The sequence below is a fragment of the Oryctolagus cuniculus genome, unplaced genomic scaffold (genome assembly GCF_964237555.1).
Source record: "Oryctolagus cuniculus unplaced genomic scaffold, mOryCun1.1 SCAFFOLD_57, whole genome shotgun sequence".
Taxonomy (NCBI): Eukaryota; Metazoa; Chordata; class Mammalia; order Lagomorpha; family Leporidae; genus Oryctolagus; species Oryctolagus cuniculus.
The window spans coordinates 798,031-920,001 of record NW_027208388.1 but is presented as its reverse complement, the minus strand read 5'-3'; the positions used below and the strand labels follow the sequence as shown (position 1 = coordinate 920,001).

At 41.3% G+C, this 121,971-nt stretch overlaps 2 long non-coding RNA genes across 2 annotated transcripts; one reads left to right on the top strand and one right to left on the bottom strand.

The window, feature by feature from the left end:
- The first annotated feature begins 26,127 nt into the window (after window positions 1–26,127).
- LOC103346819 (copine-A) lies at window positions 26,128–110,798 on the top strand. Its single transcript, XR_011386140.1, has 10 exons — window positions 26,128–26,133; window positions 29,018–29,214; window positions 30,462–30,537; window positions 32,829–32,882; window positions 34,243–34,304; window positions 63,607–63,713; window positions 77,942–78,016; window positions 80,409–80,448; window positions 81,196–81,519; window positions 99,541–110,798. It is a non-coding gene; the product is annotated as a copine-A (long non-coding RNA).
- Window positions 48,020–50,694, bottom strand: LOC138848398 (uncharacterized). Its single transcript, XR_011386153.1, has 2 exons — window positions 50,463–50,694; window positions 48,020–48,185 (listed from the first exon to the last, which is right to left on the bottom strand). It is a non-coding gene; the product is annotated as an uncharacterized lncRNA (long non-coding RNA).
- Window positions 110,799–121,971: the final 11,173 nt, after the last annotated feature.

Below are 121,971 nucleotides of genomic sequence, written 5' to 3'. Positions count from 1 at the left end.
GTAGACAGAGAACTCCAGATGTTCCAAGGGCAAATTTCTCCAAAGTTTATAATAGAACATCAGCCACCCCAGTTCTGCAAGGCACAGAAGAAACTGCCCCCAGTTCCCACAAGACATGAATGAGTGTTTTTTTTTAACTTGTACCCATATCTCTCAGCACAATGATCTCAGAGATGCTGAGGATGCTTCCTCATGTCAGATCCAGATATTTTAAGTGCTGCTGCTGTTGCTGTCCCCAAGTAGCTGAGGGGAGCTCCTCTGGATCATATAGAGTGGGTGAACATAGCTTTTGGACTTATGCCCCAAACTCCTACAGTTGCAGGAGGCAAGACATCTGTTCTGCACCTTGCAAGTTGCCCTGGTTCTGGCTCTTGTCACTTCTGGTAGCTGCAGAACAGAGATCAGCTGCATGGCCCTGAAAAGCTGAATCTGGTCTTATGTGGATGTAGGGGAGGCAAAGGAGACAAGGTGGCTTCTTAGAGCCAAACTGCTGCTCACACCCCAGTTGGCACTGGGGATGAAGTTAATACCAATGGGGCACAGAGAAACAGATTCTTACCATGGGAAGATGGTAATCCCGAGCTGGCAGCTGGCCACACCACACAGCTAGCTGCAGAAGTATCTCAGTCCTCTGTCCTTATGATGTTCCGTGCAATCTCTCTTCCGTCTTGTCATTTCTCCACTGGAAACATCAGTCAGTCCCTTGGAAACATGTTCCTTTATTTTTCTCACATCCTTCTGCAGGTGAAATCAGTGTGGCCATCTTTGATCCCATCTGTCAAATTCCAAAGTCTTGACTCAATGCAACATTTTAAAATTCCATAGTTCATAGTCTCATCTGAGACTTAAGACAAATTCTTAGCTATGGATCTGCAAAATTAAAAAAATAACACTAGTCGTGCAATCCCAAGATACAATCCGGAGATAAGATATACATTTTCACTCCAAGTGGCAGAAAAGAAAATAGTATTAATTGGACCAAGGTAGATGAAAATCCTGCAGGAAATACATTAAGTTCCAAACTTTTTTTCTGTTATTCTGTGCACTTGGTTGGGGGCTGGGTTCTCAAAGCTTGGGTAGCCTCACCCATAATTACAGCTTCAGGTTTTGCTGTTCATGCTTCATTGTCACAGATGTGAGTCTCCTCTATACAGCTCCACTAGGAACTACACTAGTGGAATCTCCTTGTAGTGACTATGGCCCTGGAACTGGGCACCCTGATTATCCAGTCCATCCTTTGAAATCTAAGTGGAAGCCTCTGTATATTCATGGATTTGTTGGACTTCACTAAACGGGAGCACTCCAAGGCTGCAAGCTGATGTCATTGTCCAGACTACCCTGACACACTGCTTGTAGATTTTCTCAACATATGTCTCACATTGCTGACATCTCTACTGTTTGGTGACTTCCTCTGCAACTCCGTTATTACGGATTCACTGTGCATTGCTCCATAGAGGGGCTCCTGCCATGAAGCACAGCTCTACCTGGCCTTGCAGGCTCCCCTTTGAAGTCTCTGTGGAAGTTTCTGTGACCCCTATCTCTTCAGCTCTGTATGCATCCAAAACCAGCACTACATGGACAATGCCAAGATCTGACACCAACAGATGACACACCTGCAACTCCTTCATAACATTGCTCTGTCTTGGAAGATTTTTGAAACAAATCTTCACTTCTGTGACTTTGATGTGGCAGTGATGGAAAAGGTGGCATCAAAGGTCTCTGGGGTGCTTTCTGGGTCTTTCTCCATTGTCTTGCTTATTAACCCATTATTTCCTTTTGTCTGAACTCACATCTTTAGCAATAATTTTCTCATTTGCCTTTTCCTGTCTCAAAGAGATCAGTGCTTTCTCTTTCCTTCTTTGGCCAAGCTAGAAATTTTCCAAATATTTCTGCCCTGTTCCCTTCGGTTACTGATTCTTACAGTAAAATATACAAAGAATGGCCATTAACACCCATGCTACTTTTTGAATATTTTACTGCTTTGAAGTCTCCTCTGCCAAAAAAAAGATCAGTCCACAGTCTTTAAGTCAGCCTCACACAATCTCAGGACAACCAGTACACTGAAGCTCTTTGCCACTATGTAATATGGATAGTCTTCAGTTCAGTTCCCCATTGGAATCTCATTTCCATTTGAAATCTCATCAGTATGGCCTTTACTGTCCATTTCTTCCAGCATCCTGGGCTTATGAGGCCCTATCAGACATCTATGCTTTCTCTATCCTTTCTCTGGCCTTCTCCAATCTCTTCCACCCTTTCCCATCAAAGCAATTTCAGAGGTTCTTCCACATCTTCATGTACAGTTTATTATAATAACCCAACTTCTTGGCACCAATTTTCTGAATTACCCCACTAGAGGAGTTTCTTTACGAAAAAAGTTTATTTCATCAATATGAAGTGGCCTCACAGTTATATGAGAATAGATATCTTAACTGTTAACCCAGGCTTTTGCCTGCCCACAGAGTTAACGCTAAATAGGGGCATATGTGGTAAACAGTGAGAACAGTATTTATAGCATAAACCAACCATTGTTTTGACATACTCAATTGTGATGTCATAAACCATCACTGTGATGTCTTAAACATTGTGATGTCATAATGAATCATGATATGCTAAAAACCATTGTGATTTCATAATTAATAGGTCATAAAACCATTGTGATGCCATAAATAATTAGGACACACACTGACAATTGTGATGCCTTAAATCAACCATTTTTGTCATAATCTACTATGATGTCATAAACCATCATTGTGATGTTTAAATAATTGTGATGTCCTAAAAACTATTGTGATGTCATAATCAATTATATTTTTCCAAAAACCATTGTGATGCCTTAAATATTGTGATGTAATCAGATAAGATTGTGATGATCTTTTTGTCATAATCAATTGTGATGTGATAAACCACCATTGTGATATCATAAAAATACAGTGTGCTGTCATAATCAATTGTGAAGTCATAAGACTCATTGTTATGGGGCCGGCGCTATTGCATAGTGGGCTTAGCCTCCACGTCAGGGCCAGCATCCTATATTGTTACCATTTTGTATCCCAGCTGCTCCTCTTCTGAATCCAGTTCTCTACCTATGGCCTGGGAAAGTAGTGGAAGAACGTCCAACTGCTTGGGCCCCTGCACCCACTTAGGAGACCTGGAAAAAGGTCCTGGCTCCTGGCTTTGGATTGGCTCAACTCCACCCATCGCAGCCTTCTGGGGAGTGAACACGCAGATGGAAGACCTCTCTCTTTCTCTCTCCCTCTTGTTGTAACTCAACTATTCAAATGAATAAATAAAATCTTTTTAAAATTTATAAAAAATAATTGTTACATCACAAACTTACCTTTGTGATGTCATATGCTGAGGTTATTAAAATAATTATGATATAAAGTAATTGTTTTTTCACAATCTATTGTGATGTCCTAAACTGCAATTGTAATGTCATAAACCTGAAATTCTGATGCCATAAACCTACATTGTGGTGTCATAGAAAACTTGATGTCATAATCAATTGGAATTGATAATTCCACAACTGTGACATCATAACCAGTGATGTCATAAACCAACATTTTGGTGTCACCTATTGTGATGTCATTAAAACCATTGTGATGTAATTAATTACTAGTATGATGTCATAAACCTACCATTGTGATTTTTTTTATTTTTTAACTTTTATTTAATGAATATAAATTTCCAAAGTACAGCTTATGGATTACAATGGCTTCCCCCCCCATAACTTCCCTCCCACCTGCAACCCTCCCCTTACCCACTCCCTCTCCCCTTCCATTCACATCAAGATTCATTTTCAATTCTCTTTATATACAGAAGATCAGTTTAGCATATATTAAGATTTCAACAGTTTGCACCCACATAGAAACACAAAGTGAAAATACTGTTTGAGTACTAGTTATAGCATTAAATCACAATGTACAGCACATTAAGGACAGAGATTCTACATGAGGAGTAAGTGCACAGTGACTCCTGTTGTTGACTTAACAAATTGACACTCTTGTTTATGGCATCAGTAATCACCCTAGGCTCTTGTCATGAGTTGCCAAGGCTATGGAAGCCTTTTGAGTTCATCAACTCTGATCATATTTAGACAAGGTCGTAGTCAAAGTGGAAGTTCTCTCCTCCCTTCAGAGAAAGGTACCTCCTTCTTTGATGACCTTTACTTTCCACTGCGATCTCACTCACGGAGATCTTTCATTTAGGTCATTTTTTTTTTTTGGCCAGAGTGTCTTGGCTTTCCATGCCTGAAATATTCTCATGGGCTTTTCACCTGGATCCACATGCCTTAAGGGCTGATTCTGAGGCCAGAGTGCTGTTTAGGACATCTGCCATTCTATGAGTCTGCTGTGTATCTCGCATGATGTTTTCCAGATATCTTAAGGCAACCATTGTGTTGTCACAATCAAGTGTGATTTTTTTAAAAACAAATGTAACATCATAAACAATATTATAAACAATTGTGGTATCATAAACCACTACCATTATGATGCCATAATCAAGTGTGGTATCATAAACCACCATTATTATATTATGATTGTGATATCATTAAAGCCATGTGATGCCATATACCCATACTACCATGCCATATACCACACATTGTGAAGTCAAAGTGAGAAGTTACAAAATAACATCATAAACCTACTATTGCAAGTCATAATGAATCATGATGTCATAAACCACCATTATGATATCACTTAATTTTGATGTCATAAATATTGCTATGCCATAAAACTATCTTTGTGATGTCATAGACAGACCATTGCTTTGTTATAATAATTTGTGAGGTCAAAAATCTGTTGGCGCCTGTGCTGTCCATAGTGGATAAAGCTGCTGCCTGCAGTGCAGGCCTCATATGGGTGCCAGTTCAAATCCTGGCTACCCCACTCCCAGTCCAGATCTCTGCTATTGCTTGGGAAGACAATGGAAGATGGCCCAAATGCTTGAGCCCCTGCACCTGCGTGGGAGTCCTAGAGGAAGCTCCAGGCTTCTGGCTTTGGATTGGCCCAACTCTGGCCATTGTGGCCATCTGGGAAATGAACCAATGGATATAAGACCTATCTCTGTCTCTCTTCCTCTGCCTTTCTGTTACTCTGCCTTTCAAATAAATAGTTTTTAAAAGTATACTGCTTTGGTGCTCAGTTAGTTGTCGCCGATCAGGGGGAACATATGATATTTGTCCCTTTGGGAATGGCTTAATTTGCTCAGCATGATGTTTTCCAAATTCCTCCATCTTGTTGCAAGTGACCGGATTTCGTTGTTTTTGACTGCTGTATAGTATTCTATAGAGTACATGTCCCATAATTTCTTTATCTAGTCTACTGTTGATGGACATTTAGATTGATTCCAGGTCTTAGCTATTGTGAATTGAGCTGCAACAAACATTAAGGTGCAGACAGCTTTTTTGTTTGCCAATTTAATTTCCTTTGGGTAAATTCCAAGGAGTGGGATGGCTGGGTTGAATGGTAGGGTTATATTCACGTTTCTGAGGAATCTCCAGACTGACTTCCATAGTGGCTTAACCAGTTTGCATTCCCACCAACAGTGGGTTTGTATACCTTTTTCCCCACATCCTCTCCAGCATCTATTGTTGGTAGATTTCTGTATGTGAGCCATTCTAACTGGGGTGAGGTGAAACTGAGCACCAAAGGGGAAACTTGTTGAAGTGAAATTGACACTATGAGAAACAGTGACCTGATCAGCTCTTGTCCTGATGGTTGATGTAGAATGTAATACTTTATCCATTTTAATATTTTTTTGTTCTAGTACTATTGGTTGAACTCTGTAATTAACACACAATTATTCTTAGGTGTTTAAATTTTAACTGAAAAGTGATCCCTGTTAGGAATCTGGAAAGCATTATGCTGAGTGAAATAAGGCAGTCCCAAAGGGACAAATACCATATGTTCTCCCTGATTGGTGACAAGTAACTAAGCACCAAAAAAGAAACCTGTTAAAGTTAAATGAACACTATGAGAAACGGTGACTTGATCAGCCCTTGCCCTGACTGTTGATGAACAACTTAATACGTTATCCCTCTTAGTACTTTTTTGTTTGTTTGTTCTACTTAATACTTTTGGTTGAATACTGTAATCAATACACAGTTATTCTCAAGTGCTGAAACTTAACTGAAAAGTGATCACTGTTAAATATAAGAGTGGGAGTAAGAGAGGGAAGAGATGTGCAATTTGGGACATGCTCAAGCTGACTTACCTCAAATGGTAGAGTTAGAAACATACCAGGGGATTCCAATTCAGTCCCATCAAGGTGGCATGTACCAATGCCATTTCACTAGTCCCGGTGATCAATTTCTGTTCACAATTGATCATAATGATAGGACTAAGAGCCAAAGGGAGCACAAAAACAAAACTAGTGTCTGCAAATACTAGCTGATAGAATAAAAAAGGGAGAGAACGATCCAACATGGGAAGCGAGATACACAGCAGACTCATAGAATGGCAGATGTCCTAAACAGCACTCTGGCCTCAGAATCAGCCCTTAAGGCACGCAGATCTGGCTGAAAAGCCCATGAGAGTATTTCAGGCATGGAAAGCTAAAACACCCTGGCCAAAAAAAAAATGACCTAAATGAAAGATCTCCGTGAGTGAGATCCCAGTGGAAAGAACGGGTCATCAAAGGAGGAGGTACCTTTCTCTGAAGGGAGGAGAGAACTTCCACTCTGACTATGACCTTGTCTAAATATGATCAGAGTTGATGAACTCAAAAGGCTTCCATAGCCTTGGCAACTCATGACAAGAGCCTAGGGTGATTACTGATGCCATAAACAAGAGTGTCAATTTGTTAAGTCAACAACAGGAGTCACTGTGCACTTACTCCTCATGTAGAATCTCTGTCCTTAATGTGCTGTACATTGTGATTTAATGCTATAACTAGTACTCAAACAGTATTTTTCACTTTGTGTTTCTATGTGGGTGCAAACTGTTGAAATCTTAATATATGCTAAGCTGATCTTCTGTATATAAAGAGAATTGAAAGTGAATCTTGATGTGAATGGAAGGGGAGAGGGAGTGGGTAAGGGGAGGGTTGTGGGTGGGAGGGAAGTTATGAGGGGGGGGAAGCCATTGTAATCCATAAGCTGTACTTTGGAAATTTATATTCATTAAATAAAAGTTAAAAATAAAATAAAATAAAATAAAGTATTCTGCTGTTGGTCTAGTATTATGCCATAGGGGGTTAAATAGCTGCCTGTGACAATATCCCATGTGGATGCCAGTCCAAGTGTCAGCTGCTCTTTTCTGTTCTAGCTCATTGCTAATGAACCTGAGAAAGCAGAAAATGGCCCAAGTAATTGGGCCCCTGTGCTCATGTGGGAGACTCACTTAAAGCTCTTGACTCCTCCATATTTGGACTGGCCCAGAAATAGCTGTTGCAGCAGTTTGGGGACTGCACCAGCAGATGGAAGCTCTGTCTCTCTGCTTCCCCCTTCTCTCTTTGTAAATGTCTTTCAAGTAAATTAATAAATATTTAATAAGGCTACCATGTGATGTTATAATCACCTGTCATATCATAACCATCATGTCATAAACCATTGTTTTCCATAATCAATTGTGAGGTCAGAATTCTGATGTCATAATAAATTGTGATATAAACCATTGTTTTATTAAAACCATTATGATGTTACAATCAATTGGTTCATGATAAACCCACCATTGTGAAATTATAAACCTACAACAGTGATGTCATAATCAATTCTTTCATTAACCTGTCATTGTTCCAAGATGACCAATTATGACATCAACTGTGATGCCCAATTAGTTCTCATATCATAAACCACCATCGTTATGTCATAAATATACCATTGTGATGTTGTAAATAAACTATTGTTTTGTCATAATTGTGTTTTCATAAATCATGATTGTGATGTGATAAGCCAAATCTGTGATGTCATAATAAATTGTGAGGTCCTAGGCTGGCACCATGGCTCAATAGGCTAATCCTCCACCTTGCTGGCACACCGGGTTCTAGTCCCGGTCAGGGCACCAGATTCCGTCCCAGTTGCCCCTCTTCCAGGCCAGCTCTCTGCTGTGGCCAGGGAGTGCCGTGGAGGATGGCCCAAGTGCTTGGGCCCTGCACCCCATGGGAGACCAGGAGACGCACTGGCTCCTGCCTTCGGATCAGTGCAGTGCACCGGCTGCAGCGCACCGGCCACGGCAGCCATTGGAGGGTGAACCAACGGCAAAAGGAAGACCTTTCTCTCTGTCTCTCTCTCTCTCTCACTGTCCACTCTGCCTGTCAAAAAAAAAAAAAACAAAAAAAAACAAAAAAAAAAAAAAACAAAAACTGTGAGGTCCTAAAAATCATTGTGATGGCATAATTGTGACATAATTAAAACTAACATTATGCCAAAAACAGCATTGTGATGTCATCATCATTAAGACATTGTGATGTCAACATCAATTATAATGTCATTTAAAACCATTGTGATACTATAAATCTGTATTGTGATATCATAATCAATTATGAATTCATAAAAACCACTGTGATATCTTAAACCTACCATTATGACCCCATAATCAATTATGATACCATAAAACAGCATTATCAGGTCATAAGTATGTTGTCATGAAAACAGTTGCTATCAGAAACCAGTATTGTCGGCCGGCGCTGCGGCTCAATAGGCTAATCCTCCGCCTAGCGGCGCCGGCACACTGGGTTCTAGTCCCGGTCCAGGCGCCGGATTCTGTCCCAGTTGCCCCTCTTCCAGGCCAGCTCTCTGCTGTGGCCAGGGAGTGCAGTGGAGGATGGCCCAGGTGCTTGGGCCCTGCACCCCATGGGAGACCAGGAAAAGCACCTGGCTCCTGGCTCCTGCCATCGGATCAGCGCGGTGCGCCGGCCGCAGCGCACCGGCCGCGGCGGCCACTGGAGGGTGAACCAACGGCAAAAGGAAGACCTTTCTCTCTGTCTCTCTCTCTCACTGTCCACTCTGCCTGTCAAAAATTAAAAAAAATAAAGAAAGAAACCAGTATTGTCGTGCCATAAACCAACTATTGTGATGTTTTAAAACATTGTGTTTACATAATCAATTATGGTGTCATAAAACATCACTGTGATATTGTAAATACATGATTGTATAATAAATGATGATGTCATAAAACAGTCAGCTGGAGGCACACCATGCATTTGTGTTTAGAAGCATTGCTATGCTATTGTTGTTCTTAACATAGAATTTGGAACTTGGGGAGCTTTCCTATTCTCATTTTGTGAGGATACCCTTTGGTGCACTTACAGTGTTAGCACACAGTTGTGGAGGCAGCAAAAAGCCAGTGGGGAGGAACCTGTTGACCGTGTTTTATGTGCTAGAAAAGCATGATTTCTGTAGAAATTCACAACATAACAGGGACAATTAAGAAGAATGACATCTTGGGAAGATTCCAAGATGACATAATAGGGAATGACATACTGTACTAGGCTATGGAAAAATCTCAAGAAAAAAAGCATAGGGAGTGCACTCTCAGGGGAGAATTAGAAAATCCACACTAGGAATTCTACAAGGAATTATAATGCCATGGACCTGTCTGGAAGGTGTGGACACAGCACAAACATGGACACAACACAGGATGGCAGCAGCTGAGAGCAGGAGCAGGTGGAAGCTTGGAGGCAGAGGTGAGACCAGACTGCAGAAACCCTTGTTGGTCTAGCCAGAGGGAGAGCATGGTGTGAGCTGGGACTGCAGCCCTAGAGGCAAGCAGTTACTAGTGACTACTCACAAACTCAGAGGAAATAAAGGGGGCATATTTATCACACCCCATTTTCCCCATAACAGGACCTGCAGCCCAGATGAGAAAGAAAATTTCAAAAGATTAAAGGGGGAGAAGACATTAAAAATGGGAAATCTCCCATGTTCATGGATTGGAAGGATCAATATCATTAAAATATACATACTGCTAAAAGAAATTATTTATAGATTCAATGCTATCCCAATAAAAATGCCAATGACATTTTTCTCAGAGCCAAAAAAATCTGCTAAAATTCATATGGAAACACAAGAGATCTCAAATAGCTAAAGCAATCTTATACAGCAAAAACAAAGCCAGGGCAACACAATACCAGATTTCAAGACATACTACAGGGGCCAGTGCTGCAGCTCAGTAGGCTAACCCTCTGCCTGGGACATTGGCACTCTGGGTTCTAGTCCCAGTTTGGGTGCCAGTTCTGTCCTGGTTGCTCCTCTTCCAGTCCAGCTCTCTGCTGTGGCCCAGGAGTGCAGTGGAGGATGGCCCAAGTGCTTGGGCCCTGCACCCACAAGGGAGACCAGGAGGAAGCACCCGGCTCCTGGCTTCAAATCAGCACAGCGCACTGGCCGTAGAGGCCATTAGGGGGGTGAACCAATGGAAGGAAGACCTTTCTCTCTCTCTCTCTCTCTCTCTCTCTCTCTCTCTCTCTCACTGTCTAACTCTGCCTGTCAAACAAACAAAAAGACATACTACAGGACAATTTTAATCAAAACAGTCTGGTACTGCTACAAAAATAGATGGATAGACCAGTGGAACAGAATAGAAACTCAAGAAATCAATCCAAAATCTACAACCATCTTAACTTTCACAAAGAAACTAAAATCAATCCCTGAAATGAGGACAGGCTGTTCAATAAATGGTGTGGAAAACTGGATCTCTGCTTTCAGAAGTATGAAATTAGACCCCTATCTTACCCTTTACCCAAAAATCCACTCAAAATTGACCGTATACCTCAATCTATGGCCTGATAGCATCAAATTACTACAGAACATTTGGGGATTCTATGAGAGGTTGTAATAGGCAAAAACTTCATGGAAAAGACAGAAGCACAGGCAATCAAAGCCAAAATTATAAGATGGGATTACATCCAGCTAAGGAATTTCTTCACTGCTAAAAAAAATACTCAGCAAAGTGAACAGGCAACTGACAGAGTGGGAGAAAATATTTTCAAACTATGCAACTGATAAAGGGTTAATACCTGGAATGTATACAGAACTTAAAAAATTCAACAACAGCAAAACAAACAATCCAGTTAAGACATCTACAAAGGATTTGAACAGCATTTTTCAAGAGAGGAAATTCAGATGGCAACAGACACTTGAAAAAAAATGGTCAGATCACTAGAAATCAGAAAAATCTCAAACAAAACCACAAGTGAAGTCTACTTCACTCCAGTGAGAATTGATCTCATACAGAAGTCAACAAACAACAAATGATGGTGAGAATGTGGGGAAAAAGATACCTTGTTCCATTGTTAATGGGAATTATGCAGCCACTGTGGAAGACAATGTGGAGATACCTCAGAAATCTGAATATAAACCTATCATATGTTCTAGCCACCCCACTCGAGAATTTACCCAACTGAAAAGACATCAGCATACGAGTTATCTGTACCCCATGTTTGTTTCAGCACAATTCACAATGGCTAAGATATGGAATCCACCCAGGTGTCCATCAATGGATGCCTGAATAAATAAATTATAGATACACTTTTGAGTACTACTCAGCTCTAAAAAAGAGAAATCCATAAAACAGCAAAATATTTTGCAACAAAATGTACACAACTGGAAACCATTATATTTACAGAAATAAGCCAGTCCCAAAAAGACAGAAACCAAACGTTTTGCCTGATATGAGGTAACTAATATAGTACCTAAAATGAAATGTGTTGGAGTGAAATGGACATTTTGAGTTTCAATGATTGTTACAGCTCTTGTCTCTTCTGTTGAGGAACAGTGACTTTTTTCTTCATATTATTTGTTGATCTCTTATAGTCTAGTGTTAACTTCATGATCATTAAGTAAACTGAAAATCAGTCTTTGTCATAATTTAGAGCAGGAATGGGGGAGGCACATGGAAGAAGGTGTGCAGAATGGGCAAGAGGGAGGGTTGAGTGGAAACTATCACTATGTTCCTACACTGCATATAATATGAAATACATGAAACTTGTATAACTGTAATAAAATTTTTAAAAACTAGAAAAGATTAAGAAGACAAAGAAGATGAAGGGGGGAGGAAAAAGAAGGGGAAGGGGAAGGAGAAGGGCATCGACATCTTGGAGTACTACGGGGCACTAGCAGACCACACAGCTCCCAGGAAATGCAGAGAAGATTGCATCATGGAAGAACAGCAGCAGGGCTCTCTGCTGTAGGCAAGGGGAAACAGTATTTTAAAAGTGGAGAAAGGCATTCTCAGGGGAGAGTTGGAAAACCACAATGGAGATTCTGTTGAAGGAGGAGAGGTGTTGTAGATCTGTGTGGAAGGTGCAGAGGCACATCAAACAGCACAGACACAAAAAATGACCCCAGAAGCCCTGAGCTGGAGAAAGTATCAGCTTTACAGAATAATGTGAAATCAGACTGAAGTGGCCTATGACACTGGTGATATAGCCACAAAGAGAGCTTAGAGGATGGCACTGTCTTTGAGTCCAGACTAGAGTCCTGAAGGGAACAGGGCGCCTGCTCACTGAGACAAAAAAGAAAAGGGGCCTCTCTCTCTCTCACCATACCTCCCCCTCAACAATGGCATTTGGCCACTGATGAGAGAGTTTGGGAACCATTTTGATGTAAGTATATAGCAGTTGCTGTAGGTTTTGTGTGTGCACCCAGGACAGTCACCATCTTGTCAGCAGAGGCAACTGCAGTGTCTCAGGTGCAACTGGTGGGGAACGTTGCCATCTTGTCAGTAGAGACAAACACAACAGCTTCTGTGCATGAACCCAGAAATGGGTGGGGAGGAGCCATTCTGACATTAATACTGGCTGTAAACACTTGTATGTGACCAGCATGATTGTGAAATGAGTATAGCTGCAGACAGCAGGTATTGTGCACACATATGATTCAGGGATTTTACTAGGAGGAAAACCCGATGTTCCCCACAGACTTTGATTCTGGCATAGGGGATTAAAAAGGCACTGGACAACCACATACAACTGTGAGGTGCCCCTAAACTCTCAACATAACAGGCTCTGGGCCTCAGGGGCTCAAACTGCCTAGGTGGCAGCTGGCTCTGGGAACATCTCAGCCTCCCTGTGGACATGACAGGCTAGGGGGCGGAGTGCTTCCTTGGCACTCTGTGACTGTGGGAGTCCTGATTGCTGAGACTGTGAGAATTCTGACTGCATGAGAAGGCTCAGGGTGTAGCTGGGTCTCTGAGCAATCACATTGTGCAGATCCACATGCTCAGAGTTCCCTGACTGCCTGGGGTATGCCATTGCAGCAGGATCCATGTTCACAGTGAAGACTACACAGATCTCTTGTGCAGTTAATGCAAAAGTATAGATGAGTGCTGCATCCACTGAGGGTTAACACTCAGGCATTGCTCACCTTGTAAGGGAAAAGCTGAAGATTATGTCAACAGTGACCATACCTCCCTTATGTTAACAAGAGATCAAACACACCCAACTTGTGTATCACCCAGGATACTCATCCCACCGTGGAGCACTGACCAGAGCTCTCTGGCCACACCCAGCACAAGCTTCTCATTAACATTGCAAGAGCAGATACTCCACTAAGCCACAGAGGCATTGTTCAGAGAAAAGCAATCAGAGGAAAAAAAAAAAACAACAAATATCTCCACAAATGCCTAAAAATAAATGCAAAAATTCAAGAAACAAGATTAAGAAAGACAACATGACACCTTCTAAGGAGCCCATAAACACTTCAATATTAGATTATGAAGATGAAGAGACTGATAGAATTTCTCAAATGGAATTCACAAGATTAATAGGATTACTCATAAATGATAGGGAGGAAACCCATGATTTAAGAAACCCATACAAGAAGAATGAAATTTTTCTCATGAAATGAGGATTTTAAAGAGAAATCAAAATGAATTATTAGAAATAAAGAACTCAATTGTAAAATAAGAAAATTGGGAAACAGAATTGATAAGGCAAAAGAAAGAATGTCTAAGCTAGAAGACAAATCTTAGGAAATTTTTCAATCAGACCAAAAACAAAAAAAGAAGACATTAGAAAAATTAAAAACAGTATTGAAGATTTATGGGATCCTATCTAGAGTCACTGTGATTAATTCCATGTCTTTAGTAAGATTTATCTCCTTTGAGTCAACCTGATAAATTACAGCTGTGTATATTATATTCAGATTAATTATATCTGTTTTGGGGATCTCTAAATATTGGTGGGTTTCAACAGCTTTTGGAATGTATCTGTTACTGACTACATTATTGAAATGCAATATATTATAACTCAGATTTATTTTATATAGTTATTTTGGATTAGAGAACTCCTACAATAAGTTCTCTTGTGAATATGAAGAGGTGGATGCTATGTTTCATAATGCTGATGAGAGGTAAATATTTAAATAGAATTTCTGATGTATGAAGGCATAGCAGCATCAATAGGAAAATGACAATTTGCATTATTTTCCCTGGCATCTTGAAACTCAAGATTTGAATTATTTTGCATAACCTTAAAAATATGGTGAGAGATCTTTTTTTTTATCATTCACCAGCAGCTTGAGCACAAAGAACCATGAAGGCTCAACTAGTTAATAAGCAGTTTCAGTGACTTGCTTGTGTGCACAAGCATACAAGTACTTGTTACTTACAATTGGGTATGTACTTCCTGCTTTCCTCTTGGTACTGGGGCCTGCTCTTTAACCAATGTTACTGCTTTATTTCTGAAACCAATGCTTCCTCCATCGCTGCCAAGTGCTTATCTTGCAAAAATCGTCCTTACTTGCTCCTATTAACTGAAATATTTCATGAAAATCAGTATCTTAAGTTTACTGCCTTGCATATAGTTCCTTACCCATCTTCTACTGTCCCTAAAATATGACCGTGAGAAGCCTTGCTCTTTGTAGCATCAGCTGTTCTCCATTGTTGCTCTGTATTTCTTTGCATCTTATCATCAGAATAAAACATTTATTTTTCTTGATAATGGAACATGTCACTGTACTCTCTCACAGAGAACCACATTCCAAAGCGATGATCCCACCTCTTGGATGCTAGTTTTGTTTCTAAATCAAAGATGCCACCTAGGGCGATTACTGACGCCGTAAACAAGAGTGTCAATTTGTTAAGTCAACAACAGGAGTCACTGTGCACTTACTCCTCATGTAGGATCTCTGTCCTTAATGTGCTGTCCAATGTGAATTAATGCTATAACTAGTACTCAAACAGTATTTTACACTTTGTGTTTCTGTGTGGGTGCAAGCTGTTGAAATCTTTACTTAATATATATTAAATTGATCTTCTGTATATAAAGAGAATTGAAAATGAATCTTGATGTGAATGGAATGGGAGAGGGAGCGGGAGATGGGAGGGTTGCAGGCGGGAAGGAAGTTATGGGGGGGATCCACTGTAATCCATAAGCTGTACTTTGGAAATTTATATTTGTTAAATAAAAGTTCAAAAAATAAAATAAAATAAAAAAGATGCCATTGTATTTTCATTTTTCTTCTATCCTTGAATCTGGTTATAACACTGGGAAAATAAAATATGTTCTGGGATCTATTTCCACCTTCCTCCATAAATTCAGCATCTGGATCCCATCATTCCTCACCATGTTCTTTGTGTCTACGACTGCTCCTAAATTTGTAGGACCAGCAATCTATATTTCCATGAGAAATAATACCAGCTACAAAGAACAGAATGTATCAGTGCCAGAACCAAGCAGACCAGAACATTCGTGAAATTTCCTATTGACAGCTTAGAGAAATCATTAACAACAGTGCTGAAGTCTTAATAGTTTGCAATAATTTGGATAGAAAGAACTTAATATTTGTTTAATGCTTTTGTATTTCAGGTAATAAGTAACAGGCTTTAGATAGCAGTGTTAAATGTTTGGACCTTAGATTAAGACTGCCTAAGCTCTGCCATTTACTACTTGTATGGACTCAAAAAAGCACCCAAATTTCAATCTTCATTTGTTATAAAAGACAACAGTAGAATTTACCTTAAAATCATATTATGAGTATGAAATAAGGTAACACCCATGAATCACTACATGTGTTGTCTGGGACATAGCAGATGAGGACTAATTACTGTTATTTTTTTCATTATTTGCTCTAAAAACCCAAGAAAAGAAAAATAATGCTCAGTAAAGTAATGGACCTTGCAGAAAGAGCTAGCTACAACTACTAGCCCAGAGACCAAGATCGTTAACTAGTCATCTGTTTTCAAAGACTGTTCTCTTCACTATAAACCATCTAACAAAAACATCACCTGTGCAATGAATCTTGCAGAATACGAGAGGTTTTTAAAAAGTTCGTGGAAAATGTGCGTTATCAAAAACACTGTGCATGGCTTCACACATTTTTGTACCAAGGTAAATCTAGCTTCTTATTCCATTCTTCATAAACTCTTTGCAGTCACTTTGTATCTTTTTCCATAAACCCCATTCTTAAGTGAATGACCTTGAAAATATGTTCCTAATTCTACCAGCTCCATCAGCCAGAATCAGAAGTGCCAACCAATTCCTATCTTATTTCCCTTTCTGCTAACAATCAATTCCTATTTCTCTACATGTGTCCTCCTTAACCTGTGTGTTCCAATGTTCCTTGAATACAGTCATGATTATATTAAGCACCAGGCATAACCTTATTAAAGGAAAAAGAACCTAGACAGGCGAGGTCTATCTGAACTGTACAGGTCGTGCCTTTAATCACCTGTATTGTGAGAAACCCACAGTCAGGTTCTCAACCTAATTGCTTACCACTCGCGTCTTTTGCGTGTGTATTCCTGCTTTTCTGTATTGTGCTTCTTCTTTTCTCAAATGCAAAGAAAACAGATTCTCCACCATGGACCATTACAGTCATTTCAGAGATAAAATACCCACGTGGAATGTTCCACAGCTCATCACTGATCCTATGATAAATGCTGTGTTCCCTTATCACATTTTATTAGTAAATCCCTGCTTATACATCCTATTCTCAACTCAAATCTGCACCAACTTTCTTACCTCAACCCAATTACCACCTTTTGCACATTACTAAAATTGGTGAACATCTGTTATCACTGTACATGGAAAGCCTAGCTTTAAAGTTAGGAAGAACTGTCTTCGAACTCTAAAGTTTGAATTTGTAAACCATATGTTCTTAAATTGTGTAAAAATCAATGACTTGCTGTACTAAGCAAGTGAAAATTATATAATGTAAGATACATAAAGTATCTAGTAAGTGCCTCTCATGGAGTCTGTATTTTACAATGCCTTCCACTATTGAAGATAATGCATAACTGTTTTGCTTGGCACACACTCCCTTTTTGGGTCTTTAATTTGGTTAGATATTTTAATAGTGATAGTTACAATTTATTTTGCTTAGCATTATGTGGAAAATTTAGAATCTCTCATGTTGTTGTTGCCTAGAGTTCTGTTTTCTCCTTTCTGTGGCATGCCCTCATCCTAACACTTCCTGAGCTAGTGTTAAACTATGACTCAGTAATCTCAAATTGCAAGGTAACCACTTCAAAACACAATGTATTCCTCACAATACATGATCCTCAGCATACTTTGTGTACGATCCCACAGCTAGATACTTGCCATCTAAGGAGTATACATGGGAACACAGCAGGTGTGTTACACACACAAATAGAGCGAGGCTCACCAGAAATCAGTATTTCCAGAACACTCAGTATTTTCTGATACTCATTTGGAGTTCTTAAAAAGATTTATTTATTTCAAATTCAGAGTTACAGAGAAAGGGAGAGATGTAAAGAGAGAGGTCTTGGGGCTGGAGCTGTGGCTCACTTGGTTGATCTTCCGTCGGTAGCACCAGCATACCATGTGGGCGCTGGTTCTAGTCCTGGTTGCTCCTCTTCCAGTCTAGCTCTCTGCTGTGGCCCGGGAAGGCAGTGGAGGATGGCCCAGGTGCTTGGGCCCCTGCACCCGCATGGGAGACCAGGAGGAGGCACCTGGCTCCTATCTTCGGATCAGTGCAGCACGCTGGCTGTGGCAGCCATTTGGGGGGTGAACCAACAGAAGGAACACCTTTCTCTCTCTCTCTCTCTCTCTCTCTCTCTCTCTCTCTCACTGTCTAACTCTGCCTGTCAAATTAAAAAAAAAAAAAACTTGGGAAAAAAACATAAAGATCTTCTAGCTACTGGTTCACTCCTCAGATAGCTGCAACAGTCACAGCTGGGCCAGTCCAAAGGCAGGAGCCAGGAGCTTCTTCCAGGTCTCCCATGTGTTTAGAAGGGGCCCAAACATTTGGGCCATCTTCTGCTGCTTTTCCCACGCCATTAGTAGGGAGTTGGATTAGAAGTGGAGCAGACAGGATACAAACTAGTGCCCATAGGGGATGCGAATATTGCAGGTGGCAGCTTTACCTGTAGCCCCTCAGATACCCATTTCTATTTTTGTGTAATTAAAAACATTTCTCTCACAAAAGCATTCAAAAATATTTACTAAAACTCTTTAACTGTATTGACTAAAATTTCTGCACCAGATTTTCATGTAAAGAACACATTCTGAACATTTCCAGAGGACACTGAATTTTTGTAAACCCCTGATCTAAAAGACCATGCTTCCATTGAAACAATAAAGAGATATTTCATATTCCCTCTAAGTGTCTACATATTTTGATGTTCTCTTTTAACAAATGTTCTACATTCTTTATATTTGTTACAGGGAGCTGAGTACATTAAAGGAGAACAAAGGCCAAAGGCTTCAGCCTGAAATAATAGATGTCCTATAGACAGACATCAGTATTGTGGACTAAGTTGAAATAACCAGAGGCATGAATAAGCAAACGGTAAAAGGACAAACATTTGAATTGTTCTCAGATTTATATACACTGATTCAAAAACCTCCATTTCAAACTATTTAGATCATCCATGGATCCTGGTAGGTATAACCACCAATGGGCCACTGGCTCCTTACGTTGGATCTTCAGTCACGGCTCAGTCACCCAACCCTTCAGTTCTTAAGAGTGCAAATATTACTCTTTCCTCTAGAATCCCACTCCTGAAGTAGGCAAGTTCTATTTATATGAACTAAATCAATTTTCTAACAAACAGTATATTTCACTTTGTGTTTCTATGGGGGTGCAAACTGTTGAAATCTTTACTTAATGTATACTAAACTGATCTTCTGTTAAAAAAAGAAGAAATTAGCAATTCCCAACTTGACTCTCACTGGGATTAAACATGACAATAGGTCTGATCTGATTTCATCATCATTTAAAAAATCATCTATTATTTTTCACTTTATGTTTCTGTGTGGGAGCAAACTGTTGAAATCTTTACTTAATGTATGCTAAACTGATCTTCTGTATATAAAGAGAATCGAAAATGAATCCTCATGTGAATGGAAGGGGAGAGGGAATGGGAAAGGGGAGGTTTGCGGGTGGGAGGGACGTTATGGGGGGGAAGCCATTGTAATCCATAAGCCGTACTTTGGAAATTTATATTCATTAAATAAAAGTTAAAAACATCATATTTCTTCTCTGATTTTTACTTAATAAATGAATCAAAATAGATATGCAGATAAAATTTTAAAAAATCTGATCCCACAAATGTATGCTCCCATAAGAATTTACCTATATCTCATGGCAACTATCCTTTCTTCATCTCTTTATTTATATATATGATTTATAGTTAATACTTAGTTCTTGAGAATTTCATCATACTTCATATGATTAAATTGGAATGTCCATAATATGATTATACGTGCATATATAATATTCAAAACATTTATTGCTATACAGATTTTTGTAATTACTTTACAGACATTAACTAGTCTATAAGTGATATGAAAAAAGCAGGTAACATTAATTTGTTCAGCAGTAGAGAACAAGTTAAGTGCAGAAGAGTATAGTCCAGTAAGGCAGTTGCCAAAGTAATGACTCAGAAAGCATCACAGGGGTTCAAAGAAGAAATCAGCACTCTACTAGGTTTCAAGGGGGTGGGTGGGACTGAAATCTCAAAGAGATGAAACGTAAGGGAAGAGTAGCTTTAGCAACTTGTGTAAGCACAGGAGAAATTCAGATTGTTTAGTACAGTTCGCTTTGTCCAAGAGTATCCCTATAACATATTTGAGACTGCTATGGTGGAAATATCCATAGAGTACTTTGAACAACAGTGAATTTACTTTCTTACTGACAGGGAACATTTCTAAGCAAACTTTAGAAGTCATTATAGAATGTTTCCCATTATTATGTGTATAATGGGCATGAGGTTGACTGACTATTGGCAGCCAGGATAAGGAAGTATAAGGAAATGTGGTCTACACATCAGAGTCAGAAGATGACATAAAACGTGATGATGAACTAGGTGAACTCTGCTGTCTTACTTCGTTCACATTTTGATCTGTTAATACTTTTAAAATGTAGGGAAACCATCTCTTTCATGTCAGTTTTTAAAAGCCAACTCAGGTCCTGTCATCATCAAGGTTTTTTTTTTTTTCTCCTTGCATTTAGCATAGAATGGTCCCTATGGATATCCTTCCTCTATATTCCTACAGAGTTCATTACAATTACACCGAATGTTAATAATCTATTTTATTGATTTGTAAATGTTTGATAAATGTCATTTTCTCATATGGATTTTAGGTTTGTGGGTAGGTGTTTGTGCCTACTAAATCAGATACTACAGCATTAAATGTTTAAACATGCAACAGATTCTATCTCTCTGACGAATGCATTGAAGATGGTCGCCTAAGGTTTATGAGAAGTATTTGAAAAAGGACTCGGTGTCGAAGTTAGTATATTCACCTTGACTTTTTCTTTAAACATATTAATTTATTTATTTGGCAAATTAGAGTTAAATAGAGAGAGGGAGACATGGATAGGATCTTTCGCCTGCTGATTCACTCCCCAGATGGCTGTAATAGCTAGGGCTGGCCCAGGAAGAAGCCAGGAGCTTTTTCTGAGTCTCCCATGTGGGTACAGAGGCTCAAACATTGGCTTTTCCCCAGGCCATCAGCAAGGAGCTGAATTGTAAATGAAGAAGGCAGAACAAGAACCTGCACCCTTATGGGATGCTGGCATCACAGACAGCGGCTCCACCTGCTACACCACAATGCCAGTCTCTCACCTTGCTTTTTAGGAGGATGAGCAATTAATATATGATTAAAATGCTTTATGTATAATTAGTATATTTAAAATACGTAACTTTAAAATGTCTGACCCCTTTAGTAAAAAATGCTATATTTAGAAACAATACAAAAACATTATCAACTGAAAACTTGTTTAGTAGGAAACTGGTAAATCTAAAACATATTCTACTCTTAAGATCTTACGAGATGACATGTGAAATCACAGACATACTGATAACAAGTCAAAATCTATTCCTTACATGGATGAATCAATGTTAAACAAATCTTTCAGACAACCTTTCTCTTCTGAAGTTACTTACAGATACACAGTCTATCAAAGGTAAAGGTATTTTTAAATTATCAACTCAATAAAATGAGTAAAGAGGGTTACTACAGTCACTTGAAAAAAAATCTAATTCTCTCCATGTCTCCACAATCTAATTGTATTATTTTATATAAACAATAAAAATGGCCAACTGAGATTCACCAACACATTTGTAGAAACAATCTGTATTTATGAAGATTCAATATTTTGATGTTTTGAAACCAAATAACAATGTATCTGCAGAAATTGATTCCAGAAAGTGTAGCAATGACTCAATTTTCTTAAATGTCACTTTTCATAATTTAAGGATACTCAATGACCCCTAATCCTATTTGATTAATAAAGGGTACTATTAAAAACATATATCACAGGTATAGTTTTGAGTTTTATAGCAGTTTAAAGCTGACTTTAACATTTGTCATAGATGGAAAGGAAATATTTCATCGGGTGTCAGTAAAAATCATATTTCATGTATATTAAAATATGAATTGTTCCCTACTGTGAAAGTTTTACAGTTCTACAGTAATATTAACAAGAGTTTATGGTCATATATAATGTGTTGATGTGAAGTATCACTTAGATCTGTCCTTTCCTGCTTCCCTGGGTTATCAAATTCCCTTTCCCATTTGAGTACTAAATGGGAAGTGCTGGACTTTTAGTTCACACTTGAGGAAAATGTGGGCTATTTTTTAAAATCTTAAATCAAAAACACCTATGCAAAGGGCAGTCTTTCTTAATCTTCACCCAGACTACTGAAGAGCACAAAAGGCTTCCTTCACAGAAAAGGAAAGAAAAGGAGGAAGAGAAAAGCAAAAGGCCAGGCGAATGGGGTGCCAAGGATAGACGTCTAGGGAGCCATAATTGGGGACTCTGAACTTGTTCTTGACAACTCCCCACAATATATAGGAATAACCCGAAGTAACAGAGACTGGTACCACGATCCCTACATGGAATCCTCCAACCAACAGAATCTCCAGACACATTCTAATGTCTTAGAACTGTTAGAAAATACCAGAGAGAGGGTAACAGAGATTGGCCTAGCAAGGGGTGGACATAGAGGATGCCTTATTCTTGTGGAACTGAGACTGCCTAGGAAGGAATTCCTTCTCTGAGCTTCTCAGAGACCCAGAAACCATGGAAAGATGCTAGGGCTTTCACTAGCTTGCCTCTCCATGCTGTCACTCCAGTCAGTTCTCCAGAAGAGGAAAAATCCTGGTCAAGTTTGGAGATGATCATGTATTGAAGATCTAGGGGAAAGTAGTCATTTCTCTGTAGAATTCCTGACTTCATGAGACTGTGGAGTCGATGACCAGTGTGACTTGGAAGAGCCATACAGCAGAGCATGAATAATTCTGCTTATTGTTTCAAAAACCCACCTTCTCATTTTATTGTTCTTTTGTGATTCTTTTAGCTTCAATTTATTTCTGCTCTGAGCCTTCTTATTTCTCACCTCCTGCTAATTTGCAGTTTGGCTTGTTCTTCTAAATTTCTGAAATGCATCATTAGATCATTTATTTGAGAAACTTCTCTTTCATATAAGCATTTAATGCTATAAGTTTACCTCTTAATATCTGGCTGTATCCCACAGGTTTTGATATGATCCAGAAATCACACTACTAAGTGTACACCAACAGACATGAACACATCATATCAAAGAGATTTCTACACCACCATGTTTATAGGCTAACTCTTCACAATACTCGAAATACTGAATCAACCAAGGTGTCCATCATAAGAGGAATGAATAAAGAAATGTGATACACACACACACACACACACACACACACAAGGGAATATTATTCAGCTATAAAACATAATGAAATTCTATAATTTGTGTCAAAATGGATGCAACCAAAGGTCATCATGTTGAATGAAATAAGCTTCACACAGAAAGACAAACATTGCATGTTCTCTCCTGTAATGGGAGCTAAAATTAAAAGAAAGTATAAAACAAACAGATAAATGCCAGTCTGTATTGTATTGTTGCAGATAAATATTGTCAAATTATTTTATATCTTTGTCAAACCAATGGTAAAGAATGATGTAGTACTGTATATTTAATGATCTGTGTTTATGTAAAAAATTACTGTATATGAATGGAATGAATATCTTTTCATTTGATTATTGTTTATAGCCCTTGCCTACATTCTTGCTGAACTGTGGTCCTTTCACTTCTAACTTATTGATCTGTGAATTTAGTGGATCATTAAGCAGTAGACTACAGTTCTTTTTGGAAGGAAGATGGAAGAATGGAGGGAAGGAGGGGAGGATGGAAGGAGGGAGGAGAAAGCAAGTATCTTTATATTTTTAGAATTGTATCTAAGAACTGCACTGAAACTGTTCTTTTCGTATTAATATCATATTACCATGAGAATTAAAAGGTCATGAAAAAGATGTTATCTGATCTGAGAATGGCATGCCTTTGAAAATGAGTAGCAGGATACAACCAGATTCAGAAAACAGATTGGGTGAAGATCCTGGTGGCCACAGCCAGTAGATAATTGGCTTCAAATAAAGACAGCCTCCGTTTTGTTTGTTTTCATTTTTCTTAGTCTTACACAGTGATTCTACTCAATCCCAGCCTTCCTAGCTACACTCCTTTAGGAGACCTTGAACATTATTTTCGAAGTTTAGAGTCAGCAACTGTTATAAGGAGGAATAAAAACAGTTGAATTTTTCTAATCTCAGTTCCACACGAGCCTGTTTCAAACTGAAGCAATTGAAAACATTACCAGAGTTAACTGAATGTAGTGGATTGGGACAGAATCACTTGCAGATAACTTGCTACATGGACAGAATGAAGCTTCAGACCCAGGAGTATTTCATGTAACTCATGTTTTACATTTATTTATATGACAGAAAATATTCAGTTATATTTGCTATTCAAATAAGTCACACTGCTTATAATCAGTTTATATACTGTTTATAATCAGCTGTTATTCCCTATTTCTATTGGAGGAAAAAACTTTTGGATCAGAAAATACTTTACAATTTAATGCATAATTCAGTTGGGGGATGAAAGATAATGGTTTCCTATCTATAGGTTCTAAAAATTGCAATAGAAAGAGAAAACTTATCTCAAGCACTAAATACTATTGCTTTCTTCTAGTCATTAGTTGAAGAGAAGTTCTCATGTATAAATGGATTGCTAACAGAACAGAGCATATAATCATTTTTAAGTATATTAGTTTCATAAGCATGACTATTTCAACCCTATATACTTGTGACTATTTGTCCATTTATGAAAGTTTGAATAGTTTGCCCAATGAACATCTTTAGTTTTACAGTTTTCAAATAGATGTTCCTTTATATTGGTGATTTATGCCTCTCCAACACAAAGAAAACAATTTATGCTATGTAAATTCCTGGAAACAATCATGCCATGTCTGCCATAGCAGTAGTGAAATTGTGAAGAGAAAGGACCATCCATCAACACTCAAAGTGCAACTGGAATAAGCCTTTTCTTCATCCTTCATGTTTCCTAAGTATATTAATAAGCAGGGTGTACCCATTTAAATTCTGAGATGAAATACATATATTTCATATATATATATATATACACCTTTCTTTTGGGATAACTTGTTTCCTATTTAGGACCTTGCCTATTGAAGCTTACTGGCTTCTCCTAAACCCATGATTTTTGACTAGTGGTTATACTAAAAAAAAAATACTGCTTGAATGAATGTAGGTTAAAGGAAAGACTCACATAAGAGATGTACTTGGTAGTTAACTGTGATCTTTTGTTCACAATACCTCTATTGCAATCAGAAACCTTTAATACCTTTTGGCTAAGATCAAGTTTAATACCTCTGTGTTTCAAATTCCTTTATCTTCCTAAGCTAATGGTGGAGATAGTCAAAGTGTTGGAAACCAACCTATTGGGTAGGCTACTTGAACTCATGCTATCCTAATGTTTTTTGGTACAGGATAGCATTTCTGAACTTGGAATTTTGTGATGTTTGCAATTTTTATCAAAGTCCTACAATAGCTCTGAAAATTTAACAAAGGACTCTAACAATTTATTAACAACCTCCTCAACTTACGCTACAAAGGCCTTAATTTGGGTTGCAACTCCTGGGCCCTGGACAGACACTTCACCACAGAGACCCTACAGAGTTTCTAGGCCTTTATGATCATTGCTTCTCAATCTTACTCCTGGGAATTTACCCAACCAAAATGTAATCAGCATATGAGTTATGTGTACCCTCAAGTTTAGTTCAGCTCAATTCACAATAGCTAAGATATGTAATCAACCCAAATGTCCATCAACTGAAGACTGGATAAAGAAAATGTGGTATGTATACACTATGGACTATTACTCAGCTGTAAAAAAATAATGAAATCCTGTCTTTTGCAAAAAAATGGATACAACTGGAAACCATTATACTTAGTGAAATAAGGCAGTCCCCAAAAAGACAAATAGCATATATTTCCCCTTGATTTGTGTCAGTTAATATTCAGAGCACAAAAAATATAATATATATGAGCAAAATTGACATTTTGAGATTTGATTATTGTTTACAGTCCTTTTCTATACTTTTGAGGAATAGTGGTCTTTCTATTTACTACTTGTTGGGTTCTTTATTTGGGGCAGGGTTAAGCTTGTGATGATAAAATACACTGAAAGCATGTCATTGTAAAAATAAGAAAAACTAGAAAGGAAGGAGGAGGGATGGTGGGACTATGGGCAGGAGGGAGGATAGGGTTGGAAGTATTACATTCAAATTTGTATATATGAAATACATGAAATTAGGCAATCTTATGTAATTAATTTTTAGAAGTATATCTGAAGGGGGGATATTGTTAAAATGCAAATTATAAGTTATTCCATGGAGGTAAGAGTCTAAAGATTCTGAATTTCTAATAAGTTCTCAAGTGATAATGATGTGTTGGTCTGGAACTCACATTTTGAGCAGCAGGGTCTAAAGGGTTTAAGACATGTCTGATGGATACAGTGTAACCAAGTCCAATATCTATTGATTTTATTCATATACATTCATATTTCCTGTCACTAAGAGTATTGTATCTATTTGGAAAGGAAAGGAAGAGTTCACTGAAGCTTCATCATTACAGAAACAGAGATTCAGAGCATCACAGACACAGTGTTTGTGTTACTGGCTATTCTTTAGGGCAAAAGTTTGAAGAAAAACAATGATAATTTATGTATATATTAACTATTTTATGGTTTATCATGTTTGATTCCTGTGTTATGCTTAATTTTGCTCTTCTATAGACCGGTTTTTACTATTGAAATAATTATGTTTATCAATGCTTTAAATTAATACTTGCTTAAAAGAGATTTGAGTTTTAACTATTTCATAATGAATATTCCTATTTTAAAAAATTATTTATGTATTTATTTTATTTGAAGCTTTCCATATCTTGGCTATCTAAATGCCTACAATGATCAGGAACTAGGCCAGGCCAAAGCCAGGAGCCTGGAACTCAGATGGGTCTCCCTGGAGTGTGGCATGGATCTAAGGACTTGAGTCATCAGCGGTAGCCTCTCTAGGTGCACATTAGCAAGAGGTTGGACTGGAAGCAGAGATAGGACTCAAAGCCTTCCATTTCAATATGAGATTCAGGTATCCCAAGTGGTGGCTTAACCAATGTACCCAACACCTACTCCCTCAATCTACCAATTCTAAAACATTGAGTCATATGTGTACAGAGCATTGGTACTGAAGAAACTATTTAAGTGGCCCACAGTTGATGGAAATAGTAATGGAAATATCATCTATATGTCCTCTTAAAAACCAACTTTGAAGTAAAGATTCCCACACCAGAGTCTTTTTAAGTGAGATGAAAGCACACTTTCTACATTGTTGGGCTATTTAAATGCTACCGCTTACTGGACTGGACTGATCTAAAGTAGTACCATGAACATCAGTGTGGCAAGCCATTGTTAACCACCTACAGCTTTGTGCTGGGCAAGATTGATGCTACCTATTGAGTTGTAACTAAAGCACTTCTTTCCACAGTTATATTCCAACCTAAGAGCTCATACTGATAGAACAGGCTAGGGTGAAGCTAATACCAAACTATATCCCATTATATTGTTATTGTTGGTAGATTGTAAGAGTTAAGCTTTACCTTCTCCTAAAGTGCATTGTCTTTCTTATCTGTATATAGGTGAAGAATTACAAGCTGTGAACTGAGTTTACATAAAAGTCTAAACACAAAGGAACTGACCAATGCTGCTTTCTTAGCTCAAGCTTTGTCCATTTATCAGCAACATCACTTAGGCAGAGTTAAAGCCTCACTTGTCTAGGGCCGGCGCCGGGGGGATGCTGGGGGGTGGCGGGGCGCTGTGGGGGCGGGGTGCCCTGTGCAGCCGGCTCATGTTCCCTGCATGACAGGCACTGCTGAGGTCTCCCCTGTTTTTTTTTTTTTTTTTTTTTTTTGACCGGCAGAGTGGACAGTGAGAGAGAGAGACAGAGAGAAAGGTCTTCCTTTGCCGTTGGTTCACCCTCCAATGGCCGCCACGGCTGGCGCGCTGCGGCCGGTGGACCGCGCTGATCCAATGGCAGGAGCCGGGTGCTTCTCCTGGTCTCCCATGGGGTGCAGGGCCCAAGCACTTGGCCATCCTCCACTGCACTCCCTGGCCACAGCAGAGAGCTGGACTGGAAGAGGGGCAACTGGGACAGAATGTGGTGCCCCGACCGGGACTAGAACCCGGTGTGCCGGCGCTGCAAGGCGGAGGATTAGCCTAGTGAGCCGCGGCGGCGCCGGCTGTGTTTGTTTTTTTTTTTTTTTTTAAGATTTATTTATTTGAGAGGCACAGTTACATCCGAGAGAGAGAGAGAGAGAGAGAGAGAGAGATCCTTCATCTACTGGTTCACTTCCCAAATGGCCACAACAGCCAGCACTGGGCCAGGCCAAAGCCAGGAGTCTGGACTCCATCCGGGTCTCCCACGTGGGTGGCAGGGCCCAAGCGTGGGCGTGGGATTCGGCAGCCCTTAGGACACCGCTGGGCACCCACAAAATCTCTCGTGCTGGGGTGCCGGGGTTCGAGTCCCGGGAGCTCCTGGCTCCCGCTTCCTGCTAACAATGCACACCTGGGAAGGGGCGGGTGCCGGCTCAAGTGCTCGCGGCCCCACCGCCCACGCGGGAGACCTGGGCTTTTGAGGTTATCTCGAGAGCACACCAGTGGACCGACCTCTCTCCCCACTGTCCGCCCCGGGTCTCCTCTCCTCTCGTCTCAGGCGCCAGCTTCCAGGCTGGGTCCGCGTAGCAACAGCGTCCCCCGGTTGCTAGGGAACCAAGCGCCGCCCGCTCGGTCGCTAAGGGGAAGTTAAGAGGGAGACATCCTGGGTGAAAGTGGACGCATCACGTGATCAGTTCTTGGGGCGGGGAAATCCTACCACACCAACCAGGCTTAGAGCAAACAACCGTTTACCCAATCAGCACTTTTTGTGGGCGGGGATATTCGTGGATGCACCGCCTCTCCTTGCCCCGGTTTGAGTGATTGACTCGTCCTTCATCCAATAATACTAAGGATTCTCTAGCTTGACGGACATATGGGCGAATCAACACGCAAAGCCTCTCTTTCGGAGGCGGGCCAGAGGAGGAGCCGCTACGCCTGACGGGGACTCCAGAGATCAAGCTCGCTCTCTGGCCAATCGGACGCCGCGGGGTGGGTGGGAGCTTCGCTGAGGTAGAGGCGAAGGCCAATCGGATGAGGGCTCTGTAGGCGTTGCCCAATTGAGACGCGACAAGGGGGCGTGGTCAAGGGCCCGGGGCTCGGCGTTCCTGAGGGTGGGGCGGGGGCGAGTGTCAGTCAGGTCGGGACCGCGGCTGGGGACGGCGGAGACCCGGGCGGGCAGACTGGACGCCCCGTCCGCCGCCGCGCTTTCCGTGCAAGATGGAGTTCCTCCTGGGGAATCCGTTCAGCACACCGGTGGGGCAGTGCCTCGGTAAGGCCCCGTGAGCGGCGAGCGCCGGGGTGGGCGACGGCGGCGGCTGTCGAGGCTGGTGCGGACCGCGCCGGCCGCTACCGGCTGAGGGTCCCCCGCCTCCAGCCCCGCAGCATCTGTTGGCGTCGCGCCTGGCCGGGCAGCGGGGCCAGCTCACGGGACGGGTCCGGCATCCTGGTCGCCAGGCCTCCGCTGGGCAGCGGGATGCCCTGCCAGGAGGCGCCCCTGGGGCCCAGCTCCTACTCTTGCGAGACTTCCAGCGGCCCTAGCCATCCGGGCCGGCCCTCCCTGTCCCCTCGAGGTGGTGCTACGCTGAGCGCCCGCTTCTACCCTGCCAGCCTCGCGGCCCTGCCCCCCACCCCGCCAGGACCCGCTCACCCGGCCGTCCCGGACGCCTGTCCCTCCCCGTCAGTTCCAGCAGCCCTCAGACTGGGCGTCTCCCCAGAAAATGCCCCGGGTTGCAAGACTCGCTCTTGGCGAGGCGACTCAGCCGAGCTGTAGAGGGGGTCGTGGTGGGGCGGCATGCCGGGGGGTGGCGGGGCGCCCTCTTCCACCCTGCCAGCCTCGCGGAGAGAGAGAGAGAGAGAAAGGGAGAGAGCATGGTGTGTTCAGCATAGTATTGGTCATTACGTTGACTCCAGAGGAGTAGAATAGAAGTCCTCTCCCTGCGGCTGAGTGCTGAACGTTTATTTTGTGCAAGCGTGGGTCAGCCTCAGTGAGAACTCACCCATGTTACTCATTTCTTTCCCCTCCTCACTAAACTGAGAAGGCCCCTGAGAAGTAGTGATGACATTTAGAATTACCAGGTTGGTGCTAGCAAAACACTTGTTAATTGCTGTCATTAAAGAGCAGATTGGTGACTGTTAGACATGCTAGCATGTCATTTCTTTCTGTAGTGGTGTCTTCTTACCCCCAGCCACAGGAAAGTTTGAAGATTTCTGTATATTTTTGATTACTTCATTGATGAATGAATTGGAGTGTCTCCAATTTTCATCCTATTAAATAATTATTTTAATAACAAATAATATTTTGGGATTGCAGATCTTAATACTAATATACCTATGTAAAAATGAATTTTGGTGGACTACACATCTGAATATTAATAAAAATAAGACTTGTATATACATGATTTTCAATTAGAGGAAAATGATATATCCATCTCTTAGAGTTACTAATTATTACATGCATAATAATAGCAAGCTTTTTCCACGATCACTAGACTTAATGTATACTTTTTTCCTTTTTAGTCACGATATCATTGGAGAATTTACAACAAGCTACCGGGAACATTCTAGAGGGCAGTCCCAATTCAATGTATACGAGGTGAGAAGCATTTTATTTTAATCACTTTCAGTAACTCTATGTCTTAAAAATATGGATTTTGCAAAGGATAAGGATAAGTGCCACAGGTTAACTTAGCAACAATATATGATTTTAAGAATATTTAAATTCCTTTAGCCAACTTGTTTCTTAGACTAAATGATATTATTTCTCTTCAAGTCCCAAGGCCTTTTAAATCTGGAGTGATCTTAAATTTTTGCATGGGAAACTTTAAAAATTAAGTATGGATATGTTAATTTTTTAAGCTTCATCTTTTATATTTTGTCTTCCTACCAACTTGCCCACCAAAACTTCCCTAATAAGAAAAGAGAATGTGCTTCAGTTGTGATCAGTGGCACTGCACAGTGGCCTGTGATCTGCAGAGTGCCTTCGCTCTCTTTCACGTGCAAACTAGAGGGAGTGACAAGGCCATGCACAGTCAATAAGAAATCATGCTGGGGCCTGCAGTGTGGCCCTGGATTGAGTTGCTGCTTGTGACACCTCTGGCGCCCTTATTTGGAATGCCAGTGAAGTCCCTGCTGATCTTCTGATCCACTTCCCTGCTAATGGGCCTGGAATGCAGTAGAGGATGGCTCAAGTACTTGGGCCCACTTCCCATATGGGAGACCAGGATGGAGTTCCTGGCTCCTGGCTTAGGGGACGAACTAGTGAAGAGATCTCTTTTTCCGTCTCTTCCTCACTTTGTATGTCTCTGCCTTTGAAATAAATAAATCTTAAAAAAATCCATTTATTAAAGCAAGTCCACAGTAGTTACTTCTGCCTTAAAGCACTCCACTAGTTGATCAGCAAGCATGTGTTGGGACACCTGGCGTAGTTTAGCACTGTTCATCCTTGAGCTGTGGTATTGCTGTGTTCCTATAATTTAATACTTGTGGGGGTCAAAGGAAAATATTATTATTAGTGTTTCGTCAAGAATAATAACCTTTCTCTGCCGAGTGGACATTAAAATTGGCCTCTTTTAAGTTAAAAGTGAAGGAGTCTCCTTCACCTACCACCTTCTTACTGCACTAAGTATTCCACACACTAATTTGTACACTTGTAAAAATTACTAAATGTCTTCCATAGTCCATATTTTGTGTATCCCTCTGGGGATACAAAGATGACTAGAAAATGTCAGTGTGTAATGGGAGAGGCAGACATATGAAGTACAGCTGACATAGGCCCTCTGTAGTGGTGGTCCTAATCCAGTTTAATCTGTTTTCTGACTTCTCCTTGGGAGCCAGGCTTCCTGGCACTGCTTTATCCAGTGCCTCGTTACCTCTTCATAGGTAGTTAGAAATAGAATCCTGACTGTTGTCTCCAGTTTCTCTGCGTGGATCTCTGTGCTGTCGACTGAGTAGACTGTGCTCTGGTTGAAACCTCAGTTGAAGAGCGTCCCAACCCTGCGCACTGATATTTAGGATCTCCTCAACATGGCTCCCACTCACTATTTCAGACTCATTTTGAATCTGTTTGTCTGTGACCTCTGTTTCAGTCAAACCCTTTCTAGACTGCTGTCTTTGTTCATTTCATTTTTATTGGAACCCTGGTTTACGTTAATAAATTCTGGCTCAAATAGTACTTACTCATAAAGTCTTTCATCTTTCTTTCCCGGTCAAGTGCTGTCCCCATGCTGTGGGTTGAGAAGAGCTGGCAGAGCCTCTTAAGGCACTACTGTATTTTATTGATCCTGTGAGATTGACAGGTGGCACTCTTCTTTCTAGTTCTTTGGTGCCTTCAATTTTGTTCAAATGTAGGAGTGCATTGATACTGCATTGATACTTCTTCGCGAAACCAATGGTCAAAAAAAAAAATCAGTCTTGTGTCAATAAAATAGACTACCTACTAGGTAGCATGGGCATTCCATGGAAATTACTAACATGATGAAGCAATTGATAGGTTGGTAAACCTCTTAGATATTCACATGTTGGGTGATCTGTTGTATTAGGGTATTTAATTCTAACAAGCTACATTTCTTAGATATGCGTCACTTTAAATTTTCTAGAAAGTAATAATAATTATTGTGGGCCTTGGATGTTAACAACCTGTTCCCAAGAAGCAGATGGTAAAAGATACTCAGTGCATCAGGTGAGTGAGGAGAGTACCTCTGACAAACGAAGCTCTCTTTCCCGAGTCTCCCCAGCAAGTGTGCAGAGAAGCAGTGCCCAGATAACTGGCCAGGAGTCCTCAAAGCATTTGTAAAGCAATACCTGCACCAGACGCCAAGGCAGCCGATTAAACTACCGTCTTCAAAATTACCTAACGGGTTTGAATTGTTTCATCTGTTTTTTTAGGTGGTGAATCCCAAAAAGAAAGGAAAAAAGAAAAAGTATACGAATTCTGGAACAGTAAGTCAATTTTTGTGTTACCCATTAAACATTAAAATTAATGAATAAAGCCCAAGTGGACATTTTAAATCAGGCTGGAAACAAGTAAGACTGGGGCTTTGTTTCACGTAGGATTGCACTGTGAACATGACACAGGAGTCGCCTGCCTAGGGAGTGATCACAGGGGAGCACACCCGCTGGGGCTGGTGGCCTGGCTTCCTGCAGGTCCTCCTGTGGGCTGAGTTCCTGGAGGGAAGCTCGTGTGTTCTTCATTGGAGTCAGAGTACAGAGAATCAGGCAGACATGGAAAAGTTCAAGTCATATTTAGAAAGACCTGGGGCCGGCGCCATGGCTCACTTGGATAATGCTCTGCCTGTGGTGCAGGCATCCCGTATGGGCACCAGGTTCTAGTTCTGGTTGCTCCTCTTCCAGTCCAGCTCTCTGCTGTGGCCTGGGAGGGCAGTGGAGGATGGCCCAAGTACTTGGGCCCTGCACCACATGGGAGACCAGGAAGAAGCACCTGACTCCTGGCTTCAGATCAGCGTACCTCCGGCTGTTGCTGCCATTGTGGTGGGGGGTGAACAATGGAAGGAAGACCTTTTTCTCTGTCTCTCTCTCTCTAACTGTCTAACTCTATCTGTCAAATAAAATTTTTTAAAAAACGGTAGAAAGACTATACCCTTAATGTCGCCCTTAACTGTTAAGTAGATTTATTTTACGGGGTGTGAAGGTGCTCGTTGATAATGCATTAAACGTTACAACTGTGGGAATGGACGCTGTGCTAAATCAGTGCAGTAGGGTGCAAAGATGAATGTATCTGAAAATTGTGTTAAAAAAAAAAGAAATCTTCTTATTGAGTAAAAAAATACTGAAATTTTCCCCCTGAGATTAACTTTCCTTTGGAGAGGCAAAATCTGAGTTTTCTCTGTGTTCCTGTGTAAGGATTCCTGAGAGGCAGGACACCCGCAGGGTAGATGATCGTGCACAGAGCCGAGTCAGAAGCGCCGGGCCCCTCCCTCTGCAGGGTGGCTCACTGACTCTGGGTTTTCAGTTTGAACCATTTTCCAGCGCCCTTTCATCTCCCCTTTGATCTAAAATCAGAAGGAGCACAGTGTCCTCTTAGACAATTTTCAAGCTGTTCTTCAAAGAGAGAAAACTGGTCATAGAAAGGAGTTAATTTTTTCTTCTTTTCTGGTCCAGTCTCTTCTGCTAATTTTCAACGTAAGAGCAGTCAGTCCTAGCAGATTTTAATAAACTATCATATATTTAGTGCTTTTTCCAAACGCTAGGAAGTAGGGTTTTCTCTGTGTCCTTTAGGGGAAAAATGTCCTTCGGGGTTACAGTTAGTTCTGCTAGAGCTAATTCTGGGTTTCTTTTCCAGGTAACGTTACGCTCCTTCTTGGTAGAAACAGAAGTTTCTTTCCTTGACTACATCAAGGGAGGGTAAGTCATGCTGTGAGATTGTTCGTTGCTTAGGCATTCCTGACGGTGTGCGGCAGGTGCTCCCACGCGGAGCCCAGCCACTGAGCTGAGCTCGCAATGCTGCACCTCTCGCTCTTCTGTTTTAGACTGTGTACATCCCACTGCTGTCATTTGTGGGACAAGCTGCATCTCTAACCAAGAGAAGGGACTTCGTTGTACCATTAATGGTCGTAGGTGGAGCTGTTACGTATACTTTCTTGAGTGTTTTTATTTGCCCAACCTGCAGAACCTTGTGTTATCTTTAAAGGGGGTGAAGTCTGGAGGGCCTAATAGAATGTGGGTGCTGACTGTAGAATGTGAACGGAATGCAGCATATCACAGGGTGACCTGCAGGAGTGGGGGCAATGGTCACTTGCTGTCCCCCAGGCTTCTGGGCAGGAATGCATTTCAGGAACAGACACTGTGGCCATTCTCAGCACCTTCCAGGACCTATCCTGTGCCGGTAATGCGTTGTGAATTCTTGCACTCAGGCCAACAGGGAGATCTTCCCAGTTTTGTTTCTGTTTGTAATCTGGTTGGTCCTGTGTTAACCTAAGCAAGCACAGGTGGAGACGGAGAATAGGGTTCCTTGTTCCACAGGATCAAACGTCCACTTTCCCCTGTATTTACCACACACAGAAACATTGAGAGGAAGGTGGAGTGTGTGGGGGGAGTTGATGGGGAGTGATAGTTGGAGGCATCACCCAGGTAAACCACTTCTGAATGACAGTTCAGCGGATGGTTTCCCAGGCCACCTCCCTGAGGCATCACCATCAGGCTGAGGAGAGCACCGGGAAGGAGGGGCCAGGAGACCCAGGCCAGTGTCACAGAGGACACAGCTTGGCCTTTCTCGCTCTAATGAGATAAAACAAAGGAACAAATACCAGTACCTGCCTAAACAGGAAGTCCTTGGGCAAGGGAGGGCTTTCGATGGTTTGTGGGCAAATGAAAGGAAAAGATAAGCTTACTTGGGTGCGAGACGCCTTGGGAGTCCATGCACCGTTTTGTTCATAATATGCATCTTCATAAGCTTTTTGGACACCCCTTCCTGTGTGGGTATCTTGAACCCCACTCTGAAGCCTCAGGTGGCATCCATAAAGTTAGAGAAGTACTAACTAGAAAAAGGAGTTTGCCAACTCTCCTTCATCCTCCAGCATCTGCATATTTTTAATCTTTAGAAGATGGGGAAATCAAGAGTTGATTTTGTTATACAAATAGATCTTTTTTTTTCTTGTGTCAAAGGCTTAGTAGCCGTAGGAGACAGTTGAAGAGAAGGAAAGGAGGACTATGGATAACCCCAGGCACATGCTTTGTATGCTGAAGGGAGAGGCTCCATGATGAGGCTGTGGTTTGCATGTCAGAGCAACCAAGTCTGAAAAGCTAAGAACGCCCTTCACAATTTGTTCTTTCTTGTCCCTTGTGAGCATGTGAGAGGCATGCGTCTATTAAGAAATTTTCCGTGCGTTTGGTCAGCAGTGTGGAACGAGTTGTAGTTTATTGAGTCTATCAGTAATAGTCGCTTGACTGTGTTACCCCTGAAATCACTGTGAGTTGATCATGTTCCTCTTTTGGAAATCCTTTGTGTTAACCTGGGCATGTGGGCTTCTGCAGTGCAAGAACGGTGGTGACCTTAACGAATCTTGTCGTCATACATCTCCACTGCTGTCGACCTCGAGGTTCCTGCTCTCGGCTTGCACGCTTCTTCCTCCCAGTGCTGCCTGTGCTGGCGGGAATGCGAATACCTTTTCTGTTACAAGTCAGTGTGTAAGCAGAGCCCCAGCTTAGGAAGTACCCTTTGTTCAAATCTGACTTTGAGAATTTTATAAGAACCTATTTAAAAAAATATTTATTTGGGGCAGGCACTGTGGCGCAGCAGATTAACGCACTGGCCTGAAGCACTGGCATCCCACATGGGCACCAGTTCAAGACCCGGCTGTTCCACTTCCCATCCAGCTCTTTGCTGTGGCCTGGGAATGCAGTGGAAGATGGCCCAAGTCTTTGAGCTCCTGCACCCCTGTGGGAGACCCGGAAGAAGCTCCTGGCTTCAGATTGGCACAGCTCTGGCTGTTGGAGCCGATTGGGGAGTGAACCATCGGATGGAAGACCTCTCTCTCTCTTTCTTCTCCTCTCTCTGTGTAACTCTGACTTTTAAATAAATAAATATATCTTTAAAAATTTGGTTAATTGAAAGGCAGAGTTTCAGAGAGACAAAGATGAAGAGATTGTATATTCGCTTGTTTGTTCTCCTAATGGCCACATGGGTGGGGGCTAGGCCAGGTCATAGCCAGGAGCCCGGCACTCTGGGTCTCTCACAAGGGTGCAGGGGCACATAGACTTGAGCCACCTTCCACTGCTCTCCCAGGCACAATAGAAGGGAGCTGAATCAGAGGTGGAGCAACCAGGACTGGAACCGATGCCCAGGTGGTTTGCTGGCATTGCACAGGGCTGCTTAACCCACTCTGCCACAATGCCAAGCCCCAGAAACCTATCTTTGATTTGCAAATGTAGTCTTAAGATTTAGGTTAAATTTCACCACATAATCATTCTAACTGGAATTCAGTTAATTTCTATAGAATCAAATTATCTGCGAAAGATAATGAAAAAGATATATATATATTATGCAGTATTTTATGTGGAATATTTAATAAATGTGTATATACCTTAAATATATTAGAATTTTACATTTATATATCATTTACCACTATTTATAGTACTTATAACTAAAACACAGAACTTTTTTTAAAAAAACTTTTATTTAGTAAGTACAAATTTCATAAGTACAACTTTGGGAATATAGTGATTGTTCTCACCATACCTGCCTTCCCACCCCCACTTCCACTGCACCTCCTCCTCTCTCTCCCATTCCCAGTCCTATTCTCCATTAAGATTTGTTTTTGGTTAACTTTATACACAGAAGACCAACTCTATATTATGCAAAGATTGTAACAATTTGCACACTCACATACACACAATATTTTAAAAAAACTATTGGAGAACAAGTTTTACAGTTAACTCTCCTAATACAACTCAGTGAGGACAGAGGTCCTGCATGGGAAGTTAGTGCACAGTGACTCCTGTTGTCATACATTCTTATGTATGATGTCAGTGACCACCCAAGACTCTTGCCATGAGCTGCCAAGGCTGTGGAAGGCATTTGAATCCACAGTCCCCATTAGTATCTAGACAAGACCATGAGCAAAGTGGAAGTTCTCTCCTCCCGTCAGAGAAAAGTACATCCTTCTTTGATGGCTGCTTCTTTCCACAACACAGAGCTCTTAATGTATAGTCCAAATCGCTAGCAGTAATTATTCTTAAATGACTTTATGTGTTTCTGCTCAAAAGGACTTGCTGCAAGTTACTGAGCAGCACAGTTGAATCGTGAGTTTTTTATTAAGTTTTATTAAGGAGATCATCTCTGTCATGGCAGTCCTTATGTTGTAATGACAGGCAAATCACTTTATAGTTTAGATATCAGTTTTCTGTACTTTACATGACTCCGGTATTCTGAGGTCCACTGGTAAAATGATTTGATTCCAGTAGATCTTCCAAACAAACCTACCGTGGCCTTAATGATACCTGATGTGTTTTTCTTGGTTCTGACCATACTGTTTGTGTCCTTATAGAGGACTCACTCCAACGTACGGATGTACCATACATGGTCATTTGCTGACCCCTTATCCTGTGCCTGGCCAGTGAGCTAAGTGCCTTCAGAGAACTGTTCTCTCTCTCCATGGCCCCTTTGCCCTGACCTCTCCTTACTCCTTCCCTCTCTTTCCCCCTTGAGAAATAGACATGCTGATAATTTTCTCTTTCTAGAAATAATTACAGTAAAGTTCATCTCTTTGTACTGTTTACTTTTCGGTATGTGTATACTTGATGTGTAATTTCTGTTCCCTGCTGAAGTCCTGTTTAGTTTACATAGCCTGAGTGTAAATTCATATCTTGACTCTCAGAATACGTAAGAATGTTATTAGAAGACACTTAGGAAGATCGAATCTTCATTGAGCTATTAGTTACAGGGATTGGTCAAGGCATGTACTTCATGGAATATCTGATGTGTTTTACATGTAAGAAATGAGAACTCAAGTTTCATATTCCAAGGGTTTTAAAAAGATTCAGTTGGATAGGGAGGAGGCAAGATGGCGGAATAGGAAGGGAGCACACTGATAGTCCGGGGAGAGACAGTTTAATAAAAGTGGAGATACTGCAGGTTCAAGGAAGAGTAGGGGAGGAAACAGCAGAAGAAACTCTTCCTGAATGCGTGATTCACAGTGGACCTGCGTGGAGAGCGTGGGAGCCCACAGTTCGGGACACCAGTGGCAGACTCAACACACCAGCGCTGGAACACGAGGTGAGCTGAACCTCAATAGCCCAAGACACCAGCAGGCAAGTGGAGAGAGGACACTAGAGGAAACGACCCCTGGGGGGGGAAAGTTCACCAGGCTAACTGGAAGAGAGAGAGAGAGAAAAAAAAGGTGACTGGTACGGACACGGGTTTCTCTCTCTCTGCTCACATCTCAAGGGCGAGCAAGACAAAGAGCAGGCGCCATCTTGGCCATACGTCATAAGCAGAGCAACCTCAGGTCTGCACCGGCCCTGAGCCTAGCAGAAAAACCTGACTCTGGGCGGGGCGAATTAACAGGAGATTAGGACCTAGTAAATTTGTGGTGCTACTGAACTGAGACTGTGAAAAAAGAGACGGTGGGGGAGAGAACTCACGGAATTCATGTGAGTACTCTCCAGAGACACTACAATTCCATAACTTTGGCAACCCAGTGGGAGACTGAAGGACCTAAATCTACGACCTGACACCATCAAGTTATTAGAGAACATTGGAGAAACCCTTCAAGATATTGGCACAGGCAAAGAATCTCTGGAAAAGACCCGGGAGGCACAGGCAGTCAAAGCCCAAATCAACTATTGGGATTGCATCAAATTGAAAAGTTTCTGTACTGCAAAAGAAACAGTCAGGAGAGTGAAGAGACAACGGACAAAATGGGAAAAAATATTTGCAAACTATGCAACTGATAAAGGGTGAGTAACCAGAATCTACAAAGAGATCAAGAAACTCCACAAAAACAAAACAAACAACCCACTTAAGAGATGGGCCAAGGACCTCAATAGACATTTTTCAAAAGAGGAAATGCAAATGGCCAACAGGCACATGAAAAAATGTTCAAGATCATTAGCAATCAGGGAAATGCAAATCAAAACCACAATGAGGTTTCACCTCACCCCAGTTAGAATGGCTCACATGCAGAAATCTACCAACAACAGATGCTGGCGAGGATGTGGGGAAAAAGGGACACTAACCCACTGTTGGTGGGAATGCAAACTGGTCAAGCCACTATGGAAGTCAGTCTGAAGATTCCTCAGAAACCTGAATATAGCCCTACCGTTCGACCCAGCCATCCCACTCCTTGGAATTTACCCAAAGGAAATTAAATTGGCAAACAAAAAAGCGGTCTGTACCCTAATGTTTATCGCAGCACAATTCACAATAGCCAAGACCTGGAACCAACCCAAATGCCCATCAACGGTAGACTGGATAAAGAAATTATGGGATATGTACTCTTTAGAATACTATACCGCAGTAAGAAACAATGAAATCCAGTCATTTGCAACAAAATGGAGGAATCTGGAACACATCATGCTGAGTGAAATAAGCCAGTCCCAAAGGGACAAATACCATATGTTCTCCCTGATTGGTGACAACTGACTGAGCACCTAAAAGGAAACCTGTTGAAGTGAAATGGACACTATGAGAAATGGTGACTTGATCAGCATAGCCCTGACTGTTAATGAACAACTTAATACATTATCCCTCTTAGTAGTCTTTTTGTCTGTTCTACTTAATATGACTGGTTTAATTCTGTAATTAATACAAAGTTATTCTTAAGTGTTGAAATTAAACTGAAATGTGATCCCTGTTAAACATAAGAGTGGGAATAAGAGAGGGAAGAGATGTACAATTTGGGACATGCTCAAGCTGACTTGCCCCAAATGGTAGAGTTAGAAACATACCAGGGGACTCCAATTCAATCCCATCAAGGTGGCAAGTACCAATGCCATCTCACTATTCCAAGTGATCACTTTCAGTTCACAATTGATCATAATGAAAGGACTAAGAGTCAAAGGGAGCACATAAACAAGTCTAGTGCCTGCTAATACTAACCAACAGAATAAAGGGGAGAGTGATCCAACATGGGAAGCGAGATACTCAGCAGACTCATAGAATGGTAGATGTCCTGCTAAACAGCACTCTGGCCTCAGAATCAGCCCTAAAGGCATTCCAATCTGGCTGAAAAGCCCATGAGAGTATTTCAGGCATGGAAAGCCAAGACACTCTGGCAAAAAAAAAAAAAAAAAAAAAAAAAAAAGAAAAGAAAGAAAAAATCAAAACAAAAAACAAAACCTAAATGAAAGATCTCTGTGAGTGAGATCCCAGTGGAAAGAACAGGTCTTCAAAGAAGGAGGTACCTTTCTCTGAAGGGAGGAGAGAACCTCCACTTTGACTATGACCTTGTCTAAACAAGATAAGAGTCGAAGAACTCAGAGGGCTTCCATAGCCTTGGAAACTCATGACTGGAGCATAGGGAGATTACTGAGGCCATAGACAGGAGTGTCAATTTGTAAAGTCAACAACAGGAGTCACTGTGCACTTACTCCTCATGTAGGATCTCTGTCCTTAATGTGCTGTACATTGAGATTATTGCTATAACGAGTACTCAAACAGTATATTTCATTTTGTGTTTCTATGGGGGTGCAAACTTTTGAAATCTTTACTTAATATATACTAAATTGATCTTCTGTAAAAAAAAAAAAAAGAAAGAAAGAAATTATCAATTCCCAACTTGACTCTCACTGGGATTAAACATGACAATAGTTCTGATCTGATTTCATCATCATTTAAAAAATCATCTATTATTTTTCACTTTATGTTTCTGTGTGGGAGAAAACTGTTGAAATGTTTACTTAATGTATATTAAGCTGATCTTCTGTATATTAAGAGAATCGAAAATGAATCTTGATGTGAATGAAAGGACAGAGGGAGTGGGAAAGGGGAGGGTTGTGGGTGGGAGGGACGGTATGTGGGGGAAGCCATTGTAATCCATAAGTCGTACTTTGGAAATTTATATTCATTAAATAAAAGTTAAAAAAATTTGTTAGAGTCCTTTTTTAAATTTTCAGAGCTATTGTAGGACTTTGATAAAAATTGCAAACATCACAAAATTCCAAGTTCAGAAATGCTATCCTGTACCAAAAAACATTAGGATAGCATGAGTTCAAGTAGCCTACCCAATAGGTTGGTTTCCAACACTTTGACTATCTCCATCATTAGCTTAGGAAGACAAAGGAATTTGAAACACAGAGGTATTAAACTTGATCTTATCCAAAAGGTATTAAAGGTTTCTGATGGCATAGAGGTATTGTGAACAAAAGATCACAGTTAACTACCAAAGTACATCTCTTATGTGAGTCTTTCCTTTAACCTACATTCATTCAAGCAGTATTTTTTTTTAGTATAACCACTAGTAAAAAATCATGGGTTTAGGAGCAGCCAGTAAGCTTCAATAGGCAAGATCCTAAATAGGATACAAATTATCCCAAAAGAAAGATATATATATATATATATATATATATATATATATATATAAATTTTATATATTTCATCTCAGAATTTAAATGGGTACACCCTGCTTATTAATATACTTAGGAAACATGAAGGATGAAGAAAAGGCTTATTCCAGTTGCACTTTGAGTGTTGATGGATGGTCCTTTCTCTTCACAATTTCACTACTGCTATGGCAGACATGGCATGATTGTTTCCAGGAATTTACATAGCATAAATTGTTTTCTTTGTGTTGGAGAGGCATAAATCACCAGTATAAAGGGACATCTATTTTAAAACTGTAAAACTAAGGATGTTGATAGGGCAAACTATTCAAACTTTCATGAATGGACAAATAGTCACAAGTATATAGGGTTAAAATAGTCATGCATATGAAACTAATATACTTAAAAATGATTATATGCTCTGTTCTGTTAGCAATCCATTTATACATGAGAACTTCTCTTCAACTAATGACTAGAAGAAAGCAATAGTATTTAGTGCTTGAGATAAGTTTTCTCTTTCTATTGCAATTTTTAGAACCTATAGATAGGAAACCATTATCTTTCATCCCCCAACTGAATTATGCATTAAATTGTAAAGTATTTTCTGATCCAAAAGTTTTTTCCTCCAATAGAAATAGGGAATAACAGCTGATTATAAACAGTATATAAACTGATTATAAGCAGTGTGACTTATTTGAATAGCAAATATAACTGAATATTTTCTGTCATATAAATAAATGTAAAACATGAGTTACATGAAATACTCCTGGGTCTGAAGCTTCATTCTGCCCATGTAGCAAGTTATCTGCAAGTGATTCTGTCCCAATCCACTACATTCAGTTAACCCTGGTAATGTTTTCAATTGCTTCAGTTTGAAACAGGCTCATGTAGAACTGAGATTAGAAAAATTCAACTGTTTTTATTCCTCCTTATGACGGTTGCTGACTCTAAACTTCGAAAATAATGTTCAAGGTCTCCTAAGGGAGTGTAGTTAGGAAGGCTGGGATTGAGTAGAATCACTGTGTAAGACTAAGAAAAATGAAAACAAACCAAACAGAGGCTGTCTTTATTTGCAGCCAATTATCTCCTGGCTGTGGCCACCAGGATCTTCACCCAATCTGTTTTCTGAATCTGGTTGTATCCTGCTACTCATTTTCAAAGGCATGCCATTCTCAGATCAGATAACATCTTTTTCATGACCTTTTAATTCTCATGGTAATATGAAAAGAACAGTTTCAGTGCAGTTCTTAGATACAATTCTAAAAATATAAAGATACTTGCTTTCTCCTCCCTCCTTCCATCCTCCCCACCTTCCCTCCATTCTTCCATCTTCCTTCCTAAGAAGAACTGTAATCTACTGATTAATGATCCACTAAATTCACAGATCAATAAGTTAGAAGTGAAAGGACCATAGTTCAGCAGGAATGTAGGCAAGGGCTATAAACAATAATCAAATGAAAAGATATTCATTCCATTCATATACAGTAATTTTTTACATAAACAGATCATTAAATATACAGTACTACATCATTCTTTACCATTGGTTTGACAAAGATATAAAATAATTTGATAATATTTATCTGCAACAATACAATACAGACTGGCATTTATCTGTTTTTGTTTTTTTATACTTTGTTTTAATTTTAGCTCCCATTACAGGAGAGAACATGCAGTGTTTGTCTTTCTGTGTGCAGCTTATTTCATTCAATACGATGACCTTTGGTCGCATCCATTTTGACACAAATTATAGAATTTCATCATGTTTTATAGCTGAATAATATTCCCTTTTGTGTGTGTGTGTATCACATTTCTTTATTCATTCCTCTTATGATGGACACCTTGGTTGATTCAGTATTTCGAGTATTGTGAAGAGTTAGCCTATAAACATGGTGGTGCAGAAATCTCTTTGATATGATGTGTTCATGTCTGTTGGTGTACACTTAGTAGTGTGATTTCTGGATCATATCAAAACCTGTGGGATACAGCCAGATATTAAGAGGTAAACTTATAGCATTAAATGCTTATATGAAAGAGAAGTTTCTCAAATAAATGATCTAATGATGCATTTCAGAAATTTAGAAGAACAAGCCAAACTGCAAATTAGCAGGAGGCGAGAAATAAGAAGGCTCAGAGCAGAAATAAATTGAAGCTAAAAGAATCACAAAAGAACAATAAAATGAGAAGGTGGGTTTTTGAAACAATAAGCAGAATTATTCATGCTCTGCTGTATGGCTCATTCCAAGTCACACTGGTCATCGACTCCAGTCTCATGAAGTCAGGAATTCTACAGAGAAATGACTACTTTCCCCTAGATCTTCAATACATGATCATCTCCAAACTTGACCAGGATTTTTCCTCTTCTGGAGAACTGACTGGAGTGACAGCATGGAGAGGCAAGCTAGTGAAAGCCCTAGCATCTTTCCATGGTTTCTGGGTCTCTGAGAAGCTCAGAGAAGGAATTCCTTCCTAGGCAGTCTCAGTTCCACAAGAATAAGGCATCCTCTATGTCCACCCCTTGCTAGGCCAATCTGTGTTACCCTCTCTCTGGTATTTTCTAACAGTTCTAAGACATTAGAATGTGTCTGGAGATTCTGTTGGTTGGAGGATTCCATGTAGGGATCGTGGTACCAGTCTCTGTTACTTCGGGTTATTCCTATATATTGTGGGGAGTTGTCAAGAACAAGTTCAGAGTCCCCAATTAAGGCTCCCTAGACGTCTATCCTTGGCACCCCATTTGCCTGGCCTTTTGCTTTTCTCTTCCTCCTTTTCTTTCCTTTTCTGTGAAGGAAGCCTTTTGTCCTCTTCAGTAGTCTGGGTGAAGATTAAGAAAGACTGCCCTTTGCATAGGTGTTTTTGATTTAAGATTTTAAAAAATAGCCCACATTTTCCTCAAGTGGGTGAACTAAAAGTCCAGCACTTCCCATTTAGTACTCAAATGGGAAAGGGAATTTGATAACCCAGGGAAGCAGGAAAGGACAGATCTAAGTGATACTTCACATCAACACATTATATATGATCATAAACTCTTGTTAATATTACTGTAGAACTGTAAAACTTTCACAGTAGGGAACAATTCATATTTTAATATACATGAAATACGATTTTTACTGACAACTGATGAAATACTTCATTTTCATCTATGACAAATGTTAAAGTCAGCTTTAAACTGCTATAAAACTCAAAACTATACCTGTGATATATGTTTTTAATAGTACCCTTTATTAATCAAATAGGATTAGGGGACATTGAGTATCCTTAAATTATGAAAAGTGACATTTAAGAAAATTAAGTCATTGCTACACTTTCTGGAATCAATTTTTGCAGATACATTGTTATTTGGTTTCAAAACATCAAATATTGAATCTTCATAAATACAGACTGTTTCTACAAATGTGTTGGTGAATCTCAGTTGGCCATTTTTATTGTTTATATAAAATAATACAATTAGATTGTGGAGACATGGAGAGAATTAGATTTTTTTCAAGTGACTGTAGTAACCCTCTTTACTCATTTTATTGAGTTGATAATTTAAAAATACCTTTACCTTTCATAGACTGTGTATCTGTAAGTAACTTCAGAAGAGAAAGGTTGTCTGAAAGATTTGTTTAACATTGATTCATCCATGTAAGGAATAGATTTTGACTTGTTATCAGTATGTCTGTGATTTCACATGTCATCTCGTAAGATCTTAAGAGTAGAATATGTTTTAGATTTACCAGTTTCCTACTAAACAAGTTTTCAGTTTGATAATGTTTTTGTATTGTTTCTAAATATAGCATTTTTTACTAAAGGGGTCAGACATTTTAAAGTTACGTATTTTAAATATACTAATTATACATAAAGCATTTTAATCATATGTTAATTGCTCATCCTCCTAAAAAGCAAGGTGAGAGACTGGCATTGTGGTGTAGCAGGTGGAGCCGCTGTCTGTGATGCCAGCAGCCCATAAGGGTGCAGGTTCTTGTTCTGCCTTCTTCATTTACAATCCAGCTCCTTGCTGATGGCCTGGGGAAAAGCCAATGTTTGAGCCCCTGTACCCACAAGGGAGACTCAGAAAAAGCTCCTGGCTTCTTCCTGGGCCAGCCCTAGCTATTACAGCCATCTGGGGAGTGAATCAGCAGGTGAAAGATCCTATCCAAGTCTCCCTCTCTCTATTTAACTCTAATTTGCCAAATAAATACATGAATATTTTTAAAGAAAACGTCAAGGTGAATATACTAACTTCGACACCGAGTCCTTTTTGCAAATACTTCTCATAAACCTTAGGCGACCATCTTCAATGCATTCATCAGAGAGATAGAATCTGTTGCATGTTTAAACATTTAATGCTGTAGTATCTGATTTAGTAGGCACAAACACCTACCCACAAACCTAAAATCCATATGAGAAAATGACATTTATCAAACATTTACAAATCAATAAAATAGATTATTAACATTCGGTGTAATTGTAATGAACTCTGTAGGAATATAGAGGAAGGATATCCATAGGGACCATTCTATGCTAAATGCAAGGAGAAAAAAAAAAAACCTTGATGATGACAGGACCTGAAGTTGGCTTTTAAAAACTGACGTGAGAGCCGGCGCCGTGGCTCAATAGGCTAATCCTCCACCTTGCGGCGCCGGCACACCGGGTTCTAGTCCCGGTTGGGGCGCCGGATTCTGTCCCGGTTGCCCCTCTTCCAGGCCAGCTCTCTGCTATGGCCAGGGAGTGCAGTGGAGGATGGCCCAGGTGCTTGGGCCCTGCACCCCATGGGAGACCAGGAAAAAGCACCTGGCTCCTGGCTCCTGCCAGGATCAGCGCGGTGCGCCGGCTGCAGCGGCGGCCATTGGAGGGTGAACCAACGGCAAAGGAAGACCTTTCTCTCCCTGTCTCTCTCTCTCTGTCCACTCTGCCTGTCAAAAAAAAAAAAAAAAAAAAAAAAAAAAAAAAAAACTGACGTGAAAGAGATGGTTTTTCCCTACATTTTAAAAGTATTAACAGATCAAAATGTGAGCGAAGTAAGACAGCAGAGTTCACCTAGTTCATCATCACATTTTATGTCATCTTCTGACTCTGATGTGTAGACCACATTTCTTTACACTTCCTTATCCTGGCTGCCAATAGTCAGTCAACCTCACACCCATTATACACATAATAATGGGAAACATTCTATAATGACTTCTGAAGTTTGCTTAGAAATGTTCCCTGTCAATAAGAAAGTAAATTCACTGTTGTTCAAAGTACTCTATGGATTTTTCCACCGTAGCAGTCTGAAATATGTTATAGGGATACTCTTGGACAAAGCGAACTGTACTAAACAATCTGAATTTCCCCTGTGCTTACACAGGTTGCTAAAGCTACTCTTCCCTTATGTTTTATCTCTTTGAGATTTCAGTCCCACCCACCCCTTGAAACCTAGTAGAGTGCTGATTTCTTCTTTGAACCCCTGTGATGCTTTCTGAGTCATTACTTTGGCAACTGCCTTACTGGACTATACTCTTCTGCACTTAACTTGTTCTCTACTGCTGAACAAATTAATGTTACCTGCTTTTTTCATATCACTTATAGACTAGTTAATGTCTGTAAAGTAATTACAAAAATCTGTATAGCAATAAATGTTTAGAATATTATATATGCATATATAATCAAAATATTATGGACATTCCAATTTAATCATATGAAGTATGATGAAATTCTCAAGAACTAAGTATTAACTATAAATCATATATATAAATAAAGAGATGAAGAAAGGATAGTCACCATGAGATATAGGTAAATTCTTATGGGAGCATACATTTGTGGGATCAGATTTTTTAAAATTTTATCTGCATATCTATTTTGATTCATTTATTAAGCAAAAATCAGAGAAGAAATATGATTTTGTTGGAAAATTGATTTAGTTCATATAAATAGAACTTGCCTACTTCAGGAGTGGGATTCTAGAGGAAAGAGTAATATTGCACTCTTAAGAACTGAAGGGTTAGGTGACTGAGCCATAGCTGAAGATCCGATGTAAGGAGCCAGTGGCCCATTGGTGGTTATACCTACCAGGATCCACGGATGATCTAAATAGTTTGAAATGGAGGTTTTTGAATCAGTGTATATAAATCTGAGAACAATTCAAATGTTTGTCCTTTTACCGTTTGCTTATTCATGCCTCTGGTTATTTCAACTTAGTCCACAATACTGATGTCTGTCTATAGGACATCTATTATTTCAGACTGAAGCCTTTGGCCTTTGTTCTCCTTTAATGTACTCAGCTCCCTGTAACAGATATAAAGAATGTAGAACATTTGTTAAAAGAGAACATCAAAATATGTAGAGACACTTAGAGGGAATATGAAATATCTCTTTATTGTTTCAATGGAAGCATGGTCTTTTAGGTCAGGGGTTTAAAAAATTCAGTGTCCTCTGGAAATGTTCAGAATGTGTTCTTTACGTGAAAATCTGGTGCAGAAATTTTAGTCAATACAGTTAAAGAGTTTTAGTAAATATTTTTGAATGCTTTTGTGAGAGGAATGTTTTTAATTACACAAAAATAGAAATGGGTATCTGAGGGGCTACAGGTAAAGCTGCCACCTACAATATTCGCATCCTCTATGGGCACTAGTTTGTATCCTGTCTGCTCCACTTCTAATCCAACTCCCTACTAATGGCGTGGGAAAAGCAGCAGAAGATGGCCCAAGTGTTTGGGCCCCTTCTAAACACATGGGAGACCTGGAAGAAGCTCCTGGCTCCTGCCTTTGGACTGGCCCAGCTGTGGCTGTTGCAGCTATCTGAGGAGTGAACCAGTAGCTGGAAGATCTTTATGTGTTTTTTTCCAAGTTTTTTTTTAATTTGACAGGCAGAGTTAGACAGAGAGAGAGAGAGAGAGAGACAGACAGAGAGAGAGGTCTTCCTTCTGTTGGTTCACCCCCCAAATGGCTGCCACAGCCAGCGTGCTACGCCAATCCGAAGACAGGAGCCAGGTGCCTCCTCCTGGTCTCCCATGTGGGTGCAGGGCCCAAGCACCTGGGCCATCCTCCACTGCCTTCCCGGGCCACAGCAGAGAGCTAGACTGGAAGAGGAGCAACCAGGACTAGAACCGGTGCCCACATGGTATGCTGGTGCTACCAATGGAAGATCAACGAAGTGAGCCACAGCTCCAGCCCCAAGACCTCTCTCTTTACATCTCTCCCTTTCTCTGTAACTCTGAATTTGAAATAAATAAATCTTTTTAAGAACTCCAAATGAATATCAGAAAATACTGAGTGTTCTGGAAATACTGATTTCTGGTGATCCTCGCTCTAATTATGTGTGTAACACGCCTGCTGTGTTCCCATGTGTTCTTCTTAGATGGCAAGTATCTAGCTGTGGGATCGTACACAAAGTATGCTGAGGATCATGTATTGTGAGCAATACATTGTGTTTGGAAGTGCAATTTGAGATTACTGAGTCATAGTTTAACACTAGCTCAGGAAGTGTTAGGATGAGGGCATGCCACAGTAAGGAGAAAACAGAACTCTAGGCAACAACAACATGAGAGATTCTAAATTTTCCACATAATGCTAAGCAAAATAAATTGTAACTATCACTATTAAAATATCTAACCAAATTAAAGACCCAAAAAGGGAGTATGTGCCAAGCAAAACAGTTGTGCATTATCTTCAATAGTGGAAGGCATTGTAAAATACAGACTCCATGAGAGGCACTTACTAGATACTTTACGTATCTTACATTATATAATTTTCACTTGCTTAGTACAGCAAGTCATTGATTTTTACACAATTTAAGAACATATGGTTTACAAATTCAAACTTTAGAGTTCGAAGACAGTTCTTCCTAACTTTAAAGCTAGGCTTTCCATGTACAATGATAATAGATGTTCACCAATTTTAGTAATGTGCAAAAGGTGGTAATTGGGTTGAGGTAAGAAAGTTGGTGCAGATTTGAGTTGAGAATAGGATGTATAAGCAGGGATTTACTAATAAAATGTGATAAGGGAACGCAGCATTTATCATAGGATCAGTGATGAGCTGTGGAACATTCCACGTGGGTATTTTATCTCTGAAATGACTGTAATGGTCCATGGTGGAGAATCTGTTTTCTTTGCATTTGAGAAAAGAAGAAGCACAACACAGAAAAGCAGGAATACACACTCAAAAGACGTGAGTGGTAAGCAATTAGGTTGAGAACCTGACTGTGGGTTTCTCACAATACAGGTGATTAAAGGCACAACCTGTACAGTTCAGATAGACCTCGCCTGTCTAGGTTCTTTTTCCTTTAATAAGGTTATGCCTGGTGCTTAATATAATCATGACTGTATTCAAGGAACATTGGAACAAACAGGTTCAGGAGGACACATGTAGAGAAATAGGAATTGATTGTAGCAGAAAGGGAAATAAGATAGGAATTGGTTGGCACTTCTGATTCTGGCTGATGGAGCTGGTAGAATTCGGAACATATTTTCAAGGTCATTCACTTAAGAATGGGGTTTATGGAAAAAAGATACAAAGTAACTGCAAACAGTTTATGAAGAATGGAATAAGAAGCTAGATTTACCTTGGTACAAAAATGTGTGAAGCCATGCACAGTGTTTTTGATAACGCACATTTTCCACGAACTTTTGAAAAACCTCTTGTATTCTGCAAGAGTCATTGCACAGGTGATGTTTTTGTTAGATAGTTTATAGTGAAGAGAACAGTCTTTGAAAACAGATGGCAAATTAACGATCTTGGTCTCTGGGCTAGTAGTTGTAGCTAGCTCTTTCTGCAAGGTCCATTACTTTACTGAGCATTATTTTTCTTTTCTTGGGTTTTTAGAGCAAATAATGAAAAAATAACAGTAATTAGTCCTCATCTGCTATGTCCCAGACAACACATGTAGTGATTCATGGGTGTTACCTTATTTCATACTCATAATATGATTTTAAGGTAAATTGTACTGTTGTCTTTTATAACAAATGGAGATTGAAATTTGGGTGCTTTTTTGAGTCCATACAAGTAGTAAATGGCAGAGCTTAGGCAGTCTTAATCTAAGGTCCAAACATTTAACACTGCTATCTAAAGCCTGTTACTTATTACCTGAAATACAAAAGCATTAAACAAATATTAAGTTCTTTCTATCCAAATTATTCCAAACTATTAAGACTTCAGCACTGTTGTTAATGATTTCTCTAAGCTGTCAATAGGAAATTTCACGAATGTTCTGGTCTGTTTGGTTCTGGCACTGATACATTCTGTTCTTTGTAGCTGGTATTATTTCTCACAGAAATATAGATTGCTGGTCCTACAAATTTAGGAGCAGTCGTAAACACAAAGAGCATGGTGAGGAATGATGGGATCCAGATGCTGAATTTATGGAGGAAGGTGGAAATGGATCCCAGAACATATTTTATTTTCCCAGTGTTATAACCAGGTTCAAGGATAGAAGAAAAATGAAAATACAATGGCATCTTGTTTATTTTATTTTATTTTTTGAACTTTTATTTAACAAATATAAATTTCCAAAGTACAGCTTATGGATTAAGTGGCTCCTCCCACCATTACTTCCTTCCCGCCTGCAACCCTCCCATCTCTTGCTCCCTCTCTCATTCCATTCACATCAAGATTCATTTTCAATTATCTTTATATACAGAAAATCAATTTAATATATATTAAGTAAAGATTTCAACAGCTTGCACCCACACAGAAACACAAAGTGTAAAATACTGTTTGAGTACTAGTTATAGCATTAATTCACATTGGACAACACATTAAGGACAGAGATCCTACATGAGGAGTAAGTGCACAGTGACTCCTGTTGTTGACTTAACAAATTGACACTCTTGTTTATGGCATCAGTAATCACCCTAGGTGGCATCTTTGATTTAGAAACAAAACTAGCATCCAAGAGGTGGGGTCATCGCTTTGGAATGTGGTTCTCTGTGAGAGAGTACAGTGACATGTGCCATTATCAAGAAAAATAAATGTTTTATTCTGCTGATAAGATGCAAAGAAATACAGAGCAACATGGGAGAACAGCTGATGCTACAAAGAGCAAGGCTTCTCATGGTCACAACCATTTTCCTGCTTTTATATCACTAGATGCCATTTCTAATCATAGTATTTTATGTATTCAACTCGGAGGCAGAGATAGAAAGAAACAGAGGCAAACACAGAAAGAGAATTCCCATCTACTGGTTCACTCTCTAAATGACTGTCATGGCTGGAACCAAAGCCAGGAGCTATTAACTCAATTTAGGTCTCTCGCATGTGTGTACGGACCAAGTCACTTTGCCATCACCACCTAATGGCACTACTATAAAGGCTGTATAGAAAAATGAGATTTTGGGGGGTGTTAAACCTCAATTTTACAGTAATATTTCTGGAAACATCTATTTGGTTCATAAAAAGATATCTATGGGGCCAGCACCGCAGCTCACTTGGCTAATCCTCCACCTGTGGCGCCATTACCCCAGGTTCTAGTCCCTGCTGGAGCACCAGATTCTGTCCCAGTTGCCCTTCTTCCAGGCCAGCTCTCTTCTTTGGCCTGGGAGTGCAGTGAAGGATGGCCCAAGTGTTTGGGCCCTGCACCCGCATGGGACACCAGGAGAAGCACCTGGCTCCTGACTTTGGATCAGCGCGGTGCACTAGCTGCAGTGTGCTGGCCGCAGCGGCCACTGGAGGGTGAACCAATGGCAAAAGGAAGACCTTTCTCTCTGTTTCTCTCTCTCACTGTCCACTCTGCCTGTCAAAAAATAAAATAAAAGTAAAGATATCTGTGGTCATATAATTAAATTTTTATGGCATTTGTTGGGGGAATATTCAAATTATTAGGAATATAGATAACACAATAGCAAATTTAATATACCAAAGGGAAAATCAGGACCAGATTTAGGTTCTGTTAAAGTATTTGAACTTTAAAATAGTTTAAAATTTTTGTAATAGGGTCACTTAGAGCTAACAGAGTTTTGATGAAAATTTAATTTGGAAAAGGAAATAAAAAGAAAATGGTTAATCTTTCATTGTGATTTGGAAAAGCTGTTTTTGAAAAATTAGTAAGAAAAATACTACTCCTGGAGCCAGCACTGTGGTGCAGCTGGTTAAACTGCTGCCTATAGTGCCAGCATCCCATATTGGCACCAGTTCAAATCCCGGCTGCTCCAACTCTGATCCAGCTTCCAGCTAATGTTTCTGGGAAAGATGGTGCAGTAGAAGATGGCTCAAGTGCTCAGGCCCTTGCACCCATGTTGGAGACCCAGATGAAGTTCCTGGATCCTGGCTTAGCAGTGACCAGCCCCAGCCGATGTAGTCACTTGGAGAGTGAACCAGCATACTCTAACCAACCAGAATATAATCAGAAACTTAGAGGAGAATAATTGAATGGCTGAAAGGTCTGCTGATTAAAGTATATTTCATCACAGGAAGGCTTTACCAATCAATCCTATTTTCTTCCATTTAGTCTTATTTCTCATTTCTCCCTTTATTTAAAATTTAAGAAGATGATGATGTCAAAATAGACTGAAATATGCAATAAGTGTAAAGTCTGAGCAAATGACAAAGGTGTATAGATTTGAGATTTCTAAAAGCTAATGTCTAGTAGTCTCCTCTTATTCCCTAGTACATTCTAAGACCTCAGGAGTGTTGTGTACATCCGTAGATGCATGAAACCACAGAAAATTCACGCCTTGGCCCTCCAAACTAAGTCCTTACTATCACACACTATGGCTGAAACTTCTGTAATTTTAGGTACAAGGCTAAAGTAGCCTGACATTCTTTTTCTCCCCTCACAAGATCATTGATAAAAGTTTCATCCCTAACGTAGGTCAACGTCAGGGTATATATTTTTTCTTTAATAAGTCCAACTGTTTTACCTTTTTAATTTGCTTTTCTGTGAGATACCTGAATTACCACATCACTATTCTTGTGCTTTGGAATCATTATTAAACAGAATAAAGCTTCCTTGAGCATAAGCATTGTGACTCCCTAACAGCCACTCTGATGACTTGAAATGGCTCCCAAGTGGCTAATGGGTGGTAGTGTGCACAACATGGATACACTGGGCAAGACAGAGCACAATGGCATGAGATTTCATCACGCCACTCATTACCACGTATAGTTTACAACTCTGAAATTGTTTACTTCTGGAATTTTCCATTTAATATTTTTGGACCCTCATTGACCAGGCATAACAAGCCATAGAAAGCGAAACTGCACATAAGCGAGGACTACTGTATGAGCATTAAATGGACTGGTAACAGATAGCCCTGATGGGCATATGAGAAATGCCTCTAAAATAGAAAGGAGAGGTCTACAGACAAAACCATTATTTAATGTAGGGACACATAGCCATGTATTTTTGAACTGTACACCACATATGGGCGAAAACAACTTTAAAGTTTTGGAATGTATTGGTACTCTGCCTAGCGCTGCAGGTGGATAAAGGATGTGCAGCCAGTAAAGTCTATGCAGATCTTCCAAAATCTTAAAAATCTGAAGCACTTCTGAATCCTAACCATTTTGGATAAGGATGTTCACCTTGTAATGATTTTTAGTGAGTTTTTTTAGGAGGCTTAGGTGGTGATGTACATCTCCATAAGCCTCTGTGAATTGTTTATTCAAGTACATTAATCCCAACAAATTTGAAGTTCATATTTGACCTTCAACTAAAGTTGATCACATGACCCATTTACTTTCTTTTTAACCTGTCCTTTCTTAGTTCTTTTAGACAATCTGTTGCTGAGTCTGGTTATATCCATATCTGGTACCACCATTGGTACCTAATAGAGCTAACACTGTTGCCACTGAAGATGGACTTTCCTCACTTTCACATGTGTATGTGACAAGAGTTTGGTGAGAGGAGACAGTGGCTGAGGGTGGTGGTGGTGACAGAAATACCATGGGAAAAGGCAATGAGAGGGATAGGAAAGAAAAAGAAACTCTTACATGCTTACCTGATAGTTCTGACTAGTGCCACTATGCATTTAGAATTATGACATACTGTATAAAAGCCTCTTTTAAGGAATTATTTTGATTTATTTGACCACATGTATTAGTTAACAAAGTTTTTTTTTAAATTGAATTGTATTTAGTTACACAGAAATGCACAAATACACACACTCTCAGTGAGAGGAAAGAGGAGAGAGAGAGAGAGAGAGAGAGAGAGAAGAGAGAGAGAGAGAAAGCTTAGATCCCCTAGTTGGAGAGCTAGAGAGAGAGAGAGAGAGAGAAAGCTTAGATCCCCTAGTTGGCTCTCCAAATGCCACAATGGCAGTTAGGCCATGCAAACACTGGAGCTGAGAACCAATTCAGGTCCCCTCCTGGGTGGCAGAGACCCAAGTACTTGAGCTATCACCTGCTGCCTCCCAGAATGTACATTAGCAGGAAGCTAGAAATGGGGGGTAGAACTGAGATTCAGATCAGACACTGATATGGGATGTGGGCATGTTAACTGGCTTTTTAACCACCAGGTCAAATGTCTGAACCTTTTTACTTTTAATGTTTGTTTTCTTTCTCCAGTTGTACTACAAATGATTATGTATCATGTGTAGATTTATCTCTATATTCCTTGAAATTTTACAGTTTTGCTTTAAAACCTGTGTGTGTGTGTGTTTTCATGGTTAAAATATTTTGAGCTTCACTGTCAATATGGGAACCATTAGCCATATAAATTTTGACTTAAATTAATTAAAATAAAATATGTAATTCTTCAACTGCATTAGCCATATTTCAACTTCTCAGTTACTATGTGTGATGAGTGGTTACCATTTTGGACAGTTAGTTATGGAATATTTCTGTGTTCTCAGAAAATTTTGTTGGATAGTGGTGGTATAGAACTTGTACAGTGAATGATGGATTCACTTAAATTGTAACTTATTTTCATCTTTAAAAAGAAAATATTTAACAGAAACATCTATTTCTATTTTTATAATATTCCATGAGTCCATCTAGTGTTGGAAAACATGCTTTAAGAGATAAGATGGAGACCAGCATCATTGTGCAATGGGTTAAGCCACCACCTTTGACAGCAGCACCCTGTAGAAGGGCAGGTTTCAGTCCCAGACGCTCTGCTTCTGATCCAGCTCCCTGCTAATGCCTGAAGAAAAAGCAGTGGAGGATGGCCCAAGCACTTGGACCCCTGCCACTCATGTGGGAGAATGGATGGATTTCCAAGCTCCTGGCTTTGGCCTTGCTCAGCCCTGGGTATTGGGGCCATTTAGGAGGTGAGCTGGTGGAAAGAGGATCTCTCTCTATCTCCCTCTCTGTCTGTGACTCTACCTTTCAAATAAATAAATCCATTTTTTAAAAAAAGAGGTAAAATGACCTTTTAATTAGGACTTGGGATTTTACTAAATAAATGCCTATTTTTAAATTGTTGGAAAAAAATTTGTTCTTGACTATATAAGTATTTCCTTTTCAGTACTGCTTACATTACAAACTGTGTGGCCAATTCTTTACCTTGTTATAGAAAGCTAGACATCAAGCTTATGTCAGTTATCCTACATACCAACATAAATGAGGTAGGATGGCAGTAAGAAGAGAGTGGGGGAGATATGCAGAGAAACGTCTCAAAGAAGGGAATTTTTCCTTATGTATTGATGATATCAGAAATGCCTTTAGGGGCAAGTATTTGGCCTATCAGTTAAGATGCCTACATCTCACATTGGAGTACCTAAATTTGATCCCTAGCTCCAGTTCCCGATTTCAGCTTCTAGCCAAGGTGGACCCTGGAAGACAGTGGTGATGCCCAAAGTACTTGAGTCCCTACCACCCATATTGGAGCTGTGGATTGAATTCCTGGCTACCAGCTTTGGGCTGGTCCAGGCCTGGCTGTGCAGCCATTTGGGGAATGGACCAGTGGATGGGACATCTCTTTTTCTATCTCTGTTTCACTCTATATCTCTCTGTCTCTCAAGTAAATCAAGAAAAAAATCAAAAGAAATCACAGTAGACCACAGAATAGAAAATTTATTCACTTCAGATAATTTCACAGAGATTTCCTGGTACAGTGTCCTTTCCTCACCTCATTCCTAAATGTTGATCCTGTTTTAAAAAAATAACAGAATTACCTATTATATATTATAGTTTTATGAAATTAAAAATGAGGTAAAAACATTCCATAAAGTTAAACTTATGCACATTTTCTTGATTGCTTTTATGAAAGAATAATTGAATTTCCCTACTTTAATGTGACTTTAGAGACTGCTAAATTTTAGTTTTGAAGGAAAAATATGTTTTTGTACAAAATCAGGTATTATATCTGACAGTCCATAAGGTTTTTTTAAATTCAGTTCTTTATGTCCTTGTGGATATTGAGGTGGAATCTCAGGATTTCTCAGTCCAAACCTTAACCTAAAAATCATCGTAACTCTAGCAGTCAGTCCTCATGCAGGGAGGTGTTCTTTGCTTTTGTTTCAGTGGGGCCTCCTCATATGGGAACATGTTTCATCTAGACATATGAAGATATTCGTGTTAGGCTGATGATAATTGTGCATTCTGTTTTTATATGTATTTAAAATGTGTCAGTGATGTGCCCTGATGTTTCATTATGGAGGGAAAAAAGCACTCCCAGGCCACAGCAGAGAGCTGGACTGGAAGAGGAGCAACCAGGACAGAATCCAGCGCCCAGACCCGTGTAGCAGACTAGAACCTGGGATGCCGGCACCGCAGGCGGAGGATTAGCCCACTGAGCCATGGCGCCGGCTGTACATCATTTTTTAAAACAATTAAATTTAACAGTGAGTGGCCATGCCTCTGCCGCTGCTGTTAAGGCGGAGGCCATGGAGGCCATGGAGGTGGAGGCCGAGGCCCCGGCGCAGGGGGCGCGCCCAGGGCTGCCCCTCCGAGAAGCCGAGAAGCCGGAGCTGGTGACAGGTGCCAAGGTGTGCAACACGAGGGCGCAGCTCAGGAACCCGGCACCAGGTCTTGCCGCTGCCGCTCCTCGCCTCCTCCTTTGACCAGAACGCACTGGCCCCCAGCTGTGGCACCGGCAAACCACTGGACAGCCGCACCCTCCACGCCCTCAAGAACCACTGCAGGAACTTGAAAGAGAGTGAGAGGAACGCCATCGCGGCCGGCGTGTGCCCCAATGCGCGCCAGGTCCTGCGCCAGAGCTGGATGCCCAAGCTGAAGCTGCTCACCCGAGGGCGACCCTACACCGCCTGCATCAGCGACTCCGGCAAGATGGAGCCGGAGGTGATGGGCGGGGAGTACAGCTTCCAGCGGGCCAGCTATGGGGCGAGGCGGCCCCTCGGCCGAGGCCCTGCAGTAACCGCGCCCCCACACCGCACCCGGGAGGGCCGTCACACTCCCCCACTCCACCCGGGGGGGCCGTCACACTTCCCCACTCCACCCGGGAGGACCGTCACACTCCCGCACCCCACCCAGGGGGGGGGCATCACACTCCCCACCCTACCCAGGGGGGCCGTTACACTCCCCCACCCCACCCAGGAGGGACGTCATTCTCCCCCACCCCACCCAGGGGGGCCATCACACTCCCCTCACCCCACCCAGGGGGGCCGTCACACTCCCCACCCCACCCGGGGGGGGCGTCACACTCCCCCACCCCACCCAGGGGGGCCATCACACTCCCCCACCCCATCCAGGGGGGCCATCACACTCCCCCCCACCCCACCCAGGGGGGCCATCACACTCCCCTCACCCCACCCCGGGGGGGCGTCACACTCCCCCACCCCACCCAGGGGGGCCATCACACTCCCCCACCCCATCCAGGGGGGGGCCATCACACTCCCCCCCACCCCACCCATGGGGGCCATCACACTCCCCTCACCCCACCCGGGAGGGCCATCACACTCCCCTCACCCCACGGGGGGGGCGTCACACTCCCCCACCCCACCCAGGGGGGCCATCACACTCCCCCCACCCTACGCGGGGGGTCCGTCACACTCCCCTACCCCACCTGGGGGGACCGTCACACTCCCCCACCCCCATGTCCTCACACACACCTTGGTCAGGAGCTACTGTCTGTCCCTCCCCAGGCCCCGCGGGGGTCGCTGCATGTTCCTGGGTCCCCCTCCCCCGTCCCAGCCCCTTCCCCAGTGTGAGCTGCTGGCCGGGGTGGGCAGGGCCGGCAAGGGCGGACAGGCAGGGGCGGGGGGCAGGCCCGGGTTTCCTTCTTCCACACATGGCTCCCCCCTTCCCTCACCCCAAGCTTTGTGCCCCCCCCACACACACACCAGTCCGGGCACCGGGCAGGGGCCTGCCTGGTGGAAGTCCTTCCTCAGCCTCCACTAAGACTGGAGGGGGGCGCTCAGGACCCCTCCGCACCCCCACCCATCCCCCAGTGCTTCCAGGCCTCCAAAGCGCCTTCCTGCCTCCTCCTCAGTCCCTGCGCCTGGGGGCCGGGGCAGGCGAGGCCGTGGGCACTGCCCGTGGTACAGCCGAGCCAACAGGCTCAGAGCAATGCCACAAGCAGCCTAAGGTGGCTGGGGGTGGCCCAGCACCTGCTCTCACCCCTCCATCCTTCCCGTGTCCCCTGGAGTCCCAGGGAGGGAGATCCTCAGCCAAGGAGCCTCTTGTGTGTGAGTGTGTGTGTGTGTGTGTGTGTGCATGCACACGTGCAACTTGAATGAAGGTAAAAGGCAGAGTGGACCGGGGTTGGAATGGGGGGCGGGGAGCAGGCTTGGAGGGGTGGGGCTGCTGTCCTCTCCTCCGCTTCCCACTCCCGCCCCTGCCCTGCCGCCCCCACCCACCCGGGACAGGACCCAGCCCCTACCCGTGTACAGAACATTTTTTTAGCTACTGAAATATTTTAGTATAAGATTTCCTTTTATTTTTCAAACCACCTGGACTGGGTCTGACCCCACCAGCCCACCTGCAGGTCCCCAGTGGGGGTGGGGGCGCACTGTAGAAGGCAGGATATGGGGGGGACATGTGCTGGGCAGGCAAGCGGAGCACGCGTGCGTGTGTGTGGAGTGTGGCTGCGTGTTCCTGACACGGGACCCATGGGTCTGACCTGCTTCCCTCCCTCCCTCAACTTCTCTGCCCCCCCCACTGCTGTATTTCAAGGGAGGTCCCTGGCCTTGGCTGGTTGGGTGGGCCTGGTTCCCCCAGGGGCAGAGCAGGGTCTGCTTGGGCCGCTGGCAGTTTCTTCTCACCATTCCTCTCGTTCTCGCCTAGGGCAAGTGTGTGTGTACACGAGTGTGTGTGCATAAGTGTGTGCGCACACGTGCACACGGAGGCTTCTTCCCCACCCCCACACCTCTCGCCTTCTCCCCCCCATTACCAACCTTTCTGCCCCCTGGCTCTGACTTCTGTGTACACCTTGTGCCCGAAGATCTCGCTTTCCAGGTGGAGCATTTTAGGGGAGGTTCCGGTGTGGGGTGGGGAGGACCAAAGGGGGTCGCCCCACACTATACCCTTCCAACAGCATCACCACCAGCCTGCTTTGGTGGGGAGTCTCAGCCTGGCCCGTGCCTTAGCCCCCAGCCACCCCGAGTGTGTATGGGGGGGTCGGCACCCCCTGCTAAAACACAAGCTCCTTAGTCCCCACCCCATCCCCGCCCCAGCGCTGACCCCAAAGCACAATATCCTGGTCTCTTGGCAAGCAGCTGGGGCCGAGGGTGGGCGGGGGACTCCAGCCAGACCCTCAGAGAACAGTGGGCGTGCCCAGGTGTGTCCAGGCCTCCAAGGCCTGAGTAGGCACACCGGCTCCCTGGAACTGGGGTTCTCCTCCCTCCCCACCTTTTCCTGCGGTGGGGGCACTCTGCAGTGCCAGGGCCAGGTAGCAGAGCCCAGTGGTCTTCAGGGACCCCAGGAGGTGGCCCCTGGCTTCTGGGCGGGGGGGGGCAGGCTGGGGGGGTGCAGGGGGAGGGAACTTCCCACCAGGAGAGCCAGACAGGGCAGTGCCTTAGCCCAGGAGCACCACCCCCCCCAAGGCGGCCAGCTGCTGTCCCTTCCCTGAACTTCTGTAAAGGAGGAGCGGCGTCTGGAAATGTGAACCCCGGAGTATCCGTGATAGAATAAACTAAACGCCTTTGTGACAGAAAAAAAAAAATTCTAGTCTCATACAAATTTATGTTCATATCTTTGGAAAATATTACTTAATATAATTAGAAATAGATATTCCTCTGTAATCATCAGCTACATGTACTTACTATTTATAAGGGTTCATTGCATAGTCTAGTGCATTTCCATGTCAGAGAAAACTATTTCGGGATGAGGCGCTATCTAAGCAGGAATTCTTAAGGGGGAGGGCATCAGTTGCTGCTGTGAAAGTTTGATTCCCTGAGAAATGATGACACTGATGGCCGTTGTTTTTAGTCAGGCACAGTGTTCCTTTCTGAGGGATAGGTTCAGAGTCCTCAACACAGTAGTTCCATGACAGCCTCTGGTCCATTAACATCAGTGTAGAGATGAAACCTACATAGGGTGCCTCTCCCAACTTGGTGCTGATTGTTTTCAGGGACCCAGTGCCTGCAAGGTAGAATAGTCACCACTAGATGGCACTCCAGCCTTTAAAAGGAACCCTTCAATGCCCATGCCTCTAAACTATTCCATTCAAGGCTTTTGTACACCTAAATGACCCAGGTTATGAACACTCACAACAGCTGTTGTTAACCTACCTTCTGAGTGAAACTGGTGAAAACTCATCTCTATGTCCTTAATTGTGGTACTCAAAAATGAAACATTTGGGGAAGAAATCACGGATTTCAACCTTGCCTTGTTGCTAGAAGCAATTTTGCCCATAATATCTGGAGTATCATGTGTCCTTCTAGTGTCTCTTGTCTTCCATCTTATTCCAGGGAGGTGTGTTTTCTAATTCTCATTCCTTTTTTCTCTCCACCAATTATTTAGTTTTTTTCTGAACCTTAGTTTCCTCATTTGGAAAGGAAGATAAAAAACACTCTCTCCAGAGGGTTATTGCAGAGGTTAGAGGAGATTTATGTAAAATATTTGTTCATAAATAGAATTTTTGACATTTTGATGACATCATTGTTAGAGTTTTGCTATTTATTTGTGCTCTCTCTCTCTCTCTTCTTCCCTCCCTCCTACCCACACACTCCTTCTCTCCACATACCTCTATTGTGAGTATTCATGAAAAAAAAATGTGTCTCAAGATAGAACCATACATGAATTTTGAAATGTTTGCACTGAACTTTTTTTCCATGAACTTTTTGATGTACTCTTATATATACGTTTTTATATAAGACAAAATTTAGCAATTTCTTTTTACTTCAGTTGCACTTCTGGAGGTCTTTGGGGAAGATGCGTCTTTCCTGTGGTCAGATTTTTGAGCTTCAGGCGTTCAGTCGGTCATATTCATGGCTGTTAGCCTAGTATGTGAGATTGTCTTCTCCTCAGATGATAGGGTGTGGTGGGTAATGACTGTAAGCACATGTGGATAGGATGACTAGAGGTTCCAGTGGCTTTCTTTTCAGCAAGCCTCTCAAGATATTGTTACCAGGGTTTCAGCATTGATGATAAATTTTAAATTATAGGTTTATTTGTGACATTACAAAATTTGAGAAAAATTCATAAAGCCAATCTTACTTGCCTCCACTGTTGACAAATGATTCTTTTTTTTTTTAAGATTTATTCATTTATTTGGAAGTCAGAGTTACAAAGAGAGAGAGGAGAGGCAGAGAGAGAGAAAGGTCTTCCACCCAATGGTTCACTCCCTAATTGGCCCCAGTGGCTGGAGCTGTGCTGATCTGAAACCAGGAGCCAGGTGATTCTTCCTGGTCTCCCATGTGGGTGCAGGTGCCCAAAGACTTGGGCCATCTTCTACTGTTTTCCCAGGCCATAGCAGAGGGCTGGATTAGAAGTGGAGCAGCTGGGTCTTGAACTGGCTCCCATATGGGATGCTGGCACTTCAGGCAAGGGCGTTAACCCGCTGAACCACAGCGCTGGCCCCGAAAAATGATTGTTAGTGTTTGGTTTGGTACAAAATGCAGGGAATATGGGTCTAATTCCTTTATTCAAACTCAGTAAATGAGTTGGGACAATGAATTTCCAGTTGTTTCCCAAGAGCAGATTTATTTGTATATTAATGAGGCACAGGTGTTAGGCCCCTGGTGCCTGCATGCCTGGGAGGCGTACTTCAGTTGTTTATCTACTCAGCCATAGGTACTGCGAGGTATTCAGGCTTGCCTTTAGCAGTTTTTACAGTGAGGGTTTTTAATTTTTAATTTTTTTTTCAAATTTACCCATACCTGTTAAAATTTTAGAACTGATCATGTAGAGAGAAATTGCAGATTTCAATAGTGAATAGCAATAACAGCTAAAGTAAGTAGTCTCACTATACTTAACTGCCCAGCCTAACATTAAAGAGAAACAGGTTTATCTACACGAATATCTCATGTGATAAATCAGTGTAATCAACAATTCACCTTTCTGTGTGTATTTTTTGAAATATGTCTTTGACAGTCAAGTATGTATTGGAGTCAAGTGTTTATATTAATATTCATTTTTTTGTTTATTCACTGAACTGCACTACCAGCATTTTAGTGGAGATAGAATAGCCTCCTTAAACTTTATGAATTTCAGTCACTGGCATAATTATAGCTATCTACATATTCATTAAATGTACAGAAGAACTGTCTCCCAAAAGACAGCCATGCATTCAGAAACAGTACACAATTAAATATACATGATTTAAAAGTTTTGTTTCTTAGGCTTGTTTAAAATTAATTTCCTATAGCATTCCTTTCTAAGCAGAAGAATTCTAACAAAGGGATTCCCATGCTTTGGTTTCTTTCCTGTAGGAAAGAATGGGAAGAACAACTTGTAAACAACAATTACTTGGCAACAAGGGCAGAAGGGGATTCATGGGCAGCTGAGAAGCAGCAGGTTCCGCAGCATTTGCTGGAAGGTAAGAATAAAATATTTATTTACAGTTTGTGATTGCAATAGATCAACACATGACCTGATGCCCTGGAAGATTACCCATGAAGGGGATCACTGAATTTTCCGAGAGACTTCGCTCCTAGTCATTTGTCCATTCATGTTTATCTTTCACAGGACATTTATTAATGAGATGAACCACCTTAGTCCTGAGTAACTGGTGATGATAAAATAACCATCTTTTCTTCTTTGGATGGTGCAAACATCAGAGCAACACTTTGACGTTCTCCAAAAATGTTTGCAGAAACTCTTGAGCTGGGCAGGAAAGGGAGGGGCCAATTAGCTTTCAGGTTCTTACTGCATCAAGTGCCATCATCTAGTCATCCTCTCTTTTCCTTTCATAAATAGAGGATCGGAAGAATTTTTTACAATTCTTTTGCTTAAAATCACAAAGTCAAGACAACAAGGAGAAATAGAAGGAAATTGGGCTAGTGTCTTTGGAAGGGAAGAAGCTTTGGTTATCAAAACTGGTAATGATAATCAGCAGCCATGTTTTAAGTGCTTTGAAATAGTACCCCCTTTTGTTCTCCAAAAATGAATTAATTGGGATTTAGACTGGTTTCTAAAATGACTTCTACTGAAAGTTTTTAGGATTATCTGTATAAATTGAGCATACTGTGTCTGTGCAAGTAAAGACAGAATGAAATGCTGAGACAGTTTTAGATTTAGTAATTTAGATTCAATAATTCAAATGCATTTTTCTTCTATTGTATGCAGGCAGTAAAGGCAGGAAACCTGCTGCTAGACTATTTGTATACAAATATTTGTATACCACCCAGTTCCCTGTTGTTTAACTTTTAATATTCATTTGCAAAAAATAAATGCAAATCCAGATTTATTTTAATGTTTTATTAAATAAATTAAAACAGATTTTTCTTTTCAAGCATTAAATCACAATGTACAGCACATTAAGGACAGAGATCCTACATGAGGAGTAAGTGCACAGTGACTCCTGTTGTTCACTTAACAAATTGACACTCTTGTTTATGGCATCAGGAATCACCCTAGGCTCTTGTCATGAGTTGCCAAGGCTATGGAAGCCTTTTGAGTTCACCGACTCTGATCATATTTAGGCAAGCTCGTAGTCAGAGTGGAAGTTCTCTCCTCCCTTCAGAGAAAGGTACCTCCTCCTTTGATGACCTGTTCTTTCCACTGGGATCTCACTCGTGGAGATCTTTCATTTAGGTCATTTTTTTTTTTTTTGCCAGAGTGTCTTGGCTTTCCATGCCTGAAATACTCTCATGGGCTTTTCAGCCAGATCCACATGCCTTAAGGGCTGATTCTGAGTCCAGAGTGCTGTTTAGGACATCTGCCATTCTATGAGTCTGCTGTGTATCTTGCTTCCCAGGTTGGATCGTTCTCTCCCTTTTTTATTCTATCAGTTAGTATTAGCAGACACTAGTCTTGTTTATGTGATCCCTTTGGCTCTTAGTCCTATCATTATGATCAATTGTGAGCAGAAATTGATCACTTGGACTAGTGAGATAGCATTGGTGCATGCCACCTTGATGGGATTGAATTGGAATCCCCTGGTATGTTTCTAACTCTACCGTTTGGGGCAAGTCAGCTTGAGCATGTCCCAAATTGCACATCTCTTCCCTCTCTTATTCCCACTCTTATATTTAACAGCGATCACTTTTCAGTTAAGTTTCAACACTTAAGAATAACTGTGTATTGATTACAGTATTCAACCAAAGGTATTAAGTAGAACAAACAAAAAATACTAAGAGGGATAACGTATTAAGTTGTTCATCGACAGTCAGGGCAAGGGCTGATCAAGACACCATTTCTCACAGTGTTCATTTCACTTCAACAGGTTTCCTTTTTGGTGCTCAGTTAGTTGTCACTGATCAGGGAGAACATATGATATTTGTCCCTTTGGGACTGGCTTATTTCCCTCAGCATAATGTTTTCCAAATTCCTAACAGGGATCACTTTTCAGTTAAAATTTAAACACCTAAGAATAATTGTGTGTTAGTTACAGAGTTCAACCAATAGTACTAGAACAAAAAAATACAAAAATGGATAAAGTATTACATTGTACACTATGAGAAACAGTGACTTGATCAATATATTTTAATCATGTATTTTTCTACTTTTTATTATAATTATAAATTGTAATCATGTATATTTATAGGTTATAAAGTTATGTGGTTTGTGACTACCATATAGATAGATTAAATCAAACTAATTAACCTATTCATCATCTCAAATATTTGACATTTCTTGTGGTGAGAACATCTGAGAATTATTCTCTTAGTGAAGTTGAAATAAATAGTACTCAATGATTACCTCTATCACCATGCTGTATATTAAACCTCAAAAATTAAAATAGCCTTTCTGAGCTTTGTACCCACAGATTATCATCTCCCTGCTTTCCCCTATTCCCCAACCTCTGATAACTACCATTCTACCATCTACTTCTATGACTTCCATTATTTTAGCTTCCACATATTAGTGAGAACTTGATCATTGGTCTTTTTGTGTATGGTTTGTTTTGGTATAATGTTTTCCAGTTCATCCATGTTGCCCTCAATGATAGAATCTCTTCCTTTTTTAAAAGGCTAAATGTTAAAACAAAAAAGGCTAAATGTTATTTCTTTATACACACACACACACACACACACTTCACACACTTTTTTTTATCTGTTAATGGACACTTAGGCTGATTTCATATCTTAGCTATTATGAAAAATGTTGAAATGAATATAGGCAGGCAGACATTTATTCCATATACTATGTTAAAATCTTTCCAGTAAGACACTTTGAAGCAGTATTGATGAATCATATAGTGGTTTTAGTTTTAGTATTTTATCTCAACTTTATGGTGGCTGTACTAATTTATGTTTCCACCAAAGGTGTATGGTGGTTATCTTTTTCTCCACATCCTTGCTAACACTGGACTATCCTTTGTCTGTCTGAGAAGAGGCACTCTAACAGGTGCGATGTTTTAATTTGCATATCCCTAAAGATTAGTGATGTTGAACCTTTTAAGGTTAGCCTTTAGTTTGTCTTCTTTTGAAAAACATCTATTCAAATCCTTCTTTTGAGAACCATTCATTCAGACCCATTTTTGAGTTGTTTGAATACTTATATATTTTATATATTAAACCCTATCACATATGTGGATTGTCAGTATTTCGTCCCAATCTGTAGGTTATCTCTTTGCTCTGTTAATTGCTTTCTTTGCTATACAGAAGCTTTTAGTTTTGATGTAATCTCATTGTCTTCGCTTCTATTGTCTGCATTTTGTCAAATCTAAAAAAAAATACTGCCTAGACCAACACTGCATAGCTTTTCCTCTGTATTTGCTTTAGTAGTTGCACCATTTCATTTAATTTAATCCACTTTGAGTCAATTTTTATATTTAGTGCAAGATAATGTCCCAGTTCATTGTTGTTTAATTGAATATACAGTTTTCCTAGCATCACATATTGAAGAGACTGTCCATTCACATTGTATATTCTTGTCACGTTTATCGAAATTCCATTGGTATAGTTGCATGGGTTCTTTTCTTGACCTTCGGTTCTATTGCACTGACCAGTATGTCTAATTTTATGCCAGTACCATGTTATTTTAATTACTATTGCATGTAGTATAGTTTGAAATAAGGTAATGCGATGTCCTAGCTTTGTTCTTTTTGCTTATGATTCATTTCACTGGACTATTTGTTTTTCTTGTTCCATATTAATTTTAGGATTTTTTATATATATGAAAAATGATGAGTGTGGGAGTGTGGGTCAGAGGGAGGGTAAAAAATATCACTGTGCTCCTAAATCCATATGTAGGCAACACATGAAATTTGTTCACCTTATATAAATAAAAATTATTTACAAAAAGGAAGTTGATGTTGGAAATTTGATGGATATTGTTTAACAGATTAGTTCAAGTAATATTACTTCAGCAATATTCTTGTAATCCATGAACATGGGATATCTTTTCATCTATCTGTGCTCTCTTCAGTTGCTTTTATTAATGTTTATAATTTTGGGGGTATAAGTCTTTCACTTCCTTGGTTAAATTTATCCCTAATTATTTACTTACCTATTATTTATTTATTTATTTTCTTATGGTAATTGCTAAGTGCAGTTGGTCTAAATTCTTTTGTTTGTTTAAGAAAGTTCATCATTTGGTGTAGAGAAATGTTATTGGTTTGGGCGTTTTAACTTTCTAGTATTTAGTACTATGTAAATTTGTTTAAATCAAGTTACTTCACATATTTGAGAGAGAAACTTAGTTATTTTAAGTATTGATCAGTTGCCTTTGGGGGCTACATGGTATAGTGGGTTGAGCCATGGCCTGCAATGCAAGAATCCCTATGGTTGCTAGTTCTAATCCTGGCTGCACTGTTTCCAATCCAGCTGCCTGCCAATGCATCTGAGAAAGCAGTGGAAGATGGCCCAAGTACCTAGGATCCCTGGATCCAAGTACCATGAGAGACTTGGTTGAAGCTCCTGGCTTCAGCCTAGCTCAGCCCTGGGTGTTGCAGCCATTTGGGGAGTGAACCAGCAGACTGAAGATTTCTTTCTCTGTGTCTCTCTCTCTGTAACTCTGCCTTTTAAATAAATAAACCTCTAAAAAAGTGTTAAAGCTGATTATCATTTTTTCTATCAAGTAATTCAAATCTTAGATTATTTAGTCTAAATTTCATTTTGAAATACTTATTTTTCTTTGCTATTCTGTATTTTCAGAGTTTTCTCTCATTTTTTTTACAATACCATTATCATTTTCTTACCACATGCAGAAGCAGCTTCTCTTATACTTTTATGGCTTTTTTAAAAAAAAGTTTTATTTACTTATTTGAAAGTCAGAATTACAGAGAGGGAAGAAAGGAGGCAGGGAGAGAGAGACAGAGACAGAGATGGAGAAACACAGAGAGAGTGAGAGGTCTTCCATTTGCTGCTTTACTCCCCATCTGGCCACAGTAGCCTGAGTTGAACTGAACCAAAGCCAGGAGACTTGAGCTTCTTCCTGCTCTCCCATGTGGGTGCAGGGTCCCGAGCACTTGGGCCATCTTCCACTGCTTTCCTAGGATATAGCAGAGAGCTAGATCAGAAGTGGAGCAGTAGGGACTCCAACCAGCACCCATATAGAATGCCAGCACTTCAGGCAACAGCTTTATCTGCTACACCACAGTGCCAGGTCCATACTTTCATTTTCTGATAATAAAAATCCATCTCTAGACCCTGCTAATGTGGAGAAAAAGGTACCCTAAATACACTTCTGGTGGGAATGTAAGCTAGTATAACCATTGTGGAAGCCAGTCTAGAGATTCCTCAGAAAATAGATCTATCATATGATCCACCCATCCCATTTCTGGGAAAATGCCCAAAGGAAATGTAATAAGCATATGAAAGAATTATCTGTAGTCCCCTGTTTATAACAGCTCAATTCACAATAGCCAAGGTAGGGAATCAACCCAAATTTCCATCAACTGATGACTCATTAAAGAAAATATGGTACATATATACATACTCATCTATAAAAAAGAATGAAATTCTATCTTTTGCAACAAAATGGGTGCAACTGGAGACCATTATGCTAATGAAAGAAGCCAGACCCCTGAAGACATGTGCTTTCTCTGATTGGTTGTAGTTAATATATAGAGTACAAAAAAAAAAAAAAACACTGTGTATATCCAGCTAAACTGACATCTAATGATTTGATTGTTGTCTATATCTTGTCTGATGGACTGTGTCTCCTTGTCTCTAGGCCATTCAAACAAATAGGGCAACTATTTTACAACTTCAAAAAGTGTATGTAAAAGAGGCTCATGGCATAAGTTTGGCCAAGGAATTCAGAGGCTGGTTGAGATGCCCATGTCCCTTATTGGAGGTTCCTGCATTTGCTACCTGCATGTGTCTCACGACTGAAGAACCCTCCTAGAGCAGGCCTTGGGAGTCCACTGGGATGGCTCAAAAATAATATTACTGCCACCCTCCTGAGAGATCTGAATTGTGTTCCTGGCTCCCAGCTTTGGCCTGTGTGCAAGCTGTTGTGGGCATTTTGTAGTGAATCAGTGGGAGTGCTGTCTCTGTCCATTCCTCCCTACTTCCTCTCTGTCACCCTCTGCATCTGTCCCCCTCCCCTTCTCCCTTCTCCATCTCTCTGTCACTCTACCTCTATAATAATTTTAAGATGCTTACTTAGTACATACACACACATACAGTCTCTCTCTCTTTCCCTCCCTCTCTCTCTCTCCCCCCCCCACACACACACCCCACAGCCTAAAAGGCCATGTTCAGATTGGGGAGCACATGTGATGTGGCCAACCATAGAGTCAGGAGCCCTGAGAGGATGAAGGTCAATTCTCTTTAAGACAGGTTTCTTGTGAAAACTTCCTAGGTCCCATGAGAGCTACATTAATCCCCTTCAATGACAGCCCACAGTGACCTAATTACTTCACACTGGTCTCTGCCTCTTAAAATTTCCTGTTCCTCCTAAAATAGCTGCACTGGGGACCAAGCTTCCAACACAGAAGCATTTTTGCAACACACTCAGACTATATCACACATAGCACTGTTCCACCTAGCTTTCTAGAATTCATAAATGGGAAATACTGATGTGCAAAAACCTGCATTACCACAGATGGCACTGCTTTTTCTTCAGAGGTTACTCAGCAGAGCAGGTGGGTGGACAGGGGAGGGAAGGAAGAGGCGGTATTCTATTGTTCAAAATGGAGACTTGTAGGGGTCTGCAGCTTGAGAGAAAAGTTTTGTGTGAAGGTGGGAGGCATAGGGCAAGTGTAGACAGAGATAAAGAGAGATAGAGAAAGAGGCAGTGACTGAGTAGAAGGAATAATTTCTTGTGTGCTCAGCATGGTGTAGTTTGCTGCAGTTCACAATAATCTTCATTTTGTGAGCAAATAGAAAAGCAGAGACCAAAGGTTTCCTCTTCAGAGAAGAAAATTTTACCTTGATTCGATGAGTACCTGTTGTCCACATATATTGATCTATCATACCATAGTCAGCAAATATTGGCAGTTTTAAGGATTCATCTCAGATTGTTTCAAATGTTTAAAGACAATGTTGAAGGATCTGATTTGTTCATCACACGGTGCATACATGGACGGAGATGGGGTAAATGCAGGCCAAGCCCTAGAACGAAGCCCACCACAGTGTCAGTGCTGCCTGGTTTTGGATGACTCGATATTGAAGGTTATGCAGCAGTGTTACAGAAGCTTCTTCCAGAAGCCAGGCCTCGCAGGTTGTGACAGAGAGAAGGAAGGAAAGGCAGATTTCTCGTCCATGTTTTGTACCTTTTACCTCTACTACACCCATGTTGTTTCTCTTGTTGTTAACATGGAATTTTCTTTCAAACAAAATTTGATAAGATTAAATACAATAAATATAATAAATTATATATAGTTTAATATAAATATAATACATAAAATTATACATGTGCTTATATAAGTATAAGCATATATAATGTATACATATATATAAATAAAATAAATGTAATCATCATGTTATTTTTCTCATGGCCAAAAGGGAGAGAAATTCATAGGTCACATGGTGATGATGGCCCACATCTGCTTGTTGATGTCTGAGGTCTGAGGGAAGAGTCAGTGTGTGGGACTGAATCCACAGTGGGGAGTTGGAGTTGTCTGGAGATGGCGTCACTCAAGACAAGCAGTGGAGCTTGGATTCAGGCTGAGGGCTACATGAAACTTCCCAAGAGACCTAAGTTTCCTACATCAGGGGAGCCCTGGGGCATGCAAAGTGCTGATCTGCTGGTCAAGGGCTCCACAGATGAGTGGCACCAGTGACCTGACAGAGGCTCATGGCATTTCCAGACAGAACTCTGGAAGTCCCACAGAGTGCCTTCCACACCATGTGACAGTGATGAGCAAACCCAGGAGCAGCTCTGGTTCACAGGGAGGAGAGACACCAATAAACATGTTTAAATCAGCCATGAGCATAGATTCCTTTCTTTTTTCTTTTCTTTAACATGTGTATAATTTAACATTTGTATAATTTATTTGCAATACTGGATGTGAGATGCATAAAACATCTGGCAGTAGCATCTTGCCTCTGAACTTGATTTATAAAACTATTACCTCAGTTTTCTGTATTTTGTGATTTACTTGGGGAATGATGACAAGAGTCTTTTTTTAAGATTTATTGTATTTATTTGAAAGAGTTGTAGAGAAAGGCAGAGCGAGAGAGAGAGAGGTCTTCCATTCCATTGGTTCACTCCTCAAATGACTGCAATGGCCAGAGCTGAGCTGATCCAAAGCCAGGAGCCAGGAGCCAGGAGCCAGGAGCTTCTTTCAGGTCTGCCACACAGGTGCAGGGACTCAGGACCTTGGGCCATCTTCTACTTCCACTGTGTCATTGCCAATTAAAACTGAAAATGGGTAGGAGGCGTAATGATGCTGAGCAAAGAGCAAATATAATTTCCTTGTTCTCCAAGACACATATCGACAGTCAGTTTCTGCCATTAGGATTACCTGAAAAAATGCCTTCCTCTGTGGGTCTCCGTGAATACCATGCAGAGAATCCAAGAACTCAAAGGGGAAAATGTAATGCAGAAACTATCAGTCTGATCTACAAATGAAATACTGGCAAGATGATAAATGGTGCCTTCAGCTTCTTGCTTCCAGATTGTGCAGACTGGGCGTTCATATAGGAGGATCTTCCATAAACTTGAATTTCTTCCCATGACTGTGCTATGCCTGGTTCACTTTTCAGTTGACAAAATAATTGGGGCAAATAATTAAGTCCTTTGTATTTCCATAACCAGAGCTTTGCTCAGACTTCACAAACCATAAAAAGTCAGGACACAAATTGGTGTTGATTAAAGGATTCGTGTGTATGGATCTTGAGAGGCTACAAATGTCAGGCTGGTTTATTAAAGTTCATCTGGGCTGCTGATTAAGATCTAGTCCATGAGGCCTGCCCTGTGGCATAGTGGGTAAAGCTGTTGCCTGCAGTGTGGGCATCCCATATGGGCACCGGTTCAATTCCTGGCTGTTCCACTTCTAATCCCACTCTTTGCTATGCCCTGGGAAAGTAGAAAACAGCCCAAACCCTTGGGCCCCTGTACCCACGTGGGAGACCTGCAGGAAGCTCCTGGCTCCTGGCTTCAGATCAGCACAGCTTCAGACGTTGCAGCCATCTGGGGAGTGAACCAGCTGATAGAAGACCTATCTCTCTCTGCCTCTGCCTCTCTGTAACCCTGCCTTCCATATAAATAAAGAAATCTTTGAAAATAAACCTAGTCCACAAAGTTTGCTGTTCCTCCCCAGTGCTGTGCCGAGCTCCAGCCATGTGCTCACAGAAGTTTCCCAGCCAAGGGTGCAGGACCCAGCTGGCTGGCCCAGAAGCCCCACTGCCTGGGCAAGCAGCATGAACATGGCCAGCTTTGGAACAGCACTAGGCCACTTTCAATATAGAGATGCCCCTCAACTTACAATGGAGTGATGTTCCAATGAGCACATCAAAGCTGAAAATGAATATATTTAATATGTCTAACCCAGCAACAACTGGAGCTTCTTCTAGCTTGCCTTAAACATCTGCAGAACTCTCCCATTATCCTATCTGGGCAAAATCATCTTAACCTAAATTTGGTTAGTCCAGACATGCTGACCAGTTCATGTAATTTATTGAAAACTAGACTGAAATGAAAATCAGCTTGGTTGTGTGGTTACACTGTCAGAAACCATCAAGTTGCAAATGCATAAGCCAAATCACAATGCATCAAGGACCATCCATCATTCTGCATGTTAGTCCTTTGTCAGGTAAGGAACTTAGATATTTTCTCCCATTCTGATGGGTGTACATTCATGCTAATGATTGTTTTCTTACTGTGCAGAAAATCCCGAGTTTGATACAATACCACTTGTCTAGTTTTGCTTCTGTTGCCTGTGATTTTGAGGTCTTGTCTGAAAAATCATCGTCTATATCAATGTCCTGAAGTACTCCCTCTAGGGTTTCTTGTATCCATTTTATAGTTTGACATCTTCCACTTAGGTGCTTGATCTATCTTGAGTTTATTTTGTATATCGTGAGAGGTAGGGATCTAATTTTCATGTCCAGTTTACCCAGCACCATTTATTGGAAGAAACAACCTTTCACTAATGTATGTTCTTGGCAATTTTGTCAAAAATCAGTTGACTGTATGTACATGGATGAATTTCTTGATTCTCTATTCTGTTCTGTTGATCTATGAGTCAGTTTTGATGCCAGTACAATGCTGTCTTAGTTACTATGCCTTTGCAGTGTGCTTTGAAATCAAGTATTGAGATTCCAGCTTGATCTTGGGGGAATCTGGACTTCCTGACTTGTTTGCATTCTGTGGTTCCATAGTGTAGGATACGTTTTTCTAATTCTGTATAAAATGCCATTGATATGCTCATATGGTTTACACTGAACCTATAGATTCATTCAGGTGTGTGTACATTTTAATGCCATTAATGCTTCAATCTCTGAGCAAAGAATATCTTAATTTTTTTGATTCTTTCTCCATTTTTTTCATCATATACTTTTATACTTTTCATTGTAAAGAGCTCTCATTGAATTTCATCCTAAATAAATTTTTATACATTTTATGAAAGGGATTCTTTCCTTGATTTTTCTTTCAGCAAGATCATTATTGGTGTATAAAAATTCTCTTTCTATATGTTGACTTTGTAGCCTGTGACTTTACAATATTGCTTCTCCAGTTGTAACTGATTTTTGGAATTTTCTATGTACAATACCATGTCATCCACAAACATGGATATTTTGATTCCTCTTTTCTGGTTTTTATGGCCTTTATTTTTTTATATTGAGTAAGAGTGGTGAAAATGAATGGCCTTGTCTTGTTCCGTATTTTAGAGAAATGAGTTCAGGTTTTCCACATTTAATATGAAATTTGCTGTTAGACTGTAATCTGTTGCCTTTATCATTTTCAGGGATGTCTCTTGTATACCTAGTTTGTTAAGAATTCTTATTATGAGGGGACGTTGAATCTTATTAAATACTTTCTCTGCATCTCTTTCAGTGGATTGTGCATGGTTTTTATTCTTCATTCTGTTAGTCTGACTTAGGATGCTTATTGATTTCCAAATGTTGAACCACTCTTTGATCTCTTGGATAATCTCTCTTGAATATGATGTATGATCTTTTTTTAAAAAAGATTTATTTATTTGAAAATCAGAATTACACAGAGAAAGAGAGAGGCAGAGAAAGAGAGAGGTCTTCCATGTGCTGCCCCACTCCCCAATTGGTCACAATGGCTGGAGCTGCACTGATCCGAAGCCAGGAGCCAGGAGCTTACCCTGGGTCTCCCACTCAGGTTCAGGTGCCCAAGGACTGAGCCATCTTCTACTGCTTTTCCAGGCCATAGCACAGAGCTGGATTGAAATTAGAGAAGCTGGGACTCAAACTGGCACCCATATGGTATTCTGGCACTGTAGTCAGCAGCTTTACTTGCTATGCCACAGTGCCAGCCCCATGGATCATCTTTTATATGTAGTACTGGATTTAGTTTGCTAATATGGTGTTGGAATTTATTGCATCTATGTTCATCAAGACTATTGGTCTGTAGTTTGCTTTTTATGTTGTGTCTTTGTTTAGATCTGGTATCAGAATAATATTGGCCTCATATAAGGGGTTTGACAGAGTGCCTTTCTTTTCAGTATTTTTAGAATAATATTGTATTGGTCCCTATTTAAATATTTTGTATATTGTATTGTATTGTAAATATATTATATATTGTATTGGTCCCTCTTTAAATATTTTGGAGAATTCAATATTAAAACCTTCAGATCTTGAAACTTTCACTCATGTAAGTTCTTACATTCCTCCTTCAGTCTCATTGCTTGCCATATGTCTGTTCAGATTTTTTATATCTCCTTACTACAATCTTGGTAGGTCATATATATCCAGGGATTTATCCATTTCTTCAAGGTTGTTAGCATTTAGCTGTTCATAGTGGTTGCTTATGATCCTCTGTATTTGTGTAGTGTCAGTTGTAACATCTTTTATCTCTTATTATTTTAGTTTTTCTTTTTGTTAGTTTGTCTAAAGGTTTGCCTATTTTGTTTCTTTAAAAAAAACCTTTTCATTTTGTTGCTCTTTTATTTTTGTTACAGTTTCGTTAATTTCTGCTCTGATGTCATTTCTTGCCTCCTGGTAATTTCGGGTTTGGTTTGTCATTGTTTTCTAAGCCCTTGATTTCCATCATTACATTGTTAATTTGACATTCTTTTGTTTTTCTGGTATAAGCTCTATTGCCATAAACTGTGTTCTTAACACTGCTTTTTCTATATTCCACAGATTTTGATATGTTATATTTGCATTCTCGTTTCTTTCAAGACACTTCCTGATATCCTGTTTTATTTTTTCAATTGGCTAGTGTTCAGTAGTTTGCAATTTAATTTTTATGTTTATAAAATTTCTGTTGTTTTTGTAATTTTATTCCTTTGTTTTCTGAAGAGATAAATGTATAATTTCATTTTTTTAAAGATTTTGTTTATTTGACAGGCAGTGTTAGAGAGAGAAGAGACAGAGAGAAAGATCTTATCCATTGGTTCACTCACCAAATACCCAAAATGGCCAGAACTAGGCCTACCCACAGCCAGGAGCCAAGAACTTCTTCTGGTCTCCAGTGCAGCTGCAGTAACCTAAGCACTTTGGTTGTTTTCCACTGCTTTCCCAGCCCTTAAACAGGGAACTGGATTGGAAGAGGATCAGTGGGGCCATGAACTGGCGCCATAGGCACAGGCTTAGTCTACAACGCCACTGCTCCAGCCCCTGTAATTTGTACTTTTATTCAACATTGCATGGACAATATTTACCTCACTAAAAATAAGCTGCAAAGTTATAGTAATAAGCTGTACAGATGCATTAGAATTTATTTAATCTGGCTGTTCCTACAGAATGCCTGTTTTTCCTTTGCCTCAGTTTTTGGTTATTATAATATATAATGCTGAAATCAATATACTTTCCTATAAATATATGGCATGGTGGGTCAAACCGCCAGCTGCAATGCGGGCATCCCATATTGGTGCTGGTTAACATCCTTGCTGCTCCACTCCCAATCCAGATTTCTGCTAATGGCCTAAGAAAAGCAGAGGAAGATGGCCCAAATGCTTGGGCCCCTGCCACTCACTTGGGACACTGGATTAAACTCCTGGCTTTGCATTGGCCCAGGCTTGACTTGTAGCAGCCATTTTGGGAGTGAACTGGCAGATAGAAACTCGATCTCACTGTACTGCTTTGTAATTCTGGCTTTCAAGTGAATAAATTTTTAAAAGAAAAAATAAAAACCACATGCAAATTGTACATGTTTATAAAGCAGTATGTATAATAGGCAAACAAAATCCTTAATGCCAAGTCATTGGAAGGAATGTTTCTCCTATCAATTTTGCTGTCTTTTTATCTTGCTTGTGGATTTTGTTTAAACTTTGTGTAGTCAAGGTCATCAGTCATTTCCTCTCTTCTGAGCTAAAGCCCGAAATACCTTCTGACAGGATCACATCAATTGTGCAAGTCCTTCTAGGGCTCAGTTCCACAGCCCAGGCCGCCCGCCCACAGGACTTTCTGGTCCATGAGGCTACGCGGCTCTAGGCGCCCCTGACAAGCTGCTCTGGTGAGATCCAGCTCAGACCCGGGGACTGGCCCGCGTGGCCGAGGTCACGAGGGAGGTGCCCCCTCAGGGAGCCGGCCCTCGTGCAGTTGGGGGCAGTTGCGCTGGAGAGAGCTCCAAGGCAGATGACCAGGGCCTCGCGGGATGTCCCCTACTTGTTGAGCGAGGTGGAGGTGGTCCAGGTCCGTGCACCGTTGAACTCCTGTCAGTTGGTCAGCTCTGTCCCATGTGCGTTAGCGCCAATTGTCAAGCGCCCCCCATCGTCCACTTTTATATCGTCTAATGAGGTTAGCCAAGCGGCGGGTCTGGAGGGGGAGGTGGGGGTGGAGAGTGGGGGACCAACGGACGCTCAGAAGGTTACAGTTGGGGCTGATTAACTGGGTACATGGTCGCAGTTAGCGGTTGGATGGATGATAGAGTGTGCGGCTTGCTTTTGTAAAATAATGCTTACTGTAATTCATTTTCTTTACTTACAAGTTATAGTGATTAATATACAGATACTAATGTATGTAATCACATATACGAAGATATATTAAATATAAGTAACAAATATACAATGCATAAATGTTAGTATTTATATCAGAATATTAGAAATTATTTTTCTAATATTATAAATATTAGAAACCTACAGAGGCAGAACCTGCAGCTATGGAGAGTTGACTGTATTGTTCAAAACCTGTAGCCCTCATCGAACAGGTAAGCTTAAGTCATTCCTTCTACCACAAACACCATTTAGCTGTAAGTGTTTGATAGTAACCAGTGAGTGTGTATTGCACTGTATGAGAAACAAGCCCACCTGAGCCCTCCCAAAGGATGGACTCAGAAGCATGAAGGAAGCAGAAGGCAAGGTGTTTATTGATACTTGGTAATTTTTTTTAAAAAAAGATTTACTTATTTATGGCCAGCGCCGCAGCTCAATAGGCTAATCCTCCACCTGCGGTGCCAGCACACTGGGTTCTAGTCCCGGTCAGGGCACTGGATTCTGTCCTGGTTGCCCCTCTTCCAGGCCAGCTCTCTGCTATGGCCCAGGGGTGCAGTGGAGGATGGCCCAAGTGCTTGGGCCCTGCACCCGCATGGGAGATCAGGAGAAGCACCTGGCTCCTGGCTTCAGATTAGTATGATGCGCTGGCTGCAGCGCGTGGGCCGCAGCTGCCATTGGAGGGTGAACCAATGGAAAGGAAGACCTTTCTCTCTGTCTCTCTCTCACTGTCCACTCCGCCTGTCAAAAAAAAAAAAAAGATTTACTTATTTATTTATTTGAGGGTCAAAGTTACAGAGAGAGGGAGACACAGAGAGAAAGGTCCTCCATCTGCTGGTTGTTTCCCCAAATGGCTGCAATGGCCAGAGCTGGGCCAATCTGTAGCTAGGTGCCAGGAGCTTCTTCTGGATCTCCCATGTGGGTGCAGGGACCCAAAGACTTGGACCATCATCCACTGCTTTCCCAGGTGCCTTAGAAAGGAGCTGGATCAGAAGTGGAACAACTGGGACTTGAACCAGAGCCCATATGGAAAGCCAGGGTGCAGATTAACCGACTGTGCTTCAGTGCTGGCCCTGTGTGAACCAGCACACAGAAGATCTCTTTCTCTATATGTCTCCCTCTCCAGCTCTGTAACTGTGCCTTTGAATTAGTAAGTCTTTAAAAAGGGTGCAAGGAGAGAAGGAGAATGGAATGAGCATGATGCCCATGCTCTTGGGGTGCAGAGTGAAGAGTTTCAACACATGTTTAGGAATAGCAAGTAGTTTTTTGCTGTGTTTGTTCTGTCCCCAATCTGTTAGCTGAACTGCTTTTTTCTTTCTCCAAGATTATAAATACATTAAGGGCATCTTAGAAATTTATCAGTTTCCAGGCGTAAGACAAAAGAAGAATTTTATACTAGCATTCTCCTACTTATTCCTACTGACATAAAAGGCAGAGACAAGGAAAAACAATGAGCCCACCTAGAAGATTTAGGATATAACATTCCAGGTCTGGGGCTTTTCCATGTCCCTGGGAAGTCTCCAGATTCCCACCTTGCTGTCCAGCCCCACAGGGCTGCCATCTTACCTGGTGCATATGTGTACTGCCTCCAGGGTAACTTCAGAACCCAGAGTGAAGTCAGCCAGCTCCAGCCACCCGCATTGGCACCCAAGTCTCTGAGCCCCAAGGGTAATTCAAATTATTTTCCCTCTGGTGAACATCTTTGGAATGAATGGCCAGTGGCCAGCTCCTCATTAAGAGTGAGGTTCCTGTAGTCAGGGCAGGTTCAGTGACAAGGTCTTAGTGATTGGTGTTAGCTAAGAGTTGCTTGGGTGTCTATGCCCCAAGCTTGCTAGTAGGGGAGCAGAGGATCCAGTAGCCCAAGAACAAACATATTAAATATGTGTGTGTTAGATTACATGTTTTTTTTTTGACAGGCAGAGTTAGACAGTGAGAGAGAGACAGAGAGAAAGGTCTTCCTTTTTCCGTTGGTTCACCCCCAAAGTGGCTGCTACGGCTGGTGCATTGCGGCTGGCGCGCTTCACCAACCCGAAGCCAGGAGTCAGGTGCTTCTCCTGGTCTCCCATGGGGTGCAGGGCCCAAGCACCTGAGCCATCCTCCACTGCACTCCTGGGCCACAGCAGAGAGCTGGACTGGAAGAGGAGCAACTGGGACAGAATCCGGTGCCCCGACCGGAACTAGAACCCATTGTTCTGGCGCCTCAGGTGGAGGAATATCCTAGTGAGCCATGGAACTGGCAGTGTACATGTTTTTAAAGTATTTTTAAATTTTAAAAATTTATATAAATGGAACAAATTTTGTGTATTTCATACACACAGTTTAAGAACATAATGCCACTTCCCAAAGGAAGCCTTGATGCTTATGACGCCATGCTAGCCAGTAGGGTATGGGAAGGCCCAGTAGACAGTGATTAAGTATCTCTGTGTTGTGTATATTATTAATTCATTTGTATTTGTACACTTATAAACGTGTGTATTTGGCAGTCATAGGCTTATTTCTGTTTGTATTATTTTTGATATGTCTTTGTATATATAAGTAAATATATTGATACATGTTGTGTGTAAGTAGACATTTCTGCAAATAATGACAGTAACATTTCTTCCCTCTTAGAATGTCGAAGTCTCCCAGATGTGAAATTACAGCTATATAGGTAAAGGAAATTTATTTATATTTTATAGACATATCTGAGTATTTATGCAGTTAAATATATGTCTTTAAGGATTCATTCAATATTTTCTTACATTTCCCTGTGTGGATATAGGTAAGTATTTGTCTAAGATTGTCATTTTTGCTATGGACATAATACAAGCTTTAACCTCCCATTGGTGAACCACAGCTCTACTGAGGTTGTAGGGACTTTTGGCTGACTGCAGCCATAGATGTAAAACTGGCTCTTGGCCTTGTGCATGGGTAGTTTGTGTCCATAGTTTCCTCCAGTGGTTGGGACATACCTCAATCCAACAGTGGAAGAGCTCACATTAGTCACACCTCATGCATCCATTTGGGAAGGCCCAACCCTTGACCTCTAACCCAGTGACATTGGTCTGTCTTGGCCCCAGAAGGTCTGGAATTCTAGGTGTATATAAGTGTGTCAGTATCAGACAGTCCTGGAGAAATCTGGGGATGCTCTACAGATCAGGTTGAGGAGAAAAGCAGAGATATTTTCAAACTCAGTTTACAGATCATAAAACCTACCTTGTATTTTGTAGCTTTTTGGAGATAACTTTTGTACATATTTTGCTAGACCTGTGACTATTTTTGTGTGGTCCAGTAAATGGCATTTGGTAACATTTAAATTCCAGTTGTTCTCTGCAGGTGTAAAGCACATCACGAGGCACTGGCACACTAACAGTGTTTTTGCTTCTTTTGGTCTCCATCTGCAATGACGCATGCACAGGTTACTCACTGCTCTCCAACTCCTTGGGTAATTGGGAAGTCAGGCCCTGAAATCTGTGACTACTGATGAGCAGCGATTCATCTGGCGTCCAGCAGGGGGCAGCAGGCAAAAAGTCAACAATTGTGAGCGTCCTGCACCGTGGGCAAGCGGCCTGGAGGTGGTGCCCAAAAGCCCCTTGGCTGTGCTGTTCGTGCCGCACGTGTGTCCCTCCTGAAGAGCACACCCTTGGTTCCTTTCCTTGCAACCTGAGGCTCCTGACTGGGTGCTGATGCCTGAAGAGGGAAATAGCAGCAGAGAAGCTCTCGTTTTCCAGGATGTTCTCAGGTGGGTGATTCTTCACTGTCTCACTTCATATTTTAGCCAAATTTACTTGACAAAAGTATCGATGAAGGGTATCATGGGTGGACATCAGGTCAGGCTATGAAGTTGTTATGGAATCAGGACTGTTTCAGGGAAAAATCCTGACAGACTCCAAGGGCCTTTCACCCTGTGTAGCCTTCAGTGAGTGGGGCCTTTACCTGGCTCTGTGAAGTCCCCAAACACCCACTCTCCACTGGCAGCCAGGCTGAGTTGTCCTTTAGCCATCTGAGCTCATGCCTACATGCACTGCTGCCATGGTCACCTCAGAACACAGAATGAGGGAATGTTCTCCAGGGAGGGACCCAGCTGCAGCCACCCTTGTGGCACCTGAGAACCTGAACACCTGATAGGTTACTGAGAGGATTCATTCCTTCCAGTGGACAGTTTTGGGAAGAGTAGCCAGTTCCACACTGAGAGTGACAAACCTGGTGTCAGTTGTCTCAGTGATGTGGACCTGGTGATTGGTGTCTGCCAGGGTCCCTTGTGTCTGGCAGCAGAGGGACTTTCTGGGTGTTTATGCCCCCATGATCTCTATCAGGTGAGTGGTGGGCCCAGTGTTGCCTGACATAAAGATTACTGTGTGTGTATATGTGCGATGAGTGTGAGATTGTGTGTGTTCCTTGCATTTCATGTGTATTTAGTATATGTGTATAGTTTCTTGTTATAAACTCATATATTTAGGAATTGTAGGTTTATTTCTAGCTATATTATTATATAATGTGTGTACATAGTTTGTGTGTATACATTTCTAGAAACTATGGTAGTAATAAATTCCTTCCTCTTAGGATGTTGAAGCATCCTGGACCCAAGGATATATCCATGCAAGTAAAGGGACAACTTTCTCTATCTCTAGACTCATATGAGTATTTATGCAGTTATGTGTGTACCTTAGAGGTTCTTTCAATTTTTCTGCCCATTTACACAAACACACACACTAAGTATTACCACAAGAGGGTTGTTTTCACTAGGGGCAACATAAAGTTTTTTTCCTAAACATTTACTTATTTTATTTGCAAGGCAGTGAGAGTGAGAGAGAAAAAAAAAAAGACAGAGAAAAATGGAAAGGCAGTGAGAGAAAGAGAGAGACCATCTGCTGGTACACTCCCGACATTGCTCCAGCAGCCAGGGCAAGGAGCCAGGAGCTTCATCTGGGTCTCCCACATGGATGCAGGGACCATATTCTTGGGCCATCTTCTACTGGATTGGAAGTGGAACAGCTGGGACTCAAACCAGCACCCATATGATATGCGGGCATTGCAGGCGGCAGCTTAGCCCACTGCATCACAACACTGGCCACACCATACAGGTTGTGACCTGTTATTGATGATCCAGGAGACATCTGGAAACCTCAGAAAGGAGCTGCACTGAAGAAGGCTCTGGTTCGTAACCTGTCCTGGCCTTGTACATGGGCAGTGCAGTCCCCAACCACCTCCTTTAGCTGCACTGACACTCTTAACCCTCAAGTGCTGGGACCTAAATTAGCCTCCCTGCTTGTGCATCTACCTGGGTCAGCAGGCCCAACATGCAGCCTCTGTCCAAGTAATTTTAATGCTTTGGGATTTAAGAATGTTTTTGTTCATGCAAACATTAGGACAGCTGTAAAGAGTATTTTATAGATATGACATCAGTAGAGGGACTAATGTAAAAGTGCTCAGTGATTTAGATGTGTTTGGCAGAGAGAAATGGAGCTTGTTATGATTTTGCTCATAGGGATCCTCTAAGAAGTAAATAGGCTCTATATTCTGTTTAAGAGATTTAAGATTGTAGTGACTCATGTTATACCATGGCCTCCTAGTTTTAACAGTATGACTGCAAGGAATATTGACCTGGCAATAGAGACCATGGGATTCTGGTAATCATAGTTGAAGATCATATAGGGACATTTTTGCTTCTTACTATCAATGTTATTATGCATGGATTTCCATTTAAATGCTATTTAGTTTCCTCATTGGGTAATAATTACTTGGGTTGAAATTACTGTTGACTAAAAAGTATATAGAATATAATTACTTCTGTGCCTGTGAATGTCATAATTAAGAATATCTATAGAAAGATTAGTATTTTATCACTTTCACGGAAGTTGTCCTTTAGAAAGGGGATACTCACTCTGATTTTTAAGGGAAACTGTGAGGTGGTATCAGGAAGGATCAGAGAGGAAGGTGGATGAGAAACAGCTTATTTTATAATTGGTTTATTTATAATAAATAGGATTATGAAGTAGTCTATAAGCTGTGTGTGTTTATGTTGATTCAGAGTATTGTGGTATTGAGTACATTGTTATGGGAATAAGTGTAATTGTAAGTTGTCACTGCCCCTCTTCGTGGAGGAACGACACAGGACCCTGTGCTGTTCTTTTGTCTGCTCGGCCCTTCCCGGGTTTGCTGCTGGTTCTTCCAGGGTTGGCTGCCAACCCTTCCACCTCCGTGGAAGGGCGGTGCCCCCTGCCACTGTCCCCACTTCCGCGGGGGAGTGGCACACCGCCGGCCGGCTCTCTTGGGGGCTGCTCAGATGTTCCTGTTGCATGTTGTCTCTCTCCTCCTTTATAGTCCTCTTCCACCAATCCCAACTCTGCTACCCACACGCCGAGTACGCTGCTCTCCTCCGATCAGGAGCAGGATCAGCTCCTGTAGGTTATTGGTTGAACTGGAGGCAGCTGCGTAGAAGCTGTTTACTCCTCTCCCAGCGCCATATTGTGGGAGAGCAGATGCATAGAATAAGTCTTAATTCCAGTAACTTAGTCTAGTCCGAGTTGCTCCCCACAGTAAGTTACATAATTTTTATCTTAGGAGAAGGGTTAAGTTTATACATTATCTAGACCATAAGTGCTGGATGCCATTATTAATTGTGTTTAGCCCACAGTGGCTTCATAGGCTACAAATACTAGTAGGCAATGAATATTATACATGATATGATAAAATGAGCATTTAGGATTACAAGGGTTCCTAAAATGAATCCATATAATATTGTACCTTATAAAGACAAAAGTGATCTGTTAATGAACAACTTAATACATTATCCCTCTTAGTATTTTTTTTTTGTCTGTTCTACTTAATATGACTGGTTTAATTCTGTAATTATCACACAGTTATTCTTAAGTGTTGAAAATTAACTGAAATGTGATCCCTGTTAAACATAAGAGTGGGAATAAGAGAGGGAAGAGATGTATAATTTGGGACATCCTCAAGCTGACTTGCCCCAAATGGTAGAGTTAGAAACATACCAGGGGATTCCAATTCAATCCCATCAAGGTGGCATGTACCAATGCCATCTCACTATTCCAAGTGATCAATTTCAGTTCACAATTGATCATAATGAAAGGACTAAGAGTCAAAGGGAGCACATAAACAAGTCTAGTACCTGCTAACACTAACTGATAGAATAAATAAAGGGGAGAGTGATCCAACATGGGAAGCGAGATACTCAGCAGACTCATAGAATGGCAGATGTCCTAAATAGCACTCTGGCCTCAGAATCAGCCCTAAAGCCATTCGGATCTGGCTGAAAAGCCCATGAGAGTATTTCAGGCATGGAAAGCCAAGACACTCTGGCAAAAAGATCTCTGTGAGTGAGATCCCAGTGGAAAGAACAGGTCTTCAAAGAAGGAGGTACCTTTCTCTGAAGGGAGGAGAGAACCTCCACTTTGACTATGACCTTGTCTAAACAAGATAAGAGTCGGAGAACTCAGAGGGCTTCCATAGCCTTGGAAACTCATGACTGGAGCATAGGGAGATTACTGATGCCATAGACAGGAGTGTCAATTGGTAAAGTCAACAACAGGAGTCACTGTGCACTTACTCCTCATGTAGGATCTCTGTCCTTAATGTGCTGTACATTGAGATTTAATGCTATAACGAGTACTCAAACAGTATATTTCACTTTGTGTTTCTATGGGGGTGCAAACTGTTGAAACCTTTACTTAATGCATACTAAACTGATCTTCTGTTAAAAAAAAAAGAAATTATCAATTCCCAACTTGACTCTCAATGGGATTAAACATGACAATAGGTCTGATCTGATTTCATCATCATTTAAAAAAATCATCTATTATTTTTCACTTTATGTTTCTGTGTGGGAGCAAACTGTTGAAATCCTTACTTAATGTATACTATGCTGATCTTCTGTATATTAAGATAATCAAAAATGAATCTTGATGTGAATGGAAGGGGAGAGGGAGTGGGAAAGGGGAGGGTTGCGGGTGGGAGGGATGGTATGGGGGGGAAGTCATTGTAATCCATAAGTCGTACTTTGGAAATTTATATTCATTAAATAAAAGTTTTTTTTAAAAAAAGAATCCAATAAATAGTAAAATTTCAAAAAAAAAAGACAAAAGTGATGATATATCAGTATACTGATGATAGTATTTGTAAGGATGCAACATATGCTAAAATAATATTCCTATAGGTTTGAAGGCATATTGGTGATAATAGAATACCTTAACCTAATGTGTTGAAATAATTAATTTTAATGATTACACTCATTCTAGTCTTTTTTGAATTCATTCATAGGCTAGACCTAGGGCTAAAATGGAAACTATAATTAGTTCTATGGTAAGAGCAAGTGTTAGGTTTTTCTGCAGTACCCATGGCAGGGGAAGTAAGATGGTAGTATCTAGGCTGAATAGAAAGACTGTAATGCCTAAAAGAGAATTTTATGGATAATGGCAGTTGGGCAGAGGCTATAGGATCAAATCTAAATATTGTATGGACTTTATTTTTATGTAAATATTTAATTGCTACGACCAGATTATGGTGGTTCCAAGAAATAGCACTACAGATATATGGATTGTCAGGGAGAGAGTAAGTTTCATTATTCTTTTTCAGGTTAAAACTGAAGCTAATACATTGGAAGCCAGTAGCAGTAGTTAACATTAAAAGAATAACATACATAACATACTTATGATCCTCATAAGTAAAGAGAGATGTGTAAGAATAATCAGACTGTGTCCACAAAGTGTATCAGGCATCAGTTTTAATGTCAAAATGATGGTTTCATATAAAATGAAATTTTAATTGTTATGAGAAAGTAAGATCTAAATTACAAATAGGCCATGGAATCCTGTGGTTGTAAAGAATGTTGATCCATACACAACCTCAGAGATGGTAAAAGATATATTGAAATATTTTGGGGCTGGTGTTGCGGTGTAGTGGGTAAAGCTGCCACCTGCAATGACGGCATCTCATATGGTCACCAGTTTGAATCCTGGCTGCTCCACTTCTGATCTAGCTCTCTTCTATGGCCTGGGAAATCAGTAGAAGATGGCCCAAGTTCTTGGGCCCCTGTACCCACGTGGGAGTCCCAGAAGAAGCTCCTCTCTCTTGGCTTCTGATTGGCACATCTCTGGCCATTGTGGCCAACTGCGGAGTGAACCACCTTTGGAAGGCCTTTCTCTCTCTGCCTCTTCTTCTCTTTCTCTGTAACTCTGACTTTCAAATAAATAAATAAATCTTTAAAAAAAGAAATATTCTGTAGTTTGTAGATGTAACATCAGCTCCAAGTTTGATTATAGTTAGTGTAGTTTATATGTTATTTTTGTTTTCTTCTATGAAACTTTAGTGAGCTCGGGTAATTGGTACTCCTGAGGTTAATGTGTTTAGTAAAGATAATTCTAGTAGATTAGGGCACAGATGCTTGTTGGTAGGTTGTAGCTTTAGGACTAGGCATAATGGGTAGAAGGCTCAGAATAATCTTGTAAGGGCAAAAAACTGCTGATAGAATGAAAAATTTCATATCTTAATCCTTTTTTGAAAATGGGATTATGATGGCCCTTAATTGTGTTGCTCTCAGACTATATATCATCATCCTTGGTATATTGTTATTATTTTAGTTCCTAGGCTAAGAATGGTAGAATAGAAGAATTAAAATGGAAACCTATCATGAAGCTGTATGATAGAAACAGAGCTAACAAGGGGCTGGTTTTGTCATGCAGCAGGGCTAAGCCTCTACCTGCAGTGCTGGCTGGCATCCCATACGGGTGCCAGTTCATGTCCTGGCTGCTCTGCTTCCAATCCTGCTCTCTGATTCTGAAATGGGGAAGCAATGGAAGGAGGGCCAAATCCTTTGTTTTCTACACCCATGTGGGAGATCCAGAAGAAGCTCCTGGCTCCTGACTTTGGTTCGGCCCAGCTCTGGCCATTGCCATTTGGGGAGTGAACCAGCAGATGGAAGAACTTTCTCTGTCTCTCCCAATTGGTAATTCTACCTCTCAAATTAATAAATAAATAAAATCTTTAAAAAAAGCAACAGACCTGGCAATGCCCTCTTTTGTGGTTGGAGCTGGTGTTAATTATATGATAGGCATGAGTTTGATGGGTCATTAACCATGAGAGTGGAAATATGGATGCTTGGATTGGGGTTTCAGTGAGTTCAAGAACATCTAGAATTAGAATAAATGTGATTATAGCAGTTGCAGAACTGATGCATGTCAAGATTAGAGGCCCTACCAATACAATGTAAGTGAAGAGCTATAATGCTAGCTGTTAATTGGATGGCTAGAGGTGTGGATTAATAGATAGGCTAGTAGTTTCAATAACTACTGTCAAAGGAATAAATGAGACAGGTGCATCTTAAGGGAGGAAGTGGATGAAATGCTTTGGTTTTATGGCAGAGGCCAGTAATTACTGCTTCTGCTCAAAGAATGATAGCTAGTTGTGACAACTGATATTTGGGTTGTTTGTGAGCATGTACAAGGTAACTGTCCTAGTTCATTTGTAGAATCACAGAATATGAATGAGGTTAGTGTTAGAGACCTGGTTCATACTTCAGTGCTGTCATTCACTATTTAGGAATGAGTTGCACCCATCACCACTGTTAAAGGTAGATGAATTGATTGTTGGCTGGGCAGCTGGGAGATGGGAATAAAATGTTAAGGGATAAGATGATAATTACGATGTGGAATCCTGTTACTGTAAGGGCAACAAGAAAGGTGAACTGCACTTTCATTCAGTTTCTCATGGAATTTCATCATTGGTGATCCAGTATATTTTGATGTGTGTTTGAGGGTTAAATATATTTAGAAAATTTTAGTTGAAGAAATAAATGTTGCTAATTTTATTGAGATCATATTAATTAATTACATTTGTGTGTCTAATTGTGGCATTTCATTACTGAAATATTTTTGCTTTCACTATTGAAGTATTAGATTCATAATGATGTAACACAGATATCTGTCAGTTTTCAAAGTGTTTTAGTGGTACTGATTTGAAGACATGGAGATATGGTTGGACCCATACATGTCAGAGCATTTTCATAGTATAGACCAAGTAGGGTAGACGTGAAGGTTGCTTCATGAAAGCATCCTTGGATGGGAATTTTTTTTGAAGATTTATTATTTTTATTTGAAAGTCAGAGTTCCACAGAGAGAGAAAGAGAGGCAGAGAGAAAGAGACGTCCTCCATCCACTGGTTCACTCCCCAACTGACTGCAATGGCCAGAGATGTGCCAATCCAAAGCCAGGATCCAGGAGCTTCTTCTGGGTCTTTCCACACTGAAGCAGGATCCCAAGTACTTGACACATCTTCTATTGCTTTCCCAGGTAATAGCAGAGAGCTGGATTGGAAGTGGAGCAGCTGGGACTCGGCAGTGCTGCCTACATGGGGGGCTGGCACTGTGGGTAGCAGCTTTCCCTGCTGTGCCACAACCCTGGCCCCCGGATTTGTTTTTAGATGAAATGGTGGATCTGGTTGTGAGTGTAAGACATCTTCAGATAAAAGTAATATATGGATTGGTATTTCTGTAGGTATGAGGACTCTACTGTGTACAGTAATAATCCTTCTGGTTTTAAATCTTCTAAGGGAGTATATAAGAGCCAAAGTTTAAGTCCCAATTTCTGTGCATTCAGAGCTTCAATATTTTTGGTGTCATGTATCTTTTATGGTTAAGAAGGGTAGTTAATTTCATCTTTCCTATGTATATAATTTGTAAATATGAATGTGCAAATAAGATTTGAGTAATAATAAATAAATGATAAAAGACAATAAATAGTGTTTCTTGGGGATCTGCAGTTCTTTTTATGGGTTAATTTGGTTGTTAGCATAGGTGAAATAATGTAAAGAATTCAATAGCAAGTTAAAAATAAGATTAGGGTGTAGTCATGAAAGTATAGTAGTTTTTCTATAATGGATGATGTAGCATCTTGGAATGCTAGTTGACACAGATATGCTGTAAGGATATGAAAAATGTTAAACTAAATTAACCTTGACAAAGTTATGTAATATTTTTACTTATATTTTTATCAAGGAAGAGTTTTAAGGGATTCGATTCATTCCTTTTTAAAAAATATTTTTTACAAGATTTTATTTATTTGAGAGGCAGAGTTATGGACAGAGAGAGAGGGAGAGACAGAGAAAAACATCTTCCATCCTCTGATTCACTCCCCAAATGGCCACAGCAGTTGGAGCTGCACCAGACTGAAGCCACTTGTCATGAGCCTCTTCTGGGTCTCCAGTGCAGGTGAAAGGATCCAAGACTTCAGCCAACTTCCACTGCCATCCCAGGCCATAGCAGTGACTTGAATCAGATTTGGAGCAGCTGGGACTCAAATTGGCACCCATATGGGATGCTGGCACTGCAGGTGGCAGCTTTACTGGCTCACCACAATGCTTGCCCCTATGTATTTTTTTTTAATTTTACAGATAGAGTTAGACAGTGAGAGAAGGTGACAGAGAGAAAGGACTTCCTTCCATTGGTTCACCCCCCAAATGGCCACTATGGCTGGAGCTATACCAATATGAAGCCAGGAGCCCGGCGCTTCCTCCTGGACTCCCATGTGGTTGCAGGGGCCCAAGCACTTGAGCCATTTTTCCACTGCCTTCCTATCCACAGCAGAGAGCTGGACTGGAAGAAGAGCACCTGGGACTAGAGCCCGGTGCCCATATGGGATACCAGCGCTGCAAGTGGAGGATTAACCAAGTGAGCCACAGTGCCGGCTCCTTCTATTTTTTTTAAATATTTATTTTATTTATCTGAAAGGCAGAGTTACAGAGAGAAGTAGTGACTGAGAGGGTGATAGGTTTTCTATCCTCTGGTTCAATTGACAATTGGCTGAAGTGGCCAAAGCTGAGATGATCCAAATCCAGGACTCAGGAGTTTCTTCTGAGTACAGGGGCCCAAGGATTTGGGCCATCCTCTTCTGCCTTCTCAGGTGCATTAGCAGGGAGCTGGATCAGAAGTGGAGCATATGGGACTCAAACTGGCTCCCACATGGGATTCCGGTGCTGCAAGCCAGGGCTTTAAGCTGCTGTGCTACAATGCCAGTCCCAGGAGAATTGTAACTATAAATAATAATTATTATACAAATGGTGGTGCTGGGTATTTGAATATAGTAAGTGATTTAATATTAACTATTATGATGAAATTAGTGGCTCTAAAATTTGTTGAGATACCTGCCAGGTGAAGTGCAAAGATAGTAAATTTACCAAAGCTCCTATATGTGCTAGATTATTGGCTGCAGGTGGCTAAACTGTCTATCCTGTTCCCATATCAGCTTCTACTATAGAGAAAACAAGTAGTGATGAAAATATGGGAGTAATAATACAAAGCAGATTGTTTACTTGAGGAAATGTTAAATCTGGGGCTCTGGACATTGTAAATTTGGACAGTGTGGGCGTATTTGATTGAGTCAAATATGAAGCCATGACTTAGATGGCATACAGTGTTTATATTCTCATGTGCTTTCTAGTGGAATAAGGTGTATTTTGCCACATGTCCATGTTCTTTGAAAGTGATTTTGGATTATGGTGGGCTTGTACATCATGTGTGACTTTGGGGATATGCCATCCTCAGTACAGGTTTGTGGTTATGTGAGCAGATTATAGGTGGAAATGTGTAGTCGTATTTGGTTGGGTGTCTGTTCTTCATTGACCAATGTGTCTATCCTGACAATACTACATGGGCTTAATAGGTTAACAGAAAAGTGTTGACATGGAAGGCACTTAATTCCCATTGTTTGAAATTGTTTCAGTTAGTGTCTTTGCTTGTCCACATTTGATTTTATTTTAAAAAATGTGCATACCATTTTTAAACTGGGGAAGTTATGTAACTTGCTTTTTCCATTTAATATTTCATCACCTGTGATTTCCCCATTAAAACACAAATGAACTAGAGATCCAGAGTATTGTGGGCATGGACATATTGGAATTTATGTAAGGTACCTTCTCTCACAGAATGCCTGAAATCTCCACTGCTCGGAATTCCTTATTATAATGGATAATACTAAACTAGAATCCTTTAAACCTTTCTTTAAATAAACACAGAAATTGTATGTGTTTCTAGCGCACTGTGTAATGGGCTGGCAGCATCCTTTGCACACACTCACTCACAGAGATGATCTCATAGCATTGGCTGTTTTCATGTTGCTTGTTTGTTATGTTTAAATTTCATGTGGTCATGTTCATCCGTCATTATCTTTTTTGTCCTCTGGGCTTTGTTTTATGCCTGAAAGCCCCTCTTCAGTCTGTAATGCCAGGATTTGTTGTTGCTGGGAGTGCTAGGGTTTCAATGTGGGTGGCCTAAGACACATGGTTTCTAGTTGTTTCTCAGTCAGTGAGCCAGTCTTCCATGTAGCTACATTGGCCTCTCTAGGAAAGGGAGTTTTAGGCAGAGCCAGCTTTGTAATAGGACATAGTGTTCAGGGTCTGGGGCTTTCCCTGGCTTTTTTAAGTCTGGAACATCCTCCTTGAAGTCTCATCCTGGAGGGTTGTCCATCTAGTCTGGTGCCATGCTATACCATACCTATGTGTACTGTCTCCATGGTGAAGTGAGAACACAATGTGAGAGAATGTTCTTAGAGTAGAGGTCCAGTTCCTGCCAGACCTATCGGCACTAGAGATTCTAAGCTCTTTGACTTAACCAAAAGGTGGTTTTCCTTCTACTGAACACCTTTGGAAAGAATGGTCAGCTCCCTAATGAGCTACCTGCTGCCATAGGTAGTTCAGTGACATGTCCCTGGTGATTGGTGTGGCCATGAATCCATGGCCATTGCAGTGAAGGGATTCCTTGGGTGTGTACCCTCAATATTGCCAATATTGGAGGGAAGGGCCAAATGGACAGTAGACAAAGGAAGTAAATGTGTGTGTGTGTGTGTCAGACTATGTGTTTTAATGTGCTGTGTGTCTTATTTGTATATGTATAATTTCTTATACATGTGGGATAAGATGTCCTTCTATTTTACTTGTTCCTGTGGTATACATGTTGTATGTATTTGTGTTTGTATACATTTGTAGAAATGATGGCATTAATGTATTCTTTTCTGCTAAGGAGTTGAAGCATCCTGGATGCAGGAATACAACTCAACAGGCAAAGGAACCATTTTTGCTATGTTTATAGAGTGGTACAAGTAGTCAGATAGTTAAGCATGTATCTTTAGGAGTTTGTTCAATGTTTATGTACATTTTAAGGTGTAGTTTTGCCAGGATTTCTCCAAGAGCACTATTTTAGCTATGAATAGCATACAGAGCAGAGCCTGCCAATCATGGGCCAGGAGAAGTGTGGAACGCTGTCTGGACTGAAGTCATATGAGCCTTTGGCTGACCATTGTCCTTCCTGTCCTGGAAAGCATGGGGGCCATAAACAACCAAAGAGAGCCCTGGAAGTTCCAAGTTATCATCAGGGCACTCTCACGTGGCAGACCTGTACCACCAGACTTATGTCATCGGAACTCAGGCCTACATAGACTACCTCCAAGTCAGCTTCAGAACATAGCTCTCTTCATGGGAAAATTCTCCACAAAGAGGCACAACTTCAGTTCGTTTGACATCTCAGTCGCTCAGGCTCATAGCTGATTCAAAGGATGTATTTTATTTTGGTGGACAGAGTGGCCATCTTCCCACCAAGATTCAGATTCCTGTTGTCAGGGCTGTTTTAGTGAAAAGGCCCTGGTTATTGGTGTGCACTAAGGGCCCCTGGAATGGACAGTGAAGGGCCTCCAGGTGTGTTATGCTCTAAGCTTGCCAGTGAGGTGTGGAGAGCCCCATGCCTCCTGGACAAATAGTCTGGATACACTACATGTGTGTCTATGTGTGTGTTCCCTGGTATTTTGTGTGTAGTTATTTGTATATGTACATTGTCTTGTTTCAGAAACATGGATTTAAGACTAATGGAATTATTTCTCTGCTACTCACTTTGAAGAGATATATGTTTGCATGTATTTTTGAGTGTGTAAGCTCTAGAAAAAATGGCAGAAGTAAATTCCTCCCTTCTGCAATGTCAGATTATCACATACAGCTCCACAGTTAAAGGAACCATTACCTGTGTTTTGTAGACCAATACGAGTATATATACAATATATACACTTCCTCAGAGGTTTGTTTAATACATATATACATTTACAGATGTGTGTAATGTGTATTTGTCTAAGAGTTTCAACTTTTGTTGTGGCCATGATATGAGTCTCCATCTGTCAATGTTGAAGCAGGGGATTCCTGGAAAGACTGATGGACAGGGGTCTGGGGCTGACCCATGGCCTTGGTCCTGACTCCTGGCTCTGTGCATGGGCAGTTTACACATGCACACACCTCCAACAGTTTTGCCAAGTGTCTTGGCCTAGAACTGATGGTCCCTAAGTTAGCACTCTTCTTATGCATCCTCCTGGGCTTTCAGACCAGACATCCAGCCTCTACCTGGTGAAGAATAGCTTTCACATGGGATGTTGTCAGAAAGGGGTGGTAACCAGCCATGGGTCCTGTCTGCCTCTCCAAAGTGGGGGGAGGGTGTACAGCATGTGGACCCCAGTTGTTTCCAAGGGAGTCAGTGAGCTGGCCCTGCAGTTCCCCTGGGCGGTCTTTCTAGAACATGCTGTTTTGGCCAGAGCTGGCTTCCCCAGAGTGTGTAACCTTCAGGCCTGTTCCAATTCCTGGGCCTGAGGAGTCTGCACACATCCCCATTTTGGTTGTGGCAGGACCATCCCTCCAGCCTCATGCCATATGACCTGGTACCCAGGTTTAGTGCCTACAAAATAACCTCCCCCAAAACACTGAGTTTGTGAATAGATTGGGGGGAGAGGCCAGGCTTCACCTACCCTTGTCAACCCCTAAGTCTTTGAGTACCATGAGTATTTCAAAATGTGGGTTTTCTTTCTGAAAAAGAGTGGCCATGGTTTTCTTTCTTAGGAAAGAATGGCCAACAACCCACTGGTGTTGAGGTCCCTGATGTCAAGGCTGATGCACTTACATGTCCATGATAATTGGTGTCATCCCATGGTCAATGGAAATATCAGCAAAAGGTCTCTCTAGGTGTTTCTGACCCCCATGCTTTCCAGCACAGAAGAGGAGGACTCATTCGCCCCTATGTAAAGAGCTTGAGTGTGTATGTCCAATTTTGTGTGAGCTCTTTGGGGGCTGTGTATATTACTTTTGTAAGCCCAATGTGTTGTGAATGTCATGTCCATGGGTGTTATGGATTGGTTTCTATCTGTATTTATTTCTAGGATACATATGTTTTCATGGTTTTGTGGTGTGCACATTTGTCAATTAAAGGTAGTCCTGACTTCCTACTTCCTTTGAGAGGGAAACATCCTGGAAGGAAGGATACAGCTTCACAAGTAAGAAATGACATTTTCTTTTTTTATTTTTTACAAAAGATTTCATAATTTTTTGAAAGGCAGTGCTACAGAGAGGGAGAGGCAGAGAGAGAGAAGAGAGAGGGAGAGAGGGAGGAGCGGAGAGAGAGAGATCTTCATCCACTGTTTCAATCCCCAGGTGACCATAACAGCCAGGGCCATGTAGAAGCCAGGAGCAAGGGGTCTCATCCAAATCTCCCATGAGGGTGCAGGAGCCCAAGCACTAGGGCCATCTGCTGTTTTCCCAAGCACATTAGCCAGGAGATGCATCAGAAGTGGAGCAGTCACCAATGCTGTGGCAAAGCAGTTACAGCTACCACCAGCAGTTCCTCCATCCCATATGCGCTCCCATTCAAGACCTGGCTGCTTCACTTCTGATCCAGATCCCTGCTATGGCCTGGGAAAGTAGTGGGAGATGGCCCAAGTCCTTGGGACCCTGCACCCGCATGGCAGACCCAGAAGAAGCTCCTGGCTCCTGGCTTTGGATTGGCACAGCTCCATTGTAGCCATTTGGGGGTGAACCGGCAGATGGAAAAATCTCTCTCTCTCTCTCTCTCTCTCTCTCTGTGCCTCTCCTTCTCCTTCTCCTTCTCCTTCTCCTTCTCCTCCTTCTGCCTCTCTGTAACCCTGCCTTTCAAATGAATAAATAAATCTTAAAAAAAAAAAACTGGAGCAGCGGATACTTGATCCAGCATCCATATAGGATGCCGGCACTACAGGCGACAACTTTACCCACCACACCACAGTACAGTCCCTCAACATTATTTTTCAAAGTATAGAGGTATTTAAGGTATTTGCAAAGTTATATATGTGTGTCTTTAAACATTCATTCAGCATTTTCACACATTTTCTTAAATACATCAAGGGGAGAATGTGTCCCAAGAGGATAACTTTTGATACCTATCCCTTGCAGCACTCAAATTCCCATTGATGAACTGGTAGTTGTCCAGGAATCTAGTTAGCATGAGGTCCAGGGGCTCATGGCTGATCTAGATGCTCAGTCTGTCTCTCTCTTCTGATCTTAGATTATGCATAGACAGTTCACATTCCTGTGCCCTCCAACAAGGGAGATAACCCACTCACCAACAGAAGGTCCTTTATTGGACTCATTCTTGTGCTTCTATGTGGTTTTTCATGCTTTATTCTCAGCCTCTGATGTGGGGATTTGTTGTCTCCTACATGTCCCATTTGAATAGCCAGTAAACAAGCCACAGGTCTATAATGCCCCTCCAAGAATATGTGAGGCTTAACATGAGTGGTTTCCAGGTATTTCCAAGGAAGTTACTTCTCTGGCCCTCCTGCTCACTGTGTCTAAGGCTGTAGCTCATGTTCCATCTACTTTTTAAAATATTTATTTACTTAAAGTCAGAGTTACAAAGATACAGAAGGAGAGGCATAGAGAGAGGTCTTCCATCTGCTAGCTCACTCTCCAGATGGCTGCAATAGCAGAAGCTGTGCTGATCCAAAGCCAGGAGCCAAGAGCTTCTTCTGGGCCTCCCACATGGGTGCAAGGGGCCAAGGACTTGGGCCATATTCTACTGCTCCCCCAGGCCATAGCAGAGAGCTGGATCAGAAGAGGAGCAGCTGGGACTAGACCCAGCACCCATATGGGATGCTGGGGTTTCATGCCTGGGCTTTAACCCACTGCACAACAGCACTGGCCCTCCATCCACTGTTATCATCACTTCTGGACCTACTGCCTCTGAACTATCCACATCATACACAACTGCATCAGGAGGCCAGACCAATGCATCCACTGCATGCCATGCACGTGTTTCTGAAGTCACAGGCACGCACCATGCCATCCATGAATCCTGCCAATGAATGCCTGGACTGTTTGGAGACAGATCACCTATATATGCTTGCAGGGTATCAGAGGCTTGAAGAGCTTGTATGATATGAATCTTGTCTTTTGTTCACAATTGATGCCATGAGTGTGTATGTGTGTGGGGTGGAGTTGTGATATAGCTCTGAAGGCCAGCATGGTGGTCCCAGTTTATGACCAGGCTGCTCCACCTCTGATCCAGTACCTTGCCAATGCACCTGGGAAAGCAGTGGGAGATGGCCCAAGTGCCTGGGCCCCTGCACCCATTTGGGAGATCTGGATGAAGCTACTGGCTTCAGCCTTTGGCCTGGCTCAGCCCTAGATGTTGTGACATTTGGAGAGTAAACCGCCAGTGGATGGAATTCTCTCTCTCTCTTTCTCTCTCTCTCTGTCTCTCTCTCTCTTTCTCTCTGTGTGTGTGGGTGTGTGTGTATGTATGTATGCATGTATGTGTCTCCTTCTCTTTCTAACTCTGCCTTTCAAATAACTAACTAAATCTTGAAAAAGAAAGAAGCAGCTGGCGGGGGTGGGGGGAGTTCAGCCATTCCACCAATGGGAATCCATGGATAGTGAGCAGTAGAACATTCCAGGATACCAGAAGCCAGAAAGATGTTCATTCATGAACTCCTGGTATGTGAGTATAAGATCATCATTTGATTTTCCAGGCTGTAGTGTGTATATGTGTGTAATTCTTTAATTGCTCAGGAATGGGATTCATGACATTTTATGGATGAGAGTTTTTTCTTCTTTCATATTAAGTTTTTATGTCAGCAAAGAAATGTCAAAGAATATTTTTGCTTTAACCATATATTTCCAAGATAGTGCAAGTAAGGACAACAAGGGTGAATCAGTAAGGATGATTCTTGGCCACTCTGTGTCAACAAAAGAGACCATGGTAAGCCTGATGTATATGCTTGAACTTGGCAAAACTCATTTCCGCTGGAGTTATGGGCCTAGGTGGACCTGACCTTTTTTGTACCTCTTTGATAATCTAAGGGATTAAAAATGCATAGCAATCACTAATTAACTTAAAAAATTTTTGGTATCTAAAATCAAATTTTTCTGAAATAAGATTGATGTTAAAGTAAATGAAAATTTTTAGTTCTAAACTTAAATGACACAAATGTAAATAAGAAAAAAAAAGCTCCAGATTTTGTGACTCAAAGAAACCAAAATATTTGAAAACTTAATAATTCTATGAATAAAATGGTGACCAATAAAAACAGGCTAATCAATCACTCAGAGAAAATAATTTTGTAGACATAATAGAAATTAACTCCATAATCTCAAGATTCTGATACCCCCAATATAAAGGAAAATAAATGCAGATTTGCAAAATTGGGGCCTATTGTTTTCTTATATAAGAGGCCTTCCTAAATAGTATCAATAATAAGGTTAAGTGGAAAGAGGGGTTTTCAGAGGGGAAACTCACATGAAATAAGGATAAAATACAGAGCCAAGAAATTAGGTGTCATTTTTTTCAGCATTGCAAATACAATTGAGACAAATATTTCTGAATCCTATATTCATTGACAATTCCCAAAGCCAAATTTTCTATTAAAAGGAACAAAACCAAAATCTTGGTGACATTATGCACAACTACATACAAAAGTACTAAAGGGAGAAATCAGTAATGAAAAGACAGAAAGGACTCTCTGATACATGCAAATACTTCCATCTTTGTGTAATTTGTGTTCTCAGCAGGGTAGTTTACAGGATGAGGGAAAATAGCTCAGACAATGATACCAAGCATGAAAGGACATCAATACTAAGAATCAGGGAAACTCAGAAATGAATGTACAGAACTCAGGAAAAAAGGAAAACGGGAAAAAATAACATCACTCATGAAATGCAAACCAGAAGAAACACAGAGACAGATGGTGCCTTTCAAGAAACAGAAGGTGAAAGGGGAAATATAAAGAATAGGTGCTTGACCAAAGATTTCAGAAGATGAGAGAGAAATACTAGAAGTTGAATACAAGCATATGTATGAATGAGATTCCTGGAAGAGGAATACCAATGCAATGATCTAAAGCTATTAATTTTAATTCAAACTATTTCAGAAAATGACAATATGCTCTCAAAGTCCATCTTCACAGAAAACTGGGTCGCACTTAGAGTGATTGAAGTCATTTCTATTCTAGTAAAATCTGGGAATTAAATAAAAAGTACTCAGGCATCTAAAATACACGGATGAGTAACATAGAAGGGAATGAAAAGGATCCAGCTTATCTGGGTTAGGAGGGAAAAGAATATATTTAAGATGCTCAAGAAGAAAATGTTAAGCCAGGAACTGTGTGCTGTGCAAGCTGACTCTAGTTAAAAAATGCAATGGCATCCAAGTCTTTGAGAAAGATCTTGGATGAGATGGACCCCATGATCCCTTCCAGAGGAAGGAACAGATGTGAGACAAAATCCCTAGAAAGTCATTCCTGTAAGGACAGATTGAAGCAGCCAACTTGGCAGTGACTTTCTTCAAGTGAAGACCAAACGAGATTCCTCTTGAGGGAGAGAATGGTGGTGGTACTCACTAGGGTGACTGCTCTCTGATCATTTTAAGTTCTACATTTGCTAAAGGTGTTTTCTTTCCATGTATTTTCTTTGACAGAAAAGCATGTGAAAATCACTAGTACTGGGTGACAAGAATTTAATGTCAAAGCTACCACAAGACTGATGAGGTGCATGTGGCTGAAGTTGTGTCTCCTCCTGTATGGTTCAAGTTTCCGATGGCTTGGGAAACTCCAGCTCCTCTGCATCCCAGGACTCCACACTGCAGTCTCCTAAGTTGCTAAAAGTCTCTGCAAAGATGAAACAGGTACAGGGATCAGTGGGGGAGGACAAGGATGTTGTAGGGGTAGGGACCATGGGATGGGTGTGCAGCACTCAGAAGGCTCCTGTGCTCTGGAGGGTAACCCTAAGTCCTGACCTCCACAGAAATCAGGGCCATGGGTCACTGAGGCCCATTTGTGTGGGGCATGGACGTCCTACAATTGTGAATTCCATTAGGCATTCACTTGAGCAGCCTTCAGGGGACATTTCACATGGCATTGAACCTGATGTACAGGAAAGGGGAGATCTCTTGGCCCCTGGGATTAAAAATCCAAGGCCAGGCCGGTGCCGCAGCTCAATAGGCTAATCCCCCACCTATTCCACTGGGTTCTAATCCTGGTCAGGATGCCAGATTCTGTCCTGGTTGCCCCTCTTCCAGGCCAGCTCTCTGCTATGGCCTGGGAGTGCAGTGGAGGATGGCCCAAGTGCTTGGGCCCTGCACCCCATGGGAGATCAGGATAAGCACCTGGCTCCTGGCTTCAGTTCAGCACAGTGCGCTGGCTGCAGTGCGCCAGCCGCAGTGCGCCAGCCATGGTGGCCATTGGAGGGCAAACCAACAGCAAAGGAAGACCTTTCTCTCTGTCTCTCTCTCTCTCACTGTGCACTCTGCCTGTAAAAAAAAAACCCAAGGCCCACTCCCCTGGGTCTTATGAGAAGGAGGTTTGATGACACATAATGGGAGTCCTGATGCTGCCTACTCAGTCCTTACCCCACAGGCCTGGGGCCTGTGACCTGCATGTTAATTATGGACAACTGCACAGAGCTCTTTGGTTTCCTTCCCTAATCATGTAGATGTTCTTTCTATCCTCCATGTAGAAGTCATTTCAGGGATTTTATTGGCAAGGATTATTCTGTGACATTAACCCAACCATTATTGCTTTACTATATTTGAGCATGGAAAATGTGATGGAAGACATTTCTTTTGAGAGGGCCATGCAGCCAGTGTGTATTTGTAATTGAAGTATAAAATTAGTGCACAAATGAGAAGAACACTATGTTCTTGACACCCTGCTCCTGTCACTCTTCAAAGTGAGTTTTGCCTTAATTGCTGACAATTAAGTTTAACAGGCACATAGAAAAGTTTATATGCACAACAATAAACAATCAACATGTGAAAACACATCTATCAGCCTCTGAGAATGGAGGCTGAGGGCCCCAAAAGGCCTGGGTAAATCCCCACAGCTCTCGTGTTCTGTGCTGACTCTTATGTGATGTCAGGTTCGGATGGGTAGCTACAAGGATATAAAGATGTGTACAGTGGGCTGTCTTCCTGGTGTGAAAAGGCACTCAAAGTTTCCTCTCTGTCTCACCCTCTTCCTAATCTTCCTGAGTTGGAGGTAGTCAGGGACAACCCCCAGTGTCTCCCCACACCTGTAAGGCTCCCTGTTGACTTCAGGTTGGGTTGGCAGGGACTCACCTTGTAGAGGGAGATATTCAACAGCTGTGGTGGCTCTCCCCAGACACAACACAACTAACAGCCCTCTCCAGAGTCATTTGCCTGCCAATCCTGCTAGCACCTACAGCCTTCCCTTCAGATGAAAGCAAAATTCCTCCTAGCAACTCTAGGAGCTTCCATGGAATGGGGATGTGCTCCATGGGACCACCTCAGGGCACATCCTTCACTCACCTGTGTGGATCCTGAACATCCATTCATCTCCACTCTCAAGGTCAGGCTCATTGGCAGCCTCTCCACTTCTGGTCTACATTTAGTTGGCATCCCTGAGGTGTCACAAAGAATGTGGAGCAATGGAGTCCATGTGACTTATTTCCCTGACCCCCATCTACCTGCTGCAAACTCACATTTCCTGTTCTTCTTGGTCGAGATCCTCAATGTCCTGAATGCTTTGAGTGTAATTCACATCAAGGGAACACGTGAACAGCTGGAAGGAGACCAGAATGAGTTTCTTGAGGCAGGCATTGCAGGAGAAGACCTGTCTGACCTGTCTTGGTGGATAATAAGGACAGATTCAGACTTCTCTGGAGTCCTCCCTTCCACCGAGATTGGGACCCAGCTTGCCTGTCCCCAGGCCAGTTCCCTTGTAGGCCAGCCAGATTGCTCAGCACCATTTCATAGTGTAGTCTGGGGGTCAGGAGTGAAGGCAAGTTTGATCAACTGAGAAAGGAGGGCTGTAGAGAGATTGTATCAGCATCCATAGTGCAAGTATATCAAGTGCATAGATCATACCAGGTTCTTCACAATGAGAATCATCAACTCTGGTGAGGAGGGAATGAGGGAGACAAAGGAATAGGAGCTTCTGAGCAAAAAGCCAGAGAATCAGAAAGATATGAAAAAGGAAACACTTAACCCCAGATCACCACTTCCAATGGAAAGTTCAGAGACTACCACGTAGCCTTCCATGTGCACGGGAGCAGGGAGTGATGAGGTTGCCAGAGAAAAGAAAAGGGAAGAGTTAGACTTGAGGTGAGGACTTGGACCCCTGCTGCTGGTTGGATGATGTAGGCCAACCTTGAGGCCCTCTTGGGGCTCCATCTCTATACCCCTGTTCCTGGTATTGGATGGCTTCACCTTTGTAATGAGATAGAGGATCTCTGAACTTTGACCTTTTCTTTGAGCCCTCAGTATCCCATAATACTCACTAGGAATGTCACCTTGTTCCTCCTTGTGTAGCCACTGTCCATTTGTCGATGTGTGCAACACATTGTTTTTCATCCCTCATGTGTCTCTTCCTCTATTTTGACTCATAAATATTGTCCATTTCCTTTGTTCTTGTCGACCTCCACCAATCATATTATTGTCTGCTATGGGAGCTTTGGAGCCCAAGATAATGCTATACTGCCACCTGAAGCTGGCATTGTGGTGCAGCAGGTGAAAGAGCCCTGTGTGGCGACCACCCCATAGGATCACTGATTGGTGTCCCTGGTTCACCCCTTCTGATCCAGTTCCCTGTTAATGTGCCTTGGAAAGCAGTGTAAGATGGCTCATGCTTGGGTCCTTGCCAGACATTTGGGAGACAGATGGAGTTTCAGGATCCTGGTTCGGCCTGGCCCAACCTTGTCATTGAGGTTATGTAGGGACTGAAACATTGGATGGAAGATCTCTTTTTATTTATTTATTTATTTTTTGCTCCAAGTCATAACTCTGCCTTTCAAATAAGTATATAAATCTTTTAAAAATATATTTTCATGCACAGCAATATATCTGGAGATCAATTTTAAATGTGGGGAGTGAATGTCCTGGTCTCCTGTTGGGGCCTGAGAAGGTAACAAGATAACAAGGACCAAGTCCATATATCTGGGTTAACCTTGTGGAGTTTGGAAATATTTAATCATCATAGCAATCCCAGGTTTCCTGACCCATTTGAAAAGATACCCCAAAAAGGAGAGGAAATTTAATTTGTTCAAATTCTGGTAGTGTGCCAAGGAGGCAACAGGGAGTCCACAGCAGGTTTATTTTTGGCCATATCAATAAATGGGACTTGCTAGAGTTTTCAGTGAGCAGTGGAAAGACTGGGAAGAAGGACACCTGGAAGGCCTGAGGACAGGGGATCTGCTGGGTCTGCCTAGAGGAGGGAACAGTTCAGTACTGTGTGTTTGGAGCAGTATATCTGAGGGGAACAGTGACACACAGCCTTGCTGCCCAGAGGCACTCCACTGAGCCCAGTACATTCCAAGGGATGAGGTCAGCAGGACCGTGAGGGCCAGTGTGTGCTTCCATCCCAGAATGCCCTAACACAGATCCTCTGGGAAGCCTGTGCAGCTATGCAGTATCTCCAGTAGCAACTGGATAACAGCCTGTCACAAAGCCTATTCCAGACTTGGGTGAGATGGGGATGCCAAGAGGAACTCAAAGTAATGCTTGGCCATCACAATTCTAGGATGTTGGGGCCTTCCCTGTCAGCTCAGAGGAAGTATTCTTTAACTTGGCCAAACCTGGGGGTGAGAAGGTTGTGTTGTAAGCTGGGAGTAGACAGTGAAGATAGAGCACAAAAGCATTGGTACATGTACTGGCTGTGCAGAGGGGCAGGGTCCACTACTCACTGTCACCTGGCACTTGCTACAGGACTGTGTGGGTTCCAGCCAGTGTATGTGAGAGACGGTGTCCCACTGTATCCCATGCCCTTCTGCCTTCTGCCAAGTGAATCCAGGATGCAACAAAGAGCCCTTCCTCAGACACAATGGCACCATCTTGGTCTTTGACCTGCCAACCATGAGAAGAAAGAAATTTCTGTTCCTTATTAATTACAGAGTCTCAGGTATTATGTTGCAGTGAAAAGTGGACTAAGATAATGGTCAACAGAAAACTCAAACATCTCTTGTCCTGAATATGCAGGCAGTGCTATCCTATCACAATGCAGTGGACTTTATCTTTACAATGGCAAAGCCAGGGATGGTCAGCAGTAGAGAAAATGTAAAGTTTTAAATACTAAAGCAAGAAATGATCAGTAAAATTTCAGTTTGCTCCAATCCCATGGGTATATAACCTCTTCCTACTCTATAATTAATGTAAAAAAGAACAAAACAGATGTCTACATGCAATATATTTTTTCCTCCTGAGTTAATATGTCCTCTCCGGAGTCCAAAGCAGCACATAATCCAAGCCTTCCCCTAATTTGACTCTCCAGTCTTTGTGGGTATTGCTCATACCTGAGGGGCTTCATCCTCACTGTTGGACTTGGAAATGCTCTGCAAGACCCAATCTTGAGAGACACAAACACAGACGACATGTGTTCACAGAGTTTTGCCTATTCCTCCCCTCAGCCTGATCCCATCTTGGATTGCCCAACATGACCCTGCTCCCTCCTCTGTGCTCTCAGACCCTTCCTTGGCTCTGTGGACCTTCAGGCAGACATTGACCACAGCTTCAAGCCTTCCAGTGAAAGAGTGGAGCTGAAAACACTACCTCTCAACATCTCACTTTCCCTAAAACAATGAATGAGGATGCCTCCAGCCTGCATCTGAAAACCCCAAATCCCAGCTCTGATGTGCATGCTCGTAGATGGATGAGCTGGAGAATGGACCTGTCCCAGGCTGAGAGAGAGCATTCTGTGAGCAGCTGGAACTAATTGTGCAGGAAGAGCACTTTCTTCAGGAGCTCGTGCTGATTGTTCCTGACTTGGTTCAGAGCCTGAGCAGGTAATCAGCCCAGTGTGTGATCCAACAGGGTGTGCACAGTGAGGAGCAGACCTTACCAGCCCTATGCTAGATCCCAGACCAGGGATATATTCCTCATTTGCCTATGAGACCCTAGGAGGACAGCCAAGAGCCAGGCTGTGGGATGGCAATGTCTGCAGATGACCAACCAGTCCAGGCTAGGCTTCCTGTACACAAGAGTGGGAGAACACAGATGGACTTTGGCCCTGGGAACTCTAAGAATTTCCAGTGCTGCTAAGCCACAGAAGTCTTTGGATCATACAAAGAAGCAGCAAGGGTGCATGGACCCTATCATTGTGCTGAGCGTGTACTGTGCTGGAGCCTATGCCCCTCCCCACCTCTCCTATTACTGCAGTGTGCTTTAGCTGTGATGGCCCTGAGATGTGATGGCCCCTCTAGTTTCCCTCTTTCTGTGTGGACAATAATTGTATGGCAACTTACAAAATCTTGTTCCCTGTTCAGGCCCCAAAAGATCAGACCTGGAATCCTCTCTGTATCTGGCCTATACCTGAAATTGATTTCTGCTGAGGCATGTACTGTCCTTCTGCAGCAGAGAAGTGGAGACCTGCATCCTATTCTCTGAACCTCACCACAGCATCCTTTATTTCCTTTGTATTTATATAGACTTCAAACAATGACCTTGAATTGTTTCCTTGGAAATGCCTTCTGAAGAAATCTAGAACCAATTTCAACTGGGAAATTCAGCAGGAATATTGTAGGGTACTCCACCAAGGACTGAGTTGACATTAGAAGCAGAAATAGCTTTCATTTCTTAATGTAATCAGTTCTTAGTATAAGGCCATAGGGTCAAATATGGACATTTTGTAATGATTAGAACAAGGGTTTTCCATAAAGAAGCATAGAGAAGATGGTGGAATAGGGAGAAAGCTTATTGATCTAGTCCAGGAGAAGGTAGTAAAAAAAAGTGGAGATAGTGTAGTCTCAGGAAAGAGTTAGAGAAAAAAATGGCAGAGGAAACTCTTCCAAAATTAGAAGGACACAGTGGACCTACTTGAAGGGCGTGGTCACCCACAGCTCAAGACACCAGCATCTGAGAGGCTAAGCTCCAGCATTGGAAAATAAGATGAGATGAGACTGCAGTAGCTAGAGACACTGGCAAAAAAGCAGCAAGAAGAGCCTAGAGGGAACAAGGCTTGAAGCCCCATGGGGGAAAGTACACCAACCTAACTAGATGAGAGAAAAAATAAAAGGGGTCATAGAGACACATTTCTCTCTGATCACCTTACAAAGGCATACAAGCCGATAGAGTCAGCTCCATTTTGGACATACATAACAGCAGCCACAGCTTGTGTTTGCAACCAGCAATCAGCTGAGCAGAGAAACCTGACTCTGGTGGGGAGTAATAACAGGAGGCTAAGACCTAGTGACTGTATGGAACTTCTGAACTGGGATTGTGAAAAAAAAAAAAAACTGTGTGGGAGAAGTCACGGTGTGGCTGAGACTTTGAGTAGTCTTGGTAGGAGACGCCACAAGCTCAGGAGGACCTGGCTAGATGGTGGGAGACATTGCAGGGGAATCTGAACTTACACTGAAGACTGCACAGATCAATTGTGTGGTCCTTGTGACAGGGCAGACAAATAAACCCACTGGGGCTAGCGCTCAGGCACTGATCATCATCAAAGTGAAGAGCTTAGCTGAATGGAAATACTTCCCTTCTGATTAAAGAGAGAGAGAGAGAGAGAGAGAGAGAGAGAGAGATTTACCACACCAAACCTGGGTGTGTCACCTTAGGCACGTCCTTAAGCCTGAAGAATTGAACAGAGCTCTCTGGCCACACCCACCACAAACCTCTAGAGATTCGCTGAAAGCAGATAGTCCACTTATCTACAGAGTCATAGTACAATGAAAAAAGGCACCACAGCAGAAATAAAAGCAAAAGAAGAAGAAACCAATGAGTTTTTCCTCAAGTGCTGAACAACAAATGCAACAATCCAAGAAACAAGAATAAGGAAGACAACATGATGCTCCCAAAAGAACGTGACACTTCAATACAAGATTATGAAGACAATGAAACAGAGAAATGCAAGAAATGGAACTCAATACATTGATGATAAGAACACTTAGAAGTAATCAAAACCAAGCACACAGAGTACTGAAATCCATGCAGGATATGAAAAAAAATCTCTCTCATGAAAACTAAATCTGAAGGAGAAATCAAAATGAAATGAAGAATTCAATAGAACATGAAATTGAGATATTGAAGAAAAACCAAAATGAAATGAAGAATTCAATAGAAAAAATAAAAAATGCAGTTGAAGGCCTTAAAAACAGAATCAGTGAGGCAGAAGAGAGAATATCAGACTTGAAAGAGAACAGGAACGTATAGAGTCAAACTGAAGACAAGAAGAAGAATTAGAAATCTAAAAAATATTGTTGGGAATTTACAGGATACTATTAAAAAAAAACAATATCTGGGTTCTGGGAATTCTTGAAGGCATGGAGAGAGAAAAAGAATTAGAAGGCCTTTTTAGTGAGATACTTGCAGAAAACTTCCAGGGTTTGGAGAAAGACATCCACATACAGGAAGCACACAGAACTCCCAATAGGCATGACCAGAAAAGATACGAGCCACCACACATTGTAATCAAACTCCCCACAATGAAGCTTCAGGAAAAGATTCTAAAATGTGCAAGATAGAAATGCCAGATTACTCTCAGAGGATCTCCAATTAGACTCACAGCAGACTTCTCTTCATAAACCCTACAGGCTAGGAGGGAATGGCAAAACATAGTCCAACTACTACGAGAAAAAAACTGCCATCCCAGAATATTATATCCTGAAAAGCTCTCATTTGTGAATGAAGGTGAAATAAAGACCTTTCATAGCAAACAGAAATTGAAAGAATTTGTCACCATTCATCCAGCCCTGCAGAAGATGCTTAAAGATGTGTTATACACAGAAACATGGTCATCAATATGAAAGAAGGTAAAGGAAAAAATCTCTCAGTAAAAGAACACAGGAAGTTCAAACTATATATTAGAAATATTTTTGGAAAAATGGCAGGGCACTATATAATGATTATGGGATCAATTCAACAGGAAGATCTACCTATTATAAACATATATGCACCTAATTACAGGGCACCAGACTATTTAAAAGATATGTTAAGGGATTTAAAGGAGACTTATGCTCCAATAGAGTAGTATTGGGTACTTCAATACTCATTTTCAGCAATACACAGATCAACCAGACAGAAAATTAACAAGGAAACAGCAGGTTTAATAGACACTATAGATCAAATGGATCTAACATATCTATAGAACTTTTCATCCTATACTTGAAGAATACACATTCTTCTCAGCAGTGCATGGAACTTTCTCTAGGATTGACCACATACTAGGCAAGTTGCAGCAAATTCAAAAGAATCAAAATTATACCATGCATCTTCTCAGACCCCAGTGGAATGAAGCTGGAAATTAGGAACTCAGGAAACCCTAGAACATATGGAAACACATGGATACTGAATAAGATGTACCTGAATGAACAATGGGTCATACATGAAAGAGAAATAAAAAACATTCTGGAAGCAACTGAAGATAACAACACATCAAAACATATGGGACACAATAACAGCAGTGTTAAGAGGAAAGTTTATAGCAATAGATGCCTACATCAAGAAATTGAAAAGGCACCAAACAAATGAGCTATCAATGCACCCCAAATATCTAGGAAAAATACAGAAAACCAATCCCAAAACTAGTAGGAGAAGAGAAATAATTAAAATTGGAAAATAAATCAACAAAATTGAATCCGAAAGAACATTACAAAAGATCAGCAAAACGAATAGTTGATTTTAAAAAGAAAAAACAAAAACAAAAATGACACAACAATTGGCCCAAATAACCAAAAAGTGAGAGAAGACCCAAATCAATAAAATTAAAAATGAAAAAAGTAATGTTAACAACAGACACCACAGAAATAAAGAGTCATCAGAAATTACTACTAGGGGCTGGCGTGGTGGTGTAGCAGGTAAAGCCACCACCTGCAGTGCCGGCATCCCATGTGGACGACCGGGCTGCTCCACTTCTGATTCAGCTCTCTGCTGTGACCTGGGAAAGCAGTAGAAGATGGCCCAAGTCCTTGGGCCTCTGCACCCGCATGGGAGACCTGGAGGAAACTCCTGTCTCTTGGCTTCAGATCAGCACAGCTCTGGCCATTGCAGCCAATTGGGGAGTGAACCAGTGGATGGAAGACCTCTCTCTCTCTCTCTCTGCCTCTCCACTCTGTGTAACTCTGACTTTCAAATAAATAAATCTTTAAAACAAATTACTACTGAGAGTTGTATGCTAACAAACTGGGAAATCTAGCAGAAATGCATAGATTCCTGGACACCTACAACCTACCTAAATTGAACCATGAAAACATAAAAACCCTAAACAGACCCATAACCAAGTCAGTAATTTAATCAGTAATAAAGGCCCTCCCAAGAAAAAAAGCCCAGGACCGGATGGATTCACTTCTAAATTCTACCAGACATTTAAAGAACTAACTCCAATTCTTCTCAAACTATTCAAAACAATTGAAAGAGAGGGAATTCTCCCAAATTCTTTCTACAAAGCCAGTGTCACCTTAATTCCTAAATCTGAAATAGATGCAGCAGAAAAAGAAACTTACAGACCAGTTTCTCTGATGAACATTGACACAAAAATGCTCAATAAAAGTCTGGCCAATAGAATTCAACAACACATCAGAAAGATCATCCACCAAGACTAAGTGGGATTTATTCTTGTTATGCAGGGATGGTTCAGCTTTCCCAAATCAATGTGATACACCATATTAACAAACTGCAGAAGAAAAACCATATGATTATCTCAATAGATGCAGAGAAAGATCTTGGTAAAATACAACACCCTTTCATGATGAAAGCTCTAAGGAAATTGGGGATAGAAGGGACATTCCTCAACACAATCAAGGCAATTTATGAAAAACCCACAGTCAGCATCATATTGAATGGGGAAAAGTTGGAAGCATCCCCACTGAGAGCTGCTACCAGACAGGGAAGCCCACTCACCATTGAATATTCAACATAGTACTAGAAGTTTTAGCCAGAGCCATTAGGCAAGAAAAAGAAATTAAAGGGAATTAATTGGGAAGGGAGAAGTCAAACTATCCCTCCTTGCAGACAATATGATTCTTTATTTAGGGGATCCAAAGAACTCCACTAAGAGACTTTGGAACTCATAGAAGAGTTTAGCAAAGTAGCAGGATATAAAATCAATGCACAAAAATCAACAGCCTTTGTATACACAGACAATGCCACAGCTGAGACAGAACTTCTAATATCAATCTCATTCACAATAGCCATAAAAAATACCTTGGAATAAACTTAACCAAGAATGTCAAAGTTCTCTATGATGAGGATTACAAAACTTTAAAGAAATCAGAGGATACCAAAAAATGAAAAAAATCTTACATGCTCATGGATTGGTAGAATCAATATCATCAAAATGTCTATTCTTCCAAATCAATATACAGATTCAATGTGTTACAAATCAAAATACCAAACACATTCTTTCTCAGATCTTGAAAACATGATGCTAAAATTCATATGGAACACAGGAGACCTCAAATAGCTAAAGCAATCTTGGACAACAAAAACAGAGCCGAAGGCATCACAATATCAGATTTCAAGACATACTACAGGGCAGTTGTAATCAAAACAGGATGGTACTGGTACAGAAACAGATGGATGGACCAATGGAACAGAATAGAAATGCCAGAAATCAATCCAAACATCTACAGCCAACTTATATTTGATCAAGGATATAACACCAGTCAAAGACAAAACTAACAAATGGGATTACAACAAATTGAGAAGTTTCTGTACTGCAAAAGAATGAGTCAGGAAAGTTAAGAGACAACTGACAATGGGAGAAAATACTCGCAAATTATACAACCAATAAAGGATTAATAACCAGAATCAACAAAGAGATCAAGAAATTTCACAACAACAAAACAACGTATTTAAGAGATAGGCCAAGAACCTAAAAAGAATTTTTCAAAAGAGGAAACCCAAATGGCCAACAGACACATGAAAAATGTTCAGGATCACTAGCCATCAGGGAAATGCAAATCAAAACCACAATGAGGTTTCACCTCACCCTGGTAAGAAAGGCTTACATTCAGAAATCAACTAACAGATGCTGGTGAGAATGTGGCAGAAAAGGCACACTAATCTACTCTTAGTGAGAATGCAAACTGGTAAAGACACTATGGAGACAGTTTGGGGATTCCTTAGAAACCAGAATATAGCCCTACCACATGACCCAGCCATCCCAATTTGCAAATAAAAGTGCTGTCTGTGCCTCAATGTTTATTGCAGCTCAATTTAGAATAGCTAAGACATGGAATCAACCTAAATGCCCATCAACAGAAGACTGGATAAAGATACTATGGGATATGTACTCTATAGATTACTACACAGTGGTAAAAAAATGAAATTCAGTCATTTGCATTAAAATGGGGAGTCTGGAAAACATCATGCTGAGTGAAATAAGCCAATCCCAAAGGGACAAATATCATATGTTCTCCCTGATCTGTGACAACTAACTGAGCACCTAAAAGGAAACCTGTAGAAGTGAAACTGACACTATGAGAAACAATGACTTGATCAGCCCTTGTCCTGACTGTCGAGAAAGAGCTTACTATTTTATTCTTTTTAGTATTTTTCTACTAAATACCATTGGTTGAACTCTTTTAATTAACACACACTTATTCTTAGATGTTTAAATTTAAGTGAAAATTGATCCCTGTTAAAAATAAGAGTGGGAATAAGAAATGGAGGAGAGGTACAGTTTGGCACATGCTCACTCAGACTTACCCCTTAATGGTAGAGCTAGAAACGTGTCATGGAACTCCAAATCCCATTAAGTTGGCAGGTACCAATGCCATCTTACTAGTTAAAATGATCAGTTTAATTCAAAATTGATCATAAAGATAGCATTAGTGTCAAAGGAATCACATAAATAAGACCAGTATCTGCTAATAATAATTGATAGAATTAAAAAGTAGAAAATGACCCAACATGGGAAGTGGGATACACAGCAGACTCATAGAATGGCAAATGCCCTAAATAGCACTGTGGCCTCAGAATCAGCCCCTAAGGCATTCGGATCTGGCTGAAAAGCCCATGAGTTTCTCAGGCATGGAAAGCAAAGACACTGTGGCAAAAAATGACCTAAATGAAAAATCTCTGTGAGTGAGATTCCAGTGGAAAGAATGGGTCATCAAAGAATGAAGTACCTTTCTCTGAAGGGAAGAGAGAACTTCCACTTTGATTGTGGCTTTGTTTAAATAAGGTCGGAGTTTGTGAACTCAAGAGGCTTCCATAGCTTTGTGTGATTACTGATGTCATAAATAAGAGGTGTCAATTGTTAAATCAACAACAGGAGTCACTGTGCATTTACTCCCCATGTATGCTCTGTCCTTAATGTGTTGTACTATGAGAATTAACAGCAAAACTAGTCTTCAGACAGTACTTTATACTTTGTGTTTCTGTGCGGGTGCAAACTGTTGAAATCTTTACTTAGTATATACCAAGTTGATTTTCTGTATATAAAGATAATTAAAAATGAATCTTAATGAAGAATGGGATGGGAGAGGGAGTAGGAAGTGGGATGGTTTGCAGGTGGGAGGGTGGTTATAGGGGGAAGTTGTTAAAATCCAAAAGTTGTACTTTTGAAATTTAATATTTATTAAATAAAAATTTTCCAAAAAAAGTGAATTTGCAAACTATTCATCTTTCATTTTTAAGTCAATATTTTAATTTTATTTGTTGATTTAAAAGGTTGTGATCATCTTAAGGCTGATAAATAACCCACACTCACATCATTCTTGTTAAATTACTCATGTGAGCATTTGGAGAATTCACCAAAAGATAAATCTTTCTCTCCAAAAAAAAAAAAGTTAGATGTTGCAAGTAGCAGGCAAGTTAGTTAATAATCTCCAAGTATATTCCAGTATTACAAATCATTTGAAGTTAGATAAAGAATGATAAACTAAATATTTACTATAATGAAAATGTATTTGTGGGCAGGCACCATGGCTCACTAGGCTAATCCACTGCTTGCAACGCGAGCACCTCGGGTCCTAGTCCCTGTTGGGGTGCCGGATTCTGTCCCGGTTGCTCCTTTTCCAGTCCAGTTCTCTGCTGTGGCCCAGAAAGGCAGTGGAGGGTGGCCCAAGTCCTTGGGCCCTGCACCTGCATGGGAGACCAGGAGGAAGCACCTGCCTCCTGGCTTTGGATTGGCACAGCATGGCAGCTGTGGCGGCCATTTGGGGGTTGAACCAATGGAAGGAAGACCTTTCTCTCAGTCTCTCTCTCTCACTGTCTAACTCTGCCTGTCAAAAAAAAGCCCATTGTTATTCAAAAAATGGAAATGGAAAAGAAATAGCATAATGGAGCATGATATATAGTAGGACTTTAATATATCCATATAATGTGTTGGAGGCTTAATCCTCAAGGTAACAGTCCCTATCCTAAGGAACATCTTCCTACCAATTTTAAAAGACCAAAGGCTCTCAGTTCTACCTCTTATTTTTTCTCATCATTTGATTTCACTCTTGCCACATCATGATTCAGGGAGATGGACCTTTCCAGATAGGGCCTTTTGACTTTAGGCTGCTCACCCTCAGACTCTAAGAAATAAATTTGATTTCTTGAGGCTAGTCTTGTGGCACAGAAGGTTGTTCCACCACTGGTGAATCTTTGATCTCACAGCAGAGTCTGATTTGAGTCCTGTTGCTCAACTTCCAATTCAGCTTCCTGCTAATGTACCAAGAAGGCAGTCTATGATTGCTCAAGCATTTAGGTCCCTGCCACCCATGTGGGTGACTCAGATGGAACTCCTGGCTCCTGGCTTTGGCCTTGTCCCACCCTGATTGTTGTAGCCATTTGGTTATTCTGTGTATAAACTCAATTTCAATCCCTCCCTCTCTCCCTATTTCTGTTGCTCTTTCAAGCAAGTAATTTTGAAAACTGTTTTTCTTTCTAAATAACCCATTGTGTACCATTTTTATCAGACACAAAAACAGACTAAAATGGAAAATAAGCCAAAAGATTTTAATTCATAAAAGAGCTTCAGAAGCCCAGGAATGATTTAGAAAGCAATCTAACATTAAAAGATTTGCAGAAAGGAGAACTAAAAAACAAGTTCACTTTGGCTAAAGAAAAATTAAATGCACAATTATGCTGTTTTCACATTTATGCGTAGTGTTTATAGTATTGATTTTGAATAAACTTCTTCCAGACCACTGGTATGCATGGATTACTAACATTTTTGCATCAAAATAACCTTGTCTGTTATTTCAAAGTCCTTCATAACTGCAACTGAAATTTCAGTAAAAATAGAATGAGTGAAATATAGAATGTGTCCTAATCAGCACAGATATAAAACTATTCTAGGCAAATAACAAACTGAAGGAATCCAAATACAAAGAAAAGATCCTGAATGTAATGAAAGAACAGCCTATGGCATACTGAGTTATAGCCATCCATGGATGATGGCTGACTTCTCCACAGAAACAATGGAAAGAAATCATCAGCGTACTCAGAGAAAATGTTCTCCCAACCCGCATTCTATATGTAATGTAAATACTGTAAAATATAAGGGGAACATTTTGACTCATTGGGATAAGCTGCTTCTTGGTATGCTCATATATCAGTATAGCTACCCCTGCTTCTGATTTAGCTTCATGCTAATGCTCACCCAGGAAGGCAGCAGATAACAGCTCAAGTAGTTGGGTCCCAGATACCCACATAGGATAGAGTTCCAGGTCCCTGGCTTTGGCCTGGCCCCTGCTCAAGCATTTGCAGGCATTTGGGGAGTGGACTATCAGATAGAAGACCTTTGTGTCTCTTAAGTAAACAAAAAAATGAACATTAATCTGTGTAGTGGAAAAAATACATTTTTTGAACAACAAAATATGAAGATAACCACCAGCAGACGCTATAAAATGCTAAAGTTCTCCATGCTCAAGTAAAATGAAATAAGATGAATATATGCATTAGCAGAAGTTGGGAACCTGTGTCCTACCAAAATCCATTTGGATATTTTAACATTATTTGTAGGCCATACAAAATTATCAATTTAAAAAATAGCCTGCTATAGATTTATCGAATTAAAAGTATCACCTGGGGCCAACGCTGTGGCGCAGTGGGTTAAAGCCCTGACCTGAAGCTCTGGCATCCCATATGGGTACTGGTTCTAGTCCTGGCTGCTCCTCTTCTGATCCAGCTCTCTGCTATGGCCTGAGATAGCAGTAGAAGATGGCCCAAGTCCTTGGGCCCCTGCACCCATGAGGGAGACCCTGAAGAAACTCCTGGCTCCTGGCGTCAGATCAGCTCAACTCTGGCTGTTGCAGCCCCTTGGGGAGTGAACAAGCAGATTGAAGGCCTCTCTCTACTCTCTCTGTAACTCTTTCAAAAAATAAAATCTTTTAAAAAACTAAAATCTTTATAGGTATAATAAAAATATAATACTTCCCTTTTCCTCATCTTTTTAAACACTGCATTCAAATATTTGCTTAAAAATTTAAGAGAAAAAAAAAAACAGAAGTAACAGGATTTGACACCAAGGTGAAGCTAGACATGGCAAACATAGAAAAGATTTGAAAAAAGCCCCATCTTGATGATTTGGCCAAAGCCAGCTCATAGTAATGCTGGATAGAAGTAAGTATGGGAAACAGGACTATCAGACCACAGAGGGACAGATAGATTAATAATTTCAGGATGGGGTAAATGGGAAAGCACCTATAATGTTTGGTTGGATGATGGTGAGAAAACAGTCAAAGAATTCAAGAAGAAAAAGGAACAATCAGTGAGGTTATGACATAAACAGAAAAGAATTCTCAGTAGATCAAATATAATTGTTGAGAAAAAATTTAAAAGAGGAGAGACATTTAACCTAGTGTTTATGATACCAGTCAGATAACTCCACAACACAACCAATAACCCAGTTAAGAAATGGCTAAGTGGGTACAGTGTGTAAACCACTACCTGAAGGCCAGTATCCCTTTATGGGCACCAGTTCAAGTCATACCTGCTCCATTTCTGATACAGCTCCCTGCTAATGTGCCTGGGAGATTCCTTGGGCCCCTGCAACAACATAGCAGAACTGGAAGAAGCTCCTGGCTTCAGCCTGGCCCAGCCCTGCAATGCAGCCATCTGGGGAGAGGAGCACTAAAGGGAAGATCTCTCTGTCTCCTTTTCACTGTGTTACTTTGCCTTTCAAATAAATAAATATGTAAAAAAATGGGCTAAGGATATGAGCAGGCATTTTTCAAAAGATGAAATATAAATGGCCAATGGGCACAGGAAAAGATGTTCAAGATGACTAGCCATCAGGGAAATGGAAACAAAACAATGAGGTTTCATCTCACCCCAGTTAGGATGATGATCATCCAAAAATCAAAAATGACAAATGCTAGAGAGAATGTGGGGAAAAGGTACCCTAATACACTATGGATGGGAATGTAAAGTAGAACAACTGTTATGCTAGACAGTATGGAGATTCGTCAGAAATCTGAAAATGGATCTACAATATGATCCAGCCATCACACTACAGGGAATTTAATTGACAGTGATTAAATCTAGTTATCCTTAGGTTAATGAAAACATCAATATATATGATACCAACACACTTTGAAAAGTATTTGCCTACTGGAGTTTATTAAATTGTTATATTATGAAGAAATCTGGGACTTGCCTGTTGGAGATACAAGGCCTAGGCAAAAATCATGACAAACCACCAGACTTGAGAAAGTCAAATACAGGCTAGACTACTGCTTGGGACAACCATATCCCATATGCACATTCTTAGATTGTTATTGCTTGCTATTACATACTTAAAATACATCATCTGAGATGATGGACACGTACTTGGATTCCTGCTGCCCTCATATGAGACCCAGATGGATTCCTGCCTCCTGGCTTCAGCCTGGAATAGCCCTGGCTGTTAGGGACATTTGGCGAGTGAATTAACTAGCAGAGGGAACATCTTTCTCTCCCCTTCTCTCATGCTCTGCCTTTCAAATAAATACTTTAAAATTACAAATAAAATTACAACAAAAAGCCTCTGTTGATTTGTAATACATCCAATGCTGATATATTTTTGCTGAGTATGGAAAAATTTAATAGTATGCCAAATACAATCAAGAGAACTTCACATAGATATTTCCAAGGGCATGATTCATGCCGACTATGTCAGCAAGGATGTCAGCAAGACTGCTGCCACCTAAACTGCTTGAACATCATGAGCACTGGTTTCCAATTTCTGTAAAGTAAATGCTTCTACTTAAAATCCATGGTATCTGACATCTATTAATCATTTGACATTTGTCAACAGACAATGTCCTAGAGCACATTTTGTTTCATCTTTCTCATATGGTACAAAGAATCTGACAATTCCTGAGCCACCAGAAAAAACTATCAGGATACAAGGAGATTCAGCATTATCTCCAAATACAAAATGCAGTGAGAGGATAGGTTTCAAACAGTTCAAATTCTGGGAATAACAAAGGCAGAAAGAAGCAATGGGAGTGTGTAAGGGAGTGCTATTTCAGATATGGCAAATTAGCCCTTCACTGAAAGTCACATCTCCAAGATCGCTCCAGAAAGTATCATTTCCTAGGCCCGTGCCTATCTTTCTCAACTACTCACATCTTCCTTCTCAAAGTTTATATAAAACTTGCACTATCATTCAGCCTTTGGTAGCTTACAGATGAGGTGAGATAACATCACTCAATCTTGGTCACCCTGGATCACAGGATCAATAATGGCTTGGGCCATGAAAAGTTAGAGCCTTTACCATTCTAGGACACCTTTGCCTCTACTGTAAAACACCAGGGAGAGGGTTTGGTCAGAAGGGTAGATCCTGAATCATGGGGTCCAAGTCTCCATTCAGCATGAACATTTTATTAGAAAGAAAACAGACTCATCACCCAGTACCCTAATCTCCCACATAGAATCAACTGTCTTTGGACAATATATTTGGATAAACTGCTTTAAACTCAAGACCCCAAAAATTCAACTTCTTCATAGTAACAGACCTCATACACAATGTATAGTGATTTTGCTGGAAATTTGGGCATGTTTCACTTGTATTTGTAATGTCCACTTGTTTCAAATCTATAAGCCCAAACTGGCAAATGACTAAATCAGTTATAAAACTTGTATGACAGTTTGAAAATCCCTTATCAAAAGTGGTTGGTACCAGGAGCTGGAATTGTGGTGTGGTGAATACAACTGCCACCTGCAACACCACTATCTCATATGGACAAGGGTTTGCATCCCAGTGGCTCCACTTCAAACCAACTCCCTGATAATGGCCTAAGAAAAGCAATAGAAGATGGTCCAGTGGTTTGGTTTGGCCCATCTCTGACTTTTGCAGCCATCAGAGGAGTAAACCAGGAGATGGAAGATCTTCTTGCCTTCCCCCAACACCACCTGTAACTTTTTCAAATAAATAAAACTTTAAGAAATACTTGGGCCGGCGCCGTGGCTCACTAGGCTAATCCTCCACCTGCGGCACCGGCACCTGGTGTTCTAGTCCTGGTTGGGGCACCGGATTCTGCCCTGGTTGCTTATCTTCCAGTCCAGCTCTCTGCTGTGGCCCAGGAAGGCAGTGGAGGATGGCCCAAGTGCTTGGGCCCTGCACCTGCATGGGAGACCAGGAGAAGCACCTGGCTCCTGGCTTTGGATCAGTGCAGTGCGCCAGCCAGCCACAGCGCACTGGCCGTAGCGGCCATTTGGGAGGTGAACCAATGGAAGGAAGACCTTTCTCTCTGTCTCTCGCTCTCCCTGTCTAACTCTGCCTGTCAAAAATAAAAATACTTTAAGATCTGGCACTGTGGCATAGCGGGTAAAGGTAAAGCTGCCGCCTGCAGTGCTGGCATCCCATATGGGTGCCGGTTTGAGACCTGGCTTGTCCACTTCCAATCCAGCTCTCTTCTATGGCCTGGGAAAGCAGCAGGAGATGACCCAAGTCCTTGGGCCCCTGCACCCATGTGGGAGACCCGGAAAAAGCTCCTGGCTCCTGGCTCCTGGCTTCGGAGTGGCTCAGCTCTGACCGTTGCAGCCATCTGGGGACTGAACCCAGGGATGGAAAGCCAACTCTCTCCCTCTCTCTCTCTCTCTCTCTCTGCCTCTCCTTCTCTCTGTGTAACTCTGACTTTCAAATAAAATAAATAAATTTTAAAAAAATAAGTAAGCAATTGTAGGTTTTCCTGCTGTCCTCTAAGCAGGACTGGGCTTAGAGGGTTACAGCAGCACAGGGTGAAGGGGAAAGCAATAATGGATCCTAGGATGCTTAGTCACTGACTGAAAAGTGGTGAGCAGGTTCATCCACAGAAGACTCTGCACTGCATGGAGAACCATGAGGTTTAATGGAGATCCAGAACTAAGCTACTTGTAGATTTCACATGTTGTTGCTGTTGTAACTCTTATGTAAAATAGTTATGCCTCAGCCACTGATCTAATGAAAGTTTGAAATAAGCAGCATAACTCTAATCATTGTTATGAAATTAGTCTAGTTTCCTTCCATTCTATCCTGAAACTTTATGAACAAAAATGGAAAAAAAGCTTGTGAATCTAAAGTATAGGAAACCCTTGGGAGGAGAGGTATTATATCAATATTTGTCTTTGAATATTAGAATGTTTCTTTAAAAACCCTTAAAAATATTCACTCATTAAAAGACATATTCTTACACTTTCATTATATCCAGAAGACAGATTGTATTTTTAACTTGTCATGTTATTTTAATGCTAAGTTTGGTAAACAAAATACTCATAACTAGGTTAATTAACAGTTGGAGAAATTTAGATAAATGTAATTATTCCTATTGCCCTTTTTTAGGTTAAAAAAACAAATTTTTGTGATAACTAATGGTGTGGCAGACAAAGCTGCTGCCAGTGATCCCAATATTCCATATGGGTGCCAGTTTGTGTCCCAGTGGCTCCACTTCTGACCCAACTTCCAGCTAATGCCCTGGGTAACACAGAAGAAAATGGCCAAAGTGCTTGGGCCCCTGCTACCCGTGGGGGAACCTGGCTCCTGGCTTTGGCCCAGTCAGTTTGTGGCCATCTGGGGAATGAGCTAGTGGATGGAGTACCTCTCTGTCTCTGTGTCTTCCTCTGTGTAACTCTTTCAAATAAATAAACTCAATTTTTTCAAAAAAAGAAAGACTTAGCTATTTTTACTCCATGAATAACTATTTAATATTATTTAAACACTTTAAGGATATATATATATATATATATATCTTCCAAAGCATTTAAAATATATATGGATGTGTATATAAATAAAATAAATTTATAATGGTATGTACCTCTATATAAATATATATGAAAATGCTAGATATATTATATTCCCAAAAGCTTTTGCAGCCACTTCTCTCACCTCGGATGCCTAAGGCCCTCCTGTGATGAACACGGGTTTCCCTCGAGGTCCCAACAGAGAATCTCAGGGCGCCTCCAGCCGCCCAGCTCACAATAACTGTAACCTAGCAACGCCCTTAAACACAAGTGCGCAAGCGCGCCTCCAGAGGGTAGTAGATGTTGGTGGACTTGTCCGAGTGTTGGGGTCATTGTGGGAATAAAACACTCGTGCTGCACTGACCAGGGCTCAGGTGGCGTGGGGTTTCAGGATGCTGAAGACCTTGTCAGGAGTAGACGCCCTTAAATCCCTCTCCACCCCTCCTGCTCCTCAGTTTATGCTCCCGCCACGTCCCCCTGAGTCCTGGGCGGCTGCAGTGGGAATTTAACAGATGCGAAGACAAAGCTGTGCTCTGTGATTTCAGAAACTGGCACATGTGCCATCTAGGTCAATCTTAAGAAATCAAAGCAGGCCTTCCAGAAACAATGTCTTCAGGCCTCTTGCATTTGCCCAGCCTTTACATTTTCTTTACTTTTAGTTTTTACTGTTATTTCCCTTAATTGGATTTTTAGTCGATCCATGCATTATTTTAAAACATGGTGTAATATTTATAAACTTTCCAAAATGAATGTTCACTTGTCCCACAAACAGTTCGTGATTTGATGGTATGTTAAGATGCCCCATTGTTTTACTTGAAATTCCCTTTTTCCCCGTTTCTGGCTTTTTCATTGTGTTTCATCAAATGTTCTGCTTTTTATTCTTGTTTTTCCTGATCCACGCATTCTTTATTCCATTACCAGCCCCTGTGCCCCATTAAAACAACAGTAGGCAATCCATCAATCACTACAGTCCAGTTGCACCACAATCCGAGGCTTACTGTGCTTTAAAGCTTTTAACTTTGAGGGAAAAAAGGAGAACTCAAGACAAAGAAACCCCCAACCCATACCCACAACCATTACAAACAAGAGTGTCAATTGTTCAATCAACAACGGGAGTCACTCTGCAGTTACTCCCCATGTAGGATCTCTGTCCTTAATGTGTTGTACTTTGAGAATTAACGGTAAAAAATGTCTTCAAACAGTACTTTACACTTTGTGTGTCTATGTGGGTATAAACTGTTGGAATCTTTACTTAGTATATATACTAAGTTGATCTGTGTATAAAGATAATTAAAAATGAATCTTAACGAAGAATGGGATGGGAGAGGAAGTAGGAGATGGGCTGGTTTGTGTGCGGGAGGGTGGTTATGGAGGAAAAAACCGCTATAATCCAAAAGTTGTACTTCTGAAATTTATATCTATTAAATAAAAGTTTTCAAAACAATACAAGTATTAGAGCAATTCTAAGCATTTTACAATCTGATGCCCCAGAAGGGCTCCAGTCTTGGGGTCAGCGCTCAGAGAGAGGCCGATGACCTCAGCTTCGCCCCAGGACGACCAGCAGGTGAGAGACTTCAGAAATCCTCTCGGTGCTGGGACAGCCAGGAAACAGTCTTCCTGGAGTCCACACAGGCCACGCGCATGAGAACCGAAAGATGGTGAATTTTCTATCTCCATGGTTTGGCCAAAGCGCAAACCACTGGTCAGAGGCAGACAAAGCCCTCTTAGTCTGGGTAGATGAGAGTAAAGAAAGCAGATGCCACGGGCAGAGACAGCACTGGGAATCAGGACACTAGACAAGGAGACTTATGTATGCCTCCATCCCCA